This window comes from Panthera tigris, chromosome D1 (assembly GCF_018350195.1).
Source record: "Panthera tigris isolate Pti1 chromosome D1, P.tigris_Pti1_mat1.1, whole genome shotgun sequence".
NCBI classification, from domain to species: Eukaryota; Metazoa; Chordata; class Mammalia; order Carnivora; family Felidae; genus Panthera; species Panthera tigris.
Window position 1 is genome coordinate 104,529,846 of NC_056669.1, and position 121,120 is coordinate 104,650,965.

General features: G+C 48.8%; 7 protein-coding genes and 1 long non-coding RNA gene across 33 annotated transcripts; 5 read left to right on the forward strand and 3 right to left on the reverse strand.

Annotated features, from left to right (window-relative positions):
* Positions 1 to 371: 371 nt before the first annotated feature.
* On the reverse strand, positions 372 to 29,816 carry DDB1 (damage specific DNA binding protein 1). 5 transcript variants are annotated; one of them, XM_042958795.1, is made up of 27 exons: positions 29,588 to 29,816; positions 28,220 to 28,368; positions 26,797 to 26,913; positions 26,009 to 26,230; positions 23,863 to 23,977; positions 22,835 to 22,932; positions 21,888 to 22,046; positions 21,221 to 21,304; positions 20,520 to 20,636; positions 19,834 to 19,936; positions 16,252 to 16,327; positions 16,047 to 16,155; positions 13,968 to 14,146; positions 13,707 to 13,870; positions 13,516 to 13,623; positions 13,157 to 13,364; positions 12,083 to 12,178; positions 11,870 to 11,981; positions 10,794 to 10,917; positions 10,275 to 10,439; positions 9,460 to 9,554; positions 4,779 to 4,949; positions 4,314 to 4,423; positions 3,868 to 4,037; positions 3,566 to 3,668; positions 1,773 to 1,896; positions 372 to 1,183 (listed from the first exon to the last, which is right to left on the reverse strand). In XM_042958795.1, the coding sequence occupies exons 1-27, from the start codon at positions 29,805 to 29,807 to the stop codon at positions 1,100 to 1,102; spliced, it is 3,582 nt and encodes a 1,193-aa protein (XP_042814729.1). In that variant the 5' UTR covers positions 29,808 to 29,816; the 3' UTR covers positions 372 to 1,099. The 5 variants fall into 5 exon arrangements, with proteins under 5 accessions (XP_042814729.1, XP_042814732.1, XP_042814731.1 ...); XM_042958798.1 differs by lacking the exon at positions 29,588 to 29,816 and adding an exon at positions 29,427 to 29,531; XM_042958797.1 differs by lacking the exon at positions 29,588 to 29,816 and adding an exon at positions 29,304 to 29,405.
* LOC122231265 lies at positions 20,645 to 22,816 on the forward strand. The gene is made up of 3 exons (XR_006208453.1): positions 20,645 to 21,277; positions 21,710 to 21,794; positions 22,259 to 22,816. It is a non-coding gene; the product is annotated as an uncharacterized LOC122231265 (long non-coding RNA).
* A 55-nt stretch (positions 29,817 to 29,871) lies between the features above and the next one.
* On the forward strand, positions 29,872 to 43,098 carry TKFC (triokinase and FMN cyclase). 7 transcript variants are annotated; one of them, XM_042958806.1, is made up of 19 exons: positions 29,872 to 29,976; positions 31,359 to 31,474; positions 34,037 to 34,226; positions 35,342 to 35,452; positions 35,527 to 35,708; positions 36,464 to 36,542; positions 36,873 to 36,962; positions 37,714 to 37,748; positions 37,829 to 37,913; positions 38,005 to 38,094; positions 38,626 to 38,742; positions 39,059 to 39,178; positions 39,319 to 39,456; positions 41,323 to 41,429; positions 41,534 to 41,637; positions 41,775 to 41,808; positions 41,913 to 42,002; positions 42,123 to 42,215; positions 42,374 to 42,464. In XM_042958806.1, the coding sequence occupies exons 2-18, from the start codon at positions 31,472 to 31,474 to the stop codon at positions 42,189 to 42,191; spliced, it is 1,644 nt and encodes a 547-aa protein (XP_042814740.1). In that variant the 5' UTR covers positions 29,872 to 29,976; positions 31,359 to 31,471; the 3' UTR covers positions 42,192 to 42,215; positions 42,374 to 42,464. The 7 variants fall into 7 exon arrangements, with proteins under 7 accessions (XP_042814740.1, XP_042814734.1, XP_042814737.1 ...); XM_042958800.1 differs by lacking the exon at positions 42,123 to 42,215 and having other exon boundaries at positions 41,913 to 42,007; positions 42,374 to 43,098; XM_042958803.1 differs by lacking the exon at positions 42,123 to 42,215 and having other exon boundaries at positions 42,374 to 43,098.
* A 1,692-nt stretch (positions 43,099 to 44,790) lies between these two features.
* On the reverse strand, positions 44,791 to 54,163 carry LOC102956125 (lysosomal membrane ascorbate-dependent ferrireductase CYB561A3). Of its 8 annotated transcripts, none has more exons than XM_042958811.1 (9): positions 54,077 to 54,163; positions 53,432 to 53,626; positions 52,017 to 52,108; positions 50,775 to 50,882; positions 49,486 to 49,684; positions 48,124 to 48,332; positions 47,376 to 47,530; positions 46,484 to 46,640; positions 44,791 to 45,839 (listed from the first exon to the last, which is right to left on the reverse strand). In XM_042958811.1, exons 5-9 carry the CDS (start codon positions 49,667 to 49,669, stop codon positions 45,816 to 45,818), a joined length of 729 nt encoding a protein of 242 aa, XP_042814745.1. In that variant the 5' UTR covers positions 49,670 to 49,684; positions 50,775 to 50,882; positions 52,017 to 52,108; positions 53,432 to 53,626; positions 54,077 to 54,163; the 3' UTR covers positions 44,791 to 45,815. The 8 variants fall into 8 exon arrangements, with proteins under 8 accessions (XP_042814745.1, XP_042814746.1, XP_042814747.1 ...); XM_042958812.1 differs by lacking the exon at positions 54,077 to 54,163 and adding an exon at positions 53,777 to 53,935 and having other exon boundaries at positions 49,486 to 49,749; XM_042958813.1 differs by lacking the exon at positions 54,077 to 54,163 and adding an exon at positions 53,777 to 53,934 and having other exon boundaries at positions 53,549 to 53,626.
* A 122-nt stretch (positions 54,164 to 54,285) lies between these two features.
* TMEM138 (transmembrane protein 138) lies at positions 54,286 to 73,778 on the forward strand. 4 transcript variants are annotated; one of them, XM_042958818.1, is made up of 6 exons: positions 54,286 to 54,393; positions 56,643 to 56,909; positions 58,007 to 58,178; positions 59,341 to 59,416; positions 59,689 to 59,797; positions 73,745 to 73,778. In XM_042958818.1, the coding sequence occupies exons 2-6, from the start codon at positions 56,782 to 56,784 to the stop codon at positions 73,761 to 73,763; spliced, it is 504 nt and encodes a 167-aa protein (XP_042814752.1). In that variant the 5' UTR covers positions 54,286 to 54,393; positions 56,643 to 56,781; the 3' UTR covers positions 73,764 to 73,778. The 4 variants fall into 4 exon arrangements, with proteins under 4 accessions (XP_042814752.1, XP_042814750.1, XP_007092066.1 ...); XM_042958816.1 differs by lacking the exon at positions 73,745 to 73,778 and adding an exon at positions 60,291 to 62,631; XM_042958817.1 differs by lacking the exons at positions 54,286 to 54,393; positions 73,745 to 73,778 and adding exons at positions 54,404 to 54,491; positions 60,291 to 62,631.
* Positions 73,779 to 75,912: 2,134 nt separating this feature from the next.
* On the forward strand, positions 75,913 to 80,040 carry TMEM216 (transmembrane protein 216). Of its 3 annotated transcripts, XM_007091993.3 has the most exons (6): positions 75,927 to 75,994; positions 76,562 to 76,663; positions 76,769 to 77,087; positions 77,228 to 77,320; positions 78,982 to 79,183; positions 79,475 to 80,040. In XM_007091993.3, the coding sequence occupies exons 4-6, from the start codon at positions 77,275 to 77,277 to the stop codon at positions 79,488 to 79,490; spliced, it is 264 nt and encodes an 87-aa protein (XP_007092055.1). In that variant the 5' UTR covers positions 75,927 to 75,994; positions 76,562 to 76,663; positions 76,769 to 77,087; positions 77,228 to 77,274; the 3' UTR covers positions 79,491 to 80,040. The 3 variants fall into 3 exon arrangements, with proteins under 3 accessions (XP_007092053.1, XP_007092055.1, XP_007092054.1); XM_007091991.3 differs by lacking the exon at positions 76,769 to 77,087 and having other exon boundaries at positions 75,913 to 75,980; XM_007091992.3 differs by lacking the exon at positions 76,769 to 77,087.
* A 2,874-nt stretch (positions 80,041 to 82,914) lies between these two features.
* Positions 82,915 to 106,441, reverse strand: CPSF7 (cleavage and polyadenylation specific factor 7). Of its 4 annotated transcripts, XM_042958810.1 has the most exons (11): positions 106,364 to 106,441; positions 105,634 to 105,752; positions 98,619 to 98,837; positions 97,691 to 97,794; positions 97,134 to 97,306; positions 94,167 to 94,322; positions 93,908 to 93,965; positions 93,287 to 93,405; positions 90,867 to 91,035; positions 90,048 to 90,215; positions 82,915 to 85,009 (listed from the first exon to the last, which is right to left on the reverse strand). In XM_042958810.1, exons 2-10 carry the CDS (start codon positions 105,685 to 105,687, stop codon positions 90,053 to 90,055), a joined length of 1,215 nt encoding a protein of 404 aa, XP_042814744.1. In that variant the 5' UTR covers positions 105,688 to 105,752; positions 106,364 to 106,441; the 3' UTR covers positions 82,915 to 85,009; positions 90,048 to 90,052. The 4 variants fall into 4 exon arrangements, with proteins under 4 accessions (XP_042814744.1, XP_042814743.1, XP_042814741.1 ...); XM_042958809.1 differs by having other exon boundaries at positions 93,908 to 94,322; positions 97,161 to 97,306; XM_042958807.1 differs by having other exon boundaries at positions 93,908 to 94,322.
* A 56-nt stretch (positions 106,442 to 106,497) lies between these two features.
* On the forward strand, positions 106,498 to 120,654 carry SDHAF2 (succinate dehydrogenase complex assembly factor 2). Its single transcript, XM_007091989.3, has 4 exons — positions 106,498 to 106,620; positions 110,617 to 110,840; positions 110,925 to 111,034; positions 120,365 to 120,654. The coding sequence occupies exons 1-4, from the start codon at positions 106,585 to 106,587 to the stop codon at positions 120,493 to 120,495; spliced, it is 501 nt and encodes a 166-aa protein (XP_007092051.2). The 5' UTR covers positions 106,498 to 106,584; the 3' UTR covers positions 120,496 to 120,654.
* Positions 120,655 to 121,120: the final 466 nt, after the last annotated feature.

Consider the following 121,120-nt stretch of genomic DNA (forward strand, 5'->3'; position numbering starts at 1 on the left):
TGGCTGGACGCTGTACACGTGTCTAAAATGACACCAGGAAAGGGAGCCCCCAGGAGCAACCCCCAGGCCCAGCAGGTTACTAACAGAGGCGACTGGGAATCAAATGGTGACTACAGGGTCAAGAGCAATCAAAGGCCACTGAATTTTGAAGACCTGACTCCCGTTATCCTTGGGATCCCACCAAAAACGATCACATGGCAAAGGCGCAGCTGTCGTTTCCCTCCTTGGGAACCGCTGTTGCAGCAGCAAAGGCAAGTGACTACAGCAGCTGCCGTAAAGGAAGGAAAGGACTTTACACTGAACCGGTGCAGTGTGACCGGGTTGATGCTGGGGAGCTGGGCAACCAGAAGGAAAGCGGAAGCAAATGGATCTTTCTTCTTAGATTCTACTTTATTTGGTAAAACTCGGAAACTAACAACCAATTCACGGCCCCCGACCTTCTTCCCTCTGAAGAAGGCAGTTCCCCAGAGACAAAAAAGGCTGTGGCTTGGGTAACACCCACCATCTCCAGGTTTCAGACTCAGAGCAGCTCATGGCCTGGTGGTCAGGCCTCCAGACCCAAAGCTCTCAGGCAATAGAGAAAGCAAAAGGAAGCTCTCACTTCAGAGACAACGACCCGTCCCACCCCCTTCCCCCCTACCCACAGCCTCCCCACACCCCAACCTAAATAAAAAGATAGCAGAGGACAATGCATGAGTGTGATACACACACACACACATACACACACACATACACACACACACACACACGCACACACACACAGAGCTTCTTTTCAGCCCAAGAGCTGCAAAATCCCTCCCTGGAAGGACAACCGGCAACACCAATCAAGCGTTGGTGGTCCAAAGCGATGGCTGGAATCATCTGAGACTGGTAAACATCCAGGGAGAAAATACTTCACCTTCACCCCGTTCCCAGGTCTCCAGTGAACTGGTTTTAGTTCAAAGAAATCCCCATTTCCACACAGGTAGACTGTGGCCTCTGGGACAGCTGGCTTAGGGGAAGGTTTCCCCTGGCCGAGAAGACAGTGGTGGGGGAGGGGAGCAGGGCAGGAGAGCAAAGCCTTCAGGGAGGGTCTGGGAAAGGGGACCCCAGCCCTTGGCTAATGGATCCGCGTCAGCTCCTCCACAACCTTGATCAGGTCATCGGCGGTGGCCTCTCGCTTCATTCCGCTGCCATCATCGTACTGCAATGAGGAAAGGGGAGGACTGTGAGGGCCACTGGGGTGCTCTCTCACCCCAGGGAGGGGGAAAGGACAGTCACAGCGAGAAGCACCTGTCGGCAGTATTGCCGTGGCAGGGAAGGAGGTCTCATCGGAAACCCACACCTTTCCTTAAAGGTACAAGTCAGCAAGGTCTCCTGACAGCAAAGCTGGTTCGAAGGCCACCACCTGGCATACATTTCTCTCCCTTCCAGAATGTCCCCCAGAGGCACCATCTCCAGTGAACAATACCCCAAAACTCTGCACTGTGGCAAGGTCTCTTCCCTATAGGATCCTGACCCTGCCTCCCATCTGTGGGTTGCCAGAGATCTGCACATGCCCGAATATGCCCTCACTCCTGGAGGTCACACAGGTGAAGTTCCTCGTACAGTGCCGTGACCCTCAGCCACATCCCCTTGCCTTCAGACTCCACCTTCCCACAAGGGTAGGAAACTACTTAGAAAGAGCCGCTGGTACTTGGGGGTGGAGGCAGGAGACACCGGCACTCTGGTGTCTCCAGCACGCCTGGCCCCGCCATGGACTTGGGTCACAGTCCAAACACCGCACAGCTCACCTGTAGGTTTGCCACGACCTCCTGCATCTTGGGCCGGCTGATGTCTAGGAAACTCTCAATCAAGTCTCCATCAATGAAGCCTGTGGCCGGTTCTGTCTTTCGCTCAGTATGAAAGGATCTCCAGGTGGACAGGTGAGTTAAGGAACATGCAATTATCTGCAAACAGCCTTACTCTCAGTCATCCCCGCCTCTGCCCAACACCACAATCTAAAGCGATCACCAGGATGAGAACAAGAAATGTTTGCTCTTTAGACAGTTTTGGAACTGAAAGGCCTTAGATAAAATTATCACCTGATCCAAATATTCTCTAGTAGAGTGATCTTCAAAATGTTTTTAAAACATATCAGGGGCACCTGGGTGGCTCAGTCAGTTAAGCATCCAACTCTTGATTTCAGCTTAGGTCATGTTCTCACAGTTCATGAGATCGAGCCCCATGTCGGGCTCTGTGCTGACAGTGCGGACCCTGCTTGGGATTCTGTCTCTCATTCTGTCTGTCTGTCTCTCTCAAAATAAATGAACATTAAAAAAATACTTTAAGAAAACTACAGATCAGACCCTCTCCTTAGCACAGAGCCTGGCCACATATGGACGTTTTCCACAAGCACTCCAGGTAGTCCGAAGTGCACACCCGGGAAGAACCAGGCTTCTAAGTGTAACCTTGATCTACACAGATGAATAAACTGAGGCTTAGTGGGAGAAGAAGCATGCCAAAAGCCCTGCTGGGTAGCAAAAGCTGACACACCAGCCCATCGCCTCTATCGCAGGTAAGAGCTGGACCGTCCTGCCTTGGAATGGGCCCAGAGCGCTCCCGCCCTCCTGCCTGGGGAGGGCTCTTTCTATCTCCAGGAATAAGCAAATGTCCAGCAGTACTTGGATCCTGGGTGTCACAGGGGCCTGATCCCTGGGCTTCTGGAGCTTTCGGCTTCTTCACTTTTCCCCTCTTCTCCCACCAGCCTCTCCCACAAGAGTTCTCAGACCCTGCTGTCCCCAACAAGATTTCTGAAAGCACATTCCTACGTGGTCATCTAAATTTCCTGTTTGACATGCAAGGTCAGAAAGACCAAAGGCATATTTCAAGGACACAAATAATACATTTCTAAAATGAACCAGGTAAGCTGGGTGATAAGTACATGGGGAGTCACTATACTATTCTCTCTGCTACCGTGTGTTTGAATTTTTCCAGAAGTATATTAAGCACACACACACACACACACTGGGGTGCCTGGGTGGCTCAGTCTGCTAAGCATCTGACTTGATTTTGGCTCAGGTCATACTCTCACGAATATCTGAGATCAAGCCCTGCATCAGGCTCTGTGCTGACAGTGGGGAGCCTGCTCAGCTCCCTCTCTGCCCCCTCCCCATGCTTGCTCGCTCAAAACAAACAGACATTACAAACAAAACAAAACAAAACAAAACAAAACAAAACAAAACAAAACAGGGGCGCCTGGGTGGCGCAATCGGTTAAGCGTCCGACTTCAGCCAGGTCATGATCTCGCGGTCCATGAGTTCGAGCCCCGCGTCAGGCTCTGGGCTGATGGCTCGGAGCCTGGAGCCTGTTTCTGATTCTGTGTCTCCCTCTCTCTCTGCCCCTCCCCCGTTCATGCTCTGTCTCTCTCTGTCCCAAAAATAAATAAAAAACGTTGAAAAACAAAACAAAACAAAACAAAACCCACAAAAGTCCATTCCCCATGGGAAGCTAGTCAAGACAGTTCCTAAACAGCAGCAGTTTCCAGAAGCAGCCTAGGGTAATGCAGCTGTCTACCTGTGCTGGGACACGCCCCTGGAAAGGATATAAAGAGTGCTCGATCTTGCCCACACTTTTGATGACTTTATTGAGTCGATTCTGCATGTCCAACAGCAGGTTGTACCAGCTCTCGGACAGCGAGGTCACCAGCCCTGGAGAAGCAAAGGGAGCCGTGAGCCGCAGAGCCCGCGGCACGCTTCCTCCTCCGAGGGCAGCCCGGGGAAGCCGCACGAGGAGAGCCGAGCTTGCGGCGGCCTCTGCTAGCGGACGCCTTGGCAGCGGCCCACCGCCGTCCGCGTCCCTCCGAACGGGGGTCCGTGCTGCAGCGCGCCCTGCAGGCGCCCGCCTTACCAATCATGCCGTTGACTGTGCCGAAGAGCACCGAGCCCTGCGTGGGCGTGGAAGTCTCGCCCAGGTTCTGCATGACCAGAGAGCCGTGGCAGAAGACGTTGACGAACTCGCCCAGGTGGAAGAGACCGACCTCCTGGAGGTGCTGGCGCTCCTCGTCGGTAGTGGCAGCGCTGAAAGACAGCGTGAGAAACTCGCTCCCTGCACCTCCCGTCCCCGCCACGGACCACACGCACGGGACACCATATGCTCCGCGTCCCTGGTGAGCCCACGCACGCCCCAGCGGAGGAGGCGGCCTGGAGACACCGACTGCTGTGGCTCTGACTCCCTCGTGGAAGAACTCTACCTCAATGAGGAGGCGCACTGACACCGAAAAAGGACCCGACGTCTTCATCCACCACTCGGGGGCCCTGCCCCCCGCCCCGCCGTCCCCAAAGCTGGTCACTCACCTATCCTTTTGACACACAAACAAGTTAAAAGCATTTTCAGCCCCCAGGAAATTGTCGTCATCCAAGATTTCGACAGCACTCATCCAGTTAGGATTGAAGTCTCGAGCAATCTTCAAATAGTAAGGTACAACAAGAAAATATAATCAGCAGTGTGTAACAGAAGCGAGTTCTCCGACTGGTCTTTTGGCCAGAGGCCAAGAGCCCGCCCCGCGGAAGAGATGGCCCTGTGTTTAACGACTGCCGCTCTACAGAGATGCTACCCCCATCTCCGGCCAGTGCATCCCAGCTGGTTGCACCTGAATGGGGAGATTCAAGTGCCAGGGGAGGGTCCTCCGAAAACACCTAACCAAAGCAGAAAGTATGCTCCGGGAAAAACCTACCCCCGCTGGGCTTGATTACCCCTCCCCACCGCAGAAACACTCGCGGAGGCCACATCGTGAGACGTCTGCCCCCGACCCCAACTACCTCTTCAAAGTTCCCCTCCATGGGCTTGTAGGCAAGCAGCAGCACTGAGCGCATCAGGTCGCCCACCAGGATGAAGTCGCCCTTGGTCTTCAGGTAGAGGGCCATGATGTTGTTGTAGTGATTGCACTCGGTGCGAAGCTCCTTCTCTGTTGTCCACTCATAAAGCCGCACCTGGGAAGGACATCCCGTTTCTCTCAACCCGAGGGGCCCCAAACCTCTCAGAACGGCCCCTGTCCCCCTCTTCAAGCCTCCACGTGCAGCACCATTTACCGGAGTGCAGCATGGGAGGTGAGCCGGCTTGCTGCGGAACTTGCGTGAATATTTTATTTTGGTATTACACACTTACGAGATACGAAAATAGAGTGAGCACGTCAAACTGGTAATAAAAAGTTTTCCTTTACGTAAAAAAAATGAGTCCAGTGTCAAGAAAGATACCAAGTAAACAGTAACGCAAGCAATACTAAAGACACAACAAAAGACGGTCTTCTCGTGACTGACAGTTGAGAACTGACCTACAGAAATATTTCTGGAGAAAGAAGATCCATCTTGATCAGAAAGGAACAAGATCACCTCCCGACGAACCGTCTTTTCTGAACCCTTCTCAGAACATATGTTCTTAGAACATTCTGACGTGAACCCAATGAGCAGAGAAAATGGAATAGAAAGTCCAACAGAAACATGGTCAAATAACTCAAGGACTCTTTCAAATAACTGAAGGCTCAGGTCTTTATCCCAGGGTCGTGGGATCAAGCCCTGCATTGGCCTCTACACTGAGCGTGGAGCCTGCTTAAGATTCTCTCTCCCTCTCTCCGCCCTCTTCCACTTGCACGAGTGTGTGCGCTCAAGAAAGAAAGAGAGAAAGAAGAGAGAGGAAGGAAGGAAGGGCCCAAAGAACTAGATCTGTGGCCACCCCTCCACCCAAAGAGTTTTCCCCCCTTTTTTCTTCTCCACTGCTATGTTTCTTCAGTTACAACCACACCTCCAAACTAATGAAGATGCTTTACAATCCAGCAGACAAACAGATACATATTCGGCACAACCCAGTCAGAGGACTCCACTCCCTGGAGAAGCCTGCCCTGGCAGACCCCCAGGATCCAGGTGGCCCCGCCCAAGGCTTCGGCACATACAGGAACTGCTGGACAGAATATATTAAGCCATGATTTCTCAGGGTATGTGTAATGAAACCGGACTCCAAAGAGGCGCCTGCCCTCCAAGAGTCATGCGTGACAATTACAATGGCTACCACACCTCCATCGGCAGGGTCATGGGTACCCAGAGCCCCCCATCCTTGGGTAAGCCCACTCCAAGAGTGGAGTAAAAATGGGGCCAAACACTCAACATGCTCCCGGCAACACCCCCCACCCCCTTCATTCACAGTCTGTCTACTCTGGAGACAGTCAAAACCAAGGTCAGACACCACCAAAAATCCAGGATGTCCACTCTTTAACCCAGCAGGTTCTGTCTGCTATCTAATATGGCAGCCACTAGCCACAGGTAGCTACAAAACACCTCAAATGTGGCCAGCCCAAACTGAGATGTGCTTTAAGAGTAAAAACACAAAGCAGGTTTTGAAGTCTCTGTATGAATAACTCACAAAATACCTCCCTAATAATTTTTGCATTGACTACATGTTGAAACGATAGTTTGTACCTATTGGGTTAAATAAAATACATTCCTCAAGTCAATTTCATCTACCCTTCACTTTTACTCACGTGACAACAAGATAGTCTAAAATTACACCTGCAACTCCTATGGGAGCTCCGTTAGACAGCAATGGTCTAGCCACCTCTTCCCTAACCTCGCATTCCACCCCCCCCCACCCCCCCACGTCCCGTGCACAGGCTCTGCACCCGCTTGCTGGAGCACAGTCCCTGGGCAGCCTCCTCTCTGGCCAATCTCCTTTCTCTCAGACGTGGCTCTTTTCACAAGGACTCCAAGCCCTCTCAACTTCTCCCTGCCCCTGTCCCCTGTACTGCCGAGGCTGGAGGAAAGACAGGCTTCCAAGCACTCCCAGCCGGTCCTTTCTCACCTCCATCCTGCCTCCTCCCTGACATGCCACCCAGAAGCCCACCCCCTCAGACTCTGCCAGCCCCAGAGCAGCCATGCACACCCCCACCCCACCACTCTCCCCCACACAGCCTTCCTGGGATCCTTGGTGACTTTCACACTCATAGAAAAGGCCCAATACCGACTCCTCTCCTCTCCTCACCCCCCTCTCCTCACGTATCTTGTCCATCCAACAGTCACCCTCAGAACCTGCCACTACACGATTCCAGAATCTTGTGTCCTTGGTTTCACTGCCTCTCAGACCACTCACAGACAGCGAGCTCCTTCTACTTCCCAGTAACCAATACTCTCCTGGTCCGCAGCCCTCCAGGTCCTGAGGCTACGAGCCATACCTCCTGAACCCTCTACTCCCTCCGTTTCCACCCTTTCTCTCAGCTCCTTCGGAGGGTAGACACAACCAAGTGGGCCGGTGCTTCCGACATCCGGGGCCCACAGGGGTACTGCGTCCCACCTCCCATCGGTCTACTCAAAAACACAGCTCTGGCACCTCGTGTCTAATGGACCGTTCTCGTCCACACAGAAGCGTGCAGCCGTGTTTCCAAGCTTGAAAAGCTAACAACTCTCTTGTCCTGCCACCCCTGCAGTCACCCCATTACTCTTTTCTCCCTTCAACACCAACTCCCTGAAAGCGGTTCTAACGCCAGCAGCCCTCTCCTCCCAGTCCTGGTCGAACGCTCCTCTCCCAGCTTTCCACCCCACTGCCCACCCAGAGTTGCTCTGGCCGAGGGCAGCAATACCTTCCACGGTGGCAAAACCAGAGGCCAACTCGTAACCCTTACGTTACCTGACTTCTGACAGCACCTGTAATTTATCAATTCGCCCCCACCCGAAATTCTTTCTGTGGCTTCCAGAACACTTTTCTCTCTTGGTTCCTCTCCTACTTCATTCCTCACCCCTTCTGCGTTTGGCTCGTTCTTCCCCATCACCCCAACTTATGGGCCGGAGGATCCCAGGGCTCGGCCTTCTGGTCCCTCCTCTACCCACTCTCAGCATGTGGATGATCTTGGGTGACCTCATCCACACTGCTGGCTTATTTATTTATTTTAGTGTTCATTTATTTTTAAGACCTAGAAAGACAGAGCATGAGCGGGGGAGGGGCAGAGAGAGTGAGACACAGAATCCAAAGCAGGCTCCAGGCTCTGAGCTGTCAGCACAGAGCCCGACACGGGGCTTGAACCCACAAACCGCAAGATCATGACCTGAGCGAAGTTGGACCTTAACCGACTGAGCCACCCGTGCACCCAACACACTGCCGGCTTTAAGTGCTGTTTCATAACCGCTGCCCTGCCATCTCTAGCCCATCCGGCAACCATCGTGACATCTTCACTAACGTGACTACTGAAACCCAGGAGGTCCAAAACCAGGAAACCTCTGGTTTCCTCACTGGGACACAGAAAAATACCTTTGGTCTCTGCCCCCAGTTCCTGACCTAGAGTGCTCCCAAAACCCTTGTAACTTCCTAAATGAGAGCAGCATTTTACACTGAGCTCCTAAATCCCCCGGAATTTCCCGGGTGACAAGAGTCCTTGGTTCTAATGAGGTGCCTCTTGGTGGTTCCTGGATAGTTCAGGACGTGGGCCGGTGCCCATGATTAGAAGCCTGGACCTGTTGGCCCCCTCCCCCATCCTCTGGGGAAGGGAGAGACCGGAGATTCGATCATGCCTGTGTGCCGGAGCCCTCCCTACCTTCTCCAGCGCCCCTGCTCCCAGAAACCAGCCGCTGCTGTCCGCATCAGCACTACCGCCTGACAGATCTCACCGCTGCTGCCCTTGGGCTCCTCCGGCCTTTCCCAAAATGTGAAGTGATCTTTCCAAGACAGAAGTCCAACCACATCCAAGCATTTGCTCAAACACTCTAGAAGTCTCCATCATCCTCACAGTAAAACCCCAAAGTCCTTAAACAGCCTATCAGGCCCCTGGCTGCCCCTCTGACCCCCCTGCCTGCCCCAGCTCGCTCCCACGCAGACAGCAGAACCGCTCCTTCCTCCCACTCCTCGCACTTGGCTTCTCCGAGACACAGGCATGGCTTCTCCGTCCCTCAGGAACCTGCCCGGATGTCACTTTCTCAGCAAGAACCGCCCCCCACCCCCAACCATGTGATGAAATAGCAGTCCCCACCCCATGCTGCTTCTGGCACTTCCTCAGTCCCTGCCCCACTTTTATCTCTCATCGTCTCAAGAACAGATATGTGTACTAGCTGCTCGTAGGTCCCAGAACCAGCTCTTTGTCCACTGCTACATCTCACACCTACAGTGGACTGTTTCACGGGACCAGTACTTCCGGGACGTACCGAGGATAATAACACGGCTTGGCTCACCTTGTTCCGTACAGATGGAATAGTCCCCCGCCACGGCCCACTCGCAAGCACAGGGACTGCAGCCCGCACCCTGTTCTCAATACCCACAGCACTCAGGATCTGATAGGCACGGGGGGCTCCCGTAACCAAGGCCAAGAGCTGGGCCAACCCGAGCTCCCCAGATGCCCAGCTGCGCCCTCCATCCCCCCGACCCTGTCATCCTTAGCATCTGACACATAGGCAGCCTCGGGGAACGTGAAAGAGACATCCTCTGTAGACGATAGGGTGCAACCCAGGGCGTGACACCAAGCGGCCTCACCGTGCTATTGATGCTGGCTAACAGCTTCCCGTTGAATTCCACCATGGAGTACACGGCCCCTTTCACTTCCTTCTCAGCCACAGTCTGTAGTTTTCCTGAGGGGAGAGACAAAAGACTCTGAGTCTCCTTTAGGAGCCCACACTTTAACTCATCAAAAGAATCCTGACTCCCCCTCTGGCTCTAATTCCTGCTCCCAAACCACGCATCTGAATGCAGGAAGTAGAGTCAGTGTCTCCTGGGGTTAACCACCACCACAGCTATGAGCCCCAACAGAATGTGCAGCGACTCCACGCTGTGTCCAAGATCTGCCGCCCCCAAAATTGCAGCTCCGACTCCCAAGATGGAGACCACATTCCATCTCCGCCATCTGAGCTGAGATTTTGGGGTTGATAGTGAGTCCTGAGAACCCTCTTGGGTAGGGGAGATGAGAAGAGACAGATGTGCACACGAAGCACTAAAGCTGCAACAGGACCCACGCGGCTGAGCAACCAAGTGCAAAGCAAACCTAGGATTCCTCTCCTTCTGGCCGCTCGATTCTCTTACCCGTACTTCACCTCCCCCGCCCCCGCCCCCACCCGTCTTCCCTTCAAAGAGTAGAAAAGGAAGAAACGCAAGCTAGATTTTACTTGTGGGTCTGCCGCCCCCCTCTGTGAAAACTGATTCAGATCAGCAGCAGCTTGAGTGGCAGAACACAAAGTCTCGTGGCACAGCAATCAATCCAGGCTCTTCCGCTGCTTCACCAAGGCCCTGAACCCAAACGGTCTCACTTTCCCAGATGTCAGATCTCTCAAAGGCTGGGGACGGTGCCCACTTACCGTCGGAATACTGAAAGACCACGATCCGACCCTGCTTGGGCTCCGCCTCTTCGGGATACACCATGGCCGTGCCCACGATGAAGTACGTGTTGGGGTCTTTGCCCAGCTTGCAGGAGACCAGGCTGAGGGCGTACTCGTTCTGCAGAAACTGGTGGGCATGAAGCACTGGAAGGAGACCGGGAGGCGTGACTGGCTGCTGAGCCCCACACACAGGTACCCCGGGGTCCAGGGAGGCCCCCAGCTGGGCTCCGAGCACGGCGCGGGCGGTGCCGGGACGCCGCCTCCAACTGCTCCTGTCCCCTCAGCCTGTCTCCGTCCCTCACCAGCCTGTGCTGACGGGAGGCAGCCCGGCACCCTGCACTCCCGGCCAACCCAGAGGTCCCACCCCTCCTTTCTTCTCCTCCTCCTGGGAGGGTCTGCCACGAGGTTTACCCAACTTCGGAACCTATGAGAGCCTAGAACCGGCTAGCTGAGGGAGGAGGACGTGGGCAGCAAAGGACAGAAAGAGCTCATCTGCACCTTCGAAGGTGTGCTGGTCAATGATGAGGAGGTTGTGCACCTCCACCTCTTCTCCAAAGGAGGTCTCGTGAGGCGCTGTGCTGCTGGAGAACAGCTTGCTGGAGCTGACGCTGCTGGACAGGGCCTGAGAACACAGAACGCACGCGCCCTCTCAAAAGGAGAACGGGAGGGGGTCGGCCAGGACCAGGGGACAGAAGCGGATCTGAAGGAGGAAATCTCAAGGCTGGCAGCTCGAGGGGAGCCAGAAGAACAGAGAGCTTCGGAGAGGACACGGGGACCGAGGATAAGGAGCCAAATCCCGTATAAAATTGCCACAGCAGTCCAACACAGAAGAGCCTGAGGGTCGCTAACGGCCATTAAGACAGTGATGGCAAGTCGCTCGAACAAAGCGAATGAAGAACTAAGGCAACCTAGCGAGGGGAGAGACTCCAGCTCTGCCGATGGGAAGCGCGGGAAGCAGGTGAAATAAAGACAGGTGTAAAGACCTTATGCTCTGGGTTAAGGAGAGATGGTTCCAGCACAGACGTCTGGGAGCAAGAAAAGCAGAGAACACGCGGAACTAAAGCGTCAGCTAACACCGCCACTGAGTCTATCACGCGGGGCCGCAGACTGGCACCCGTATTTCACAGATGAGAAATCTGAACTTTAGGCTTGCCCAAGGTCACACAGCTAGCAGTAAACCCTGAAGACAGTTCTGCCAGACTCCAGACCCCGCCTCTTACCTGTTATGCTAACGCTGCCCCCCGTTACTCATACCTACGAAGCCCTCAAATTGATGAACCAAGAGAATTACTCATCCTGCAAGGCTACGGACTAGCAAAATCACAGACTTCCACACTTATCCCAAATTCTTCTCAACCCTCTGATGAGGGTGCCAAATCCAGCTCGCTCCCTGTCTTTATAACACGGTGTTACTGGAACCCAGCTATCCTACCTGTGTCGACGGCTGCTTCCGTAACGGCCGACTGGAGGAGTCGTTCCCACAGGGCCGACAAAGCCGCACCCATTATGTGACCCTTTACTGAAGAGTTTGCCAGCCCTGCTGTGATGCCATCTTTCTGTGTCCATGCCCTCACCTGGGTGCTGGCACTGGGCCTCAGGGCCGTTGTGCCCCCACTCGTGTCCTGGACTTCAATCCGGCTAGAAAGGACCCCGAAGCACTGGGACACTTCCTGATAGCAGATCTTCCTGGAGAACAGGTGCGGACAGTGCCTCTCAGAACAGGTCTGAAGCGCCCACACCGACGCCCAGATGGCTGAGCTCCGCGGCCCTCCTCCCCTGGCCCTCACCTGGGGGACTCGTAGAGGGGGACCGTGCGAATGTGCAGCTTCTGGATCTCGTCGATGGTGCCAATGGTGAGGGTGCTATTGTTGGCCAGTGCCAGGCTGGAAAGAAGGGTCTGGGTTTAGATTGAGTAGACCCAAGGAAGGAAAGGATTCTACGAGGCAACTCCGTAAGGGGAAGAAAAACAAGGCAGAATTACACTAGCTTACTCGTTAGTGGTTCTCAACTTTGACTCTATGCTAAAAATCATGAGGGGGTGGAGAAGGGGGCGATCTTGAAACATTCAGATCCCTGGTCTCACTGCCACCCCCCATCTCACTAATAAGTCTGGTTGGGCCTAGGCTGAGATTTTTTTTTTTTTAACGTTTATTTACTTTTGAGAGACAGAGTGCAAGCAAGGGAGGGGCAGAGAGAGAGGAAGACAGAGGATCTAAAGTGGGATCAGTGCTGACAGCAGAGAGCCTGATGAAACTCACAAAACTGTGAGATCAGGACCTGAGCCACTCAACTGACTGACCCACCCAGGGTTGAGATTTTTAACTGCTTTCCATTTAATGCTAAAAATGTAGCTACAGAATCTACAACTAGGATCCTCCAAATCTCATTTGCATCAGAATGAGCGAGAGTGCTGGGCCCCACCCCCAGGGTCTCTGATTAAGGGGAGTTTACTGGAGCTGGAGCTGCAGGAGTGGGGGGGGGGGGGGGGGGGCACGTGGGGATGATCATACTATGAGAAACCCAGCTCTAGAAGAATACACAATCATTTCTAAATCAGGGGTTCAGAAACCAACTAACCATCTGAATCACTAGGGAGGTTTCCTGAAAATATAGATTCTAGGACTGAACCCCAGATCTACTGAATCAGAATCTAAAAAGGAGTCAAAAGAAATCTGTACTTTTTATAAAGCATCCCAGGGATTTCTAATAGGCAGCCAGAGCTGAGAACCTCTGTTCTACATTTCTCATCTTAGCTATTTACAGATTCAACTTTGGGAAAAGGCTAGAGGACAAGGGTTTGAGGAAAACATCATGACGCCCTCCATCAACGGCATCTGTTGAAGAAAGAAAAAGAGGCTCACCTGTCAGGATAGCCATCAGAGTTGAGGGGACACATGTAGTTGACTTCCTTGAGGTTGACATTGGAGAAGACCAATTTGTGGTTGCTGCTGTAGATGACAGTGGGGCGGTCAGAGCAAGCAAAGACGTTGGTGGTAGAGAGAGAACGGAAAGTCCTCAATACCGTGGGCTGGGTGCCCAGAGTCACCTTCTTCCGATCGCTCAACAGGCCTACAGAAAGAACGGCATCAGGAGAGAGAAGGACAGGACGCGGGACAAACAGCTGGGCCGTGGAGGTTCAAGAGCAGTGGGCCGAGGCTAAGGCCACTAACTGCTCACTCCTGATTTCTCAAAGACTCCCCGTCCAAAGTGTTCTGCTCACCCGTCTCAATGTTGAGCCCGAAGTAGAAAAGTGCCCCGTCTCCCAAGGCACAAAGGAGGTAGTGGCTGCTCTCAAAAGTGGTCATCAGGATGGAACGAGGAATGATCTCTGTGGGAGAGGGGCACGTCAAGATCTTGCTCCACATTCTGACTTGGATCCCAACCCCTAAAGGGTCCTCAGGAGACACCTACCTCCACCCAGCATCTCTTTGTGCAGTAGCTCAAAAGAGGGCAGCTTCAAGATACGTGCAGAGATGTCTGTCCACAGGCCAATGGCACAAAGAGGGGACAGCCCGTTGCTGTCCCCCAGTGGGGTGATGTCCAAGCAGGCCACTTCGTGTTCCATCTCTGTGTGGCTGAACAAAGAGGAAGATGGCAGAGGAAGGACTCCGAGGATGAATGAAGACCCGGAGAACAGGAGAGGAAAGGCAGAGCAGACCGACCGGCACACACCTGATCTGCCGGAGCTCCTGAGGGTGGATCTGCAGGTAGTAGAGGGCCCTTCCCACGGCCACCACCACCTGGCTGCTGTTGCAGGAGGCCACGCTGATGTTCTTGCCCTGAGGCTCCTTCCACTCACTGACCAGAGCTTTGGGTTCTTGAGAGACCAACCTCACAGATGCTGACGTGATCTAGAAAAAAGAAGAGCAGTGTCTCCAAGCACCTGCTGGGATCCATCCACAAGGGGGAAGGTGGTAAGGGCTGCCCTAGTGGAGCCCTAAAAGTAAACTAGGGAAGTCCTCTCTGCCATGTATTTTTCTTCCCCAAACACCTAGAACGATTAGTTCCGATAGATGCCATCTGTCGCTGAAGCCCTGAAGAAGGCTGGCTTAAAACAACTTCCAGCTGACATACCGGAAAAAAAAGGTAACCTGACTCATTCTGATGAAGTCTTGGGAAAACTATCAACAGAGGAAGACCCCGTGACTACCGGCCTAGCAGTCTTTCTCAAACCAAAAATCAGTCTTCTAAAATAGTCAAGCTCTTTACTATACATGAACCATTAAAATGCTTTAAAATTTGGAGGCTCCGGGATGGCTCGGTCGGTGGAAGAGTGCGACTCTTGATCTCAGGGTCATGAGTTCAAGCCCCATCTTGGGTGTGGAGATCACTTAAAACTAAGATCTTAAGGGGAGGGGTGCCTGGGTGGCTCAGTCGGTTGAGCGTTTGACTTCGACTCAGGTCATTAACTACTGGTTCGTGAGTTCATGCCCCGCATCAGGCTCTGTGTGGACAAGCTCAGAGCCCGAGTTTGCTTCCGATTCTGTGTCTCCCCTTCTCTGTTCCTCCCCCACTTGCACTCTCTCTCTCTCTCAAAAATAAACATTAAAAAAAAAAAAATTTTTTTTAAAAGTCTTAAGGGGAGCCTGGATGGCTCAGTTGGTTAAGCATCTGACTCTTGGTTTCGGCTCTGGTCACGCTCTCACGGTTCGTGAGGTTGGGATCTGTGCTGACAGAACAGAGCCTGCTTAGGATTCTCTCCTTCCACCCCTCCTCCATCCTCTCAAAATAAATAAACGTTAAAAAAATAAAACCCTTTACAAAAGGCTATGAAATTATGTTGAAATAAGTTTAATGAATCTATTTCATCACTGAAATAAAATAAAAAGCAAGTTGATGACAGTGTAATGTCATTGATTCATCTCACGTATCAAAACTGAGTTCCTATTTAAAGAGTAAAGCCCTTTAATAACAGACACACGAACTGGTGCCAGTCTTCAGGCCACTAGTTAGAAAACACTGACAAAGCAATGAATCAGTATCTGGGCATCTCCCACACTTGGTCCAGAAACCAACAGAACCTTCTCTCTGGCTTTTACCAAATCCACCACTGCCTGCTGACTAACAGGAAGACCCAAGTGGATAAAAAGATGGAGACAAGTTCATTAATCCTCAGGCACACAAACGCCATGCCCGACACCGGCAAACACTGACAGTTAAGGAAAGTGCAAAAGGTTGAGGGGATGTGCAAAAAGTGAAGAGAGCCAGGGGTCACTCCAAACTGAAAACAACGAAGGCGTGGGAAGGCGCTCAGAAATCAGGCTCCCGGGGCTAACAAGCGCCAAAAGGACACCTGACCCCCGTGTCACGTATATATTTAAAACAAAATCAGAATACAGTAAGTTCTCGTTCTAACAACGTGGAGAGTGTTGCTGACAATCATATATGGACGGGAGCATTAGGACTAAATATTAGAACAAGGGAAAAAATACGTCTCATAAAATAAGCATAATCAGCGGTTTGCCCAAATGTGGCACCCCAAACCATAAAAATGTTACGATCCCAGTCTATAAAAGAGAATGTGAATAAATACAATATACATACATTTCAGAAAAAAACAAAGTTAAAAGGAACAACTCCAAAATTAACCCACCACTGGGTGGTAGGTCATCGAGTAATTTTAATTTTCTTTCCCTAGGATTCCTGTTACTTTCAGAGTCATAACCATGGACTGTCTTAAAATCCTATGGTGCTCTAGACTGCACTGTAGGTCAAATTCAAGTAAACAGCGCTTGCCCCTTTCTCAGTTACCTGGATAAGTTGCTGATGAGCCACGTTGCCACAGAAGAAAGTCTGCTGATCATCCACGAAACCCATCAGTTCGGTTTCCTCCACCTCCTCTCCGTTCAACATGAGAACTCTGCGGCAGAAGGGAAGGCCCAGGTCAGCCGGCCTGGCTTCCCCACCTTGCACCCTTCACAGGAGCACCTGGAGCTGGCATCAGACTCACCCTTACCTTGTCTGGCCCACAAAAGAGAGCACCAGAGTGTCATCAGTCTCCCGGTTAGGATCAGACCGCAGCGGCCACAGACCTGGAAGAAAGATCAAGGAGTAAGACTCAGAGCACAGCCCAACACTCGGCTGCCCACATCTAAGGAAGGGCAGCCTGGCCCCAAGGAGCGGGAACTTTGTGGAGTCCGTCCTAAAGCTGAAATACCCACTCTGTTCTTTCCTGGCTTTAAGACCCTGAAGAAGTTATTTTTAAAACTGTTTTGAGCCTAATATTTTTAAGTTTTTCCTTTAATTTGGAAGAGGAGAATACATTTCTAGGACTTAAAATCAAAATCTGTTCTTAAAATGTGTACACAGAGGTTCCATTCCTATACCTCTCCCTGAAACCTATCCGCCAAATAAGTCATCAATAGTCTCTTGTTTATTCTTCAAAAAGAAAAAAAATTTATAAGGAAATTGGCAGTATGTTACAAGCAAATACAAATACAAGAGATGTCTGGCTGTCTCAGTCCGTGGAGCATGCAGCTTCTTGACCTCAGGGTTGTGGGTTCGAGCCCCATATTGGGTGTCGACATTACTTAAAAATAAAACCTTAAGAAGTATGTACGTACATACATATGTACATATACACACATACACATATATACACACACTTAAGTATACGTACATGTACACACATATATACACATACACACACACACACACACACACACACACAACAGCCTATCGTACACTGTTTGGCACCATACTTTTCCACTTTGTATTAAGCCCTTATCAAAACTGAACAGTACTTTGTTTTTAACAGATGCACAGCATTTAAATATACAGACACACCAGTTTATTATTAAGTCTTATCTGATGGACACTTTTTCAGTATTTTGCACACAATCCCACAACAAATGATCTTGTATTTATGTCATTCCGTACATACGAAGGTCTATGGGGTAGATTCCTAGAAACAGGATTATCTATAAATCATTAAATGCATGTGCAGTTTTGGCAATATTACCAATAAGCATGCTTATTTCCTCACAGCCTCACCAACAGTGTTGTCAAACTTTTGGATTCTGGTCACCTGGTGAAGAATGGTATTGCTATTCAGTTCGGATTTGCACTTCCCTTATTACAGGTAAGGCCCGTTACCCGTCTATGCATGTTCTCCTACAATTTGGGGACAGGAATTTTTGGTGATCCCCTTTATAGAAATGTTTGGATAAATTAGGGAGGTTAGGCCTCTGTCTATAAGGTGAAGTACAAACGTTTTTATCTGGTGTGCCATCTCTCATGACTTAACCTTACAGAGTTTGGTTTCTGCCATGCAGAAGTGTTTTACTTTTATGTTGCTGAATTAACCAATCATTCCCTTTGCTTCTGTACTGGAGTCATATTTTAAAAGACCTTCCCCACTAAATTATAAAGGGGGGGTACCTAGGTGGCTCAGTCGGTTAAGGGTCTGACCCTTGACCGGCTCAGGTCACGATTTCGCGGTTCCTGAATTCAAGCCCCACGTCAGCTCTGCACTGACAGAGTGGAGCCTGTTTGGGATTTTGTCTCCTGCTTGCTACCTCTCTTTCAAAACAAATAAAAATTTAAAAAAAATAATAAAACAAATAAAATTATAAAGGAATTCAACTTTTTCTTTTAACTTTTCTATAGCTGTTTTTCAAAAAAGAAATTTTTATGTTTATTTATTTTTGTACAGTCTCCTTTTTTACATGGAGTCTGATCCATGTGGATTCTAGTAAGGTATACAAAGTACAGCACAGATCCAAACTCATCTTTCCCCGGTTGATGACTGGGAACACCATTTATTAAAAACCATTCATAAAAGAATCATCTTGGGGCATCTGGGTGGCTCAGTTGGTTGAGTGTCTGACTTGGACTCCGATCATGATCTCACAGCTCATGGGGCTCACTGCTGTCAGCACACGGCCCACTTAGGATCCCCCGTCCTCCTCTCTCTCTGCCCCTCCCCTGCCGGTGCTATCTCCAACATAAATAAACATAAGAAATCATCTTTGGGGCCCGTGGGTGCCTCAGCTGGCTGAGTGTCCAACTCTTGATTTCGGCTCAGGTCATGGTCTTACAGGTTGTGAGATTGAGCCCCTGGTCAGGCTCTGTGCCGACAGCACAGCACCTGTTTGGGATTGTCTCCCTCTCTCTTTGCCCCTCCCCAACGCATGTGTGATCTCTCTCTCTCTCAAAATAAATAAACTTAAAAAAAAATCATCTCTAGCTCACTGAACTGAGACACCACCATTGTATACTTAATTCCCACATGTAACTATGTCTATTTCTGGACTTTTTTTTAATTTTTGGATGTTTGAATTTTTTTAATTTCGGGAGTTTTGCTCAAGGAACCCTGCCTGTTAGTGCACCGAAACCACACTTTTATTCACTGAGGTTTAATGGCACATTTTAGTATCTGGTAGGGCTAGTCCCATCTCCTGGCTTTTCTTGCTTCTCCCTTTTTCCATTTGGACCTTGGATTATCTAGGTCAAGAAAAAAAAAAAGAAAAAAAAAAAAAACCCTGATATTTTATTGAGATACATGAAATATAAAAATAGGTCAAGGACTACTTTACAATTTCATTTATAGCACGTTGGCATGTCTTTTTTTCATCTGACCAAGCTATCCTTTGAACCTTTAAGGAGTATTTTAATGTTTTCCCTGTAGAAGTTTTGCACACTTTTTATAAAGTTTATTCCTTGGTATTTTGCCTTTTTACTGCTATTGTAAATTGGCTCCTTCCCTCCACTATACCTTCTAATGGACTGTGTTTTCACGTGAAAGCTATTAACTTTAGTACGTTAATTTTATATCCTACCACCTTAATGAATTGTTGTGTAGTTTTCCAGTCAATTCTCCTGGGTTTTGTAGTTTTATGATCTCTTCCTTTCTAACTCATAAACCTCTATTTTATTTATCCGTTTCCATCCTCTTATTTAACAGTCTTTTTTTCTGATGTGTCTCTCTCTCTATGTATATATCTTTGGTTTTGCTTTATGATTCAATCTGATCGTCTTTCTCCTTTAATAGGTGAGTTTTAGCCAATTCACATTTACTTAACATGACATATCAGATTTTTCAGACACCCATGCAGATGTATAGCTGTTCTGTCATATTACCCTGGGTCACATCTACTGCCTACATATCATAAAAGCCTTTCACTATATGGTCTTTCTTCGATCTTGATTATTATAGTTCTCCCGGAATTTAGGTTTTTACTTTTGTTCTACAAGTTCCCTTTACACTATATGCACTTGTATGTGATGTTCTCAGTCTCCTCTTTTTTCAGGGATTCTAATAGTTCCCTTATAGAAACGTTCAATTTAACTTAGAAACTTTCCCATTTCTCTACTCCATTATCCAATTTTGGTCAATAATATATATTTTCGAGTTTACTTTGGCACTTATAAATACGTTTAAGCTTCTACCACTGATTTGTCTTTTCCATTTTTTTTTAATTCTTCATCTGACCTGCTTTCCTCTAGCTCCCACCCAAGTGCCTTCACAACTCATAATGAGACCAAAGATCAAGGTCACTCAAATAAGATTTGCACCCTACATCCACCAAAAGGTTACCTTTGATGCCTGGTAAGTCAATGCTGGCATGCTCGTGGATTCCAATTCCATTTCGGATGATCCGCAAGGAACCTTCCTTGAAAGCCCCAGAGCAAGTAACCAGCTGCAAATAGAGAAAGCGTTTCTAAATACCCCCTCGCAAGCCTGGGGCCATCATACTGATGCCCAGCAAGTAAACCCAATGACCCTTCCAGTGGAGCTAAGTTTGAGGATGCAGACTTGGCAGAGGCTGATGTCCAAGTCCCTCAAATTTTCCAAGCAGACAGGACATTCTAGTCCAAGAAGCAAAAAGCAACTACCACTGCTCCTAACAAGGTGGCTTCCATCATTGGAACCTAGAGTGTACTAGAAAGAACACAGGATCTAGACTCAGACACACCTGCCATTTGGGGGTTATGGGACCTTGGACAAGTTCCTTGATCTTTCTCAGTCCCAAGTCTCCTCACGTCTGAAACAGCCAAGAATTCCTATCTAATAGGGTGCTCGTGTGATCACAGATAATGTAGATCTGTATCACCGACCTAGCGACGCACTCAACAAATGGTAGTTATCCTTGCGTCCTCGTTAGTGAGCAAGGCTCTTAAAACTTATCTTCAGTGGGCACACCCCACTCCAGACAGGCAAGTCTAGAAGAACACAGTTTGAGTGAACGTATCAACCATCCATTTCTAGGATGACCCTCTTACCTGTCCCTGCCCCTGCCTCTCCAGGTCCACCACGCACATGTCCACAATGGGTCCCAAATTAGTAAAGGTTTCCATGGCCACTACATAGGAGCCTTGTTCATTGCTGTCAACATTGAGCTAACAAGAAAAAATAAGGTTAGTCCTGGAATGCCGCTAAGAGATCCACCCTAAAGAGACGGTTATCATCCAAGAGAAACTCTGAATCCTACAAGATCTGCCCTTCTTGTACTCCACTGGATGCTTCTAACAAGGGGATTATTGACTAAGGAACATGGTTAGCTTCTAGAAGACCCACGAAACAGTCAGGGATGTCTAATCTGTGAGTCCCATGGATGGATTTCAAAGAAGCAGTTTGGAAATTAATGTAAAATGTTTGCATGTATTTCTCTGCAGAGAAATCCAAAGTTTTCATACTCCAGAGGTGATCTGGCACAATACACTATGACCTCTTTGAAGGGAGGAGCTGGGTCTTGTTTCATCATTGTATCCACTGTGCCCAGCACCTTGCCTGGCACATCTGTTGAATGAACCTTTAAGACAAAGAGCTAGTCAGGGTAGGAAGGGAAATCGACCGAGGAGACAGCTGCATAGTATGGAAACAGATGAAATGAAGAAATTCAGAGGTTCCAAACACAGGAGAAACGTGACAAAGAAGCAGTGAAGATGGCGAAAAAGCCAGAAAGAAGAAAGTATCTTCTCACCTTCACAAGCTGGGAGTCACCGAGGCGAGACCCAACGAACACAACACCATTATCGAGGTATGTCAAGCATTCGGCGATAGAGGTCTAGAAGAAAGTCAGTGGCATGAAAGGCATCAGAATGGACACTCCCTGGGAGCCCGACACTGTCCTACCACTGTCCTCTCACCTCTCAGAGGTCTGCTAAGAAAACAAACAGCTGCAGCCACGAGTCCGGAAACAATTCTCCATTTCAAATCCCCAGGCCCCACTAAACAAATGTTCCTAAGTCTCTGAAGTTTGTGACTCCACTTATCATATCCTTACAGTCAGAAAAATCTATTCTTTCTCTTGCAGGTGCCTCCTCCGAATGATCATCTTAATCCCAATGGCTCCAGTCTGCTCCTTAACTTTTTTGGGACCCTCCCCCTGGAACGGAGTATTAGCGTTAGGTTAATCTTCCATTCTGAATGGTATCCTTTCCATTTCTCTCCCTTTGTGTGCTTCACGTAGAGCACGGCTGCCTGCGAGATTCTCCAACATCTAACTCATTTGAAAACCAACTTCCGCAGCAGGACTGACCACGTGTCGCTAGGTGGTACGTAACACAGTTCCCAGTCACAGTGTGAGACCACACGTCTGGGGTCACTAGGGCGCTAGCAGAAGACAGCAGAGCAGGGACCAGCCCGACCTCTCCAAGGAGCTCCACGCGGAGATCTTTGAGGGTGACGGTGCCGTCCATCTGCTCCTCCTTCTCCAAGAGCAGCATAAAGAGCCGTCCTTCCATGTCTCCCAGCAGATAGCGGGAACCATTGGGGTCCACACGATTGTGACACACGATCGTGCTTTGCTGCCAAGAGGGAAGACATGGTCGTTAGAGATTAAGTGTCTCCCATAACCAGAGAGCAAACCCTCGTGAACCACTCCCTTTACCAAGCCCAGCCATTTCACAGGCAAGGAATCCACGTAGCAAACACTACGTGTGTGATTAAAAATGGGGACATTTTTATTCTGAAGACGATTTTCTGAGGAACTCAATACACCTGAAATGTTTTTTCACAGATTATCCTATTGGGAAATAGAAATACATAGAAAATAGGAAGCAGCGGTAAGTATTCACTGGACTATGAACACTACCACAGATTTTGTTACTTACCGTCACGACTTCGAATCCCTCCCACTGCTAACGCTACCAAAGACTATGTCATTTACCCTTTAACTTAATATTCTAATTCTTATGACTTAAAACACTGAGATTTGAAACTTTTGTGACCAATTTTTTTAAGTCTATACAACCGATCGCTCTATTACCCTCACATGACTTGAGCTCTGAGAACATTTAATCAAATCTGCAAAATCCTTCCCTTCGTAAAGTCGCCCCGGTAGACGGGAAGAGTAGGCCTCCTTCGATTACTACTGCCTTCTCTCGGCTAGCGGGCAAGCTCTCCGTAAGCAAAACCAGGCCAGTCTCTCTTCGTATTCCCAATGCCCCACGCAGAATCTTACACACATAGTAAACGCTAGGACAGACATCTAAAAGTGTCCCTTTACAAACGGGGAGAAAGAAAGGAGCAGGGTAAGAACGAGGGCAAAAAAAAAAAACAGAGAAGGAAGGAAAAGTAAAAGAGTGCCGCTCACCTTGATGATAGGAGGGGCAATCGCCAGGTATTTGTCACCGTTGTGATAGGTGATCGACTCCTGTCCAATGATGATGGCCCCTCCAAAGGGCTCTGGGACTGCAGGGGAAAGGACAGCATTAGAACGCTCAGTACTCCAGACCTGCCAAGCCCTGTAGCGTCAAGGGCACTGATCCAGCCACCTCTGGGGCGAACCTTCAGGAAATCATTATTTTTAAAAAGACAACCAAGTCCAAGGAACGTGGCGGCCTTTAACTGACGCTGCGGTCTGGGCAATGTCAGGCTGGCATCACCTAACCCTGTATTGTTATCGTCACTCTTCCGGTGTTTCCGAGCCCCCACGGGTGGGGCGTCTCCCCTGTGCTCTTCCACCTGCACCCTCCCCCTTTCTCTCCTCAACTTTGATCTCTCGAACTCAAAACGGTTATTCTTTTTCCCGTTCCTTAGCTTACTTTCCCCCGTTACCAGGGCCACCATTTAGAAAAGCCAATTCTCACTTGAGAGTTCTAAAATTTCTCTCCCAAGCGAGACACATAACATGATGTCGAGGGCAGGATGTGGGACAAGGAGCACAGAGGCCTGGAGTCAGGCCGAGGCTTTGTCAGCCAGGCACAGGCACGGGCAAGCCCCGTGGCCCAGGCATCCCCATCTGCGAAAGACTCAGATTAGATAAGCTCCCCAGGCCACCCCGCCTCGGTTTTTCAACGTTATGCCCAGCAATGAAATAATGAGAGTAATTTCTACACGCCACTCTGCAAATCAATCTCAGTACTTAACCCCGCCACCCCAAATAAAGGAAAGCTCTACTTTCTGGGAGGAGTGAAAAACAGACAATCCCGAAGACAAAAATGGGAAAAGCAAAGGAAAGCACATTTAGAAAACAGGAGACGTCAGGGCTGCTGAGTAATGCACGGGCATAATAGCATCTGAGCCCGGAAATGAAGGCGCAGAGAAGGTCAGGAAGGAGCAAGAGTAGGGAACAGACCCAGACCTGGGGGGCGGGGGCACATTTCCAAAACCCCAACCAACCTGCAATCACCATGGAAGCCTCAGCTTCTACGTTTTCCTGTTTCCAAGGGCCCTTATTGAACTCCTTCTCTCGGAGAGACACCTCATAGGTTTTCACATGCCGCCCCTGAGGGTCCTAGGTGGGGGAAAGGTGGAGTGGTTAGCCCCAACGAAGGGTGAACCCTGGACTGGACAGGAGTCCTGAAAGGGACAGGCCATCCCCACCCAGCATCTGACCGTCCTATCACATTGGCCTTACTACCCTGACCCATCCATATGCCGACAGCCACCAACTAAACCTATGACTGGGTAGGCTGAGACCCAGACCTGTTTCTAACAACTCAACCAACCAAGACAGGCGTCAGAATTAGAAAAATCAATGTGGCACGCTATACCGATCACCGTAAGAAATACAACATACACGTGTATATTCACGGGTGTGTCTAAGACATACGTTACGTCCTAGAGTCCTTGGTCTCAAGGAACTTACTACATTGAGAAGCTATATACGTCTAAGAGATTAAAAAATTTATCTGAGGGGCGCCTGGCTGGCTCGGTCCGTGGAGCATGCAATTCTTGACATCGGGGTCGTGAGTTCGAGCCCCAAACTGGGTGTAGAGATTACTTAAAAAAAAAAAAAAAAAGATACAATTCTTAAGCACATTCCGCAGGGGTGATGGGAGTGAGAACAGAACACAACACTACTCTACAAGGAGGTTTTAGCTAAGACCTCCAGTCCTGCCTTTGTCAACACCTTCCCCCGCTTCTCCTGAATCCTGACTCACATCAGTCCTAGGGCCATCAAAGTCACCTTTGAGGCTAGAAGAGCAGGGACGGGGAGGCTACAATCGGCCAGTGGGAGATGGCATCAACAAAGGCCAGATGGAAGTCTAAGAAGTTATGGAAAGAATTCCACAATGTGTTTCGGGGCAGGGGCCACATCTTAATCGCTGCTAATAGCTCCTGACACACTTAGAATGACTATCTTTCAACGGGCAAGTCCCTAAATGTTTCCCAAGTTGAATTTTTGGCACAAAACAGGAGATAGTGGTTTTTAGTTGAGGAAAGGTCTTCCCACCAATGACAGGGGTAAGACTGAACTTCATGAAAAGTTCAAGCTGGGGTTTGCATTTGGACCCCTGAGACATATACAGAAACGAAGATCTTTCACAACTGGCAGCCCTGAGGCTAGGAACAGACAGGATCAGCCTTGAATAACCAACATCAATGTTTTAATGACCTGGTAATTTACAAAACTGTACACGAGAGAGAAATTCTTAAGTTTTTATTTCAGCTTCAGTAGTGAACTGTGAGCAAGATCAAACAAAATCTCCTAAAGTCGTTTCAACCTCATTCAACTGAACTTCATTCCGACCAGCCTCTGAACTCTAGCACTTAAGGGGACACTAAATAATATGCAAAAACAATCAGTGTTTCCGAAGCTTAACACAGCTATCGAACGTGCCCACGTGTCTCACTCGGGACTCAGACTAGGTTTCCCTCCACCACTGATTCAACCACATGCAAGCAAAATGACCTCATGCTATCTGGCTCTTTGTTAAAAGGCGGAGATTTTTCTAAGATACAGGCAAGTGAGCCTGGTGTTCTGCCACCCCGCCCCCACTTAACAAATCTGGCTCAGAGAACAGCTGCCCAGGATCAGCGCGGCTAAAGTTTGAGGCACAGACCAAAATAGAAGTCAACAGCCAACAAGTCACCAGAAAGTGAGGGCTGGACAAAATGCAAACCTCTTCTTAGAAGATGCAAATAAGACATCGCCAAGATGATTTTTCTTTTGCTTATAGGGGCAATTTCTAAATCACTGCTCTACAGCTAAGTTTTAATAATCCCCTAGCATGCCGGTAAGAGACTCAGACAAAGTATAAACTGGGTCACCCTATAAAATCTCCAAGGTCCACAAGAATGTAATCTCAGGATTAAAACCTGCTACCAGCCCCAGAGAGCTTCCTGCCTCATTAAGTACTACTGCGCTCAAGAGGCAATCAAATTCTGACCCATATTAATCATACCATTCAAAACATTTAAGGACAAATACGTTCAACTCTCTGCCTGCCCTACTGCCAAATCCAGACATTCCAATTAGCGGAAAGCAACTCCCACTGTGCAAAACCACACCGCTTCCCCCTCTCTCCTCCAGCTCCAGTACCTGGTAGACAAAGCAGATGGTAGGTGCTTGGCAACCATATAAGAACTTGACGTCGATGACATGCAACTCCTCGAGGCGGATGTTAAAGGCCTTGAGCTCTTTATTGTCCCGGTCTAGCGGAATAACCTTGAAAAGCCCATCATAGAGTCGCAGGCCAATCATGCGGCACTCGGGGTCAATAATGCCAATGATGCCAGTCTCTGAGGGGCGGCCAATACGGTCCTAAGAAGTAAAACTGGGGTTAGGAGGGGCGCCTGGGTGGCTCAGTCGGTTAAGCCTCTGACTTCAGCTCAGGTCACGATCTCACAGTTCGTGGGTTCGAGCCCCGTGTCGGGCTCTGTGCTGACAGCTCAGAGCCTGGAGCCTGCTTCAGATCCTGCGTCTCCCTCTCTCTCTGCCCCTCCCCTGCTCACGCTCTGTCTCTCTCTCTCAAAAAAATAAAATTAAAAAAACTGAGGTTAGGGAAGAACCTCAACACTCAGGGTAACAGAGGATACCAGGCACCTCCTCCCCAAGGTGACTTTAGGGGTAGCAGTAAAACCAGCGGCGTCTACTGGCCATGCCAGCGAGCCCACATCAGTGCGTGCCTTTTCGCAGAACACTGAATCTCAATGAATTAGTACCCTGTCCCTTGGACTCTTCCTTTCTTCATAAAAGCTCAAACCCTTAGGATGTTCTCTTTGTTTCTCTGATCACAGAGAGAGCTGCCCCCAGCAGCTCAATTTTCTCCATCAAATCATGACAGCTCTACCCAAAAAACTCTCATCAGCCTAAAGCAGCCACCTCACCTGGACGTTGCCATGGGCTCGTGTTATGATATCAATGCTCTCGCCGCTCTGCTTGTACTCCAGGATGCAGGCATTGTACTTAGCTGTCAGGATAAACAGGAGGTCCTTGCTCTCCCCCTGGAAACCAACATGATATCATTAAAAGAGGTTCTTTAAAAAAAATTTTATTTTTAATTTTTTTTAGTTTATTTTTGACAGAGAGGGAGAGAGAGAGAGAGCGCGCGAGAGAGAGTAAGCATGAGCAGGGGAGTGGCAGAGAGAGATGGAAACGCAGATTCTGAAGCAGACTCCAGGCTCTCAGCTGTCAGCAAAAAGCCCAAACGTGGGGCTCAAACTCATGAACCACAAGATCATAACCTGAGCCAAAGTCGGCCACTTAACCGACTGAGCCACCCAGGCGCCCCTAAAAGAGGTTCCTGTTAAAACAAAAATAGCTGTCCAGCCTTTAAGCCTCTTTCTTCAAGCACGCTAAGTTCTTGAAGAACTTTCTTTTCTCCCTGAAGAGAAAAATCCCAGTGAATAGGTAACACACATCAGGTACACACACCCTAAGGGTGTGTGCAACAGGCCAGAACTAAAGCAGGTAAACATCTGGGCTTCACTTTGATGACTGTACTTGTCTCTGCCCTACCCACAGTAATGTCTTGTCTATTTCCATCTCAAGCTAATCTCTCATTCCATTCAAATTCTCCAAGATGAATGCAATGCCTCCTCTAATCCTCTCCAACTATTCGAAGAGGGAAAAACATGTGAATAACGATGAGAGCTAAAATGGATCTACAAAGTCTTACTTACTTATTAACAGAGACCCCAAAAGACTGAATATTTTGTTCCAAGGCTTACAGTTGAAATTTTGAACCCACTGCTTTCTTGTCAGAGTCAGTTAGGATACAATGAAGCAACACAGATGAAAGCATTTGAGTTACAATGATGACGATAATACTATGATAATTGTTAGTGTAACAGTAAATGCTTGCCATGTAATAGCTCCTATTATTATAACATTTCCTCTTCACAGTAACCCAGGAGATTTCATGTCGTTATCCCCACTCTGCACACAAGCCAAAAAGGCTCTGAGGCTCTGAAAGGTTAGGTGACATCCAAAGTTAGAATCAATAAGGAATAAAACCAGGATGGCCCTCATCAAGAGCCTACTCTCTGAATCAGTATGGTGACCCACATTTCAAACCACTGTAGTCTCCCCTTCTAGAGAAGTCAACCTGACTTTTTTTCTAGTGACCCTGTTCTATATCTAGGAAGCTTGTTCAATAACAGAAATTGAAACGTGCCATGCAAAAAAAAAAAAAAGAGAGAGAGAGAGAGAGAGACTTTTCTCTCCTAAACCCCATTCCACCCATCCCAAGCCAAAGTGAAACCATCCACATGACAGTTCTTGTTGCTGGGCCCAACCCAGAGCACTTACCTTGGGCCTGAAAAGCTCCATGACAGCAATCTTCCCATACATGCCCACCTCTTTGACGGGCCGAAGCCCCTCAGCAGTGACCACATAGATCTCTAATCTCGTGTTTTTGGCAATCAACAGGTTCAGGTCTTCGGCTGATGTAAAGTGTCCTGAAAGGAACAGATCCTCTAACTTTTGAAGCCAGAGCAGTATCTAAATAATCCTATCCCTTGTCCTTAAATACCCCCAGAATTCACATTTATTTCAGAGTTCTCTGGCTCCCTCCATTCACTTCCTTCTTGCCAAATCCAGCACCTCAGAGAGTCTCACTTCATACGTTCAAGAAAGCTACTTCCCTAATCAGACTAAGAAAACTGGCCTGGGCCTAAGAGCAGCATGTCCTTCAACTGACAATGACTGTGAAAACCTTTCAGATGGCTCTATGCCCTCAAATTTTACTCTTCCTACCGCAGTGGCAGACTTATCTTCCCGGTAAGGGATGCTGGAGAAAGCGTTCACCTGCATTCAGTCCTTACCCACATTCTCACAAAATCTTGACCAAACAGACCGGATGGAATGCAAATTCTCAGAGCTTTATATCAAGACACTGTTTTTGTCCACACCTCTTGCCTTGCCAGCAGTCGACCAAATAACCCCCCGTCCACACTCCCTCACAGCTTCCAACTCTCCAAACAACAAGAGTTTTGTTTTGGAATCGTGATTAGGATGTACACAAACATACAACTTTGAGGCCTTCGTATTCTGCTGTGAACGTGGTTCAAGACTATTACTCCCGGGGTTCTGGACATCTGTGTCCTTTGTGATCCTTGTCTAGTCAACAAGGCAAACCCAACACAGGGCCGGGCCATCCGAACCCTCGGCTCTAGCAGCTCCCTCGAGTAAACAACAGCCCCAGGCAGAGAAGACTCCTCTCCTTCGGGTGAGAGCGTACATTCCTCACATCCCTCCACCTCCTGCACCTTCCAGGCTCTCCCACTGGAAAATTCTGACCCTAAGAAAGTCGCCATCGCCACCGCCCCTTCCCCTGACCACACGAGGCCAATCTCGCCCCCCCCCCCCCCGCAACACCGCACAATCCACTCACACTTCGCTCTGTCCCAGTGGGGCCCGTCCCTGTCCCCGAGGCCAAGTGACCTCCCAGGACGAAAAGGGGACCCCCAAGCGCAGCTTTTACTCCCCAAAAGGCGCGTGCTTCTTTTAAGGACACCTTCTTTAAAGCCGTGGGCTGGCGGAGCTCCGTCGGCCGCCAGCACCTTCCGTTCCCGGGACTCGGTCCCGCCCGGCCGCCCCAGGGGCCGCGGGCCTCCCTAGGCCTCGGTGCCCCCCCAGCTCCCTCCCTCGCGGGGTCCCCTGCCCCGGCAGCCTCACCGGTCACGCAGCCGTTCACGGCGGTGGGCTTCTGTGCCGTTACCACGTAGTTGTACGACATGTCGAGGTCTGGGGCGGCCCGTCGGCACTCGAGCGCAACGATAGAGAAATGGACACAGGAGAAGAGACAGGGGCCCCCACCCGCGCGCGGCGAACTCCAATGCCGCTGCCTCCGCCCCAGAGACACGTTGCAGGCCAGAGCGGCCGGGGCGCAGGGCATCACGGGACGGCCTCACCTGGCCTCTTGGAGGACTCACGGCGCCCTAGGCGGCCAACCAAAAGAGGCCCCGCCCCTAGAGGCCCCGCCCCGTCTCTTACCGCCCGAGCCCGGAGTACCCGGATGAGGGCGAGCCGTCGGGGGTCCTTAGGAAGCGGCTGCGGTTTTGGAGGTGGCTGTTGCGGGCGTGAGGGGGTGGGGGCCCCTTCCTCCTCCCTCGGAACCGACCCGCTGCCCTCAGCCCCCGTCCGCGTCTTTCGCCCAACCGAAGACCCCCGTCCTCTCCCTCTTCCATTGCTCGGAGAGTTCTCGGGGCTGATCTCCCTTTTGGAACCGGAAGTACTGCAGAGGTCTAAGAGGGTCAGGGAGGGGACAGCGATTTGTGCACCTCCCAGACTGGAACCAAGGTCCGGACCTCTCTCTCCTTAGCACCCCCAGTTCCTCCAAACTCAGCCGGTACCCTCACCTGGCCCTAGGATGATCGATCACTCTGCCTTACCCCGAGGACACCAGGAGCCTCACCTTTCCTCTTTTGAACTGTGTTTTATTATTCAGATATGGGAGGGCCCGCTAGGCCACTCGCCCTCATTATTAGTGCCCCCGTTGCTGTAGAAATTCTGACCTCAAACACAAAACCGGAATTTCCCTGGGGTGAGACCCTTAATGGCCCAGGAAAGCAGTCAGTCCTGCAATTTCCAGGCCACTCCACCTCAGAGAGGCTTTGCAAGGAAGGAGTAGGAGGAGGACCATGTCGCTTGGAGCACCTACAGCATGCCACAGAGAAGGCAACCCCCATTTTACAGATGAGGAAGCTGAGGCTCAGGGGAATTGGTTTACCTGAGATCTCCCCAGTAAGTCAGGCAGAGCTAGGTGGGGACCCTGGGTGCAGATTCTTTCTAAGGTAGATGCAGAGTGAGCATGAGACCTTGGATGACCCCAAGATACCTCTGAACAAGGCTGCACTGAGAGAAGCTAAAATGTCATTGCCATTTACCTACGTAAACAAGGACTCTGCCTGACTTAGGAAGCACTGAATAGCCAGTAAAAAGAACACAGGCTTTGTAGAAAAACTGGGCCTGAGTTTGAGTCCTGACTCTTACCAGTATGACCTTGGACAAGTCATTCGAGCTCTCTGCCTGTTTCCCAGAAGTAAAATGGGGTCACAGACTCAGCTGCTCCCTTCCTGGTGTGGTGCCAAGACCAAGTGCATGAAGATCTTTGTAAATGAATTCACTGCATGCGATGCCCATATAGGAGTTGAAGTTACTCCGTGGGTAAACGCCCCTTGGTGATGAGGTGGGTGCTGTTCTTGGGCATAAAAGCAGCCCTGTGCCCAGCATGGATCAGTCTGTCTTCTGGCAGCCAAGTGCAGGTGTGAACCTTGGTCAGCCCCATGCTCTTCTCCATTCGCAGCCCACGTACTAGAGTTTGGACTTGGATCAAAGTCTGGGGCAGCTCCCTCATTACTAGGGCCCTGGGTGCGTGATTGTGCCAGCAGGGTGCCAGTAGGCTGCCAGTGCCTCCAGCGGCTCATACTGTTATCCTCTCCTACAGGTGCTCCTACGACCTTTGCTGTGCTTAGACCCAGGTAGTACCCACGGGATTGCCCAGCCTCTGGCAGCTCAACGTGAAGGCGTGAACTCAGCTTGCTTCAGAGCCTCCCCACCATGGTGAGTCCCATGAGGGCCAGGGCAGAGGAAGGATACCGTGGCCTTAGAGCAGTGGGGATACCAGCCCTAGGCATGCTGGAGTTCCTTACACCCTGACAAAAAGACGCTGCTGCCTCCTGAGGTTCACAGAGGTTATGAGAGGAGAGGGGGTCATCCTCCCTCTCAGGGCCGGATCTCTGCTTCCCTCCATTTCCCAGCTGGTCCCAGCCGGGCCCGGGGCTGCAGCCTCTCAGTCCCTCCAAGGCCCATCTGCCCCTGGTCTCGGTCATACATTTAGATTAAAACATTCCTAGGTGCCTATTCTGTAATAGACACTATAGCAGTCACAGGAGGAGTCACGAAGGATCTGGTGCCTGTTCCTGAACCTGAGGCAAGTGTGGGCTGGTCCCAGAGGTGTTCCTTACACCCTGTGGGTGGTACACCTCTGGTACACTGTGGGTGGCCCAGCATGCCCCTGGGCCTTACTCCAGGTCCACTCTAGAACTAGATCTGAACCAAAGCAGGCCTTGGAGAGACGTGGGTTCACATTTCAGCCTGTCACCAACCAGCTGTGTGACCTTCTTATAAAAGACTTGATTTGTTTTCCTCACCTGCTGTGCGAGGCATATTAGGGCCCACCTCCAAGTGGCCGTGAGGTGTTAATCAGACCTGAATCCGGGAGTCCTCACTCGGTACCTAATCAACTTCCTTTACTTTTACTTTTCTATCCTCTCAGGCCACTGGGAACCAGGGTTGGCACGGTTGCCCGAGCCCCCCCTTCTGCCTCTGGTTGCAAATCCCAGGCAAGACTGACTGTCAGGAATGGCAGGGGGACACATTCTTGGAGGCTGGTGGCTCTGAAGGCTGGGCTTGAAGTTGAGACCGACTCAGAATTTCTTTGCGTATTCCAGTCCCCAGAGGGCTCTGAGAGCCACAAGCCCATGCCCTTACTAGGGCAAGACTTCTGTCACTCCCCGCCTCCCTTCAGCCCCTCGGGAAAGCAGCATGATAAGGCTAAAATGGGACTATCTTTGGAGCCAAGCAGACCTGGACACTCACTGGCTGTGTGACCCTGGGCAAAGTCACTAAACTATGCCTCGGTTTCCTCTTCCAGGCTAATCTTTCCTGCATAGTGTGGTTGGGAATATTAAATGAAGCATGCCCAGAAGCACTTAGACCCAGACCTCGCTCTCAGTCCCTACTTGGGAACAGAGCCAGTCTTATTATTCTGCTCGCTTCCTGCTGACCTGGGCTGCTCTCCTAATCCCAGAGCAGGTGGCTCGGCTTTGGTCCCTGCCAGAGTTTGCACAAAGGAACCGGATGCCCGTAGGTTTAGGGAAGGAGCCTCAGGGAGATGCACCTTGACAGGACCTGGCTCAAAGCCGCCCTGGGCCACCAGGCGGCGCTGGGATCCTGCCCTCTGGGTCCGTATTAGGCTCTAGTCTCTCTTTGGGACAAAGGCAGAACCCACACCCTAGTCTGCAAACCTTGTTCAGCTAGCAAGGGAGAAAAAGGGAGTAGCTGCCTTTTATTCAGTTCTGACCCTACAGCAGGTATATACTCTAGTTCATTAAGTCCCCAATTTGCCAAGGAAGACAGAGGTCAGAACGGTGAGGTGTCTTCCCTGAGCCTTCACAGCCGATGAGAGGCAGACGTGGGCTTTGAGCCCAAGCGCTCGTGACTGCAGAACCCAAATTCTCTTCCACTCCAGTCCCCGCGCTGGCCGCCTCTGCCTGCACCCTGTGTCAGCTCGGCTCTCCCCTCAGGCAAGCTGCCCCAGACCCTCCCAAGCGAGGTGTCCCATGGCCAGGTCCCACCTTCTACTTGTAAGGACCTGCCCACCTCTTCCTGACGGTCACTGGTTGCTCAGGTCATTCTAACTTGCTTCCTGGCCCGGCCACCATATGCTTTCACACCTCCAGACCCTGGTGTGGACTCTCCCCCGGCGACCTGGAATATCCTTATCCTTTTTCCCTACCCCGGGCCTCTCGTGTCCTTTCCCTTCCTAACTCCTACCTGTCCTCACAAAGATTCTCGGGATCCACCGAGGACACGGGGCATTCCTCTCGTGCTGCACTTCCCACAGCACGTGGAAATGATCTCTCTGCGCTTCCATCAAGGGCAGGACCAGCGTCTGTTAACTCTTTGCACACAGTGCCTAGCACCGGGCACACCAAGAGGCTCAGGAAATGTTTGTCCTGCACCAGAGGCCCGGCGGGAACAGGGTGCCTCCTCCAGGCACAGGAGCCTCGGCCTAGGGCTTCTCCTCCTTAGAAGAAGACTGTTGGGCCCTAATGTTATTACATTCGTTAATACTCAGGATTCTAGGTCCCCTCTTTTATTTCTACTGAAGCCATTCTCCCAGCTAAATTTGACCCATAGTCCAAAGCGCTTCATAAATTTTGCCCTGAATAAATGATCCCAAATTAAGAGAACTCCCAGAAGCAGCCACCTAAGAAAGGCATGCCCAGTTCGAGGAACTGCTGGGCCTTTGGGGTCTCCCTACGGTTAAAGGGGTCCTAGCCGCAGCAGCGTGTCCCTGCCAGCCGCACCTGGAGCCTCCTCCCTGCTCTTCTCTCGCAGACATCCAAGAAGCTGGTGAACACGGTGGCAGGCTGTGCCGACGATGCCCTTGCTGGCCTGGTGGCCTGCAACCCCAACCTGCATCTCTTGCGGGGCCACCGCGTGGCCCTCCGTTCTGACCTGGACAGCCTCAAGGGCCGCGTGGCACTCCTGTCAGGTGGGGGCTCCGGCCATGAGCCTGCCCATGCCGGTGAGTAGTCTGGGCAGAGTGCACGGGCTCCTGGGAGATCCTCGGGGCTCCTGGGTGTTGAGGACAAAGCCCCGGTCGGGTCCCGGGTCCTCCTCTCCCAGTCCCTCAGGCTGAGATCCGGGGCCAGTCGTGGCCTTTCTCTGGGCCTCGGTCTCTGTGTCTCTGAAGCACAAGGTTGGACCAGATGACCTTGGAGGCCCTTCCAGCTCTGCGAGTCAGTGATTCTGTGAATCCTGGCCTTCCAGGCCCACGTGACCCTTCCCCTCCTCCATGAAGCCTTCCTGACTTTTCCAGCCTAGAACCGTATACTTTTTCTGAATTCCCACCCTGCATTTTCGCATATAACGTGGACAGTCCTAGGTTGTTTCCTGTTCAGTGCCAGACATGGGAGTTTTCATTGAGCAATCCTGGGGGGCAGGGACCAGGCTTTGTATCGTCTGTACCTTTCCTGTCTCCCTTGGCAAAGCCATCCCGAGCACCATTCACGAGAACCTGTTGTTGCCTGGCACTGCTTTGGGCGCTAGGCATGCACCAGTGAGTCAGAAAGATAAGGTACCTGCCCTCACAGAGCTTCTGTTCTCCTTTGGAGATGCAGTAACCAGGTAAACACACAGTGAAAGAGCATTCCAGGGGCATCTGGGTGGCTCGGTCAGTTAAGCATCCGACTTCGGCTCAGGTCGTGATCTCACCGTTCGTGGGTTCGGACCCTACATTGGGCTCTGTGCTGTCAGTACAAACCTGCTTCGGATCCTCTGTCCCCCCCTCTACTGCCTCTCTGCTGCTGGTTCTCTCTCCCTCTCTCCAAATAAGTAAACTTTTTTTTTTTTTTTTTAAAGAAGAGTGTTTCAGAGCGTGTAAATCAAGTAGCAGAGACAGGAGAGCGGGGTAAAGGAACAGGGAGTCACTGGGGATGGGGCAGGGACTTGCCTCCGTTGGGAGGTCAGGGAAGGCCCTCCGAGGAGACAGCCCCTGAGGAAAGGTCTGTGGAGGGTGACCCAGGTGTTCTTTCAGCACTGAGCACACAGTAGGCCTTGCCAAACCGTGAAGCCCAGGAGCACGGGAAACCCTGGGGACTGCAGGCCCAGGTCCCCAGCGAGCACCCGCTCTGTCTCCAGGTTTCGTAGGGAAGGGGATGCTGACAGGGGTCATCGCAGGAGCCGTGTTCACCTCCCCGGCAGTGGGCAGCATCCTGGCAGCCATCAGGGCAGTGGCCCAGGCAGGCACAGGTAAGCCTGGCGTGCAGGAGGGGCTGCTGCGGGGAGGCCAGGCACTGAGGGGGCCCTGCCGGCTGCCTCTGCAGTGGGGACCCTCCTCATCGTGAAGAACTACACTGGGGATCGGCTCAACTTCGGCCTGGCTCGGGAGCAGGCCCGGGCTGAGGGCATCCCCGTGGAGATGGTGGTCATCGGGGATGACAGCGCCTTCACCGTCCTGAAGAAGGCAGGCAGGCGGGGACTCTGCGGCACAGTGCTCATACACAAGGTGAGATTTCCCACCTGGGACACTGGCTGGCCGGCACCCCCCACCCCCAGCCTGCTCTTTCCAGCCAGCCCACCTCCCAAGAAGCCACTCCTTCCCCAGTGCGCCCTGATCCAGGAAGCCCCTTCAACTACCTAAGCAGAGAATGGAAGCATTCTCCCGGACCTTTCCCTCTCCTTTCCCCACACCCACCCAGTTGCCCTGTCCTAGTGATCGGACTCCCGAATGCCCCTGTGACGCACGTGCCCCAGAGCCCTGCCCTTCCTGTCCCAGCCTTGGTTCAGGCGCCCATGTGCTCATGCCCGGGTGGTGGTCGCTGCTCCTCCCTGGGTTCCCTGCCAGCTTCCTGCCTACCCCTCCAGTATGTTCCCCACCCTGCCCCAGAGGTTTTGAAAATGTGTATCTGGCCAGCTTGTTCACCTGCTGAAAGCCCCCCCAGGCTTCTGAGAGTCAACCAGGGTTCCTTGGCCAGGTGTCCACCGACTAGCTGTGTGACACTGGACCAGTCACCTCCCTTCTTTGGGTCCATTTCTCTGTTTGCAAAGTCTCTTCTGGCTCCCAACACATTGGGGTTCTTGAAGATTCCTGGCAAGTGCACCGTGAACGCAAGAGGGTGCACTCTTCTGCCCTAAATGTGGTGGGCCGGGTTGAGGTGACGGTACTGAGATGCCCTCTTCCCAGCTAGAAACTCAGCCCCAGCCGGTTGTCTACCCCCAAGTGGTACGGTGACCCCTTCCCCTCATTCTGTGCGGGTGCAGGTGGCAGGTGCCCTGGCTGAGGCAGGTGTAGGGCTGGAGGAAATCACAAATCGGGTGAGCGTGGTTGCCAAGGCCATGGGTGAGTGCCGGCCCAGGGATTTGGGAGGGGCCGGTGGGAGGATGAGGCTGACCTTGGGACTGACTAGGAGCAGGTTCCCTGCAGCTGCATAGGAGGGCTTTCCAGGCTACTCCCCAGGGGCTGAGGGAACGTCTCCTGGGGGAGCTCCAGGGGACAGGTAGCTTGGGTCCCCAAGCTGGGTTTCCCTTCCACCACCAAGGTGAAGAGTCTGGTGGCCTCTGTCAGCCAAGAGGCTGCCGTGGGCAGGGCTCCCGAGGTGTCCCTGCTGCCTGGCCCGACGCCCGGTGCCGAGAGCAGAATCTTTCTCACGCCTTGTCCTCGTTCCCGCAGGAACCCTGGGAGTGAGCTTGTCCTCCTGCAGCGTCCCTGGCTCCAGACCCACCTTTGAGCTCTCACCGGACGAGGTGGAGCTAGGCCTGGGTGAGTTTGGGGCCACCCCTGTCCTGGCCGTGCCTGCGCCTGGGTCTTGCCCACGTCTTATGCCCTGGGAGCTTTCCTCCCTGCTCACCTGGAGCAGGCGCCAAAGTAGTCTTCGTTGTTGGGGTTTTTTTAAGTTTATTTAAGTAATCTCTACACCCAACATGGGGCTTGAACTCACAACCCCAAGATCAAGACTTGCATGCTCTTCCGACAGAGCCAGCCGGGCGCCCGGGTCTTACTATTTTTATGTGGGCACTTGAGGCCCTTCTGGCCCGGCCTGCCTGGTCTCTTTACCTGCTTTACCGTCCACGCCTAGGGCTCTGGCCATGGGGGCTCTGTGCACCACCCACCTCCTTGTCTTTGTTCACACCACTTCTGGGCCCCTCTACCTCTGGCAGAAATCAGCCCTTCTTTCAAAGGGGGTCAGAGGCCACCCAGCTCCCTTCTTCCTCCCCCCACGCTTCCGAAGTGATAGGCAGAGGCCTCAGGTGGCCGCGCCGTGATTGCCTCTAGTTAAAGCTGCTTAACTAGTTAAAAGTTAAGTAGTTAGGTTCTAGCTGTCTCCACTACCCAGCCATAAGCTCCCAGAGAGCGGACTGTGTAGCTTTCATTATTCTGTCCATTGCCCCCGACACTCCTCACATACACGGTGCCTAGCCTCGTGCTGAGTACTTAGTAAATCCTTGAGCAAAACATGAGGAGCAAATCCGCAGGCCCCGAGTGGGTCCACGGTGACCAAGTCTATCCACAGGGATCCACGGGGAAGCTGGCGTGCGCCGGATAAAGGTGAGAGGACTCCGTGGCCCAGGCTGGTGTAAGACCAAGGCCTCCCAACGCAGCTCACCCCTGACCCTTCCTTCTGACAGATGGCATCCGCCGACGAGATCGTGACACTCATGCTCGACCACATGACGAACTCCTCCAACGTGTCCCATGTGCCCGTGCAGTCTGGTGAGGGGCTGTCACGCTGCCTCCCAGCCTTTCCTCCCACTCTGGGCAGGGGGCCTGGAGAGTCTCACCTAGGCGTCATGTCTGCCCACAGGCTCCTCAGTGGTGCTGATGGTCAACAACCTGGGTGGCTTGTCATTCCTGGAACTGGGCATCATGGCCGACGCGGCTGTCCGCTCTCTGGGTGAGCCCTGCATCGGAAGGGGACCTCCCCGACCCCTGGAGCTGCTTTCCCTGCAGCCCTTTGAAGCCAGACATGAGAAAAGCAGCCAAGATGGGGTCTCGAGATGGCCCAGAGCAGGGGCGTACAGGCAGACGGGCCCGAGTCAGGCCATCACTCTGCCAGCTGATGACTGGATGCCTTGAGCCTGTCTCCTTGTCAGCTAGGAAGTGGCAACAATAGAACCTGCTTTATAGGGTCGTTACGAGAATCACACGAGATTGAACAAACATAACACACTTAGCATACAGCTTGGCACCTGCTGAGAACTCAGTAAAGGAGACTTGTAATTATCTCTCTTCCTTATAGAGGGGGCACCTCCAGGGAATGTGGTAATTTGGGGCATCCCTGAGGGAATCTGGCCCTCTCCCTACTAACCTCAGGACCCTAGCTTCCAAAGTCCTTGTTTCTCTCCGTTTCTTTCTCTGACGCTCTGAAGACAAATGCCCACCTTCCTCTCCTTCCCTCATGGACCTCCACACTCTGGTATTGCAGAGGGCCGCGGGGTGAAGATCGCCCGTGCCCTAGTGGGCACCTTCATGTCTGCCCTGGAGATGCCTGGCATTTCTCTCACCCTTCTGCTGGTGGATGAGCCTCTCCTGAAACTGATCGGTGAGACCTGGAAGCTGGGGTCATCCAAGCCTGGCCTCCTTGTGGCCAGGAGGAGCCATGGGGACTTGGAGACACCCCCTCAGGGACCATGACCTCTGTGGAGTGGCCCTTTGTGGCTTCTCCAGCCTTCAGCTCTCACTTGAGGCGTTGGTAGTAGGATCCTCCCCAGGGACCCTTCACACTTCCCTTGTACACAGCAGGCACTCGGTACTTGCTTGTTGAGATGGAGGGAACCAGGCACAGGTGGGGAGTCCATGTCCCACTTAATCCCTGACCGGCTGACCTGTGTCTACAAGAGTCCTCCTGCTGTTCCTAGATGCTGAAACCACCGCATCAGCCTGGCCCAACGTGGCCAAGGTCTCCGTGACTGGGCGGAAGCGAAGCCGGGCAGCCCCTGCCGAGCCTCTGGAGGTCCCCGATTCCACTGCCACAGGAGGTACTGAGCTGTGCTGTTAGGGAAGTGGCCCAGGGATTTGGCCTGAGCCCCGAGGGGTGTGGGGTAGACAAGGGATCTCCTACCCATGCCTCCCCACACGGGTCAAGTTCAGCCTCTTCCCCGCTGGCCTCCCTCTCCAGGCTTAGCCTCCGGGCAGACGGTGCTTGTGCTGGAACGGGTGTGCGCCACCCTCCTGGGCCTGGAGGAACATCTGAATGCCCTGGATCGAGCTGCCGGCGACGGGGATTGTGGCACCACCCATAGCCGTGCTGCCAGAGGTTGGTGCCAGGGTCCCTCTAGGGTTGAGAGAGGAGCTGGTGTAGAACATTGGTTCTGAGATTTTGGCATTTCACGAACCAGAACAATTTTTTTTTTTTTTTAATTTTTTTTTTGGCGTTTATTTATTTTTGAGACAGAGAGAGACAGAGCACGAATGGGGGAGGGTCAGAGAGAGAGGGAGACACAGAATCTGAAACAGGCTCCAGGCTCTGAGCTGTCAGCACAGAGCCCAACGTGGGGCTCAAACTCACAGATCATGAGATCGTGACCTGAGCTGAAGTTGGACGCTTAACCGACTGAGCCACCCAGGCGCCCCGAACCAGAACAATTTCAAAAGCACTGGGAGTGTTCACATGGGACGGACAACTTTTATTTTTCCCTGAGGTCATTCATAGGACCTGGCATCCCTTTCACCCGTATTTATAAGAAAAGGTTCTTCTAGGGGCACCCGGATGGTTCAGTCAGTTGAACATCTGACTTCAGCTCAGGTCATGATCTCGCAGTTTGTGAGTTCAAGCCCCGTGTTGGGCTCTGTGCTGACAGCTCAGAGCCTGGAGCCTGCTTTAGATTCTGTGTCTCCTTCTCTCTCTGCCCTTCCCTGCCATGCTCTCTCTTTGTCTCTCTTAAAAATAAACATTAAAAACAATTTTTAAGGAGCACCTGGGTGGCTCAGTAGGTTGAGCGTCCAACTTTGGCTCAGGTCATGATCTCACAGCTCGTGAGTTCGAGCCCCGCGTTGGGCTCTGGTGCTGACAGCTCGGAGCCTAGAGCCTGCTTCGGATTCTGTGTCTCCCTCTCTCTGCCCCTAACCCACTCTCGTTCCGTCTCTGTCTCTCTCAAAAATAAACATTAAAAAATACTTTTTTTACAAGTTTCTTCTAATACTACAAATGTAGAAATGTTGTTATTGCAAAATAAAATATTTTTTTGATAAAATTACGTATGTACATGTGTATGTATATACGTAAGCTCTAGGCCCAACATGGGGCTTGAACTCACAGCCCCAAGGTCAAGAGTCGCATGTTCTACTGAGCCAGCCCGGTGCCCCAACGTGTAATCTTTTATAGTGAATAATAAATTTCAGATTCAAGGAAAACTCATATAATTGTCCTTATGTTTCTCAGCTTACCCAGACTAATGAAAGGCTCTTAATTATCCAGCCACCATGGGCTGGATTCCATCAAGAATTAGGCCCACCCCGGGCCTGGCACTGCTCTGCGGCTCTGAATACAATAGTAAGCCAAGCAGATAAAACTCCCTGCCCTCATGGCTTATGTACGGGTGGGGAAGGCAAACAGCCGACGAGGAGTATCCAGGAAGGAGGACGCAGGGCAAAGGGCCGAGAAGTGAAGCAGGGGCTTGAGGCAGGGAACGCCAGGCCGAGGGTATCCGGGGCATGCCTCAGCTTCTGGGTGACAGGTGCCAAGGTCCCTGTCAGTCCCGGTTTCCCACCGCTCTGCAGACTGCCCAGAGGGTGTAGAAAAGGAGCTTTGGGGGGGCGCCTGGGTGGCTCAGTCGGTTAAGCGGCTGACTTCGGCTCAGGTCATGATCTCACGGTCCGTGAGTTTGAGCCCCGCGTCGGGCTCTGTGCAGACAGCTCAGAGCCTGGAGCCTGTTTCAGATTCTGTGTCTCCTTCTCTCTGACCCTCCCCCGTTCATGCTCTGTCTCTGTCTCAAAAATAAATAAACGTTAAAAAAAAAAAAAAAGAAAAAAGAAAGAAAAGGAGCTTTGGGAATCTCCCGAGGTTGGAGTCCTCAGCCTCTTCCTGTGGCCATTACTTCAGCCTGGCAGCGAGGCCTGGGTGCTTGGTTGGGGTCCAGGCAGATGGGAGAGTCTGAATTCTTCGATGATTTTCTGTCTGCAGCAATCCAAGGGTGGCTGAAGGAGGGTCCACCCCCTGCCAGCCCTGCCCAGCTACTCTCCAAACTGTCTCTCCTGCTGCTGGAGAAGATGGGAGGCTCCTCTGGGGCGGTGAGTGCCGGCAGCCCCTGGGACCAGAGGGCTGACAGAGGGATCCCCCCGGTTGGCTAAGGCCCAGGCCAGCCCCGTGTGCTCAGCATTTTGGTCCTTCCCAGCTCTATGGCCTGTTCCTGACTGCGGCGGCCCAGCCACTCAAGGCCAAGACAGACCTGCCAGCCTGGTCTGCTGCCATGGATGCCGGCCTGGAGGCCATGCAGAAGTGAGCCAGAGCCCCGGGCCTGAGACCAAGGGTGGGCTGGGGGCAGTGGATGATGTCACCCACTCCCAGCCAGGCCCGGTCCCCACTCCTAAAGTGACTCCCTGCAAGGAGTCCCACACATTCTCTTTCCCTGCCAGGTACGGGAAGGCTGCTCCAGGGGACAGGACTATGGTGTGTATTCAGCCCAGCCCTTCCCTCTTTTGAGTATAGAGGCCCTGAAGGCCCCCCTCTGTGGCAGGGCCTCTCCTCAGTCCCCTTTCCCTCACCTTATCCAGCTGGATTCCCTGTGGGCAGCAGGACAGGAGCTCCAAGCCTGGAAGAGCCCACGGGCCAATCTGTTCCATGTTTTGACGAAAGCAGTCCAGGTGAGGTGAGGCTGGGACCCAGCCACCCAGGAAGACAGGCTTGGAGCCACTGGGCTCCCATCTCTATGTGACCCTGAACAAGTTAATATCCTTCGTGTACCTGTTTCCTCCTCTGAACAGGGAGAGGAGTACCTATCTCAGGGGTACTGTGAGGCTAAGAGAGATGTGCAGCCCCAGCACAGTGTCTAGGACATAGCAAGCCCTCGGGAGATGGTAATTCTTGCCCTGCCAGACGTATGTGAGAGGTGACCTGTCCACCCTGGTGACAGTACTCAGGGCGTTGATAGGGCTGGGGCAGAGGGGTGCAGGGTCCATGGGAGGAAGGAGGCCTGGTGGCTTGTCTTTGAGCCTGCTCCCATGTTCCCACTCAGAGTGCGGAGGCTGCGGCCGAGGCCACCAAGACTATGGAAGCGGGAGCCGGGAGAGCCAGTTACATCAGCTCTGCGCGGCTGGATCAGCCGGACCCTGGGGCAGTGGCCACGGCCGCCATTCTCCGGGCCATCCTGGAGGCCCTGCAGCACAAGGGTGTGTGAGCGCCTCCTGGGCCTCTGTGCCCCTCTTACCGCGGCTCAGCGGTGGCCACTGGCAGTTCCTCCTGTCTTCCAGCTGTGACCCTCCCTGTCCCCTTGCCCCCAGGGCCTGTCCTGAGTTTGGCAGGGAACCCTCTACCAACCTCCAGAATTCCTACAGAAACTGCAGGCCCAGAGTGGGTCATGTACCACCTTACGCTACCCTTTCCCTCTTCAGGGAGGTGGAATTCTGGGGTCATGCTGCTCTGCCCCAGCCACCTTGAGGCCTCAGTGATAGGCATTTTCCTTGGGTGGCAACATGGCCTTTAACTGGCCATGCTAATTTGGTTTTAAGGCTTCCTGTGAAAGGCCTTCCGACCTTGACCCTGAGCCAATGTGAAAAACAAGCAAATAAACCACATGGAAGCAAGAGCTCCGGCTTCTGCTGAGGGAGATTTTTCCCACCAATACGCCAGGCACTAAGGCCTCAGCCTCTGGTTGAAATGATCATGACCCGGGGTGCCTGGGTGGCTCAGTGGGTTAAGCATCCCAACTTTGGCTCAGGTCATGATCTCAGAGTTCGTGAGTTCGAGCCCTGCGTTGGGCTCTGTGCTCACAGCTCTGAGCCTGGAGCCTACTTCAGAGTGTCTCCTCTCTGCCCCTCCCGTGCTCACATTCTGTCTCTTTATCTTCAAAAATAAATAAACATTAAAAAAATTAAAAAAAAAAAAAAAAAGATGATCACGACCCATACCCTTCTACGTGACACCCAAAGGTAGGGTCTACGCAGCTGGGCTGGCTCCACTGGGATCCCATTCCCGTTCTCCCTCCAGTACACACACCACACCTCCTAGGCGTGCTTTTCTCAGCACTACGATAACCTTCAGGAATCCAGTGGGCAAACAGGACACCAGAAGAAATCACCGTATTTTATATATAATTTTTTTTGAAATCACCATATTCTAAAGCTCAGTGGTAGGACAGAAGCTGCACCCAAGCCAAACCCCAGGTCCCTAGGGCAATCGCGGATAGCACCTGGGCAAGCAGGAGGGGCTGCTGCGTCCGGTGCACGGTAGAGACGATACGCACACCTGGCCCGTGCTCGGTGCAGGGGAGAAGTTAAAGGCACTGGTGTGGACTCAGACACAACTAAATCCCGATTTGGCTTCAAACCGGCTACATAAGCTCAGGCCCACTATTTAGCCTCTTGGGATCTGTAAAATCAGAACAGTACCCGTCTCACAGGGACAAGGACAGGGACTGACATGAACTGAAGGCAAAGCCCCCAGCACAGCCCAGGTGCTCACTCGCTGAGTTCCTGTTATCACTAGTGTCTGCACCCGACTCCTGCCGGGTCATCTGATCCACCAGCAGGAGGTATCTACACCTCATCACAGAGGGAAGGGGGCCCTCCGTCACTTTACCCAAAGTTGGCCGCAGGCTCCCTCAGTCCCTGGGCTTCTCTATTCAGGGTCCCCTGTCCATCATGAGCCTGCACCTCGGGTCCCTCGTCACTAGGTATGGTTTTCAGTGCATAGGTGCGCACACCCAGCAGCTGGGAAGGAGACTGGCATAAACACCTGGCCTGTGGATCCCAACTCTACCACTTCCTGGCTGAGTGATCTCAGCTACCAGTGACCAAGTCACTACCCAGTTTCTGAGTTCCAGTTGTGAAAAGGAAACATTTCCTTCCTTGTGAGATAACCAAGTACTCAGAAGCTTTTCGTTATTAAGGACATCCAGACATACCATGAGTCACATACCATTCCAGGAGGGCAGCCTGGAGATCTCTGGCGCCTTTTGGTGTGTTTCTCCCCAGTCTGAAGGTCACAACTGTCCCGAGGCTTTCACAAGTTTCCCAGAGCTCAATTAACCATAATGTGATCACAGTAGAGAAGGCTTTGATTCTTTAAAACACGATTAAAGGAAACCAAGCTGCGTGAACAAGTTACAGCTCCACCCATACGGAAAGAGGGGGCGCGGGGCACGTGACTGAGGTGCCTGGAAGTCATCCCAGTGGCTTCAAAGGCTCCATCCCCTCAGGAAGTCCAGTCACAGTCCTGCCGACATCGGGCCACACGGGGTTGGGGTGGACGGTCCGCCTCCTCACCACCTGCCAGGGGTAAGTGCACTGGTGCTGCTGGTCACTGAGCACGGCAATATGGAGCTGGGTCCCAGCAGGGCTCATTTGGAGAGGGCGGGAAAAGCCACGGCCCCATCACTTCAGAGAGGAGCAGATTCCCCCGTCCCATCCCCCACTACTCCCCCCTGCCCCCCCCCGCAGCTCGCCCTCAGGCATAACAGGAGACTGGGTTTGGCCAAGCAAGTAGCCACTGGGGACAAATGAGGCACTCCGGTACTCAGCAGGGAGCACCTTGGAAAGCCGCCCACGGGGCACAATGCACCACAACTTTGGCTTGTTGCATGGGGAGCTAGAGAGTGAAAATCAGCTGGGCAGGGGCTCTGCCAAGAGAGCGAGGCTGAGCCTGCCCAGGGCCAGGTGGGGAGGCCCTGATCCAGGCAGGGGCATCCCTTGTGGGGCAGCCGGGGACACGCAGTTCTTGGGAGAGCAGGTCATCAGGGTTCCTCGGGCTGCCCGACATTGACAGGCACGTAAGTCATGGGGAAAGGCCAGGATCTAGGCCAGGGCTGTGGCAGCAGCGAGAGGTGGAGGCACGTGGTCACAGTGCAGGCGGACGAGGAATGCAGCGACACGAAACAGAACAGCAAAGAGCAGTCAGCTCCTCAGCTTCTCTGCGGAAGCCCCTCTGCTGCCCTTCTCCTCCTTCCATCACCTTCCACCTTCTCCATTCCAGCCTCACATCTGGGCGGGCTGGATGGAGGGCACGGCCGATGCTGGCCGCCTGACGGTCAGGGCGGCCCAAATATAACGCACGCCTTCCAGGGAAAGCTGCCGGACACCGTTACCTCCCTCACTTTCCACGTACAGGTTGCACCTGCGTCCTGGCTTATCTGAGCTGGAGAGAGTCTCTACCAGATCCTTAGGGGCCGAGAGGGGAAATCAGCTTGACTTCACACAGGGAGCAGGGAGCACACAGCGTGAGCAGCTGGGGCGGCGTGTGCGGAGAACCCGAGAAGTCGATGCCAGGAAGGGGTAGAGAAGCCACCAAGCAGAGCGGGTGGGCAGGAGATCGGTGGGGAGAGCAGGCCCCGCGTGGAGGCCAGAAGAGGTTCGGGCCCAGAGCGCAAAGCTGGTCTGTTGCCGAAACCAGAGAGGAGGCCCTGGCAGAGAAGAGCTTCTGGGGGGAAACACCTCCACCTGCTCGTGGGTGCCCTTCCCGCTTCACTCCCCGTCACACAACAGGGGCTGGAAAGACAGAGAGAGGCACAGGCGTTAATGGCAGGACACCACAACTGCCCCTGACTGGCAGGAGTCGCACCTGGCCCGAGCTGTTCAGACAGACCCCCGACCCGCAGGGCGGTCCCCGCCCAAGCCACCACATCTCTCAGGGAAGCCCCAAAGTCCCTCAGTCCGATGCACCCCCCCGTCTCACCACATCCCTCAGGGGGAAACCTACCCACACACGGAACCCACCCCGAACCCGTCAGCCAGCACCTGCTGGATAAGCTCCGCCCCCAAGACCAGCCCCAAAGCTGGGAGAATGGGAATTCCGACACCCTCTCGTCATGCTCAAGCCCTTCCTTGGAGGACAGAAGGCCACACTTTCCCCTCATGAAGCCACAGGAATTTGGAGAAGGGCGTAACCGTCTGTCCTCTCCCAAGGGACAGGCCCCGGGAGCCTCTGAGCAGCTCCATTTGCCACCATGGCTGGGATGAGCCGCTTTGCCACAGTGCCCCCCCGTCAGCCAACCTAACCCCACCATCAGTCGACCCGGTTTCCCACCCTGTTACTGAGCGGGCTTCCCGGCAAGGCCCGAACCCTTCCTGGGTGGCCCTTCCCTAGGCCTGGCCCTACCCCGACCTGGAATGAAAGACCCAAGACCCCGTACCTGTCCTTCGCTCAGGATCCCTGGCTCTGGGCGTTTCCAAGACGAAACCAGGAGGATATAGAGCACCAGTACCCCAAAGACCACGACCAGCATCCCGGTGCTGTTGGCAAAGACAGCTTCACTGGGCAGACTGGAGTATGGCTGGGTGTTGTTGTTCCTGAAGATGACAAAACACCGTGGGCCCTCGAGAGACTTTCGCCACCTGTTTTGGCCCAGTGATAGACCCAACACCCTTAACGGATGGTGAGAGAGAAAAGCTTCCGAGGACCATCTGTGACCTGGAATGTTAACATAGTTTCTGGTCCCTGCCACCACCACAAGTATCTGCAGGATGCTTCTCACCTATGAGGAGACTAAAGCTCAAAAATATGAGCTTGCCCACAGTCGTACAACTAGTAAATGGCATAGCCCAGACTTAAACCCAAGTCTGACCTCATAACTTCCTTGCTTTTCACTACCCACCCCCCATGCCTTAAAATAATGGGGGATGGTAGTGGTTAGGCATGAGGTGGTCATCTTAACCCCCAGCTCTGCCACTTTCGGGCCGTGTGCCCTTAGGGAAGTTACTTAACTTCTCTGTGCCTCAGCTCCCTTATTTGTAAGCGGCAATGACAACAGTATCCATGTTGTAAAACGATCAGAGGATTAAATTTAAGGCGCTTCGAATAGCTTCTGACACACAGTAGGTACTAAGTCAATCTGATGGTAGATAAATTTTTTGCTGACCAATTTACCAATCCCAACCTAAAGACTCCATGACCTTCCAGATCAAGAACAAGCCCATCTCCAAAGGCTCCCCACCCCTGGATAGGCCCTGTGATCACAGGGTGCATCTTTGGAAGACGCTATGCCTTCCCCTCGACATTAGAGCTGGGGGCCCCATCCCACTCACAAACTGAAGAAGAGCTTCTCATTAATGCCGGAAATGACAGACGCAATGGACAGAAAGAGGATGATAGCTCCAAAGAAGACGTGGATGGGTTTAAGGAGGCTGCGCAGCCACACGGACACCCACGGCAGCAGGAAGACGACAAAGCCCAGGAACCACTGTGAACACAGGGAGGTGCCTGACTGCACCGTGCTGTTCCCGAAGGTGTAGCAGGCCATCCCGCCCACTGGGCCCCCGACCCCGCGGTGGCCTCTCGCCCTTGTTTCCCAGCTCAAACCTCCCACCAGCTCCCGCACTATGGTCGATTTCTTAGCCGAACCAGAATGTTCCACGAAATGCTTAGCTACAAGCCCAGTCTCCCGAAAGCCCAGCCACCCTTGTGATGTCTCTGCTGCCTTCCAGTCCTGCCCCATAAAACTCGCCTCTGCAGGGCTGACGTCAGTGTGCAGAAACCACTTCCAGAATTGCTTCTGGTTCACAGAAAGGTGGGGACGGGGAAGGTGGAAAGGACCACAGACCGCATCAGCGTGGTATGTGCTATGATAAAGCTAGGACAACGGAGGGGCAGGGGGACGGGCGTGGGAACTACCAGTCTCCTGCGGCCACTTAAGCTGCCGATTCTATGGGATGCGCCCTGCAGGGCCATCTCTGGGCAATAACCGGAGGGAGTATTTGGTGCGGACGCCAGTGAAGTCCCAACCGGAGCCCATGGCCGCCGTCTGGGAGCGGGAACCCGAAGGAGAGGACCCACCTGGCAGGCAAAAAGGAAGACGGTGACGATGCCCAGCCAGCTGTGCAGGGAGTAGAGGCTGACGGTGTTTTCGTGGTTGTGAAACTGAAAGACGACGACCAGCCCCAGCACGGTCAGGATGAAGGCCAGCAGGTGCAGGACTGCGTGGCCAATCTTCCATGGCAGCTTGGGCCCCGCCCACGACTGCGGCAGGCGGTACACCAGCGATGCTGCGGGAGAGAACGTCCCAGGGCCCGGCCTCTTCCCCTCGGCTCCCCAGCACCTTAGGGGGAATTAACCTGACGCGGTCCCACACCGCCTCCCAACCAGAGAGGAAGGAAATGCTAGCACGTGGCCACCCATTCCCCGGCATCTCCTCTCCTCACATCGTTTCAGCCATGAAGGGGGCAGAGGGAGACAAAACAGTGACAAAAAGGGAGAAGCGGGTTTCTTGGACCCACCGGTCTGTCATTACATAATGATGTGTACGTATGTCATTACATAACAAATGCACTCAAGCACAGTTCTGCGGGTGAGAAAGCAATGTCGCTTTCGTTATTTCTTCCGCCTTCTTACAAGCGCAGTTAGCTGTCACAAACCCGGGCTCTTAATCGGGTTACACAGACCGAGCTCCACAGCCCGGCTCTGCCTCTCAGCTCTGTGGCCTCTTGTTTCTAAATCTCAGTTTCCCCATCTGTAAAATGGGGAGAGCGGCAGAGCCCATCTCGCAGGCTTCTCGTAGGAACAAAATGGGCTGAGGTATCTGAAGTGCACAGGATAAGCAGCTACGACCAATGTCATCACCGTTCCCATTTTACAGGTGGGGAAAGTGAGGCTCACTTGGGCCCAAGGCCCGGCTCTGGATGCACGGGGCAAACACGGGCCTGGCACGGGTAAGCAGCTTCCTCATGGAAGGACCCGTGTCATGAGACGCTTCAATCTCCTGCTCCCTAAAGCAGAAGTTGGCAAACTACAGCCCACGGGCCAAGTCCAGCCTGCCATGCATTTCTGTGAGTAGTTTTACTGGAACACAGTCACGGGTGTGTTTTCATGTCATCTATGGCTGCTCACGATACAAGAATAAGGATGGGTAGCTGCAACACAGATCGTAGAGCCTGCAAAGCCTGGAACGTTTACTATCTGGCCCTTTACAGAAAAAGCGTGCCAACCCCCGCCCCAGAGTGTCCGTGAAGCTCTGCTTCTCAGGTGGCCCCCCTCCTCACTACTACCTTCCTGTAAATGACACCGGGGGCCACAGACAGCCCGGCCTCCCCCACTCTCGTAGCCGCAAACCCAGCAGTGACAAAGGCCAGCTGTGGAGAGGGAGAGCTCTGCCCCGGCCGGGTCTGGGTCACAGCACGTCTCCCAGGGCCTCGTACTCACCAGCACTGTAGACCACCACTGAGCCAGCGACCATGAACACGGGGTGATAGTTGAACATGAGGCTGGTGCCATCCCAGGCAAAGCCACCATGCCACAGCTGCATCCAGTAGACGGTGAGGATGACGCACATCAGGCCCAGCAGCGACAGTGCATAGAAGGACAAGTAGAACCACCCGACAGCCATTCTGACCAGGCGCCCCTGGAAGCAGCAGAGGTCACACGTCCCCGCCGGCTCTGCTGGCTGGAGCGCACCCCACACGCCAGCTAAAGGAGGGAACACTGAGCTCGCTCTTGCCCAAGGGGTGGGTGCTTTTCACTTCAGATCTCCTGCCACCAGCCCGGGCACTGCCCCGTGAGGCCCGATCTCTGGTTATGGACAGTGAGGCTGGCCCCACCCCAGCACCCAACGGTACACAGTACGGCCGGCTTGGGCCTGCGGCCGGCTCTGGAGAGGGCCCTCCTCTGCCGGGGCCGGACGTCAAGGCTCTGGGCCCAAAGCCCTGCGATTAGTCTCCCTTCACAGGGCCAAAAGGTAAAGAATCCACCCCACCCTTTTCCCACGGAAAATTAGAGATAGGAATCAAAATCCAGGCTAGAGTCATAGAAACGCCTCAGCCCTCAGTTCTAACAGAAGGAGGCAAAACCATAATCTGCAAGGAGCAAACACACCATCATTAGGAAGAAGGAAGAGAGGAAGTCCTATGATCTCCCACTTCTACAAAAAAGTTCTTCCCCAGACGGTGAACTCCGTGGGGCTAAACCTCCCACTGAGGAAGTAAGATCGGGCTGTTGCTCTAGAACCCCCCACACTCCAGACTTGCAATTGGACAACAGCCCTCAGGTGTCCCCAGGCCTGACACTTCTGCTTTCTCTTCCTCCGTGGAAAGTTCAGAGGAGAAAGGAGGAAGCAAGAACTCATGGTCTAGAAAGCAAGAGTTTATTTTTAGCTTTCCCTGTGTACCTGATAAACTCAGAAACCAACTCTGGTTTCAGACAAATGCCTCGGGCCCTAAGCAGTTGCACTTTAACACCAGGCAGGTGGGCGTGAGGTTTGGCGGGCAAACACACAAAGCCACAGGGCCGTCTCGGCTTTTCCGCTAACTACACGTGTAGGCAGCACGGGCCCAGCTCTCAAGGCAGTCACCCTGTCCCGCGGACTCACACCGAGAAGGGGACACTGCGGCAGGCTGCAGTTCAGATCCCTTAATCTGAGGCCGCTAACAGAGAGGAAAGGAAGTCCCTGAAACCGGCCAGAACTCCCAAGGAGGTAACACACTGGATTCCCTCACCTTTGGAATTAGTGGTAGGCTGACAGAGTGCGGGCCTAGGCTCCGATCCTTATGAAATGAGGCATCTGGAGGAAATCACTTAGCATGTGTAGGACTCAGTCTTCTCATCTGAAAAAAAGGCATGGTAACAAGAATAGAACTTACTGAGTAGAACGCGTGAACACAGGATCCCATTTGCTCCTCTTGACAACCCTGTGAGAGGTCCTCAACCCCACTTTACAGAGGAGGAAACCAAGGGTCAGAAAGATTTGGGGCACCTGAGCGGTTCGGTCGGTTAGGCATCTGATTCGATTTCGGCTCAGGTCATGATCTCACGGTTTTGTGAGTTCAGGCCCCACGTGGGGCCCTGTGCCGACAGTGTGGAGCCTGCTTGGGATTCACCCAGTCTCTCTGCCCCTCCCCTGCTCGTGCTGTCTTAGTCTCTCTCAATATAAATAAATAAAACTTAAAAAAAAAAACAACTTAAAAAAAAAAAAAGAAAGATTAAATACCAGCATTAGGACCCAGTAAAGGGGTAGGAAGTTTCAAATCCTTGTCCGTTTGGCTTCAAGTCCCCTGTTTTTTCACCTTGACCATAGGTTGTCAGAAGGTCAAGTGAGGGGCGCCTGGGTGGCTCAGTTGGTTAAGCGTCCAACTTCGGCTCAGGTCATGATCTCACAGTTTGTGAGTTCGAGCCCCGCGTCAGGCTCTGTGCTGACAGCACGGAGCCTGGAGCCTGTTTCGGATTCTGGGTCTCCCTCTCTCTCTCTGCCCCTCCCCTGCTTGTGCCTTCTCTCTCAAAAATAAATAAACATTAAAAAAAAAAAAAGTTTTTTTTAAAAAAAAGGTCAAGTGAGAAAATGTCCGTTAAGGACGCTGTGAGAGCTAAATATTCTGCTTTTCTCGATGTTGTCACAGCAGTTCATCCTAGCTACCAACTAAAGCCTGAAGCTCGTGGTCCCCGTGGCTGCCCAGGCCTCTCAGTGGCCCCCAACGGCATGTCACGCCAGTTCTCTCCATGACAGGTGTCCACCTAATCAGCAAAAGACACTGAGCTCTCACAATGTGATCCAAGTTAGCAGTCACCACACTGAGAAAGTTAGATCCGAGGGCTGGGGGAAAACCAAGCTTCCATAAGGCTAGAAGGAGAAAATAATGTCTTCCTAGAAGCTTCCTGACTCAACTCCTGAGCTCAGAGATTTGCTGCCCAGCCTCTGAGGCGTCCCCTTAGTCCCCGTAAGAGCAGAGGAAGTTTCGGGTCACCAGATGTTCAGTCACCCCCCAGTGAAGTCAGCATGAAGCACTTGGTCAGCAGGCTCCATCCGTCAGACAGTATCTCTCATGACTTTCTTTTCCTTTGGAGGAGAAAAAAAACAAAAGTAAATATAATCCAAAAGAGACTGTCTCCACCCTCCCGGATTACTGCTCCGGGACAGACTTAGAATATTCAACGGGGACACTTTGCTGAACGAGGGCCGCAATATTACACTGCTCACAGGACACAGAAGAGCCCTTCCTCTGCCCGAGTGTGCAAAAACAGAGAAAAAAAGAATACAGTGAAAACTGCAACCCAAACGCTGAGAACAGTCTTTCATTTATTCCAAGAAAGTAGGTTTGTGCTATGATTTCAGGGTGTGCTCACCATTGTTTGGTCTCTGATTCTGCCCATTCCAAAGCAGAAATCCCCATACGCTTCTACAAAGCCCAGAATGGTAAATACCTTAGGCTTTGTAGGCCGGACAGTCTCTGTCACAACTACGCCATCGACTCTTCTGATGTAGTGCAAAAGCAGGCACAGACACCTTCACAAATCAACGCGGCTACGTTCCCCCAAAAACTTTATTTGCGGGCAAATTTCAGGTTCATGTCGTCTTTACGTACCACAAATATCCTTTTCGTTTCTGTTACTTATCTAAAAATGGAAAAACCTTGGAGAGCCGGAGTGGCTCAGTTGGTTAAGCGTCCTGACTCTTGATTTCAGCTCAGGTCATGATCTCACAGTTGCGTGAGCTCGGGCTCCACGTCCAGCTCTGCGCTGACAGCACAGAGTCTGCTTGGGACTCTCTCTCTCTCTCTCTCTCTCTCAAAATAAATAAACATTTTTTTTTAATAAAAAAAAAAATGCAGGTGTGCCAGATTTGGCCTGGAAGTTACAAGTGTTGTCAACTGTGATCTAAGAAATATACTCCCCAACCTAATACTTTCCTCGGTCCCTTGACAAAAAGGATTCTCCCTGGCTGCATCAGGCCCTGGCATAGGAAATGGGTAAGTTTCCATTCAGCTCTTAATTTTAGGAAAAGGCTCTATTCCAAGCTCTTATAATATTACTTTTATAATTTAGAACTACAAGCAGATGAAGGGATAGAAAATCAATTTGTTGTTCCTGCTTCCAGATGAATGGTGGGGGATTTAGGAATCCTGAGAATCAGACTTCGGGTTCAAGTCCTAAACGCTTCTCTGACAGATCAAAATCACCGGGACCCAAAGAAAGAAAGCGACTTGGCCACGGTGAGTGGCAGAGCTGGTACAGGAACCCAGGTTCACTTCCCCTCAGCTCCAAGAACGCCTCACTTCCAAACGTAGCTTCTGTAAAATCAGGGCTCAGGAGTGAGGACCCCTGAACTCCAGCCAGGAGGTAGGTAAGCAAGGTGCTCCTTAGCACCACAGTGATTACAGACCCGCCCTTCCGGACTGCTCCCGTTTGGCTCCGGTGTCGGGAGAACCGCTCCAGGAATCCGGAGCCCGATCCCTGACTCTTCTGCGGGGACGGAGGGCGGCTGTCGGTCCTAGCTAACCTTCGGTGAAAACTACGGCGAGGAGCTCCGCCTGCTGACTGCGACTTCCGAAGAGCTTTCGTGCCTGTGCAACCACACCTGTAGAAGGAAGGGCACGGACAGCGGTGTCCATTTCCTACAAAAGAAAGCTGAGCCCGAGCGAGGGGTAGCGACAGCACGAAGGGAAATAGCAGCGGAGCCAGCACTCGAACCCAGGTCCGTGAACTCCCCACCCGAGCTCTTTCTCACCCCCGAACCCCAGAGGGTCGCAGGGGTCTCTCGGACCCGCCTCTCGCCACCCGGCGCCGCGGCTACTAGGACTCCGGGAAGTTGGAATCGGGGACTTTCGGAGACGGACCCACCCGCCGGGCACCGCCACCCAGTGCCAAAAGAGCCGGGCCGCCGCCCTCTCTTATAGGCTCATAGCACTTCCGGCCGCGCGCGCGGCCGCCTGGGAAATGAAGTCTGGAGTTGTGGACTCCAACATCAGTCCTTCCGCCGGTGTTTCTTCCCTAGGGAGTACCGCCCCGGCTCCGCCCTGCCTCTCACCCCGTCCCCCATCTCGCGTTCGGGCGGACGCGAAGCCTCTCGCCTGGGGCTGGGTCTCAGCAAGGCCGCGGGACAGCGACCGGGAGGGTCAGGAGCTGGACGCGGCGACGCCGGGAAGGCACCAGAGGACCGAGCCCAGGGAAGCGGGGGCCCAAACATGGCGGCCGGGCTGGCCACAGAGCGCGGAGGGAAAGCCGAGGACCCGCGGACAGCCCGGCACGGACGGCGCCCGCGTCCGCCATCTACTTCCGGGATTTAAACCCTCTTCCCGGAAGCCAGGCCGGCGTCCCCATGACAACCGACGTTGGGTCTTCGAGGTGAGCGTGCTTGAGGAGTGGGGAAAAGGGACCAGGGTCGGAGTTTTCGCTGTCGCTGTTTGGGTTTGAGTGTTTCGCCAAGACAGCCCCGTGTTGAGGTGAATTGGGAAGGGTGAGGAAAACTGCCCTGGGGACAGAGGGAACGCGGCGCCGAGCGGTGGGACGGGCCGAAGACGGCTTCGTTCTGTCTCGCATCACTGCTGCCCTAAAGCGGAGGTCATCCTTCCCGTAGATTTGGCGGTGGGCGCTTCTGGGTCCCGGTTCCTCACGACAGCTCTCCGTGGTGGCCCGTCCTAGCTTAGAGCGCGGGCTTTGGTGTCACCCCCCGTTGTGAACCCTGGCTCTGCTCACCAGCTACCTGGAGGAATGACTTGAACCCTGACCCTGTATTCTTGTCTTTAGAACGGGGGATCATTCTTAACTACCTTGCAGAGCAGTTGCGAGGACTAAAGGAAGTTATACGTGGTTGAGGTTAACGTGGTGCTGGTAGGGGGTGATAGCTATCAATATTATTTGACGAATGAGTGAAATTGCCATCATGCAGCCACTCAAGGGGGGGGGGGGGACTTCTTCACCAGGTGAGGTGGATGCGGTTCGCTAACCTCTCAGAGCCACTGTATAATATGGGGATTATATTCGTAATAACTGTCTCCTTCTCAAGATGGGTGTAGGAGTAAATAATGTAATGAATATAAAGAGTTTGTAAATTGTAAAACACTTTATAGATGTTAATTAAAACTTTTAAAATATATGTTTATTTTTGAGAGCGAGAAAGAGAGAGAGGGAGACAGAGAATCCGAAGCAGTCTCCAGGCTCCCAAGATGTCAGCACAGAGCCCCCACGGGGGCGGGGCTCGAACCCAGAACTGTGAGATCATGACCCGAGCTGAAGTCGGACACTCGATCGACTGAGCCATCCATGTGCCCCGATTTACAGATGTTAACTTAATTTCACTCTCTTACACTTCACAGCATTTTGAAATTTATTTGTAGATTTCACCCGGCTGGAGGGGTCACAGGACACCTTGGGCCTTGGAATGTACCTTCCCCGGGGCCACTATGTGGCTGCCACCTTAAACATAAAAGTTTTGCAGGAAACCACGATTTCCTCTCGGCCTTTTCTGCCCGCACCTCTTCCCACTTCTCCTGTGCCAACGTCTTTCCCACCTAGTGACATATCAGCCTGTTACATAACAGGCAGCTTTGGGCAGTAGTTAAGAGCACAGACTCTGGACCCAGGCTGCCTGATTCTGAATCCCAGCTCTGCCACTGCTACTGGCAATGTGATCTTGGACAAATAATTTTTCCTCTCTGAGCCTCAAGTGTCCTGTCTGTAAAATGGGTAGCGTAATGATAGTGTGTCTTCTACTTCATGGGGTTATTATGAAATTTAAATAATGTTAGTGCTGAGGATAGTCCCTGGCAGGGATGCCTGGCTGACCCAGTTGGTGGAGCAGGTGACTCTTGATATTGGGGTCATGAGTTTGAGGCCCTCCCCCCCCCAAAAAAAAAAGTCCCTGGCAGGGGCGCCTGGGTGGCTCAGTCGGTTAGGCGTCCGACTTCGGCTCAGGTCATGATCTCGCGGTCTGTGAGTTCAAGCCCCACATCGGGCTCTGTGCTGACCGCTCAGAGCCTGGAGCCTGTTTCGGATTCTGTGTCTCCCTCTCTCTGACCCTCCCCTGTTCATGCTCTGTCTCTCTCTGTCTCAAAAATAAATAAATGTTAAAAAAAAAATTTTTTTTTTAAAAAGTCCCTGGCATATTGTGATATATAAAGGTTTGCCGCTTCTATTAGTATTAGAATTAATATTACTACATGGCAAGACAGTCACTCTTTGTAGTACTCCTGGATTCCTTTGAACTCAAAAGTAGTTAGAAAGAGTTCTGCGTTGGGGCGCCTGGCTGGCTCAGTCGGAGGAGCATGTGACTCTTGGTTTCAGAGCTGTGAATTCAAGCCCCATGTTGGGTGTAGAGATTACTTACAGCAATCCAGTAAATTAAAATGAAGAAAGGAAAGGAAGGAAGGAAAAAATGAGCTCTGCACTTAGAAGCTTCCAGGAATGGAGAAAGTTGGAGGGTGAGAGTCCCTAGAAGGAGGGACTAGTGGATTTTTTGGTGGCGGTAGTGGTTTTGGTCATTGGTGTGTCCCAAGCACATAGAATGCTGCCTGGGACGTAGTAGGTCCTCAGTGAATATTGTATTAATGACTTTCTAACGACCTTTTTGTTTTGTTTTGTTTTGTCCTCAACAGGCCCTTGTCTTAGAGCAAGGGGAACAGCTCTGATTCTGAGGAACTAGTGCTTCTCCCTCAGTGCTGGGGAGAAAGCCAGGAGCAGTTTTCTGGGTAACTGTGGAATGAGCCCCGCTGGGCCCACCAAAGCAGCAGCAGGATGCTCCAGACCAGTAACTACAGCCTGGTGCTCTCCCTGCAGTTCCTGCTGCTGTCCTATGACCTCTTCGTCAATTCCTTCTCAGAGCTACTCCGAATGGCTCCTGTCGTCCAGTTGGTGCTCTTCATGTGAGTTCAGGGGGTGGGACTGGACAGCTGAACCCAAGCAGTTAGAAGGCCCCGACGATTATGATTTAGCGTTTTAAAGTAGCTGATGGAAAAACCTCAGGGAAAATCAAATTTCACCCATGTTGGGTACTCCGTGGTACGGAGACATGTCAGAGGTCCTTCATTTCTATACTTCTAGCAGGGGCCCGGGATACAGGGAGCAGTCAGAGGGTCAGACTGCTCACCGTGTCATTTTCTTCCTCTGTGAGTAGAAATCTTGGCTTACACTGCCATGAAAGTGGGTTGCAAAATGGCAGGTTAAAAGGGTACTCATATCAGTTCTCTATATGGTATGGAAGCGGTTGGCATTTTTCCTGCACAAAGAGACTCCATGAGGCAAGTTCTTGACAGAAGACTAGTTTTCGGCACCGTCTTCCTTCGGCACTGTCGCATGAATACATGTGACGGGTATTCATTGGCCTGCCGGACCGTGTTCTAGTTGCAGTGGCAAACCTGATAATTTCCTGCTCTCACATGGCTTCCATTCTAGAAGCCCCCATTGACCCCTCCCATTGAGAGGGACAATGAACCCATTTTTTTCAAGATAATTTTATAGGGTAATAAATGTTTACAATGGATGTGAAGTAGGTGGGGGTGGGGAGGGGAGGGCGACCCTAGGCGTAGGGTTAAAGAAGAGTCTTTCTGAAGAGGGGACACTTGAACTGAGACCTGAATGCCACTAAGGCACCGTCTGTGCAAAGATCGGGGGAAAGGTGTTGCCGTCTTGCTAGATGAAAATGTTTGACAGGACCAGGTTATGCGACAGGCGGGGCCAGCTTTGGACAGAGAGAAGAAACCGTCTTCTCACCAGCGTCTAGAAGTTAAGAGTGTCAGAGCAGGAAAGCCTTGGTCTATGGACTGCAGCCCAAGTGATGGGGCCAGCCCGTAGTTTTAGTCTCGTGTCACTTGGGACCCAAAGTCCATGCTATCTCTGGGGAGTTTCCGGAGGTCTAGATCACAGGGAAGGCCAGACTTCATAGTGTCCGTTAGGACCCAGGGCCAGCTCTTGGGTCGTCCCACAGACCTCCATTTGGCTATGCTTTGTTTTATGTTTGCAGCATCCAGGATATCGCAATCCTTTTCAACATCATCATCATTTTCCTCATGTTCTTCAACACCTTCGTCTTCCAGGCTGGCTTGGTCAACCTCCTATTCCATAAGTTCAAAGGGACCATCATCCTCACAGCTGTGTACTTCGCCCTCAGCATTTCCCTTCACGTCTGGGTCATGGTAAGAGCGGAGCTCTGAATTCCTGAACCCTTAAGGGACTAGGAGTAGCTTTTTCTCGAGGAAGCCACGAGGAAGCCAGCATCATTCTTTTACATCTCGAAGAATCCTTGATGGGAAACCGGTGAAATGAGTGTGGTCCCGCCTGGGGTTGGGCATGTGAGAGCTCCATGAGGCACCTCTGCCCAACCTTTTGTGTTAAAGAACTGCCTTATCCAAGAGTCAGGGGCCATTTCTGGAATATTCAGTTCATCTTTGCCCCAAACAGTCCAGCCAGAGCTAAAACAGGAAGTGGAATCCGTTTTATCATTAGCTATTTGGGCAGGTGGGTGTTGAGACAGGGAATTCTTAGGCATTCGTGTCCTATGGGAAATGGCCAGGCCAAGAGTGCCCCTTGCCCTTTAGTGCTTCGTGCCCTCTGCTCTGTCCCCGTCACTTATACTGGAAGAACCCTTCTCCAATGTACCTCAGAGCAAACGCCAGGTTTCGTGGTTCCAGATTTCTCCTGCTTCATGAATGGTTCTGTCTGTTTGGGTCTGGCCTGTGTTTCTCACGTACTCATTTTGATGGAACACAGTAAAACCTCAGGGTTCTCGTCGTTCCTATACTAACGCCACCTTCTTAGACTGAGCCGTCTGTTAAGCTGCCCTTGTTATTCCAGGGAGACAAGTAGAGCTCACAGGAAAGAAAGAGCAGTGCCAAAGTCCCTAGGTGCTTCCTGAAGAAGATTGTCTCTGCTCTCGCTCCTGGGGCCAAAATAGGTCCTGGCTTTGTACTGTAAAGCTGTTAATCTGATTAAACCTTGAGAGCACTAAGCGTTTATCTGACAGGAACCGAGCCTGAGATCTTCAAGGCAAGACAGTGACCACACCGAACTCCTTCCTGAGATAATGTATAGCACTTCTCCTTGGAAAAGGCTATGGAATGGAAGGAAATAAATAGCTTAGTTCAAACTTCCTCCTTCAGGGTTAAAAGGATATTTCCTTTGCAGCAGAAAAGGGAGTTTGAAGCTCCTTTGAGAAACACTACTTGGGGTTGTGCGAAGAAAGGAGGGGGAGATTAGCCTGATTTAAAACCACGTGGCATGTCTGCAGCTAACCAAGGTGGAGATGCTAGGGCCTCATCTGGTGGCTAAGCTTTCCCTGTCTCCTCATGTCTCCTGCAGAACTTACGCTGGAAAAATTCCAACCGCTTTGTCTGGACAGACGGACTTCAAACGCTGTTTGTATTCCAGAGATTAGGTAAGGACCAGAGCAACCTCAGGCCTCACTTCGGTGCCACCATTGGCTCAGGCTACTAAGGGCCTTGATCCTGCCTTCCCCGTCCATCACGGCCAGCATGGGATGAGTGGATCAGCCGTGGCAAGAACAGGAGAGATTATGGCCCACTGCCCTTGCTGGGAGTCACTGGGAGATCCTGAGGCAGGGCGCCCCTCCGCCTTGGTAGGTTTTGTTCTTAGCCTGAAACGAATACTCAGGAGCGTCCCTGAAGCTTCTTCTCTACTTATCCACAGCGGCAGTGTTATACTGTTACTTCTACAAACGGACAGCCGTGAGACTGGGCGATCCTCGCTTCTACCAGGACTCGTTATGGCTGCGCAGGGAGTTCACACAAGTCCGGAGGTGACCGCTTCTCGTCACACTGATGGAGGCCTTTCCTTCCTGACAGATGCTACACTTGTGGTCCTGTGGGGTGGGGGTTGGCCCTGTGCACAGGAAGCAGCTTGACTTTCCTAGGACAGGCTCAGGCCACTTGTGTTCTGCAGTCAAGAAGGAAGACCTTCCCTCTTGCAAGTTAAAGTGTTTCCCAATACAGATTTCAGTACACACCCCTCCCCGGCCTCCTACCTCAGGTCCCTTTTCCTTTTCTGCCCTCTACTCCTCTTCCTCACGGAAGGCGGTGAGGCTTTATCCTTGGCGAGCTATCACTTAGCCTGGTCCAGGAGGGGCTCCTGGCACCTACCTTCTTTGCACCAAACACTAATTAATGACTGAAGGATGCAAAGAGTGTCATTTCTGAGCTCCTGACTGATAACACCATAGACATGTAGATTTTATACCCAAGGCGCTTTTTTTACATTTTATAAATAGGAAATAAATTGAATTCTTTTTCCAGAAATGGTGGAGTCTGTCTGTCTAGCTACATCTCTTCGCAGATAAGAGGCGTGTCAAGTCCTAACCTAGCGTCTTCTTGAGCCACAGAACAAATACAGATATTGATTGAGTGCCATTATGAGTATAAGCTATTTTTATAGGAATTCGGGATGTAATCTGACGCCCCACCCCGACCCTTGGAGTTCCAAACTTCTGTGCTTTATCCAGAGTCTCCCTGCCATTAGGACCCTAAACTGCCCTCAGAAGACTAAAAATGTTCCTTAGCCTGCTTTGGCAAAAGAAAATTTTAAAGTGCATGTGCCCGTAGTATCCGTTTTCTGTTGTCAGAATAGTGTGTAACACTACCACGAAACTTCACTGGCGCATAACAACGAACAGTTACGTGGCTCTGGAGTCTCGGGGTTCAGCTGGTCGGGCTGGTTCAGGTGATATCTGCCGGGCTTGCTCATGTGTCTGTGGTCAGCTGTGGGTCAGCCAGGCGGCTGTGATGATCTTGGGATTTGGGGCTCTTGGCTAACCTGGGCCGGCCTCAGCTGGAATGACTGGGCTGTTCTGGTTCTCATGACTCATCCTTCAGAAGACTAGCCTGGGTCTCTTCACATGACAGCGGCCGAGGAGCAGAAGAATGAGCCCCATTGTGTAATCTTCCTTCAGCCCTCTGCTTTCATCGTGTCCCTTAGACCCCCATTGGTCAAAGCAAGTCATATGACTGAGCCCGGGGTCCAAGTGGGAAAGCACTACAAAGCTTCCTGGGAAGAGGCACGGATACAGGGAGGCCGCTAATTCAGTCTACCCCACCGGCAAGTTGCTCTATGGAACTCATTGTTCAGAGGTACTTTAGCACAGAGGTTGGCAACCTTTTTCTGTGAGGCACCAGATAGTAGTTATTTTAGATTTCAAGGGCCACAAATCTGGTCTCTGTTGCAACCATAAGCACACCTTCCTTTACGGTACTTCACAGGTGCTGTGGTGTTTCGTATAAATACAAGGTTTGTGGCAACCCCGTGTCGAGCCAGTCTGTTGGCGCCATTTTTTCCAACAGCATTTGCTCACTTCATGTCTCTGGGTCAATTTTGGTCATTCTCAAAATATTCCAAGCTTTTGCGTTGTTAATGTATTTGCTGTGGTGCTGTGTGCTCAGTGATCTTGTTGTACTATTGTAATCGTTGGGGCACCGCGGGCCGCGCCCATGGTAGACAGCAAATTTAGGCCATAAGTGTGCGGCATGTCGTGACCACTCCACCGACTGGCTGTCCCCATCTCCCTCCCTCTCCTCGGGCCTCCCTTTTCCCTGAGACACAACATTATTATTGGAGTTAGGCCACCGAATAAGCCTAAATGGCTTCTGAGTGTTCGAGTGAAAGGTAGAGGTGCACATCTGTCACTGAAAATCCAAAGCCAGCGTGACTGAGCTCAGTGAGGAAGGTGGGCTTCAAAAGCCAAGATGGGCCGAAAGCTAGGCCTCTTCGGCCGAGCGGTGAGCCAAGTTGTGAATGCGAAGGGAAGTTCCTAAAGGAAATGAAAAGTGCCACTCTGGCGTTCATACACACGAAGCAAAGCCACCTAGTTGCTGGCTCCCAGAGAGTCTGAGCGGTCTGGAGAGAAGACCAAACCAGCCTCGACAGTCCTGTAAGCCGGCGCCTAACCTACAGCAAGGCCTGAACGCTCCTTAATTCTGTGAGGGCTGAGAGAGGTGAGGAGGCTTCAGAAGGAAAGTCCGAAACTAGTGGAGGTGGGTTCAGGAGGTTTAAGCAAAACGATTACAACTCACTGGAAGCTCGAGTGACGGTTCGCAATTTTTAGCAATTATTTTTTAATTAAGGTATATGCGTAGTTTTTTTAGACATGATGCTAGTTAACACTGGCTTGACCGCAGTGTAGTGTGAGCACAACTTAGATATACACCAGGAAACCAAAGCATTCACTGGACTCGCTCTATTGTGATGTTTTTCTTGTGGCGGTCTGGAACATCCTGAGGGCCGCCTGTGCGCAACCTCAGCGTCGTAGCGTGAGAGCAGCATGGTGATAGGTCAGCGAGTGCCTGTGGCTGTGTCCCCATAAAACTATGGACACTGAAATTTGAACTTCATTTCATGTTCATGTATCACAAAGTATTTTTCTTTAGACTTTTTTTTAGCCACTTAAAAAATGTAAAGCTACTCTTAGCTCAAGGGCTGTGCAAAAACAGGCTAGATTTGCCCCGGGCCGTAGTATGTTGAGCCCTGGTTTAGAAGCCTAGAATCAAGTTCTGGGGAAAGAGAGACTATAGGTAATCTGCTGTGCTGTCGAGACTTTAACAGATATCAGGGGCGTCTGGGGGGCTCAATCGGTTAAGTGTCCGACTCTTGATTTCAGCTCAGGTCATGATCTCACGGGTTCGTGGGTTTGAGCCCTGCATTGGGCTCTGTGCTGACACCACAGTCTGCTTGGGATTCTCTTTGTCTCTCTCAAAAAAAAAAAATATTTTAACAGTTATTGAAAAAGTACAATGTTCAAATAAACCGTGTAAGGTGTGTGTGTGTGTGTGTGCGCGCGCACACACACACTTAATATGTTCATGTGGTACAAAATTCAAGTTCTAAAAAGGTCTATGCAATTAATCTTTCCATTGCTGTATCTCAGCCACTGAGTTCCTTCCTCCCCCCACCCCTGGCAATCTACATTTACTTATATACTTCTTATAAACACTGTTAACATGTCAGAAACATTTTTACAAAAAAAATATACAAAAGACAAGAACAAAACAGTTGTCATCATCCTATCCCAGCCATTTATTTCAAATCTTGGATGATATGTGTATATATTTTCAATGCAGGTGTGATTATGGGGAATATGCCATAAACCAGTTTACTCCCCACCCCTCCACCCCCAACTCAGCAGTAGGAATGTGTTTTTTAAATGTGATGTTAAATTAACTCCCTGGGGACAGTCAGCTTTCAAAGTTCAGAGGAAAGAAAAGAATTTTACAAGTGCTTAAAGACTTAATAGCATGCAGTTTCTGCTGGCTGACCAGTGCTCCAGCCAGTAACTAGAAAAAACCCCAAAAAGATAAACTATAAAAAATCGTCTCTTAAAAGGGCTTCAGAGAATTACCGAAGGAAAGAGGATTGGGGGACCTAAAATTCTACAGCAGGGAGATTCACAGAGAAGCGAGCTGACAGTTTGCGGCAGATTTTTCCCAGGGGGCGTTTGCCGATTCTGGGTTTGAGCAAGAAGCTAGGAATCCAAGCATTTCCCAGATGCGGGTTACATAGCCAGGAAACCAAGAGGCCAGCCGAGCTTAGTGGTCTTATCACACTGGAGGAGCAAAATCGAGGGCTAGAGGAGCCTTAAAACATTATCTCCTCAAGATATTTACCTAATCTTCGGGCCAGAGGCTATCAAAAGCTAAGCCTCAAAGCTCTGAGAAGCAGAACAGAATTTTTGGCAGATTTATGGAGCTGATAATTAGAATCCAGGAGGGAACGGGTAAGCAGATAAAAAGCTCTGGAGGACCCCTTACCAGGAACATGATGAAACAGGTAGACTGGTACCTATCAAAACTGGAGTGCAGCCTCAAACCATGTAGTTCCTGAGTGAGTTATCTGCCTTGCAGAGAAAAGAGTAGAGGAAAAAACATCTAGAGACACTATTATTTATTTATTTATTTGAGAGAGCAAGCACCCATGTGCAAGTCGGGGAGGAGCAAAAAGGGGGGGAGAGAAAGAATGCCACGCAGGCCCCTCACTGACAGTGCAGAGCCCGACGCAGGGCTTGAACTCACGAACCATGAGATCAGGGCGTGAGCTGAAATCAAGCGTTGGATGCTTAACCGACTGAGCCCAAACAGCTCCTTGAAGATACTGGAGATTGAAGGGAAAGGTTGATGGGCAGTCCACACTCAGAAGAGGAGAACTATGCGAGAAAATTCCCTATTTGTGCTCCTTGTAGCTTGGTAGTAGACAAAGTGACACGTACAATACGCTGGCGGAAAATCCCAGTACCATAGCCCCGAGCCCGGGCAACCGGAGCCGCTGGCAAGAAAGATGAGAATCTCAGAAGGGGAGGAGCCAGACAGCCGGGAATCCCCAGATTCTATCTGTCCACATTTCTGCCCAGGCTCTGGACCACGCATGTGCAAGCCAGACTCAAGGCCGCTCGGCCAAAGACAGATGGAGACTGAGATTGGAGTCGTCACCCAGTAAGTGTGGCCTGCGGTGTGTATCCAGCCAGGCTGATTACCTGATGCAACCAAAGGAACGTGGCTCTTTGCAGACACAAGTAACAGAAACCGGAGTGTCCACACTTCAGCATTCAGAACTGACACGGACACTGAGACGAACCAGATCCTGGAATTAACAGACAAGGGTATTAAAGCAGCAATGGAAATCCGTTGTCAGCAAAACGGTAGGTGACCTCAGCACAGAAACCAATTATTTTTGAAAAACAGAAATCCCGGATTTCTGAAATAAAGACATTTGCAAATAAAAGACATTTGCAGATAAAGAGAATTAGTTGCCAAGAAATGCTGAAGGAGTTCTTTGGCTCAAGGGAAACGACAACAGATGGAAACTCAGATCCTCAGAAAGGAATAGAGCACATCAGAAACCGTGTCTAGTTAAATTTTTCCTTTTTTCCTGTTAATTTCTTTCCAAGACATATGAGTGTAGTATGCACATTGTTTTCAAGTACGCAGAATATTGGCCAGTATACGCTGGGCCATAAAACAATTCTCAATGCATTTAAGAAAGAATAAATTTAAAAGGATAGAGAGTAAGTTCTTTGATAATAATGGGATTGAGCTAGAAATCAGTAACAATAAGACAGCCAGGTGGTCAGTCGAGGTCCAATCAGGAGATAGAAACCACATGGTCATTTAAACGCGACAAGTTGACTGTAAAGAATCATTAAGTTAACGACAAAAGATGTAGAGAGAATTCTAAAAGGGTACCTGAGGGCTGAAGGAGAGTACCCAAGGGAGGACAAGCTTGGCAGAGTCCCCAGCCCCCAAGGCCGGGGGTTAGACCTCACCACAGCCCACTGGGTGTAGACAAGTTCACTGGTTTGCCCAGGCCAGAGCTGCTTCGCAGTTGTTAGGCAAGAAACAAGCCCTCCAGGACACAGGGAAGCTGAGGCTGGTGAGCAGGTGCACGGGGCGGTAAGGACACCACCTGTAGGCACCAGGCCCAGAGCACACAGTGTCCGCAGGTGGGTCAAAGCTGTTGGGAAGGTGACCAAAGGAGTTAAGAGTGTCCTATGTGTGCGAGGCCCAAAGCGCATGACCTCCACATGGCGGGGGCGGGGGGGGGGGGATGGGAATCAGTGGGGAGAAGAGCCAAGGTTGGTGAGCAAATGTACAGAGAGAGTTGGGGCACTGCTGTGGGTACACAGTGTCCATGCCTGGAAGGCTTTGGGGAAAATCGTCCCAGGCTTAGGTAAGAGGCTGAGGGGCGCAGATGCATAGAATTAGGGAGGTGCCCCAGGGCAAGCCCTTGCCCCAGGGCAAGCAGTATCCTTGACAGGAGGGCCGCAGCAAAGTAGTCACTGGGCCCGGACCAGGTCTGCAAGGTTGCTGAGGGAGTGCCTGCTTCACCTGTTGCCCCCCTGTGCACCTGCAGTGCTGACGGGCCAGGGCAGGAGCAAGGAAAAGCAAACCAGAGCTCACTGGAGCCTAGAAAGACCAGTCCTTTCCTTCCTTCAGTGTCCCTCCGGCGCCCTCTACTGACAAAGCTAACATCATGCTCATGCTCGCTGTAAAGGAAGAACCACTGCCAGTCCACTAACATACTGAAGGGTGAATGTGGAGCTCAGAGGCAAGAAGTAGATAATAGAATCCGTCTTTCTGGCTGCTCAGATTGCATATGCACCCTTCTGCACCTGTTTGAACTCCCCCATCAGTTCTGTTCCTACCAACAAGATCGATCTATCCTTCCAAGTGATGTTCTCCCCCTTCCCCCCAAAGGAGAAGACACAGTCCCAACAGTCCCTGTATCCAGAGCTGGCTATAGTAATCACCCTACGGTTTTGGTCATGGTTGCACTAAATATTCTCTTACCTAAAGATTAGATCACAAAGCTGACCTACAGTTTGTACATAAAATGGGAAGTGAAAGGGGGAAAATGGTCAGTAGATGCAAATGAACACACACAAGAACCAAAGAAACCCACGCGAAACCACTACGGTCCTCGTTTTTGTAATTGGTCTCTTTTTTTTTTTTTTTTAACGTTTATTTATTTTTGAGACAGAGAGTGACAGAGCATGAACGGGGGAGGGGCAGAGAGAGAGGGAGACACAGAATCGGAAGCAGGCTCCAGGCTCCGAGCCATCAGCCCAGAGCCCGACGTGGGGCTCGAACTCACGGACCGCGAGATCGTGACCTGAGCCGAAGTCGGACGACGCTCAACCGACTGAGCCACCCAGGCGACCCGTAATTGGTCTCTTTGTAACTGGTCACGAGGTCGGAGCTGATATCCACGGCAGCCTTCTTCAGCTACCCCCTCCATGTTTCCCTTTTCCTTGGCTGAGAGTCTGCCGCTCGGGGCTCTTTAACCCAGTAGAGTGAGGCAAACGCTCATTCTGAGCGATGCTTGTCTTTAACTGCCCTGCTTTGCGTGCAGCATGGATGTATTGGGAGGCGCCCCAGAGGCTCCTCTAGGCTCCAGACATAGTCTTCGTCACCTCCATTGTGTAGCAGCGGTGGAATTTTCCCTTGAGAACCAGGATCAGTTACTCCGGCCAGTAGATTGGACCCCTTCCCTTTTCCTTGCCCATTGGTTTAGTGGCAAAAGGAGCCCAGAATGGCCACGTGGCAGTCCCATCTTCCAATTCAGTGGTACCATCCTCGTGCCCCCTTCTGGACCATTCCTCACTTGGGAACTAACGTCTCCAAATCAGCAGGCTCTAACTTTTCAGGATAAGAGGCAAAAACTCTACGGGTGGGGAAGGTATAATAGGAGAGTCATTCCTACTCCCGGCCCGTTGTTCCTGGCCCCGTGTTTGCTGGCCAGGGGGCTGACGGCACCATCAAATGGCCTCTGATTCAAAGACCTACTTCATTCTGTAAATCAACCCTCATCCTTTCATGGTGTTGTCTCCCAACTGGTGCCATAACCGGGTCTTCTGTAAGCTGTTCCGCTTTGCAGTTAAGCCCCCTGGTTCCAGGTAGTGATGCACGTGCGGGAAGACTTGTTAATTCCAAGGGCAGAAGCCCCTGGCCACACTTGCTCTGCTGCGAAATGGGTATCTTGATCAGATGCAGTGCTGTACGGAGTACATGGTGTATGTACATGACGTCTCTGTCGGGAGGGTCCTGGGAAACAAGGCTCCAGGGTGTGGGTGAGCCAAGGCTGGTGGGCGGGTGTGCAGAGCAGTCGAGGCACTCCTGCACGGGGCTGGTCTAGAGCCTGCGGTGTCCGTATCGGGAAAGTTCTGGGAAACTCCCTCTGGGGTGCAGCAAGCTGAGGCTCGTGGGCAGGAGTACAGAGGGATCCGGCTGGTGTGAGGCTGCGGCAAGGGGATCCCAAGCCTGGGGCAGAGGCTAAAAGACGGCTGCGGGCCCCTCCCCTCTTAGCACACAGCTGTCCCCCCCCCACACACGTCTGGCGTGACAGACTGTGCAGCGAGAGCAAGAACAATAAAAACGCAGCACACTGGAACCAGGACGAAAGCCCCCTTCTTCCTGCAATGTCCCTCTAGCGTCCTCTTATCATCATGCTCACTGTAAGGGCGAAATGCTTAGAGTCCAGTCCACTGTCACAGAACAGGTACTGACAGGTGAATCTGGGGCTGAGGGACAATATAGTGATAACTGCCACACTGAGAAACCACTACATATTTAGAAAGTAAATAATAGCACTTGTAAACAATCCACAGATCAAAGAAGACCTCAGAAGGGAAGTTAGAAAGTCCTTTGAAGGGAATACTAATGAAACGTAAACATTTTTAAATGCCTGTGACGCAGCTTTTATAGAAAAAAAAGATCTGGGGGCCCCTGGGTGGCTCATTCAGTTGGGCATCCGGCTCTTGATTTCAGCTCAGGTCATGATCTCACGGTTCGTGGGGTCGAGCCCCCCCATCGAGCCCTTCGATGACCATCGCTTGGAGCCTGCTTGGAGACAGATTCTCTGTCTCCCTCTCCGTCTGCCCCTCCCCACCCCTTCTCAAAAATAAATAAATATTGTTAAAAAAAAAATAAAGATTTTTCTCTCTCTCTCTCCCTCTCCCCCACTCATGCTGTCTCTCTAAAAATAGAAAAAAAGATCTACAATCCATGGTCTAAGTTTTTTTTTTTTTTTTTTTTAATTTTTTTTTTTTTAACGTTTATTTATTTTTGAGACAGAGAGAGACAGAGCATGAACGGGGGAGGGTCACAGAGAGAGGGAGACACAGAATCTGAAACAGGCTCCAGGCTCTGAGCTGTCAGCACAGAGCCCGACGCGGGGCTCGAACTCACGGACCGCGAGATCGTGACCTGAGCCGAAGTCGGACGCTTAACCGGCCAAGCCACCCAGGTGCCCCCATGGTCTAAGTTTTTACCTTAAACCAGAAAAAAGAGCAAAGTACAAAGAAGAATAAAACACCAGAACTAAAGAGAACATGGACAAAGAATAAAAATATATATAAAAATCAAAGTTAATTCTTTGAAAAGTTAATTGATAAATCTTTACCCAGACGGATCGAGAAAAAGAGAAGACACCTATTGAAAATGAAAGACGGAATGTTCCTATAGATACTATGCATATTAAAAGGATCATAAGGTTGTTGTGTATAGACAATTTTATGCCAATACATTTGACAAGTGTTATGAAGTGAACGAATTCATTAAAAGACACAAATCACCAAAACTGGTCGAAGAAAAAAGAGAAATTAAATTCATAATGAAAAGTTTTCCCACAAAGAAAACTTCAGGTATGGACGACTTCACTGATGAATTCTATCAAACATTTAAAGAAGAAACAATATTAATCCTACACAAGCTCTTTCAGAAAACAGAAAAGGAGAGGGGCACGTGGGTGGCTCAGTCAGTTAAGTGTCTGACTCCTGATATGGGCTCAGGTCATGATCTCAGTTTCATGAGTTTGAGCCCCAGGTCGTGCTCTGTGCTGACAGCATGGAGCCTGCTTGGGACTCTCTCTCTCCTTCTCTCTGCACCACCCCCTCCCCCCTTGCTCATGTTCTCTCTTTCTCAAAAATAAATAAACTTAAAAAAGAAAATAGAAGAGGAGAAACATTTCCCAATTCAAATGATTCTATGATACCTTGACACCAAGACTGATGAATACTTCACATGGAAATAAAACTAAAGATCAATATCCTTCAAGAACATAGATGCATGGGGCACCTGGGTGGCTTAGTCAGTTGAGAGTCCAACTTTGGCTCAGGTCATCTCACAGTTCATGAGTTCCAGCCCCACATCAGGCTCACTGCTGTCAGCCTGTCAGTGCAGAGCCCGCTTCAGATCCTCTGTCTCCCTCTCTCCGCCCCTCCCCTGCTTGTGCTCTCTCAAAACTAAATATTAAAAAAATAAAAAAGAACATAGATGCAGACATTTTTTTTAATTTTAGCAAATTGAACCTGGCAATATAAAAAGAATAACAACACATCATAAACAAGTGGAGTTTATCCCAGGAATATAAAATTGGTCTAACATCTAAAAATCAATGAGTGCAATTCACCAAATCGATAGAATAACGGAAAAAAGGCATTTGATCATTAAACAGATGTAGCTGTGACAACATTCAATACCCATTCATGATGAAAATACTCTGTAAACTAAGAAGAGGAGAGAAATCCATTTACTGGTAACTGGCATTTCTGAAATGCCTGTAATTAACCTACTGTGGTAGAAGACTGAATGTTTTCTAAAATCAGGAAAAAAGCACATTTCATCCACTTAATAATACAACTATTCAACATTGTACTAGATGGCCCAGCCTGAGCAGTAGGAGAAAGGAAAATAAATAAAAGGCATGTATATATTTTTAAAGTATGCTCTAGACGCAACACGGGGCTTGACCTCATGACCCTGAGATCACGAGTCACACACTCCACTGACTGAACCACCCAGGCACCCCAAAAAGCCCTACATATTGAAAAGAAAGAAGGAAAACTGTCCTTAGTTGAAAATGATCACAGTGAACATAAAAATTCCTAAAGAAAAAGCAAAAAGGCATGACAACTAGTAAGTTAGTTTGATTTAGCAGGGCATAGGATTCAAAGATGCAGCCAAATTAGCATGTAGAGGGAAATTTATAGCCTTAAAACAAACAGAGAAGAAAGACTGAAAAGGTAAGCTTTCAGTTTCCATCTCAAAAAGAACACCGAGTCCTATAAGGAAGGAAATGAGGAAGAGCAGAAATCTATAAAATAGAAAACAAATATAAAGGGAAGAAAACCAAACCCAGAAGTTGGTTCTTTGGAAAGATTAATAACATTGATAAACACCTATCAAAAATAAGAAATAAAATTATCAGGAAGAAAAAAGACATCATTACAGAATTACAGATCCCATAGGCATTACAAAATACGAGGCTGATGGAGTTCCTGACTGGCTTGGTTGGTAGAGATGTGACTCTTAATCTCAGGGTCGTGAGTTCAAGCCCCATGTTGGGTGTAAAACTTACTTTAAAAAAATGTATGTATAGGGGCGCCTGGGTGGCTCAGTCGGTTGAGCGTCCGACTTCAGCTCAGGTCACGATCTCGCGGTCCGTGAGTTCGAGCCCCGTGTCGGGCTCTGGGCTGATGGCTGAGAGCCTGGAGCCTGCTTCCGATTCTGTGTCTCCCTCTCTCTCTGCCCCTCCCCCGTTCATGCTCTGTCTCTGTCTCAAAAATAAATAAAACGTTAAAAAAAAATTAAAAAAAATGTATGTATATATACACACACACACACACATATATATGGATGTTATGAAAAACTTCACACCAACACATTTGAAAATTTATAAAAAATGGGAACATCTTTGAAAAACACAAATTTACCCAAACATTACTCAAAAAGTAGAAAATGTAAATGATCCTATACATATTAGAGAAATTTCGTTATTATAAAATTTCTGACAAAAACAGTTCCAGGTTTAGATGGCTTCATCAGTGAATTATTCTTCTAAAGAAATAAACCTCTGTTACACAATCTCTTTCATGTAACAGAAAAAGAAGGAACACTTCTCATTTCATTTTATGTGGCCAACTCAACCTTAATACCTAGGTCCTTACAAGAGAGTAAAATCACAGATCAATCTCTCATAACATATGTAAAAACTTGAGCAAAATATTAGCAAATGAAGTCCAATGATGTATAAAAAGGGTAACATATCTACCAAGCGTCCCCAAGACCACCCCCCAGGTTCAATGATTTGCTGGGAGGACTGACAGGACTCAGCATACAGTCCTGTCCGTGGCTTTGATTTATTACAATGAAATGATACAAAGCACAGTCACAAAAAGAAAAGGTGAAGTCTAGAGGAAACCAGGAGCAAGCTTCCAAGAATCCTCTCCCAGTGGAATCACATAAGATGTGCTTAATTCCGCCAGCAAGTTCTGACGACACGTAGGAAGTGTTGTCTACCAGGGAGGCTCATTAAAGACTTGGGTGTCCAAGGGGGCACCTGGGTGGCTCGGTCAGTTAAGCAACTGACTTCGGTTCAGGTCGTGATCTCACGGTTCGTGGTTCAAGCCCCGCATTGGGATCCATGCTGACAGCTCAGAGCCTGGAGCCTGCTTCAGATTTTGTGTCTCCCTCTCTCTTTCTGCCCCTCCCCTGCTCGTTCACCATCTCTCTCTGTCTCTCAAAAATAAATAAACGTTAAAAATAAATAAATAAAGACTTGGGCGTCCAAGGATTTTACCGGGGGCTGGCTACATAAACAACTTCTGCTTAATATGCACCTACTAAAACTCCAGACTCCCGGAAGGAGACAGGTGTTCAGCAGAAACCACATAGTTTGTAGGAACAGTTTAGGCACAGTGAGCCACTTTGGATTGGTGGAAATGTTTTTGAAATCCGAGTTTCCAGACAGTGGTCAAAGGCGAAGTTTTGCAAGTAGGACTTCCTAAGGATAGCAGTCCCAGGCCTGCTCTGTCAACTGTTTTCTGCATGGAATCATCACCAAATGGGTTTCTTTCCAGGAAGGCAAGGCTAATTAAACCTTTGGAAATCAATGTAATTCATTCCGTTAGCAGAATAAAAGGGTAAAATATGATCATCTCAATAGATGCAGAGAAAGCATTCAATAAAATATATCATCAGCCTGCCAGCAAACGAGGAAGAGAAGGGACTTAAAAAAATTTTTTTTAATGTTTATTTTTTTTTGAGAGAGAGAGAGATAGAATGTGAGTGGGGAAAGGACAGAGAGGGAGGGAGACACAGAATCCGAAGCAGGCTCCAGGCTCTGAGCTGTCAGCACAGAGCCCCACGCAGGGTTTGAACTCACCAACCATGAGATCATGACCTCAGTCGAAGTCGGATGCTTAACCAACTGAGCCACTCAGCCACGAGAAGGGACTTTCTTAATCTGACGGAGTATCTACCAAAAAAAGGGAAAAAAAAGTCTATATTTAACATATTGATGGTGAAATTTTTTTCTTGTGATGAGAACTTTTAAGATTTTCTTCACAACTTTCAAATTCGCAACACAATATTATTGACTATACGTTAGCATGATGTACATTACATCCCCATGACTACTTTGTTTTATAACTGGAAGTTTGTATCTCTCGATCCCCTTAACCCATTTTGCCCACCACTCACCCTCACATCCTCCTGTCTGGCAACCATCAAATTATTCTTTGTATCTATGAGTTTTGTTTGTTCATTTTTTTTTTTTTAAGTTTATTTTGAGAAAGAGAGAGAGCAGGGGAGGGGTAGAGAGAGATGGAGAAAGAATCCAAAGCAGGCTGTGTGCTGTCAGCGCAGAGCCTGATGCAGGGCTCGAACTCACGAACTGTGAGGTCATGACCTGAGCTGAAGTCAAGAGTCTTCAAGAGTTGCTCACCTGAGCCACGTAGGTACCCCTGTTTTGTTTCCTTTTAGATTCCACCTGTAAGTGGACTCAGCCAGGAATTGTCTTTCTCTGACTTATTTCATTTGGCATAATACCCTTAAGCTCTATCCATGTTGTTGCAAATGGCAAGATTTCTTTTATGGCCGAGTAGTATTCCATTGAATATATAGAAAGAGCACATCTGCCTTCTCCACTCATCCGTTGACGGACGCTTAGTCTTTCTATGTTTAGCTATTGCGAACAACGTTGCAGTGAACACAGCGATGTATCTGTCTTTTCAAATTAGTGCTTTTGTTTTCTTGGGACGAATACCCAGTAGTGGAGTTACTGGGCCATGTGGTATTTCCATGTTTTATTTTTTGAGGAACCTCCACGTTTTCTAGAAGGCCCGCGTTAATATAACATGCCCACCACCAAGTGCACGAGGGTTCCCTTTTCCTCCGCATCTTGTCAACATTTGTTATTTCTTGTCCTTTAGATACCAGCCATTCGGATAGGTGTGAGGTGACGTCTCATTGTGGTTTTGACTTACATCTCCCCGATGACTAGTGACGTTGAGCATCTTTCCGTGTGCCTGCGGGCCATCGGTAGGTCGTGTTTGGAAAAATCCTGTTCGGGTCCTCTGCCCGTTTTTTTCATTAGATTTTTGTCTGTTTTGTTACTGAGCTGTATAAATTCTCTATAGATTTTGGATCTTAATCCCTTACTGGATACATAACTACATTGTAATTGCTCCCTCCTCCAGGCGCCCTGGCTTATTAGCCGCTTGCTCAGAAACGTGCTAAGTCCTTGCCCTGGGCTTCTCAGCTGTGGCACCTATTGTGTGCACCTCTATCTGGGCTCACAGGACTTGAGTGCCGGGAAACCAGGTATGTTCCCGCTGCTTGCTGTGCTGTGAGCAATTCAGTCTTATCCCCTACTCCGGGCGCCTACAGAGTCGTGGCAATTTTACTCCTCGCCATCCTCTATGACAGGGGTGACAACGTTTTTCTTAAAGGGCCAGCTGCAGTATTCCAGGCTGCAGGCCACGTTTTCTCTGTTGGCAACTACTCAGCTTAACCACGGTAGCCTGCCGGAAGCTGTTTACAGTATGCAAATGAGTGGATGTCGTTGTGTTTCCCCCCTCAGAATTTTAAGTACAAGAACCAGCAGCTGGCCCACCTTCCTTCTCAGATGGGACAGGTGAGGCTCGGAGGAACCTGCCTAATGGCTCTTATCTGGCAGGCAGTGGAGGTAAGGAAGGGGAGGTGAAGGTGGCCCTTTGCTGGTACATCCCTTTCCACCTTTCCCCACTTTAGTCTCTGCTTTTTTTCACCGGTGCTAAAGAACACCTCCAGCTCGCGGTTAAGTTCCTAACAATGGGAGGCCCGAGCCGAGACCGGAAGACAGAGGACAGGGGAGGGAAACGTAATCGGTAATTCAGCCACCAGCTTCTCAGACCGCCGCCCCCTGGCGGGAGGACTTCTCGCTACGTCTCTCCAGGTGCATGGAGTTGCTTCTGCTCTTTCCCCTTTAGGACTAAGAAGAGATTACCGTCCCACCTCCATTCCAACTAGGTAGGAGCACAGCACTGTCCTTAAAGGTTGATCACTCGACTCAAATGACCTGTTTCTTGCTCTGCGGGGACTGACTGCGGGTCAACAGTCAAGCCAGCTGGAGTCCTCTAAAAACCCTTTTTCTTTCCACTCCCCTGCGGGAAGTAACACACTTTACTCCACGTTGTCGTCAGGCTTCAAATCCCAGTTCACAGGCCATCTCTTGGAAACTTCTTTTTCTTTCTTTCTTTCTCTCTTTCCTTTCTTCTTTCTCTCTCTCTTTCTTTCTTTCTTTTTCTTTCTGGAGACAGTGTTTCTATTATTGCTTTTAATGTGTGTTTGTTTTAAGAGCACACCAGCCTGAGAGCGGGGGAGGGGCAGAGAGAATCCCAAGCGGATTCCCAGTCCTCAGGGCAGAGCCTGACAAGGGGTCCATCTCACGAAGTGTGAGATGTGAGATCATGACCTGAGCCAAAATCAAGAGCCCCAGCTTAACAGACTGAGCCATCCAGGGACCCTTTGGAAACTTCTTTCAGGTCCTACCCAGGAGTACTTTGTCCTCTCAACTCCCCCTGCACGTTCTGGGGTCACGTGGTGATCACGTTTCATCTGTGTGTCTCATCCGTGCTCCTTGGAAGGAGCCTCTAGTTCTGATTCGCTTTGGTGCCCGCTAACTACCTGGTTCGTAAATCCGCCACACAAAAGACCGATGCTAAACCCAACCAGGCGTTTGCCGAGCACCGTCGCGCAAACCGTTTCTCATTAAGACCGCTATTAGAAAACAGAATCGTGGGGCTAAGGCCTATTTTCCAATCCCGCGGTCACACCGCCACAACTGACCACTTCTGCCAACGCACTGTCACCTGGGGCTGGGGGGGCCGAGAACTGTCCCTGCCCCGGAGCCCTGCGGCCGACGGCTTCGGGCGCAGCCGCTGACCCCCTAAGCCTCAGCGAGCCGAAATCCCAGCGCAAGCCTTTTGCGCCGGCAGTCCTCCCCGCGCACGCGCAGCCTGCCCCCGGTCGGGCCCCGGCCCTGGAAACCATAGAGTGCCGGGGCTAAGCAGAGGGGCCAGAAAGCCGGGGTCGCTCCATCTCCTGCTTCCGGCTGCGCCTCGCTGCTCTGGGAGCGGCTGTAGCGGCGTACGCAGTTTCCATGGGGACTGAAGATGGCGCCGCGAGGTGAGATTCCGGAGGTGTGTGAGTCGCTGGTCCTGATGCCTTCAGTGCCCCTCTCTCCCCTGCCAGAGCTCGACCTCAGCTCTTCTTCTCGGGTGTTAGGGACATCGCTCCTCACCTGTCCAGAGTGGGGTTTCGAGCCCCACCCACGCTGAGTGCGTGAAGGTCTTGAGGTGCAGATCTCAGAAACCCCCCAATCCTGGGCTCGGCCTGTTCTAGGCAGGATCGGTTACAGATTTGCTGTGTGACCTGGACCAGGCCGTTGCTGGCCTCTGCGCACCAGTTTCTTCTCCCAAATAGTGACGGGGTTAGATCTTAGAGCGGCCTTGCCTTTCACCCCGAAGCCGAGTCGAGTTGGACGGCGATTCCCGGGGAAAGGGGGGATTGAAGGAAGCCCCCTACACACACACGCACGCACGCACACACCTTCATCATCATCAATCGCAAGTGCCCCGAATGGCCTTTCCCACTACTGCGACCTCGTGTGTTCTTCAAGTTAGATACCGAACCATTCAAAGAACAGAGATTGAACAGAGATTGAGCTGCCCCCCGCCCATACCTCTTTTTTGTGCTTATCTTTTCAGGTAAACGACTGTCCTCCACCCCGCTGGAAATCCTGTTCTTTCTGAACGGGTGGTATTATGCCACCTACTTCCTGCTGGAACTCTTCATATTTCTGTATAAAGGTAAGGCCTGGGGCTTGACTACCATTGGCCCCAATATCCCTTCCCCACTTCAGCCCAGAGCCAACTCCCATCAAGTGCCTTCTTATTTTTCATTCTTTCCTGTAGCTCCTCTTCGCTGCAAGGTAGAAGGCTCTTCATCATATGGCTTCTTTGAGAATGATTCAGTAGGAAGCCCCGCAGCAAGAATCTCCTGAGTTTGAGAAATGTGGGCTTCTCCATCCTTACTCTCCCTCATCGCCTCTTTGCAGAACTGCACGTTAAGCTCATTGGTGACCCTCAGGATCTATTCAGCGGCCAGTGTACCCTTGTAGATCCGATCATTTTGGAGAATGGGGTCCTCACAGACTTTGGCTTAGGAGTAAAATCTCCTAATAATGCGCGTGCCTCCAACAGTCGCACTAGGAGTTAACATATCCTGCAGCAGGTGAACAGATCCTGCCCATACCTCGTGAACTAGTTCACGGAAAGCTGATAAGACTCATGCCCTCATTATCCCCAGGTGTGTGGGTGTTCTTGTGGGTGCCGGTGTATGTTGTTTGCAAACTCTGGCTTTTGTGTTGGCAGCTCTCCTCCTACCATACCCAACAGCCAATCTAGTCCTGGATGTGGTGATGCTCCTCCTTTACCTTGGAATTGAAGTGATCCGACTGTTTTTTGGTGAGTGTTGGCCAGAGAATCCTTCCATTCCCTCTGAGAAGAACTGCTACCTGTAACTTGATTAACGAGAACAAGTACATAACCTAGTCTCACAATAAGAGATTGGATCTAGTGGGATGTCCCATTATGCCCTCTCTGAAGTTTCAAGCGGCTTCCTATTTTGGGTCAGGATCTGTTTGTGTGTTGCTCTGTAGGGGCAGGAGTGGGCAGTAGCAGGAGATTTTAGATTGTTCCTCCCGAACTGCATAACTGCCAGGAGAGCCTGGTTCCTCTCCCTGGTTTGCTTGGGAGAATAGATTTACCTGGAAGGAACTCCATGTTCAAGGCAGTGCATGTCACCCGAGTCAGCACTCAGGTCCCTTCCACTTCTCTGAACAGGGGTTTCTGTAGGACAAGTTTATCCTCAGGTCTAGAGCAAACCTCCTATTAGTTAGAATAGCTCATCCCATGAAACACAAAGAAGAAACAATACTTCCAACACATGTAATGAAGGATGAAGAAGGTCCACATAAATCAATAAGGAAAAGACAACCTAATTTTAAAAACTGTGAAGGGACACGAATAGGCAGTTCCCATAAGAATAATAAGAGGATCAATAATCATGATAAAGTGCCCAAACTCACTAATAAAAAGCAAATTGAAACAACAAGGTAACAGTTTCATCCAGCAGATTAAAAGGATTTCCAAATACCTAGCATTAGATTGGGTGTGAGGACCAGGTCTCTATATTCCCACACTCTTTGGGAACGTAAATTACAGCAGTCATTTTGCTAATCGTTTTGCCATGTAAAATTGTATTCTTGGACCTAACAATTACACTTCTAAAACTGGGTGAAAAAAACAAACACTTCCACGGATATGTAAAGATATCGATGTGTTTTGTAACCTGAAAACATTAGAGGGGTGCCTGGCTGGGTCGGTCATGGAGTGAGCGACTCTTGACTTTGGGCTTGTGAGTTCAAGCCCCAAGTTGGGTGTAGAGACTACTTAAAATAATACATTCTTAAGAAAAAAAGAAATTAGAAACAACCTAAACATCTGTCAGTACAGGATTAGTTAAATTATGGAATTGCTTCAATGAAATCGTTCATAGCGATTAAGAAAAGAATAAGGTAGTTACATGTGGCAAGCTGTCTAACTCCTGTTAAATGGGGAAAAAATATAAGTTGAAAACAGTATGTAGAGTATGATTCCATTTTTATAATAGTAATATGTAAGTATACACACATAACAAAATCTGAAACAATATACATCGTTCCATAAGAATGGCTATCTCCAGTGAGGAATCATGGGGTCTTTTTAGTTTCTAGATTTTCTAAAATTATTTTCCGTATTTGTATTAGTTGGAAAGTTTTCAATGATTATATAATTAAAAAATATATTTCCCCCCAAGTAAAGAACCCATTGTCCCAGAGTGGGAGCCAGACCTGAAGCAGGACCTTTGGAGTGAATGACTCCAACCCTAATGGCTCCTCCAAAACCTCTCATTTTGAGCACAGAGGGACCCCACTTATAATCCTGCCCATCTCCATTCAGGACCAGTTTTCTCTGCCTTGCCGGTCCGGTCCATCCCATCCCATCCCATCCCATCCCCCCAACGTTTTCTCTGAGCCCAGGGAAAGCAGGCCACTGGAGGTGACCCCATGGGCTGTGTCTGACAGGTACCAAGGGAAACCTCTGCCAACGAAAGATGCCACTTGGTATTAGTGTGGCTTTGACCTTCCCATCTGCCATGATGGCCTCCTATTACCTGCTGCTACAGACCTACGTGCTCCGCCTGGAAGCCATTATGAACAGCATCTTGCTTTTCTTCTGTGGTTCCGAGCTGCTGCTTGAGGTGCTCACCCTGACTGCTTTCTCCAGGTATTGCTGCTGAGGGACCATTTCCTGTCACCTGAGGGTTGGGTTCCCATCCCATCCTAGGGAGGGATTCGTTGTTCTTCTGAAGCCTGATGGGTCTCTAAAGGATTGCTAAGGGGAAAGAGGTGTCTGTGAGATTGCTTTTCCTATTTAGGGTAGACCGTTACCCAGGGAAGACATTCTCCTTGTTCTTTGGGGCCAAGAGGCTTGGAATATAGAACAGTTCAGGCCAGTCGCTTTTGTTCACTGGTCTTTTAACATTTTCTTTCTTTCTTTCTTTCTTTCTGCCATCAGTATGGACAGGATTTGAAGTGCAAAAATTTCAGCCAGCAGTCCTCAGGGGCTGAGACCACAGATACTTCTGGTCTTTAGGCACACCAGTGAGAAGTGGTGGGTCACGTTGTCCCGGGAAAGTTGCAGCTTTTCCTCAACACAGATATTTGGGCAACAAACTGAGCATCAGGCCACTGGGCATCATCTTCTAAACCAGGACCATCAGCCTGAGAGACTGTTCTACACTCCAGTGTAGGGAGGGGCAAGGCTGTCCCAAGCTGGCCCTTCTCAGAACCAGTTCCCTGCTGCCCTCAAGTCCTCTGTGATCCTCGTGGCTTGTGTGGACCACGGAGGCTCGTTGGGCTTCCAGCAGGACTGGAGCCCCACACTCCCCGTACGTGCCGTGCCACCCCTGTCACCCGAGCACAGAGAGCCTCAGGATGCCTGCCCCTAGAGTGACGCAAAAGCCTCTCACCTCATTCCTCAGAGACTGAGCTCCGGAACTTTTTTTAGTAGCTCATAGTGTTATTTTTCTACTCTCATCATGAAACAAACATTATTTTGTAATAAACGTGTATTTTCCGTCATGGGGGTTGCAGCCTTTTTCTTATGGCACCTGTCCCTAGAATTTCATCCACGACAAGGGAAGGGAGCAACTGTCCCGGCAGGTTTTTCTCAGGCTGTGCTCGGCGACCCAGCGTGAACGCAAAGGCAGCGATGACTTTCTTCCCCCAGTGGTAGCCTAGATTAATCCCTAAAGGCAGCAGTTTCCGTATCTTCTTCAGGCTTGTCATCCTGTAAAAGACTCTGCTTTATATTCTTCGCCTCTGCCCCCAATCCCGCATCCCCGCATCCCTGCGTCTTTTCCCTCCTCCCTCTTACAGACAGCTGTCAGCTGCTTTCCAGAGTGAGGCATAAATAATTGGAAGAAGTATATTCAAAACTTGGCAGCATTTTTGTCATCTGGTTTAAAATTTCAATTTCATGTGAAAGGAAACCTTTTTTTTTTTTTTTTTTTAATAAGCTGGGGAAATATTGTCCTATCTTAGTACATCATTCCCTTCTCCAAGCAAGAGAAATATTGTCCTGAGTACATCATTCCCTTCTCCAAGCGACCAGCTTTAAACCTGTTTCTCATCTTACTTGGTAGTGGCTTTTTTTTTTTGGTTTGTTTTTCTAAGTCCCAGGACACATGACAGAATTCACTTTAGAAACCCTTGAGCCATATGGCTGTTTGCTATCAGATGAATCCTCTGATATCTACTCTTGCTCCCAGTAGAAAGTGAATTGGTCTTTAAGCGTTTTCATGCTGGTTTTTAATTCTGCTTATTTCCTGGGGTTGAGCTCATTTTCATCCTGTGAAGGTCACCGCTGTCCAAAGCACTGAGACTTTTCTCGTTTCCTACCTCTTCTGTGTCCTTGCCTCCTAGCTGCCTTTGGGGTCTACCCAAAAGCTATAGTAGACAGGTGTAATCAACCACGAAACAGTAACAAAAAATCCAGTGGGAACCTCCCTGATATTTGTCACAAACCCCGCTAATCCCCTGACTTTTCTGCTGCTCACACTGCTTTCTCTATCTGTGCTTTGAAGAAGTTGCTGGCATCAAACTGGACAGGAACTTTTTCCATGGCCTCCCCGTTTCTTCGAGAGGTTCAGTGGTTAAGGTCACTCTCCTGGCAACACAGATGAAGGAATAAAAGACTCCGCTGAAGTTTAGAGTTGGCTTAAAATTTAAAAGGGACCTTAGAAATGAATCTAATCCCCCACCTTGCAGGCTTAGCAACGAGGAACAGCCAAGCCTCGCACACCTGGTTAAACAGCTGGAAATAGAAACCTTGTCTGAGGAGCCTCCGTTTAGATCAAGCAAACTCTATTTCAACAGGTACCGCTTGAGGATGAGAAGGAGTGGTTGAAAATGGGGATAGGCTACAACAGGAAGTCCCCTCATTTTTTCATGCTTATCTGGGAGCTTCGTGCCTCTTGCTTCCTGTGTATGGCTCCACCCATGTTCAATCTTCCTGGTGCTTGTTGGAGCCACCTGTGCGGGTGCAGTCACACCAGAGTAGAAAGAACATCATTCAACAGACACCGAGGCAGCAGAGGACAGGAATGAGGACAGCTAGCCTTTCAGGGTCAGTGTGGTACAGTGGAGAGGACCTGAGTGAAGGAGCAGGCCGTGGTCACAGGTGCTGGTAGAGACCTGCTCAGATATTCACACTCATGGCTAGAACTTGTCAAGTGACTGCAGTGGCCATCTCTAGAGGCTGAGGTGTGGCCCAGTTCAGGAAGCACTTTGGACCCACAGATTCAGGTTTCTGGCTCTATACCCTGACAGCAATGTGTAGGAGACTATGTCCCATCCAGGGCCTGGCAGAGTATATTTTAATCCATGCTGTGATCCTATAAGGCAGAAAATCAACTTGAATGTGAAGTCAACTTGTGTCTGAGCGCATTTAGCTTAAAAAGTAAGAGTTGGGATTTGAACCTAGAGTAACCCAAAGGTCACCCCTTTCTGTACCACCATGGTAGCTCTTCAATGAAGGATGTGTTTCCTTCTCTAAGCCACCAGTCCTCACGCTTTACTTTACATAAAAGTCATCTGGGCATAAAAAGTAGGTTTCTAGATTTCACGTAGAAGTGGATGCAGGCAGAGAAGAGGCACTTTTAGCAAGCACAGCACGTACCTGAGACGCAGGGGACCACGTTACTGGCCTGGACTAAGCACACTTACTTCCCTCACGCTGCTTCTGGTCATAGAGCTTCTGGGGTTCTCCCTCCCCCTGGAAGTGTTTTTTTATGCCAGTCTTGCCTGTGCTCGTCCCAATACTCATTCACTATCACCTGATCTCTGGTTCATCTTTTTATACATGTGACTCTCCTCTTGCTCACCTGGCTTTCTGGAATTCCAAGGAACTGACTCACAACACTTGGCTGAACTTTCCAAATGTGTACTTCCCGACGTTTAGACAGCAATCCAGTTTCCAAAACACGTTCACGTTATCTCTGATTCTTAAGACACCCCTGTGTGGAAGGCAGAATAGCTGTTCTCAGCTCAGAGGAGACAGGCTATGCTGCTGTCAACAGCCAGGTAAACAGACGGTGGAAGCAGGCACCGCGAGCACACTTCCTAAGTCCGGGCAGAGGAATCTTCCCTTCCTGAGCGTGAGAACATCAGAACGTTCTCCTTACTCTGAGCATGAATCTTAGGGATCTTAAAGGATAAAGGACTTGGAATGTTTCTTTCCCTAGGTTAGATGGCTAAGGAAGAAGGCTAAGCCTCAAGGGGGGCACTTCCAAAGGTTTGCACTAGAGGCCTCCTCGGTGCACCACAGGCGCCCGGGTGCCCGCCAGGCGATTCCGGCCGAGGGCTCAGGGTTCCGCTACCATCCCACAGACTCTCCATCAGCCCATGCCCACGTCCCAGACACCTCAACAAATCTATTCAATGCAGAATCCATAAAACAGCTCACACCCCATTTATTATTTAAAAATATTTTGTTACAAAAGGAAAAAAATACAATGCAGTATAAAAGATTGACAGCGTCATCAAGTTTATTACACAATTTTCAACCTATCAGAAAGACAAACAAATCACCGACAACAGGGGGACGGGGCCTTGGCTTTTTTGAGGGCTGGGTTGTTTTTTTTTTTTTTTTTTTTTTCCTTTTGCTATCAGGAAATAAAACTAAAATTTGTGTCATTGAGTAAAAACAAAACAAAAGTGGGGAGAAAAAAATTCTCCGGGTAAACGGCTTTTCTGGTATTCTATATATCTTCTTCCTTAAACTGTCACCTTACTTGGTTTTCTCTACATTTTAAAAAGACACCCGGAGCTGCTCTTGAGGATAAGCACATCACTTAACACTTGGCCAGTTGGGCGGGGGGCCGTGTTCTGAAGTGGAGGTGGGGATGGGGTTGGGGGACAGGGGGAAAAAAGCTACAAACCTGTAGCCTCTGTCCCAAGGGAATGTGCCTCTCCAACCCTGGGGGGACCCCTCACTGACTGATTGAGGGCTATGTCAGAAACGTGCAGGGAACAGAGGAAGGGTTCAGTCCCACTCAGTCTCTCCCCTCTGAGCCAGAAGGGTCTCCAGTGACCCTACGTCTCACATGCCAAGTCTCATCTCACACGCCACGTCTCTTCTCGTGTCGGATGATGTCACATGCCCTGTAAATGCAGGCAGAAACAGCCCCCATCGCCCCATGGGTACCGCAGGACCCCGCCGCCGCTTCTTCCTTCAGCAGCAACCACATCACAACTTAGATGTTATGGGAAAAGCAATTCCATTTGCCTGTGTAGAAAACGGCCCCCAGAGTGGTGGTCCTTAGAACGCTGAGCTGAACTCATTCAAGTCAGGCTCCACTTCTTCCTTGCTCCCCATGAGAGGCAGGAAGTGCCTCCACGTAGAGCGAGGGGAGCTATTAAGTCAACAGTCAAAAGGTGGAAAGACACCACATTTGTGACTTTACCTGCCTACCAGTGCCAGGTTATCCCACGGTAAGTAAAGGTATGTACCTGGAGGATGTAAGCCCCTGCTCACATCGAACCTGAAAACAGAAAAGCCTATGGAAGTAGGCTCTCTCTCGCCCAGCTTGCCTCCTCTCCCACTCCTCCTGGTACTTCACAAGGGTTCTTCGTTGCTGAGGTCCGATGTCCCCATCTCCCAGTGGCAGTATCTTCCTCTAAAACAAGGAAGCAGCCTTCTTGGGGGAGGGGCTCCACGTGTGAAATGGAAAAGCCCCAGGAAAGGGAACACCTAGTACAGCTGGTTATTGCAAGAGGCGACCAAGCACGAAGCAGCAGAGGGTGGTAAGTGGCGCTGCCGGCTCCCCGGCAGAAAGCGACCTCAGGGGCCTTCTCTGCTTAGGAGGGGCAGGTCCACTGAGGCGGCTGGGCGGCAGGGGGCCGGAAAGGTTCGGCCCTCTGGGAGGTCAGGGAAACCAACTGTCAATACGTAAGAGGGGAACGCAAGAACAGGAGAGGCTTCTCATAAGGGAATTTCTGTTCTCAGGGTCCCTCTCAAAGGGCTGGGAGGGTAAAGGAGTTAAACAAAGAAGTGGTATGTTATAGCAAGGGGTTTGGACCCTCTTGGCCCCATCAAACCTAGTGCCGAGGGCAGGACCCCGGGCGTATTTTGGCGCACCCAGTCCCTCTCCTAGATCCTGCAGGGAGGATCCATCTTCTTTGGGAAGAGAGCCTTCCCGCCAACCTCACCACTGAACCGCTCCTGGAGAATCAGAAACTCCTACGTTTCCTTGGACCGAGCACCATTCTCTATGGAGACCAGGGGCCTGGACATGTTTTCTTCCTGTCTGCCACCCCTCCCAACCACACGAAGTCTTTAGGTTCGTTCCCCTGACAAACAGGAGGTGTGGGATTGGGAGGGCCGCCAGGCAACCTTCAATCCTGTAGGGCAGAGGGTATTCCCTGGGTGTCTGAAGGGGGTTAGGGGCTTGGAGGAAGGGGGAGGGGTGGAGTGGCCTCCGTCCTTTAGTCCTGATCAAGGTGAGGAGATGCAAGTCCATTAAAAAAACATTTGCTTCCAACCAGACTCCTGCAATGAGAACATCAGAAGAAAAGAAAGAAAACGCAAGTTAGAGGTTACTTTCCGAATGATGGGCTTCTATGAACGACACTGGCATTTTTCTCAAGTTACCACATACGAAGTAGCGCATATACACGGACTGCAAGCCTGGGAGGGTGCAAGCAAGCAGGCAAGACTGTCCGGGGGCGTCCGGCACTGTGAGCAGCGAGGGAGAGGCTGCAGGAGCTACGGTGAGCAGAAAGAGAAAGCAGGGGCATCTCACTTGGAGGTTAGGGGGAAACAGACAACGAAAAGAGCTCTCAAAGCAGTTTGATTGGAAAGGAGGCTTTGGCTGGAAAAGTACGGAAACTCCAGCATTTCAAGAAAAGCTGCTCTAAGGGAATATGGGGAGTTTAAAGCCTGTTTCAGAAAATCTATTTTGAGCAAGTCCTAGCTTACCTTAAGGGGAGGGGTAAACATCTGGAAACGGGAGGCACAAGGGTTAAGAAAACAAGCAGGTACACGACCAAATCTACTGACTCCAAACACCCAGGAGGCCCTGTCAGGGAGCATGTACTTACACAGGAGACTCCTATATTTTTCTTTTAAAGAAGCCCCGTTTAAAACAGACTCCAGTGTCTACGAGAACACTTGTGGAGGCACACGTGCAAAGAGCCAGGGATGTTCTAAGCTGTACTAAAGGGATTTTAAGTCTTTACCCAGGTGACAGCTCTGAGTGAGGGACCAAGAAGCATCCTGATACCAAGCAAGAGTGATCTGGCCAGGCCCCAACAGAAAGCAAGGAATGGAAGTAAAAGAATCGGCAGTTACCATCCAAGAAACCCAAAAGCACAAGTAAGAACTTCTGCCCAACAGTAAGGTACTGCTAAGCTACTTGCCACATCGCTACCAAACTTATAAGGTCCCTAGTACGTTCAACTCTGTTCCAATGCTGCAGTACCAGTAAGTGGGGGGTGGGGTGGGGGGGCGGGTGAGAGGTAGCTGGATCAATCTGACCATATAAGACAAAATTAATCACTAACAGGAAAAAGGGAGATTAAATTTGGGCTTAGGGTGTCTACTAATGGCCAAACCAGCAACACAGCCTCCACACAAATGCTCCCTCTTTATGTATGCACTTCTGTGACCTAGAGGGGCTATCCGAGAAAAACACATCCACAAGCTACCTGATCCTTCTACGTTCTGAAATGGCACTATCTCGGCTTGGGATCTTCAGAATCTGTTACAGAAGCCTCTGTTTTCCGGTTTCTCTAAATACCTGTGCTGGCAGATGTCTGTCTCATTTTCTATATGGGAAAACTGAAGCCCTCAGTGCCTTCTCCATTTCTCACCATTGGGGTTTCTGAATCTCTGCATCGGATCAAAACTGAACACAATGTTTAGTTTTCACTGGACCAGGAGGATGGGAACGAGGTGAGAATGACCATCTTAAATAGGATAATAGCCCCAAATAATGAGCCAATAGCCAAGAACTACAGGAAGTTGAAGCCAAAGCCACAGATTACCTAAGAATATCCTCAAATTCCAAAGCATATACCTGTATACCCCAAAAGAGATGTAATTTGGGAATTGTCCCTACAAAGCAAAACATGAAGGATAACTAGTACATCAGGAGACGTAAACTGTAGCACCCAATTCTTAGAGGGTATGGTTACATCTGCTGGTAATGTTTGGATGCAGGCAGAAGCCAAAGTGGGCCAATCAGACTTCGTGCCCCAGTGCTGGTGTCCATCCTGAGGAAGGATGGAGAAAAAAGGTTGCTGTTGAATTGCTGCCTCTAGACAGAAGACACCTTTTGCTCTCAGGAAACACCTGTCTATACAATATAAACACTATTCTTTTCTAACTAAAAGGTGTTGTACATAGAACCTGCAAGGTTCTCCAGATATATGGGCCCATGTACATCTCCCCAACATGAGACCTCCTACGTCACAACTTGGCGACTGCAGATAGAACGAAGAGTCCTTAGGATGAGGATGTGAGAAACTGACATTTTTGGGGTGTCTCAATCAGTTCTTTGGACTAGTTATTCGGAGGGAATAACCAACGTATCTAAGGGGTAAAAAATGGGGAACTGGAAAACCCATCGCAGAGTTCCTTTTCCTTGTCTTGTCATAGGCCTGCACAGGCCAAATGACTTTTCTGGGTACTGGGTTAAGGGATTCTTCAGTTATCCAAATGGAATCACCCTCCTCATGGAAGAAACAGTCCCATTTTACAGGTGGGAGAAATGAAGCAAAAGGACAGCTAAAGTCTCAGGTTCAGATGTTCAGTCCCCAAAGTACTAATTATCAGTGGACCTCACAAGTTCTCTATCAAAAGGCTGTGAAAAGCAAAGCCACCAGGAATGGTGACATGCAGGGACATGTTCTAACTGCTGAACCGAAGGTAGCCCCAGAGACTACAATCCATGCTCTGCATGGACAAGTGCCTCCCTCGTCACTGTTCTCCTAGTCTCCACTCTGAAGGACCTACACTGGGAGCAGCAGGATTGGGGAAGGGGGGACACTGGACCCACAGCAACACTAGCAACTGTGCTAGCTCAAACAAGAGAAGGGGGATGCTGCCGCTGCCACCGAAGGGTGAGACAGGGACAAAGGTCTACCCCAATGCCTAGCTCTCCTGCCCACTCTGAGGCCAAATTAGCCAAGAGCTATTAGCAGCTCCACCTCCCCTCAAGTCTGTTTTTCTGGAAGATATATGGGCACCTTCTCAAACTCAACCTGTTGCAAAATCTAGAAAGAAGTATCTGGAACCCACAGCCTAACTGTTGATTTTATGTGGACTACCTTAGATTTCAGTGATCTCAAGCACTCTAAAATTTTGTGGAATAAATAAGTGGTTTAAGAACAGAGAAGGAGGGGCGCCTGGGTGGCTCAGTAGGTTAACTGCCTGACTTTGGCTCAGGTCCTGATCTCATCGTTCATGAGTTCAAGCCCCGCATCGGGCTCTCTGCTGTCAGTGCAGAGCCTGCTTCAGATCCTCTCTCTGCCCCTCTCCCACCTCTCAAAAATAAAACTAAAAAAGAAGGGAAGCAGTTAAAAAGTTTAACTCTTCATTTCCCACTTATTCGCCTCCTACAAAAGACGACAGAAAAGAATTTCCAGCTCTAACTGCTTAAATTAATGGCAGATAATGCCAAACAACAAAGTAGAAGGCGGCACCACGTAACAGAACTTTCTTGTTAGCAGGTTGTCAGCAGGCCTAACACCACAGTTTCTGTCTACAGTCCCACCATTGCGTGTGAAGCACAGGCACTCTCAGGTAGCGGGAGGCTTTCTTTCCCCTTGTTCATCCAGTCATCCAGCCAGCCACCCCTCAGACACGACAGAACCACTCCTAAGCCTCACCTCACCCCTCCTCACCCTGTTACTTCAGACCAACCAAACTGGCAAAAAAAACCCAGGACACCTTCGTAACACACTTGACGTGAAACCACAATGTTGAAAAGAGCCCCCCCGTGCCCGGTCACCTGGGTCACTCAGTAGCCTCCGGGAACCACGAACAGACCACCATCCCAGCCAGAGTCTAGACTACCGTTAAAGGTCTCCACGGAAAGAGAATCAACAATCACTCCTGCCTGCTTATAGACTAGAAACAATCTTCATTGGAAGTATTCTTTCAGTTGGGATTACTAAGCTGGTAGGACATAACTGGGAACTATGGGGCCCCTGCCCCCTTCCCTCAAGGTCTGTCTGAGAACGAAGACCGAGAAAAAGCAGGGTTGAGACATGCGGAGGAATTAAGTCCTGAGGGCACAGCTGGAGCCCCTGGATCCAGCCTACCCTTACTCAACTTCTCCATTACCTGAGTTAAAAAGCTCCCCCCACAACTCTTCTGCTTTTGCTTTGGAAAAAAAAAAAAAACCAAAAAAAAAAACCAAAAAAAAAAACATAGGACTGTCAATGAGATTTTCCCCCCCCAAAACAAATGTATCCTTCCAGTGAAGTATCCTCCACACTATTACATTAAATATGATTTTTTTTAGATCAGCCTTCTCCGCTGACTAAAGTATCCTGAGTTTCAAAATCTTTTTAATAGATATTAATTCTTAAAATCATTAATGCTGTGCCTTTTGAAAACTAACAAGAAGGCAATAGTCTTACTTTTTGTCTTGGTCAGTTCTTCTGATTTCTTACTTGCAAGTTTGGTGAGGTGAAAACAGAAGTGGCTATCGTCTATTGAGAACTTGGTATGTGACAAGTCCTGTGAGCGCTAAATGCTCTACATGGACTGTCTCACTGAATTCAACAATTCAGGAGACAGTTGTTTTTATTATCTTCATTCCCAAATGAGGAAACTGAAGAACAAAGTAATAAGGCCCACAGGGGTGCCTGGGTGGCTCAATTGGTTAAGCGTCCTGTAAAACGTCCGACTCTTGGTTTCGGCTCGGGTCATGATCTCACGGTTCGGGAGATCTCAAGCCCCATGCATGGCTCTCCACCAAGTGTGTAGCCTGTTTGGGATTCTCTCTCTCCCTCTCTCTCTCAAAATAAATAAATAAACTTAAAAACAACAACAACAGGGGCGCCTGGGTGGCTCAGTCGGTTAAGTGGCCGACTTCAGCTCAGGTCATGATCTCACGGTCTGTGAGTTCGAGCCCCGCGTCAGGCTCTGTGCTGACAGCTCAGAGCCTGGAGCCTGTTTCAGATTCTGTGTCTCCCTCTCTCTCTGCCCCTCCCCTGTTCACGCTCTGTCTCTGTCTCAAAAATAAATAAACGTTAAAACAACAACAACAACAACAACAACAACAACAAAGTAATACGGCCTGCAGACACTGTGCTCTCAGCCCAGACGCCATGCTGTCTCCCAGGTACGAGCCTAAGGCAGACAAGACACAGACAAAACCAGCACAATCTCAGGTCCATTTCAGGGTGAGTCTTCTCCAAACGAGCCCCAAATCTGCCCTCCTCAACTTCCGGTTACCTAAGTCAAAAGTCCTCCCTTCCCCTTTATTTGCTTTAAAGAGAGAGAGCAAAATCTTTGCCGTAAGTATTTTTCCTTTCACACAAGGTGTCCCGCAGCCAGGAACAGGGCCTCGTCCCACCTTTCTCAGTGGTGCCGGTCCCGCTCTCTATCCCGGTGTCGCTCATGCTCCCGGTTCCTTTCTTGGAAATAATCATCATGTCGATCTTCGTTATGAAGCAGGTCCCGATGCCTCCTGCTGCTCTCCCGGGACCGGCTAGGTGACCTCTCTCGGGATCGATGTCTTTTCCTATTAGAAAGATCCTTCAGCCTCACTCGGAGGACCTACCACACGCCTTCCAAGAGTGTTGTGTTTCGGTGTCTTCTGGTATTTGTCTGAACCACTTTTCTAGCATGGGCCCAATGTCTGAGGATTTAGCTCTTTGAGGACTCGGCTTTTTTGGGGGAAACAGTAACAGTCAAGTTTGTTGAGATCTTACTGATGTATCAGGCACAGTGCTAAGAGCTTTACATGCTTCTCTCACCTCATCTTTACGACAGGTCGGTACGATAAGTACTACTGTTGTCCCCTTTTTAAAAATGAGAAAAATGAGGTTTGGAAAGCCGAGTGACTTCCATACTCAAAGTCACACAGGTACTTAGAAGCAGAACTGAGATTCAAATCCAAGCACGTATGGCTTCAAAGCCCACGTTCTTAACTATGCCAGTCTATCTTTATTCCTAAATAGCCCACTGCCTCACCCAACACAGGTTCCAGACATCATGTCATTTGTCAACACAGGTGTTTGACTAACTCCTTCCCCTTAAAGACGTTACAGGGCTAGATCTGCTCTTTCAGCCAGGGCCCTGCCAGACCCCCTGGGCTCTTTTCCTCCCCCTGCCAATCCCTGGAAGAGTGCTACTCAGGGCTGGGAGGCCGCGGAAGCAACCAACAACTCACCTGGATGAGCTCCCGCTGGCACCCACACTGTAGGACTTGGCTTCAATGCCATGAAGACAGTCCTTAAGAGAGGAGATGAGGACACGGCAACGCTCATCATTGGCGACCCGGGACTGTTTGATAACAGCAATGGCTGTGAGCAGCGTCTCAATCGCGTCACTGTAATCCCCTGACAGGGGACGGATGGGAAAGGCCAACGATGAGCAGAGGCAGTAGACTATCGGGACCAAAGGGAGAACTCAGGAGGACACAAATCAAGAGTAACTAGCTGTCCCACAGAACCATGGTAAAATGGGCGAAGCAGAAGTGGCAGGTATAAAGCTGGACGGCACCTATATTCCAATGGTCTGGAATCAGACTGACGTTCTCAGATGTTGCTAGTGGATGTACAAACTGGTGCGTGGTTGTCTGAGGGCGACTGGACGATATCCGTTAAAATAAACAACGTGCATACTTTTCGACCCAGCAATTCTAAAAATGTTCTACTTCTCTTCACAAGTATGTATGCTTAACAACGTATGTTTAGGCATTATTTTGTCAAAGAACTAGACACGACTTCAGTAGGGTCTGGCTATATGAATTATGGGACATTGGTTTTATAGAACACTACATAACCGTTAAAAAGCATAAGATAAATCTGTAGGTAAACAGAGTAATCCACATAAAGCGCTTAGCACAGTGCCAGGCACACAGTAAGGGCTCAATAAATGTTAGGTATTAGTACATATTGATAGATGTCCAGGATGTATTAATTTTTAAAAAGTTGCAAAACAGTATTCCATTTTTGTAAAAATAAAAATTACATGTATGCTGTCCTATACGCACAGAAAAAAAATCTGACACTAAATTGTAGATGGTCTTGGTGGTAGTCCTTGTATAGAGGACTTTCATTTATTAACAATGCACATTTCTAAGTCTGAATTATTTTAAATCCATAATCAGATGTGTGTACACATGTGTGTAACGTGTACCTAACACTTCTACATGTAGTGTGTGTGCGTATACATTTTTAAGTTACGCTGCCATCAAGAACCAGCCCCTTCATTCCCCAAATATGAGCAATGCCTGGCTCAGGGATAGTGGTCATGGGCTGGGTACTTGCACGATGCTTTCCCAAGCTAGGTCAAGTGCATTACAGACAGAAGACAACGCGAGGGAAGCATGAAACCAGACAGGGGTCCAATGAGGAGGACTGGTAGCTTCCTCTGTGCAAGGCAGTAAGAACAGAACAGAAGCTGAGGAGGAACTGTGATTCTGTAGAGGTCCAGGCACACCAGGCTGTCCGCTCTACCGGGGTGGGGAATTTTTGCTTATTTTGTAGGCATTCAATAAGTATTTGTGGTTTGAATGACTGGAATGAGAACAACAAAAAGGGAGGGAGATAGAGATTCAGTTATTGATCATCTCAAAGTGAAGGAGTTGGTAAGGAAGAACAATGATTATTTCCCTTATACTCCTCTGTATATATCTGACTTTAGTTACAATGAGCACTGATTACTTTCTAATTTAAAAATCATTCAGATGTCAATGAATGTTTTGGGGAGGAAAAAAAAAAAGAAATAAGAAATATATATATATATATGTATACATATATACATATATATATATATATGTATATATGTATATAAAATATTTCCTGTCTTTAATCTACTCTGTGGATTCAAATTTGGCAGCCAGAGATGAGAAATTACAGAAAACAGACAATATTTACTGTTAACCTATTTCTTAGACCTGACGGTCTACATTTACGTCAAATGGGAAACTCACAAGAAGGAAGTGAATATGACTAATATCATAATGTGAAACTCAGACCAGAACTCTATAAAGAACCAAAGATTCCATGCCCGGGGCTCTCAGAGTCACAGCTTCTGGTTCTGCCCACTGATTGCTGACAGCAGGGCCAAAGTCAGCCATTAGGGCATATCCTGTCTTACGATGACACCCAACAGACCTCCTTATTTCTAGGATAGGCTACGTGGAGGCCACCAGTTCTGCCAAGACCCCCGGATATAATGAGATTCCATAACAAACCACATCTAGCTGGGGCATGAGTCCTAAAAACCCAGGGTCTACACTTGGCACTGCAGACACTAGATCCCCTGATCAACCGCTGAGATCTCCACGAGGCCAGGAATTTCATTCTACAACAAATACTATGATGAGGTATTATTAGTCCTTTATGACCTAGGCACGAAGTTTGTTTTCATGGGGCAGGTTTAGGTATAGGTTCAATAAATAACACCAGTGGAGCTTCTGCAAAGCCACAAAATCAGGTTATATATACTGCTTCTCAAAATGTGCCACTCTTGAGACTCTAACAGTGCTCCAACTTTATCTTACTGAACTTCCTGCCAATGGAAATGACAAAACCTGGGAAAACCAAAGGTAAGGAGAAGACAGCAAAGGTAAGGGTGAGTTACCTGCACTGGCTCCAGATACCGCTTTGGAAATGGCACTGCTGGAAATCGCTCTATTTCGCTTCATGATCTCTTCAAATTCTGCTTCGCTCACTGTGGAGGGCGGAGGGCCCGAGTCTCGGCTGCACAGAAAGAACATTTCTGATTGCCCACACCCCTATGATCTTTACCACACCCTACAGTACGATGTCACTTAATCGTGCTCTCCTATAGAACGTCTTAAGTGGTTCTCACCCTGTTCATATTTTATGTGTTCACATTCTCCTCAAGGACAGGACTGACATCGTGTTCTTTTGTAACTTTGGCATGACCCAATAGCACTAGGCATTCCCAGCATCCCTAATAGCCACTTATGGCGCTCAATTTAATCAAGCTCCTTAAAAAGGGATGTGAAAGGCATGGTTTGGGTCAAGAGACTAAGATGCAACCAAAACACCAAATAAAAAACGTTACCTAACAGACGGTTAACTACTTCCCAGGACTCAACACTGTGGCAACAGTTTCCACAAGGGAAAACACAAGAATTCACGCTCACTTACTTCCTCAGGGGAGAACAAAATGCTTAACACATGGTCTACCCTACTATACCTGGCTCAGATCAGAAAGGAACAAGATAGTCCTTACCTGCCATGGTGGTTATAGGGTGCTGAGGCCTTCATGTAAGTATCTGGTGGAGGCCCCACTGTAGCATTTGGTGGGGGGAAGAAGGCTGGATTGAGGTGAAGGGCAGGTGGGATGGCCCCAGGGGGAGGTACAGCCAGATGAGGAGGTAATCGAGGAGGAGGGGGCATGAGATGCTGGTAGTGGATGCCAGGAGGAGGAGGAGGGACCCCAAAGCTTGAGGAGAGAGGGGGTGGGGGTGGAATTGGGGGTGGGGGCAGACCCATCAGGGGGAGGGCTGAAGGAGGGCGATTGAAGTAGGGCAGCACACTGGGGGGCTTATCCACACGGGCAGATGAGGGTACAAGGTTCTCAGAGGGTGTGGCCCGTCCATCAGCAGAATCACTAGAATCCCGGGAATGGGCCCGTGGAGGTATTCCTATGAAGCAAAACAGAACTAACATTACTGCCCAGGCTTTACACATACCCACGGGACCAGCTCATCCTTCAGCAAGAGTCCTCCGACACCACACTGAAGAAGGCGACAGGTAGCTGAGAAAGAAGATGAAATCATCGGCTCCCTTTTCTTTGGCCTCAGAAAAAAAGGCAAGCGAGTTAAGTCATAAACCCAGACAGCACGATCACTCTAGTTCTGTTTGTCAGAGAATGCTCTTTATCCAGAACTCTCAGTGCTTTACACTGAATTTAGCCTCAGATTTCCTTTCAATTTCTAAATGCAGGGTCCTAATTAACCCCCAAGAAAATGACCTGTTCAAGTATGTTCATGACTGTTCCGCTGGATTCAAGCAGACGTGAAATCCCAGGGCCCTTCTCCTTTGGCCAGGACTAGCTGATCTTAGACTAATGTGCTAACATACACTTGAAATTCTCTTTGCCGTGGCACCATGGCCAGGGAATTTGGGAAAAGGGAAGGGAGGGCAGGGGACATAGTTCTTCCAACCATATACTGAAACTAGTCACTGGGACGGGGAACAGACATATACCACAGAAGCCTTGGAGGTCAAGTTGAGAGGTAGGGAGAAAATGGGAGGTAAGCCAAGATAAGATGTGCCCACAGAACGAGCAGAAGGCACACAGCCGAGAGCAGGGACTCCTAGTAAAAGCTTAGTGAAAAACAAGCCTCATACCTGGGGAACTCCCACTATATTTCAGTGGCCCAAACACTGTACCCCACAGGGCAGCCTACCAGGGAACATCACCATAGCACCTTGGTATGGTGTTGTGCACAACAGGGACTCAAACATGCTTGTACGCAGCTGGGAATGGGGTCGTAAACTGTCAAGTCACCCAGTTAAACTTGTTCACTCTCCCAATTTAACAGTCGCCTCCAAGCCTGGTTAGTGTGGAATTGAACAGAAGAACACGATCACACGGCCTTAAAGGTCTTGCTGGGAGGCAGAGATGCCATTAGCAGTCAAATGTGGACAGAAAGGAGAGTGCTCCGTAAACTAACACTTGCTGGCAGACACGACTCCAGGTTCAAAGACAGGGGGAGGGGGTCCATCACCCAGCAACCACCGAGCTTTCTTCACCGTAGTGTACCACCAGTGCCCGTCACGGCACACTTGTGCTCTTCGTGCCTCAAACACACGGCAGCTTGTCTCTTCCCTGAGTTCTCTCAAATCGAAGAAAGAGGTATTAGCACGTGTGATCCTCTGCAAGTTCGCCATCTTCTCGGTTACTGCTCCCACTTCTGCACGGGTTCTGTTTTGTATCTATGGCTACAATCCCAAGAGCAGCAACCATTTTTAGGCGGAGGAAGTCCACCAGCTGTACTCAGTGACTTAACGGAGCCCAAGTCTGTCAGCATGACAGAGCAGACCACCACCACTCGGTCACTACCATTATTTCAGCAAAGAACGGGAACGCTGAGTAAGCAGCCAGGTGGAGGTAGGAATGTTATCCCTAATGCGACTGTCAATTTATGCATCTTAGGAAAGTCAGAAGAGGGTTGAATTACATAAAGGCTCTGAAACAGAAACTTGAAAATTCAAGTTGTCAAGGAAGAAAAGTGTGTGCCTTTTAACCCAGAGCAATGGGAGCTCACACTACACCCATCTAGGCTCTCAAACTAGTTAAAAGAACAGTTTTTCCTATGCAAGAGACAAGTGGCCAGATTTTCACGTTCAATCAATCAATACAAGGCGCTATCTTGAGAGCAGGACCTAAGAAATGACAGAACGTAGGCGGTGAGTCTGTCCCCCTCCCCTGCCACCCCCGCTGTCAGAAAAGAAAAGTAAAGCCAGTTGGCGGCTTCAGGCAGGGCCTTGCAGGGTGGCTGCACCTTGTGAGGTCAGGACAATCCGAGGTCTGGTCCTCAGGTTTCGCAGGTTCAGAAACTCGATTTTAACAGTACATCCAGGGGTGATTGTACCCTAGGAAACTGATTCACGCTAACCAAACTCACAAGAGACTGATTCATAAACCAGAATGCCAATTTATTAATTTACAATGAGAAATATAACTGCCAAGCAGACCGGAATACTTGTGTCGGCTGGTCAGCGCATTCTCTTCCCAGTAGGAGAGCCTAGTTGGGAAACCAAATTAGTATCAGAAGGTGGCTTGGTGAGTACAGAATCAGAACAAAGGGAGCAAGGTGAACTTAAGTGATACCATCATCAAGCTAAGGTAGTAAATATGATGCAGCTTTATTAGTGGGAAGGATCTGCCAAGCAGACTAAAATACCTGGTCACTGAAAGGGCACCCTCTCCCCCAGACAATGCGAGAAAAACACTGTGAGATTCTTATTTTCCAGCCCTCCTTTTGGTTGATTCCTTACAGAGCACCCTTCTAACATAGGTTTATGACAAGATTAGAGCCATCTTTATGCCTATTACCAACACATTAGGGTGGCTGCTGCTTGTTAATTAACAGAGGGCACAGGTTACAGTTAAGTGCATACACGGATTTTTTAGATAGAAACGCGTAGAGTTGACAGGAACTGTGAACATCACGTATCTACTTCAGAGAAGGGAAGAGGTCCTAAGCAGTAAAGTGACTTGCCCAAGGTCACACGATGAGTTAGTGGCAGAACCAAACTATAACTTGAACCTACCTCTCAGCACAGTGTTCTTTCTTGTACACAGCCTCATGTTTGGGTCTAACTGACCGCACCACCACCCATAACCCCCGCCACCCACCCCCGCGCCCCACACCGTAGGCAGAGCCCACAACACAGCAAACAACCCCACAAACTTGCCCCCCTTCAGACAGATGGTCTCCACGTACCCCCTCTTGGGACTCGGACGCACTCACGTTTCCGAGCCTGTGCCTCAAACTGTGACAGGTTCTGCCGGGTGGCCGGCCTCACGTCCACTTTTTCTCCATTAAGAACTTTTCCTGGCAGGAGTTCCAACAATTTGTGGACAGAGTTTTCAGAGGCTACCACCACCTCAGCATACCTTGGGGAAGAAAAATTGAAAACGAGTGAGATCTACTAGCCGAACAAGAGAGGGACAAAGAACACTCTTCCGCTTTTAGTGAAAATTGGTAAAGCAAAAGAAAGATTTCTTGCTAATACAACATATACAAAACCACCCTTGAAAAAAAGGTGTCACCCTTTAATCTTCCTATTTATTCGGAATTAGAAATCAGCTTTCTTGGCCCCTCAATGGATGGACATTGTTAGGCTGCAGCTAGGTCCCCATTCTACAGCAGTGTGCCAAAACCAAGGAAATAATCCTGGCCAGGGGTAGGAGGGATTAAAATCCAGGGTCAAAATACAGTGCAGATCTGTTATCCTAACGGTGACAAACTAAAAGGGGCTTCTCAAATCCAGACCTCACCCTTTGGACTGGCCATTTGCTCGATTCTCTGCAAATTTCAACTCCACCACATCATAGACTCCTATAGAGCGAATAACCTGGATCAGCTGCTGGTCTGTAGTCCACTGGGGCCGGCAAGATGGAAAAGGAAGAAATGTCAACAGCTACACCCCTGCCCCACCTAGAATGTCCCAAACCCCTTCACCAAACCTACGATTCTAGTCACAACCACGACCTCCCAGAGAAACCCTAAAGCCCATCAACATTTCAATTAGTGCAGGCTTTTCTTCTTATCCTCATCCATACAGAATCCCAAAACTTCCCACCCCCTCCCCAATCCCCGTCTTTTGAGATTAAGAAGATTAAAACCTATTTTAACTTTGACTGCCATTTGGGCTGGCTGGTCATCGGTTCAAACACTGATTATTAGCAGCTTTAATTACAGAGCTGACAGGCTACAGTTTGACCACTGTCAGGAGTATGTTCATTTTCTAATTTGGGCTCTCCCTCTACCAGTCCCAAAACATGTTATACAAGAACTTTTGCAGAACCACAATCACCACCTACCCCAAGTATACTAGAACTATCAAGGTCTTTGATCCCTGTCACCCATCGTTATCAAAGGACCATCTAATGACCACCAAGAGTTCAAGGTGCTCATTCTGAAATCTCATCCCACAGATGACCCTACTGGACATAAAGCCCCAGGGTCAGGGGCATTAACAAGATGGCAGAAAAAGCAACTACCCACTTAATCATTGCTTTCTTCGGCACCAGTACGTCCTCAGGATAGTTCTCTTTCAGAGATCAATCCAACCTGATCCCAGGAAAAAGAAATCCAACCCCATCAGAGCACAAAACAGTGCAACAGTGGTTTTTGAAAATGCCATCACCTCCCAGTGCTCTCCCTCCAGCCTACCCAGGGGCCTTTTTGGTTCCCCATGCTCACCCAGGAGAAGCTGCCCACATAGACAGCAGCTCGCCTATTACGCAGGCCACTGTACGTGTACAGGATTGCAGGGCTCTTGTTATTGGGCTTGGGAGACGGCTCCTGGCGAACAGGGGGAGGTGGCTCAGTGCTGCTGCTTCTGTCATCTGAGGGCTGTGAGGTGGCTGTCAACACGTCATCATACAGGTCAATCTGATCTGTATTGTTGAACTCCGGGTCCTAAGAGATGAGGGGTTGACAAAGGTGGGTTTGCAGACCTTCCACTGGGTTCATTCTATTTCATTCTAGTTCACTTAGAATCCACGGTCAAATGCTTCATAAAACAACATGTAAAACTTCTTTGTCCTACTCCAGGAAACTAGGAAGAATAATTTCCTTTTAAGAATAATATTTCACTTAAAACCATTTCATTGAATTATGCTTCTGTAGGCTTTTCTTCTAAGACCCTGTTAGTAGTCTGCGACGTGTCCAGCTTCAGCCAGCTGTGAGAATCAAAAAGTCACGGTGATTAAACAAGCAAACTAAGAATGCATAAAGATGCACCTGCTACGGCTACCAAAGAGGGCAGCTTCTAAAGGCCACATCGAAGACACAGCAATGAAAACTTACTTCCACCATCTCATGCTGCTTCCACAATCAAGAGTTACACAAAACTTACTACTCTATTTAATCAGAAAGACAGTACATTCATTTAGAAGGAAAAAGCATATGAAGGCGGAAACTAGAACGCAAGAAAGAATTGGGAGTTACTGGTTTAAACTTTTACATTTACACAAATGATTTAGAGAGGCTCTGAAACTCAGTCAGCCCACAATCCCGTCTTTCTACTAACCACCAAAGAAACATTAAAAAAAGGGGGGGTGGGGAGAGGAATAACTCTGGGAGATTTTCCCTTACTATTTCTCAAATGACAATGCAGATCCAATACATTACTATGACACTTATATGAGAGACTTTTGGGAGGAACACCAAAGACATTCAATGATACACAAAAACAGTGAAGTTCTCTAAAACAGAAGGGCAGAAAACAGGCCAAGCACCCATGTCACAAACTGTGTCACGGTTAGCATTTACAATGTGGACACGTACTCTGAAAGACACGTGAAATGTACTTTGTGTGTATGTGATATGTTGCTGTTACGGACTGAATGCCTGTGGCCCCTCCAAAGTGCATACGCTGAAACCCTCTTCCCCGGTGTGATGGTATTAGGAGGAGGGGCCTTTGGGAGATAACCGAAATTAAATGAGGTTTTGAGGGGGAACCCTCGTGAAAAGGATTAGTACCCATATAAAAGCCAAGAGAAAGCATGCCTGCTTTGTATCCCTGCTCAGCCTGCTGGCATTCTGCACCCAGAAGAGGGCCCTCACCAGACCCAAACCTGATTTTAGTCTTCCAGTTTCCAGAACAGGGAGATACATTTCTGTTGTTTATAAGCACTAAGTGTTCGGTATTTTGTTACAGCAGCCTAAGTTAACACTATATACCCCCAATCCTAAAACCACAAGAACTACTGCCAAGTGACCTCAACGTTTCAGATTTTGCAATGTTATCTCAGAGAGCTCTTTTTAAGAATCAGTGTTTTCTCAGAGAACGTTCGAAAACATCCCGACCATGCTAAAGATGCTGCTGCCAACATGACAGACAGAAGTTCAAAGTGTTTGAGGGGAACTACAGCTCATCATGTCATTGCTGTGTTTTTAAAAAGGAAACAAAGAAGAACCTACGTTAGGTAACTTGTCTAGTTCTCTGAAGGAGAGCACTTCCTATGATGTAACTCAGGATAGGAAGTTCCAGTAACTTTCTCTGTTCAATTCCATCACAACAACTGCAGATTCTAAAATGAGACTAGAGACGAGACTCACTACCAGATTCATTCCTAGACCTATATACCATCACAAACTTCTGGAAACAATTTTCTAGTTTCTCAGTTCATCTGAAGAACAATGTAAGAACGTGCACACAAAAATAGCATTACTGGCCTGTTCTGGTAGTGAAGGGAGAAAGGGTTCCACTCCCTGAGGCATGTAAATAATTCCAAATAGTACAAATACCCTAAAAACCCCTATAAGAGGAGTGTATACACTTGCTAAAACACCAGAAATAGGATGGCAAAAGAGAATAACCTTTTTATTTTTTTTTAAGTTTATTTATTCAGGGGCGCCTGGATGGCTCAGTCGGTTGAGCATCCGGCTTTGGCTCAGGTCATGATCTCACAGTTCGTGAGTTCGGGCCCCGCATTGGGCTCTGTGCTGACAGCTCAGAGCCTGGAGCCTGCTTCCGATTCTGTCTCTCCCTCTCTCTCTGCCCCTCCCCAACATGCGCTCTCTCTCTGCCTCTCAAAAATAAAGAATACTGAAAAAAAAATTAAAGTTTATTCATTTTGAGAGAGAGAGAGAGCACACGCGAGCGGGAGAGGGGTAGAGAGAGAGAGAGAGAGAGAGAATTAGGCAGGCTCTGCGCTGACAGAGCTGGGCTCTGGGCTCGATCTCATGAACTGTGAGATCATGACCTGAGCTGAAACCAAGAGTTGGATGCTTAACTGAGGCACCCCAAGACAGACCTTTTTGGAGGCGACTTGTAAGTAAGAAAAGGAATTAATGAGATAAATAAGCACAAAAAGACTGTTCTAGATAGTCAATTTATAAATAAGGATCTTCCATAAAGAGTATGTAAAGAACAGGAAGAGAAGCTAACACTGGAGAGCACAGGGGGGATAATAAGGGGAGTACAGCGAAGGGCTAAAAACTTGACAAACACAATGTGCGTAAAATACTTCACAGCTATTATGTCTCAGGAATTGCAACTCTAGACAAAATCATTTATTTCCTTATTCCTGTACTAAGTATGGTGATACGCCCTTGTGGTTCAAAGGAAGAAGATGGAAACCGCTTGAGCCTCTTCAACGTTCTAATCCTTAGAGAGCAATAGTCCACACCAGGGCGCTTTTAAAATTCACTTCATTATTTACTGAGTGTTTCTTTATTTTTGAGAAGGAGAGAGAGAGAGTGTGTGCAGGGGAGGGGCAGAGAGAGGGGGGCAGAGGATTCGAAGTGGGCTCCACTCTCACAGCAGACAGCCTGACGTGGGACCCCAACTCATGAACCGTGAGATCATGACCTGAGTCAAAGTTGGGAGCTTAACGGACTGAGCCACCCAAGCACCCCACTTCTTAAATTTAAATCGACGATTTTGAAATGGAACTTAAAGGGAATAAAGAAACACACCATCTTGGATACTCAGTGGAACCAAATTAGGATTCCTTCCGGCACTGTGATTCAGAGATGCGAATCTAAAAGTTGTAATACAAAAATCACCACTGATACTTGGGTAGTGAACTAGCGTGCAGATTTGGGCCAGCTCAGAGATCACACACGTGACCAGGAAACCTCCCGTACCACAAGCCTAGGCAAACAATCTACTCTTTTAGGGACCCTTAGAGAACACGGTAAGACTCAAATCCTGAAAAACCTTGTACATGATTACCTTACCACTTTAAGAAGCACAAAAGGATTCAATGAATCCAAAACTGTCACAAGATTCAAATGGTTTCTCTGGGCCATAGAACCTGGGAACTGTTCTGATGCACAGAGCAGGCCTGTGGAGGAGTCTGCTGAAGAAACAACGTATCAGGTTGTGTTTGAATTTAAGTCTACTAGCAACACCAATTCATTTTAAGTTCTTGAGCTGGTAAGAGAAAAACAGATAAGGCCTTGGAGTTTTTCTGATTACCAAAGGAGCTGGCGATTTACTCAGTGTTGAATTAGGTTAAAGCAAAATCTAATTCTACAAATTAAGGGAAAAATACAATGTTTTATGTGCACTGATGCCAAAGGTTTAGTTCCAGGGAGATTAAAAAGTATGTATTCGTATTCGAAACTGATTATATCAGGAAGAATTTTGTGTTTAATCGTATAGGAAGAACTGTGACGGTCTCAAGAAGCTCTTTAGATAAAAAACAACTTGCATGATTCTGAATTTAAGGAAGAACCTCTCCACCTGTATGTTCCATGTTTCTACCCTCCAACCCCCTTTACCTGATATCTGAGAGAAGAAAGGTTAGCATTTATTTTTCTCAAAGCAACCTACTCAATGTTCCTTTTAATTGTAACTAAAGCTCAAAGTTTTTGGCTTTATGACGACTGTCTCCAGTCCTCACCTCATGCCTGCCTTCCTTGCCACTATCCACTGCCCTCAACCGCCAGGAATGGAACGTCTTTTGAACACAGGGATCCATTTGTTCCCCATTCCCTCACTGGTCTTGACACAGTGCCTAGCAAACAGAAATTGCTCAATAAATACTTGATGGAAATAGCAAAGAGAACTGGGTAGTGTGCAAAGCACCTTGCTTAGCACAAGGAACAGAGAGAAACACTCAGCAAAGCGGCAGCTCTCACTCACTTTTCCAGAGTACCTCCCAGCCCAAGAGAGCAGCTGTGAATTTCAAGACTCCCGATGTGACAGGAGTAAAGCAGTTCGGCAAAAAGAGGCTTTTATAGCACGCTACAGGGGATCAGGGAGTCAGCACCACAGGGTTCCATCTAGAAACTGTTCATTTTGCCTGGGGACCAGAGTACCATGTGACAAGGTTCTTGAGCATGGGTTCTTGAGCTTGGGATGAATCCGTAATATTCTTAAAACATTCTAAAACACAATCTGTACTGTCTGTCTTCAGTCTAACCTTGCTTTTTACAATGCTTGCCAAACAAAACCTTTATCATTTCTTTAGCAGCCTCCCAATTACACTAAAACCGGCTTTACCAAAAATTTACTCATGAGAGGAGCACTCCTCCCTGGACCTTCCATAAATGGACATGATATTCAAAATCTGTACTTCTTCCAACTAGCCAAGCATTAATTATTGTCTATTTGATACAAACGTCTACTAGATTCCACACACCATCTTTGGCCTTACACCCATAAACAAGTCTTTTTTTTTTTTAAACGTTTATTTATTTTTGAGACAGAGAGAGACAGAGCATGAACGGGGGAGGGTCAGAGAGAGGGAGACACAGAATCGGAAACAGGCTCCAGGCTCTGAGCGGTCAGCACAGAGCCCGACACGGGGCTCGAACCCCTGAACCGTGAGATCATGACCTGAGCTGAAGTCGGACGCTCAACCGACCGAGCCACCCAGGCGCCCCAGGTCTTTTTTAACTAAAGACACAGGAGAACAAATTGTTGAGGCCAAAGACACGGCAGCGACCACTGGATAAGGTCTGTGCCTTGACTATACCCTGTAAGTTATACTGCTTAAGAAATTCTGAAATTCCATTTTCTAAGACCAGATGTGACTAGACCTATCCTGTTCTGCTCATTTCTCAAAGTGATTCAGCAGCATGGTTATCTACCTATAGAGAAGAAAATTAAGGGGGGAAAAAAGGGTTTTTATTAATAACTATCCTTCCTATCATGTACTAAAAACAAAACAAAAAAATGAAAACCACCCATAACTTGTAAAGAATAGTAAAGGTCTGATTCAAAGTAATATGGAAAACTCAGGAAAACAATGGTTGTAACTAAACTGATATACTGAACCTTTCTATTCATCCATAATTATTTGACTTGTTTGAGCTTAAAAATTTTTTTCATGTATTTAGATCAACATGTAGATGACTCCAGTACACCTGAGGAGACGTGGGAAAATGACTATTAAAAAGTATAACTGATGAAGCTGTACGATGGGTACAAGATCATTATACTATTCTCTCTAGTTTTGTATTTTTAACGTCTCCATGTTAAAATGGCATAACATGTTAATTTTTTTTTTTTTTTAACGCAAACTTTTGCCAAGCGTACAGAACCTCTTCTGTTGCCTTGTATAAAAGTCAGGGTCCAACCAGGGCAGTCTCCTTCCCTAGTCTCTTCTTTTTACCCTCTTTCCAGGTTCTTGTGTGTATGCATTGAAAGACACCAATGAAAGAACAAGTTTACTCAAGTAAAATGGTCCTGAAAACAATCCAGGCAAGATACTACTAAGTTTTAAAAAGAGACTTTGAGAGGTGCCTGGGTGGCTCAGTTGGTTAAGTGACTGACTCCTGATTTTGGCTCAGGTCATGATCCCACGGTCATGGGATCAAGTCCCACTTCAGGCTCTGCGCTGAATGTGGAGCCTGCTTAAGATTCTCTCTCTCTCTCTCTCTCTCTCTCTCTCACTCTCTCACTCTCTCACTCTCTCACTCTCTCCCTCCCTCTGCCCCTCTCCTCCACTAGCACGCCCTCTAAATAAATAAATGAATGAATGTTTGGTAGAATTTATCAAAAAAAATAGAATAAAAAGAGACTTCAGAACATTCTTGAGCTTGACCTCAATATATCACTGTTTCAAGGGAAATCACCATGTAATGTTCCTCGACGTAACATAAAGAGATCAACAAATCCACAGGTCTATGCATGCTTTTTAACTGGTTTTCCCTCAAAACAATGAGACTCATCAATAAAATAAAATTTATTACACCAAAATGCCTACGCACCGCTGAAGACTGGAGTCAAACTACTTACAGGAAGAAGTAAAACCCAGAACAGTCAGAATGGAGCTGCGACTAATTGTTCAAGTATCTTTTATAGTGTGCTTTTGCACTGCCTCATGGAGGAGGAGACTACATTTCTCCAGCTGCCGTTTGAAAGAGTCACAAAGGAACGGGTATGAACACTGTCTTCACGAATACTACAGCAAACATAATTCTGATTTTTAAGTGCGCTCAGTCTCTGGGCAGACTGGCACCCAACTCTGGCCTCCTGGGGGAGCAAGTTCCACAGGTTGATCCCCATTCTATTAAACCTGATTTTTATTTGCTCTTAAATCAAAGCTTGTAAAATTAAGCCTGGAGGCTTAAAATTAACATAAAGCGGAACGGTCAGAAGTCTCGAAAGTCTCTGATAGAGGAAACATTTCAGACCCTACAGAGGGATGTTCAGGCCTAGCAAAGACTGCCATAGCCTGGAACCACCGCAAGTTTGGGGAAAGTGATTCCTCGGCTGATCCAGGACAAGCCAATGCTCCCGATGACCCCTCACCTGATTGAACTCCTCGTCAGCATATATATCAATCAAGTCCACTCCTTCTGACATGGCTCCGGAAGGAAGATCGCGAGCCCGGAGAACCGACCAAGTAAGAGAGATGCCACTGCGGTATCCTGGAAGAGGCAAGAGTTAGAAGGCGTGAGGGTCCCGGGCTGGGAGGAGAGCAATGGTTGCCAACCTCCCGTCTCCAGAGACGCAGCATCCCGGCAGCCCAAGCTCGGTCCCACCCGCTCCGCCCCGCCCCCGGCCTCGCGCCGCCCCTCGCTCTCCCAGGCCGCCGGGGCTCGCGGGGCTCGCTGCCCATCACCCTCGGGCCCGACCCGAGTTGCGCCGCAGCTGCCCGCGGCGCGACGGGAAAGTCCAGGCCTCTGCTCCTAGGGGCCCTGGGACGGCGCTGCGAAGAACGACCGCGGCGAAGCCCGCTGCCCCAGCCCGCCGCACCTGCCTAGGCCCCAGAGCGGCCCCGGCTTGCGTCCCTGCGGGTCGCGGAGCTCCAGCCGCCTTCGCTCCCCACCCAGGCCCAGTCCTCGCCCCCGGCTAGGCCCGCCCCGCTCCCTCCCCACAGACTCGGCCCGGCGCCCTCGGCCTCCTCCCTCAAAGGCCCGCGCCTCCCTCCGCCCGCCGACTCCGGCTGCCCCAAACTCAACCGACCCCCTCCCAGTTTCAGCGCTGGCCCCGAGCCCTCTTCCGGCCCAGCCGGCCCCCGGCCGCGCGCCCCCGTTACCGGGAATATGGCGGCGGCGGCGGCGAGTCCGGACTAGGCCCGAAGCGCGCGAACCGCTCTCGGTCCCAGGTCCCGCCCCCCCCCGCCGCTGGCGTCACACGCACAGCCACTTCCGCCATACGCAGGGACTCATCTTCCGGCTCAGGTCCTCAGAGCCGAAGTCCACAGTTCAGGCGTCCGGAAGTGCCTGGGCCACAGGCTTCCGGTGAGGGTCGGGAAGGATGGCGGTGGCCACCATGTTCCCGGGTCTGGCACGGGTGAGGAGAGTGGAGGTTTTAGGGTCCTGGGCAGGCCGTAGTGGGGACTGAGTCTCGTCTTCCAACGCAGTCATGGAGACTGCGAGGAGCGTCCAGCTGCCTGATAGCCCAGGGCAAGGGCAGACCCAAGGAGAGATCCGTCTTGAAACATAGGAGATTCAGGTCACATCCACTCTTTTCTGAGCCCACTGTGTGCCTGACTCGTGCGAGACCCGATTCAGATTTCACCTGTTCCCCAGGTGGAGCTGGCTGCACCGCCTCTGTGCGCCGCTTCTCTCTGTTCTTGAGTCTCTGTTCTTATGTGTCTAATACATGTTAGGATTTCACATCGTAGATTTTTTTTTTCTTTTTTAATGCAGGCATTTCAGACTGTAAACTTCTCTCTACTTTTTTATTGCACCTCATAAGTTTTTGTATGTTGTGTTTTCTCTGGTCTCAGGATGTTTTGGAATTCCCCTTTTGATTCCTTCTTTGACCCGTTAGAACTATTGGTTTATTCATGAGCTAGAGTGTGTTCATTTTCACATATTTGTGAATTTTCCAGTTTTCCTTCTGCTGTGGATCTCTAGTTTTAGTTCATTGTGGTCAGAAAAGATACTTTGTGTAATGTTAACCTTTTTTAATTTGGTAAGACTTGTTTTGCAACCTAAGGTGATCTGTCTTGGAGAATATTCCCAGTGTGCTTGCAAAGATTGTGTTCTGCTGGAATGTTCTGTATGTGTCCGTTTTGGTCCACTTGATCTATAGTGTTGTTAAGGTCTTCTGTTTACTTATTGATCGTCTGTCCAGATGTTCTATCCATTGATAGATATTCATTGATATCTATCCAATGATAGATATCCATTGAATGTGGAGTACTGAAATCTATTTTTATTGTTTTGCTGTTTCTTTCTTTCTTCAGTTCTGTCAATGTTTGCTTCGCGTGTTTGGGTGCTCTGATGTTGGCTGCATGTATGTTTATGATTGTTACATATTCCTGGTGCATTGATCCTTTTATCATTCTATAATAATGTTCCTTATCTCTTGTGACAGTTTTTGACCCAAAGCCTATTTTGGTTGACATGAGTAGTGCCATCTTTGCTCTTTGGTTACCATTTGCACGGGTTATCTTTTTTTTCATCCTTTCGCTTTTCAGCCTGTGTAGTCTTACATCTAAAAGGAGTCTTTTGTAACAGCTTATAGTTGGATCCTGTTTTGTTTTGTGTTTTTAATTTTTTTTAATGTTTATTTTTTTTAAATTTTTTTTTAGTGTTTATTTATTTTTGAGACAGAGAGAGACAGAGCATGAACAGGGGAGGGTCAGAGAGAGGGAGACACAGAATCTGAAACAGGCTCCAGGCTCTGAGCGGTCAGTCAGCACAGAGCCCGACGCGGGGCTCGAACCCACGGACTGAGAGATCATGACCTGAGCTGAAGTCAGCTGCTTAACTGACTGAGCCACCCAGGCGCCCCAATGTTTATTTATTTTTGACAGAGACAGAGCATGAGTGGGGGAGGGGCAGAGAGCGAGGGAGACATAGAATCCAAAGCAGGCTCCAGGCCCGGAGCTGTCAGCACAGAGCCCAACGAGGGGCTCAGATGAGCCCGGAGATCATGACCTGAGCCGAAGTCGGACACTTGACCGACTGAGCCACCCAGGCGCCTCTGAACCCTGTTTTTTAATCCATCTAGCCACTCTAGTGTGTTGTTTGGAGAGTTTAGTTCATTTATGTGTAATTACTGATTGAGAAGAACTTACTATTGCCATTTTATTTTCTATCCTAATTACTGATCGAGAAGAACTTACTATTGCCATTTTGTTTTCTATCCATCTTGTAGCTTTTGTGTCCCTTCTTTCCTCTCTTGTTATTATCCTTTGTGTTTCATTGTTTTGTTTTGTTTGTAGAGACCGGCGTTAATCCTTTTCTCATTTTCTGTATGTATCTTCTATGGGTATTTTCTTTTTGGTTACCATTGGGCTTACATAAAGCATAATCTATTTTAAGATGATAGCAATTTAACTCTACTGTCATTGCAAAAAAACTACTCTTTTACTCCTCCCGCTTTATGTTTTTGATGTCGCGACTGCATATTTTTATATTGAGTACCTATTAGTATATTTTGTTATTTTTTGATGTTTTTCTCTTTTAACTTCTGTACTAGCATTAAAAGTGATTTACCTATCACTTACAATATTACAGTATTCTGTATTTGTCATATATTCATCTTTACCAGTGATCTTAATACCTATCACTTACAATATTACAGTATTCTGTATTTGTCATATATTTATCTTTACCAGTGATCTTTATGCTTTCATATGCTTTTGTATTGTTTTCTATTGTCCTTTGGGTCCTTTGGGCTTCTTAAATTTGGATGTCCAAACTTCCCCAAATTTGGCAAGTTTCTGGCCATTTCTTTTTTTTTTTAATTTTTTTTTTAATGTTTTATTTATTTTTAAGACAGAGAGAGACAGAGCATGAGTGGGGATGGGGCAGAGAGAGACGGAGACACAGAATCTGAAGCAGGCTCCAGGCTCTGAGCTGTCAGCACAGAGCCTGACGTGGGGCTCGAACTCACGAACCGTGAGATCGTGACCTGAGCCGAAGTCGGACGCTCAACCGACTGAGCCACCCAGACGCCCCTCTGGTCATCTCTTTGTATTAATTTCTTTTTTTTGGTAAGCTGTACACCCGATGTGGGGCTCAAACTCACAATCCCAAGATCAATAGTCACATGCTCCCACCGACCGAGCCAGCCAGCCACCCCTGGCCATTTCTTTATATAAGCTTTCTGTCTCTTTTCTCCTTCTGGGACCCCATAATATTTGTGTTGGTTTGCTTGATGATGTCCCATAAGTCCCTTAGGCATATTTCACTCTTTTGCATTCTTTTTTTTTTTCTTTCTCTGATTGGGAAATTTCAAATCACCTGCCTTTAAGTTTACTGATTCTTTCTTCTGCTTGATCAAGTCTGCTAGTTAACCCCCATAGCGAATTTGTTTTCATTTGTTTATTGTATTCTTTAGCTCCAAAATTTCTGTTTGGTTCTTTTTAATATTTGTCTCTGTTTATATCGTAATTCCATTCATTCACTGTCTTCCAGAGCAAATTGAACATCTTGATGACAGTTGTTTTGAATTCTGTGTCAGGTAATTCATACGCCTCTGTTTCTTAAGGGTTGGCTTCTACAGATTTATTTTGTTTCTTTGATTGGGCCATGTTTTTTCCTGTTTCTTCGTGTCCCTTGCAAATTTATGTTGAATCCAGGCTTTCAAAAAAACAGTCTGCTCTCCCAGTCTTTTTAGATTGGCTTTGTACAAGGAAAGACCTTCAGCGGTCAGCCTGGCTAAAGATTCTGGGAGCCTCTCAAACATTTTTGTGTGGATATATCTTCTCTAGGCTGGTGCATATAAATTCTCTATTGGAAGGATTTTCTGACTTCTTATTTCAGGAGCTTCTTACCTGGTTTCTGGATTTCTCATAAAGGGAATACATTGTAGAATCGGTCTACAATGTATTGTAGAGTTGCTGTCTCCGTGGGAGGAGGGGAGTGGGGGCTTCCTGTTCCACCATCTTGCTGGCATCACTGCCTTCTCGTTGCATCTTGATAGGTTTTACCCTTCTCTAGATTGGGAGTCTTCTGGGGATTAGGAACCATGCCATCACTGTATACTCAGACTCTAACACAGGCAAGTAACTAAAATATATACAACACCATAAGAACTTTAAGGGAATGCAAAGGAAGGAGAAGATACTTCTGCTGGAGAATTTCTGGAAAGGTACCAGTTAAGAACACATGTGCAGTTAGGGCCGTGTTCTAGTCCTAACTGCAGTCACTCTGTGGGTGACTTGGTAATTATTTAACCTCTTCTAGCCTCAGCTTCCTAAGTGGGAACAGTATCAACATAACTTCTTAAGGACTAAAGGAGATTGAATGAGCTTAGTACTTAGGAAGTGTTGAGGGAATGACAGTGACGGTAGTTATTATAAAGATGTTTGTGCTTTGCTTATTTCAGATGCTTGCTCTGCCAAGGCGCCACCTAGTGTCACCCTCGCTCAGCATGACATCATTCAGCCGTTTCTACAGAGGTGACAGCCCAACAGATTCCCAAAAAGACATGATCGAAATCCCTTTACCTCCGTGGCAGGAGCGAACTGATGAATCCATAGAAACCAAAAGAGCCCGGCTGCTCTATGAGAGCAGAAAGAGGGGAATGTTGGAAAACTGTATTCTGCTTAGGTAGGGAAATACGAGTCTTGGCATCGCTTGTCTCGTACTGGAGACCGCCTTTTCAGCTTCCTTCTCTCTCTTTCTCGTTTTTAGCCTCTTTGCTAAAGAATATCTGCACCACATGACAGAGAAACAGCTGAACCTGTATGATCGTCTGATTAATGAGCCCAGTAACGACTGGGATATTTACTACTGGGCCACAGGTACTGGGCATGATAAACAAGCAGCATGATATGGGAAATAGGATGGCTTGTGGTGATTTGCGTCTGGAATTGTAGCCTAGGCAAATTTTTTTGCCGTTCATTCACGTAATGGACACTCAACCCAAACACTCTTCACATTCTTCAGAGTGAAGAAACGGTTTTGCAAAACAAGTGCAAAATGCTTTTGTTACTTAAAGTTCGCTGAGGCTCCATCTGTCCCTTCCATGTTCCAGCCAGGAGTCGACGTATAGAAGCACACACCCGATTCTTTCTGGATCCTTCTTGGGAAATTCCGCACCGCGCTTCTGCTTACTTTCCATTAGCCACAGTTTAGTCACATGGCTACACCTCATCATAATGAGAAAATACTATAGTCTATGTGTCTAGGTGACTTGGGAGTTCCTTTATTATCAAGGAAAAATGAGAGAACGGGTATTAGGGGACATCGTGTCGTTTCTGTCACACTCTGGGTCTTTGGTTATTATGTTTCCACTCAATATCTGAGTCATAAAATAGACACCATTCTGTAGGTTCCACGTGTAGAGTGTGATGGTACAGTCTAGAGGTTTATGTAGCCATTGGAAAACCCACAAGGTGTAAACTCTTTACGCTCTGGTCTTTTAGTGTCGTTGAGTAAAGTTGTATCGTGTGGGCGTACCACAGTTTGTCCATTGACCAGTAGAGGGATATCATGGTATTTCCAGTTTTAGGTGATTATGAATAAAGCCACTGTAAATGCATATAGCTTTTTGTGGAAGTAGGTTTTAGTTTTTCTTGGGTAGATACCCAGGAGAAGGGTTAATGAGTCCTGTTGTAAGTGTATGTTTATGACAAACTTTTTCTATAATGGGACAGGTAGTAAATATTTTAGGCTTTGCCGACCATATAGTCTCTGGCGTGATACTCACCTCCTGCCCTTAGAGCACGCAAACTGTCACGGACGATAGGTAAACAATTGAGTGTGACCGTGATATAATAAAATTATTGACAGGCACTGAACCTTGGATTTCATATAATTTTCACGTGTCATGAAATAAGTTTTTTCCTCAACCATTTAAAAGTCATCCTTAGCTCACAGGCCATAGTTTGCCGACTCCTGTGCAAGTGAAAGGGGCCAGGATCGAAGACTGGCCATACAAACTGTATGATTCCATTTGTATGATATTCTGGGAAAGGCAAAAGTGTAGGGGCATAAAACAGACCAGTGATTGCCAGGGACTGGGTGTGAAGTTCCACATCCTTACCAGCACTTGCTATTATCAGGGTTTTGTTCTTGTTTTTAGCCACTCTAAGTAAGGAGTATGCAGTGGTATTTCACTGTAGTGAATCGGCATGGCTCTGATCAGTAAGGATATTGAGGCTCTTTTTTCAGTGTTTATTTGCCATTCCTATATCTTTGCTGATATGTCTCTTCAAATCTTACCCCACCTTTGTTTTTTTTCTTAATTGGGCTTGTTTTCTAATTGAGTTTTGAGTGTTCTGTATGTTGGATTCAAGTCCTTTATCAGATGATGTGTCTTACAGATTTCTTTTTACTTGTCCATGGCTTGTCTTTTCATTTTCTTAACATTATTTTTCAAAGAGCAGGTTTTTTTTTTTTTAATGTTTATTTATGTTTGATAAAGAGAGAGAGAGACAGTGTGAGTGGGGGAAGGACAGAGAGAGAGAGAGAGAGAGAGAGAGTCACAGAATCTGAAGCAGGCTCCAGGCTCTGAGCTGTCAGCACAGAGACCAACTTGGGGCTCAAACTCGTGACCCGTGAGATCATGACCCAAGCTGAAGTTGGAGGCTTAACCCACTGAGCCAACCAGGAGCCCCGCAAAGAGCAGTTTTTAATTTTGGTGATGTACCATGTTTTATTGGGTGATTTAGTGGATTGTGCGTTTGATACTGTATCTAAGAACTCTGCCTGATTCAAAGTCACAAAGATTTTTGCTGTTTTCTTCTAGGAATTGTATAGGTTTAGAATCACCTGTTCAGTTTCTCTAAAAAAACAAAAAAATCCTACTTGGATTTTGATTGGAGTTGTGTTAAATCAACAGATCAATTTGGAAAATTTTTTCTTAGCAATTTAGAATCGTCTGATCTATGAACATGCTGTATTTCCATTTATTTAGGCCTTTGACTTCTTTAATCAGCATGTTCTCTATTGTTGCATAACAGATTGCCCCAAAACTTACTGATTTAAAACAAACCCACCTTTATTATCTCATCGTTGCTGTGGGTCTGGAATCCAGGCATGGCTTAGCTGGGTCCTGGGCCTTATTCTGTCACGAGGTTACAGTCAAGGTGTCAGCCTGGGTTCGGGAGTCTCATATGGAGGCTCAGCTAGGGAAGGAGCTGCTTCAAGTTCTCTCTGCTGTTGGCAGAATGAAGTGCCTCACAGGTTCCCCACCTGCAGGCCTGAGTTCCTTGCTGGCTGTTGCCTGGAGGCTGCCTTCTGTTCGTTGTCACCAGCGCCTCTCCCACTTGGCAGCTTGCTTCTTTGGAGCCTGCCAGCTGAGAAGGCGACAAGAGGAGTCCGCTAGTATGACGGAAGTCTCAGTGTTTTGTAACATAATCCCAGAAATGACATTCTGTTATCCTCACCACGTTCTGTTGGTTAGAATTAAAGAGTTCGGTCCAGCGCGGGGTGGGGGTGGGGATCACACAAGGGCTTGATACCAAGAGGGGGACCTCAGTGGGGGACATCCTAAAGTCTGACTGCTACAATCCGTGTGGTGGAGTTTTCAGCGTTATTTTGGACATCTTTTGCTGGATTTATACCTAGGTAGTTCATGTATTTTGGCGCTGTTATAAATGGTACTTTAAGAAAAGCTTCCAATCTCCCATTGTTGGTGGAATGTCAGAGTATAATTGATTTTTGTATCCTGTGACCTTGCTAAGCTCACTCAGTTCTAGAAGCTATTTTGTAGATTCTTCGGGATTTTCCATGTAGACAGTTGTGTCATTTGTGAAGAGAGATGTTTTTTTTTCTTCTTTTCCAGTGTGTATTATACCCCCTTTATATCTTTAATTTGCTTTATTGAACTATCTGGGATGTCTCGTATGCTGAATAGCAGCAGTGAGAGCAGGCATCCTTGCTTTGTTCCCACTGTTCCCACTGTTGGGGGGAAGTATTCAGTCTTTCACCATTAAATATAACGTTAGCTGGGCGCCTGGGTGGCTCAGTCAGTGAAGTGTCCGACTTCGGCTCAGGTCGTGATCTCACTGCTCATGAGTTTGAGCCCCGCATCAGGCTCTCTGCTGTTAGCACAGAGCCCGCTTCACATCCTCTGTCCTCCTCTTTCTCTGCCCTCCCCCGCTTGTGTGTGCATGCGTGTGTGTGTGCTCTCAAAAATGAACATTAAAAAAAAAAAAAAATTAAAAATAAATAAATAAGTTAGCTGTAGGTTAGTTGTAAATTCCTTTTATCAGATTGAGAAAATTTCCTTCTGGTTCTAGTATATTGAGTGTTTTTCCATAGATACTGAATTTTGTCAGGTGCTTTCTAGGCATTTCTGTAGAAATCATTTTTTGGTCATATGATTTTTTTCCCTTTAGTTTATTGATCTGATGAATTTTTGACTGCTTGGTTTTTAGATATTGAACCAACCTTGCATTACCGTGCTAAACCCCACCTGGGCTTGATAGGTATTTGATTTGCTAATATTTTGAAGATCTTTGTATCTGTCTTCATGAGGGTTTTGGCGGGTAGTTATCTTGTAACGTCATCTGGTTTTGATGGGGGTCGTGCTGTCTTCATAAAATGAGTTGTGAAGTGTTCTCCTTTGTCATTTCCTGGAAGCGTATATAGAATTGGTATTATTTCTCCTTAAATGTTTGGTAGAATGTGCTAGGGAAGCCATCTGGATCTGAGCTTTTCCCCGTTGGAAGTTTTTAACTGTGAAGTCTGATGTTTTATTTTTTACTAGCTGTGGAACAATTCCTGTTACCTGTTTCTTCTTGGACGAGATTTGTTAGTTTGTGTGTGTTTAATAAGTGCCCATTATCATAAGCTGTTAAATCTAAGTTGTGGTAGTATTCCCTTTCTCTTTGAATGTCTGAAGAGCCGTAGTGAGGTCCCTCCTTTATTTTTTTTTTTTTTTTTTTTTTTTTTAAATTTTTTTTTTTTTTTTTAAATTTTTTTTTTTTTTTTCAACATTTATTTATTTTTGGGACAGAGAGAGACAGAGCATGAACGGGGGAGGGGCAGAGAGAGAGAGGGAGACACAGAATCGGAAACAGGCTCCAGGCTCTGAGCCATCAGCCCAGAGCCTGACGCGGGGCTCGAACTCACGGACTGCGAGATCGTGACCTGGCTGAAGTCGGACGCCCAACCGACTGCGCCACCCAGGCGCCCCCCTCCTTTATTTTTGATGATTTATGGGTTTTTCTTTTTTTCTTGATCAGTCTGGCTAAAAGTTTGTCAATTTTATTTATTTTTTCAGAGAACCAGCGTTTGATTTCATTGATTTTCTCTATTTTTCTTTTTCTAATTCCATTGATTGCTGCTCATTATTTCCTTTTTTCTGCTTGTGTTCGGCTTAATTTGCTCTTATTTTTTTAGTTTTTTAAGGGGGAGGTTGAGCTCAATGATTTGAGACACCTTTTCTACTATACACATTTAATGCTGTGAATTGCCCTCTAAGCACTGCTTTAGCTGCATGTTGCCACTTTGGATATGTTAATGTTTTCATTTGCATTCAGTTCAGATTATTTTCTAATTTCCTTTCTGACTTCCTCTTTGATCCGTGAGTTATTTAGAAGTTTCCAGATATTTCTCTGTTATTGATTCCATTGTGACCACAGAACGTATGTTGTATAGTTTTGGTTAAGTTTCTTGAAATTTGTTTTATGGCCTGAACTGTGATCATGATACTTGATAAATGTTTCACGTGCACTTATTTGAACATAACAGGTCTTTTGCACCTGCGGGTGAAGTGTGCTGTAAATGTCAACTAGGTCAGCTTGGTTGATACTATTCTTCATGTCCTCGTATTCTGACTGGTTTTCTCTGTACATATCCTGTCAACTAATCAGAGAAGAGTGTCAGAATCTCCAGTTGTAATTGTGGATTTGTCTGTTACTCCTTTCAATTCTCTCAGTTTTTCCTTTATGTATTTTGTAGCTCTGTGGTGTGTGAAAACATATTTAGGATTATTGTATTGATGAATTGATTCTTTTACCATTATATAATGGCTCTTTCTGTTTTTTTTTTTAAGTTTATTCATTTTCAAGAGAGCACGAAAAAAACCACATGTGATTATGTTAGAACCACCTAGATAATTTTCCTGTCCTGAGGTTAGCCGTGCTGCGTATACAGCCTGATCACGATAGTGAAGACCATTGTGCCCACAATCCTGAAGATTATGCAGGCCCTGTACACCAGGGGAGTGGGAAATACTGAGGGCCAACTTAGAAGTCTGACTCCCACACCATTCTTTTCCTTTGAACCTGTATTTGTCTTTATATGTATTTTTTAAATTAATTTATTTAAGTAGTCTCTACACCCAGAGTGGGGCTCAGACTCACAAACCTGAGATCCAAGAGTCGCATGCTCTACCAACTGAGTCAGCCAGGTGCCCCATATCTTTGCCTTTATGTTTAGTTTGAGCTTCTTATGGATAGCATATGTCATCTCTTTTTCATTCGATCTTATGGTCTCTGTCTTTCCACTGGTGTGTTATGTATCATTAAGGAGCAATGTGGTTGAATTAAAATCTGCCGTCTTTGTTTCCTGTTTTTCCATCTGTTCTTTTTCCTTTCCCCCTCTATTTCCATGTTTGTTTGTTTTTTAGCATTTTAAATTTCATACGACCTCTAGTGTTGGTTTATTATTTATACCTCTCGTTATAATTTTTCTAGTGATTGCCGTGGGGTTTACAACCTACATCCTTAATCACAGGGTCTCTTCAAGTAATCTTATACTGAATTGTGTATGATGTAAGAACTTCACAGTAATATGCTCCCAAATCCTCCCTCCCATCTTTTGTGATGCTCTTGACATACTTTTTACTTCTACTTACCCTGTAAGTCTACACTACATTTCTCCTGCTTCACTTTAGACAGTTATCTTTAGAGCAGTTTAAAACAAGGAAAAGAGTACATTATATTTTACATTTGTGTATAGATAATTATAACTCTTATATGTGTTGTGTATATGACAACAATATGTAACACAGCGTGTCACATATATTTTATATTTACCTTTGTGTTATCTCTGGAGATCTTCATTTCTTTGCGTAGATCCATGTTTCTATATGATATCATATTCCTTCTGCCGAAAGAACTTCCTTTAATATTTCTTGCAGTGCAGGTCTACTATTATGAATTTTCTCTGCTTTTGTCATTTTTAAGGGATACTTTCTTTCACTGGGTATAGAATTATAGGTTCACGGTATTTTCTTTCAGCACTTTGCAGGGGCGCATTTCATTTGCCAGGCTGTTAGTGTGCAGGGTTGAGTCGGTCTGGTCAGGAGTTGAGCTGGGTTTGGGTTTGTTTTGATTACCTTCATCATAGCATTGACTTCAAATTCTGGGTACTGTTTTCTGGTTTGCATGGTTTCTGACAAGACGTCTGCTGTGTCTTTCTTTATTCCTTTGTATGCAGTGTGTCATTTGTTTCTGAATGTTTTCAGCGTTTCATCTTTGGTTGTTAGCTGCTTGGACACGATGTGTCTTGATGTTTGTTTTTGGGATTTTTCTGCTTGGGTTCTCTGGGAATGTTGGATCCCATTACTCCATTTAATATTACCCCACAGCTTTTGGATTCTGTTTTGTGTCTTTAACTCTTTTTTTCCTTGTTTTCTTTTTTTTTCTTTTTAAAATATTTATTTAAGTAATCCCTACACCGACATGGGGCTTGAACTCACACCAGAGATCAAGAGTCGTTTGTTCTTCCCACTGAGCCAGCCAGGCACCCCAACTCTTTTTCTTTTTATGTATCAGTTTGAGGAATTTTTATTGGGTAATATTGATTGATCTGTCTTCCAGTTCCCCAAATGTTGAATCTCTTGATGAGCCTGTTGAGGTCAATCTGCTTTTTTGCTACTGTATTTTTATTTTTAACATTAACGTTTAACTTTTACGGTTTCTAACTCTCTGCTGAAGTTGCTTATCTGTTCCTACATTTTGTCTACTTTTTCTACTAGAGCCTTTAACATATTAGTTACTTGAAATTTCCTAATAGTTCTAAAATCTGGGTCATCCATGAGTGTTTTTCTGTTGATTGCTTTGTCCCTTCACAGTGTGTTGTGTTTTTCCTCTTTTGTGTGCATGTGTGTCATAATTTTCGATAGAATGTTGGACGTTATGCGGAAAACACTAAAGACTAAAGTAGATAGTATTTATATATACCTAGAAATGGGCACACTTCCACTAGGCTATTAGATGGGGATCAAATCAGTCTAGTTAGGAGTAAAGCTCCCTTAGATTCTGTTTTGGTTTTGGTTTTTTAAATAGGCTCCACGTCAAGCGTGGAGCCCAGTGCAGGGCTTGAACTCACAACCCTGAGATCAAGACCTGAGCTGAGATCAAGAGTCCGACGCTTAACCGACTGAACCATCCAGGTACCCCTAAGTTCTGTTACTGCTTTGGTTCCCTTCACTGCACCACAAGCCTCTGTTGCTACCATGTCCTTAGAGTAGGGGCTGAGTTTCCAGAGGCATATCTCAGTGTTCCCCTTTTATGCTCAGCGTTGTGTCTTCCTTGTATTTCTGTGCCTCAAAAGGGATCTCTTCATGCTGTGTCCTTCCCCAACCGTAGATTCCTGTCGCGCCCACTTGGTGCTTCCCTCCCTTGGGGCAAGGAAAGTTGGGAGGGCATTATCCTGGTTCACATTCAGTCCCTGTGGCCCTGGGCTCCCAGGGGTGGACTTTCTCTGGCTCTGCCTGTCCCACAGGAATAGAATTTTTTTCCTTTTCCCTTTTTACCCCTGTAGGAGACTGGATTTGGAGACTTAGTCTCAGTCTCTTATGGCTTTTATTCTTGAGAGGAGAAGGGTTGGTCTGGGCTTTATGCTTTTTTTGCACTGTTGGCCGCTCCCCTCCTCCTGGCCTGCCTCACTGAAGGAGGCATTCTCCAGCTTCCTGCTCTGAACCTAGTCTTTGTCAGGAGCACATTCTGGAGGTCTGTTGACAGCAGCCTGAAGGGTGTGAACTCCCCTGGTGTCTGTGGCCCACACCTGGCTCGGAGCAGTTTGTTCAAAATTGTAGCCAAACTCTTCTTACCTGTTCATGGGGTATCCAGTGTCTCTTCTTCCCACACCTGTCTCGGGCGAGCAGGTGCCCATGTGGAGTTTCTCCTTTGAGGGGCTTCTCTTCCCTTACATTTTATTCTACTTGGTTGCCCCGCGACCTCCGTTCTCTGACGACTTCACAGAAAGTCGTGCTCTTTGTATTTTATCTGGCTTTTGTTGTCAGGATGAGCGCAGTGTTCTCTTGAACTTTCACTGTCTTTGGGGGAAGCCTGAATCTCCTGGACTTTATTTTCATCGCCACAGAAAACAGATGCCAGGTCCATTGGATGCCGGGCTCTGTGCTGAGTGAGGGGGAATCGGGCGTTGTTTTGAGGAATTCTCTCTCCCAGCATTGTGGTCTTGATAGGAGGGTCATTCTCCAGCACGTTATTACCCAAGCTTTCCCAGCGGGAGGCTTTGCTTGTAATTTGAACCTTAGGTGAGTGTCTCAAGTTGGAGAGAGAGGTTGGAGGTGAAGGTGTTTACTGGGATTCCCTCGTGTGCTCCCAAGACGACGCTCTTGTGTTTCTGCCCTCGATGCTGTTCCGTTGTCTGTCCATTCAAGTCTGGTTCTCCGGGTTTGTGTCCATTTTGCGTGCATAGCCTTGCAATGCATTCCTTTTTGCTTAAGTCAGTAGAGCTACTAGTTTGTCATGTACAACTGAGGATTTTTGCCTCGGGAAGTCCATAGGCTGGAAGGGGAAACACAACACCCAGAAAACCAGAGAATACCAAGTGCAGAGCAAAACGGTGCGGCTGAGCTGGGACGGTCCAGGGGTCGGCAAACTTGTCCCTAAAAGACCAGACGGTGAATACTTTTTGTCTTGTGGCCATGCGGTCTCTGTTGCGGCTACTCAACCCTGCCGTGGTAGTGCCACAACAGCCACGGACAGTGTGTCAACAGATGGGAGCGGCTGTTCCGATAGGACTGGTTACGAATATGGGCTGCCGTAGTTTGCCGACTCCCGGTGGAGGCTGCCGTGTATACTTAGAGGGAGGATGGAGACAGTCTGTGTATCTACTGGTTCTTTGCCAAGGCTAGAGTTTCAGGTTTCAAGGTCCTTGTGCCTGAGTATTGACTGACATTCTTTCTGTCTATCCTTCTCTTGCAGAAGCAAAACCAGCCCCAGAAATCTTTGAAAATGAAGTCATGACGATGCTCAGAGACTTCGCTAAAAACAAAAACAAAGAGCAGAGACTGCGTGCCCCGGATCTTGAATACCTCTTTGAAAAGCCTTGTTGAGCTGTGCACCGCTGCCTGCCACGGGGGCTCAGTCCACAGGCCCTAACATGATAGGCAATGGCCTTGACTTCCTGCCTCTCCTTAGCCCACCCAGACCATTCGGCTTGCCTCCAATGATGGACCCATCTCTCAGGCCATGTAAATCTTCAGTTTGACTCATTCTGACATTTTTGTGCAGTTTTTACGCCTCAGAAGTGGTTGTCAGGGTTGCTGGCACTCAGGTCCGATTCTGTGGCTGCTGTCTCCCGAGGCAGGCCTCTGCCACAGGAGGGCACTGTAGGTTAGCGATGGGCCTGGCTCACTGCTTCAGCCACGAGAGGTGTGTGCTCAGTGGAAAGAGGCAGCCAGCGGCTGGTCCCTGAGCAGCCCAGGGCCTTATTCAAGTGAAATTCCCCCTTCCCGCCCCCAGTGTGGTCCTTTCTACCAAGGGAAGTGGATCCAAGCCCCCTGAGCTGAATCGTTCAAAGGCACCGCAGGCAGAATGAGGGCAGCAAGCTGGAATGTGTGGGCCGAAAGGTAATTAAACCGAAAGGTAATTAAATATTAAAGAATATTTCACAAAGGAAAATCACAATGCCCCAGCCCTCGCACCATGATTTTAATGTTGTCTATTCTCACATCATCC

Coding starts and splice junctions, on each gene's coding strand:
- SDHAF2 (XM_007091989.3), top strand. CDS start 106,585: ATGGCGGTGGCCACCATGTTCCCGGGTCTGGCACGG. Junction 106,621..110,616: donor TGTTCCCGGGTCTGGCACGG/GTGAGGAGAGTG, acceptor TGCTTATTTCAG/ATGCTTGCTCTGCCAAGGCG. Junction 111,035..120,364: donor TATTTACTACTGGGCCACAG/GTACTGGGCATG, acceptor CTTCTCTTGCAG/AAGCAAAACCAGCCCCAGAA.
- TMEM138 (XM_042958816.1), top strand. CDS start 56,782: ATGCTCCAGACCAGTAACTACAGCCTGGTGCTCTCCCTGCAGTTCCTG. Junction 59,417..59,688: donor GTTTGTATTCCAGAGATTAG/GTAAGGACCAGA, acceptor ACTTATCCACAG/CGGCAGTGTTATACTGTTAC. Junction 59,798..60,290: donor GAGTTCACACAAGTCCGGAG/GTGACCGCTTCT, acceptor TTCTTTTTCCAG/AAATGGTGGAGTCTGTCTGT.
- CPSF7 (XM_042958807.1), bottom strand. CDS start 105,687: ATGTCAGAAGGAGTGGACTTGATTGATATATATGCTGACGAGGAGTTC. Junction 94,323..97,133: donor CGTCCGAGTCCCAAGAGGGG/GTACGTGGAGAC, acceptor TTTGCTTCATAG/GAATACCTCCACGGGCCCAT. Junction 93,406..93,907: donor CCCTATAACCACCATGGCAG/GTAAGGACTATC, acceptor CTTTCTGTGCAG/CCGAGACTCGGGCCCTCCGC.
- TMEM216 (XM_007091991.3), top strand. Junction 76,664..77,227: donor CTTCATATTTCTGTATAAAG/GTAAGGCCTGGG, acceptor TTGTGTTGGCAG/CTCTCCTCCTACCATACCCA. Junction 77,321..78,981: donor AGTGATCCGACTGTTTTTTG/GTGAGTGTTGGC, acceptor TGTGTCTGACAG/GTACCAAGGGAAACCTCTGC.
- DDB1 (XM_042958795.1), bottom strand. CDS start 29,807: ATGCCCTGCGCCCCGGCCGCTCTGGCCTGCAACGTGTCTCTGGGGCGG. Junction 3,669..3,867: donor CACAGTCAACGGCATGATTG/GTAAGGCGGGCG, acceptor TTGCTTCTCCAG/GGCTGGTGACCTCGCTGTCC. Junction 1,184..1,772: donor AGGTCGTGGCAAACCTACAG/GTGAGCTGTGCG, acceptor TCCTCATTGCAG/TACGATGATGGCAGCGGAAT.
- LOC102956125 (XM_042958811.1), bottom strand. CDS start 49,669: ATGGCTGTCGGGTGGTTCTACTTGTCCTTCTATGCACTGTCGCTGCTG. Junction 48,333..49,485: donor AGTGGTGGTCTACAGTGCTG/GTGAGTACGAGG, acceptor TCTCTCCCGCAG/CATCGCTGGTGTACCGCCTG. Junction 46,641..47,375: donor GAGAAGCTCTTCTTCAGTTT/GTGAGTGGGATG, acceptor TGTCATCTTCAG/GAACAACAACACCCAGCCAT.
- TKFC (XM_042958800.1), top strand. Junction 35,709..36,463: donor GCACAGTGCTCATACACAAG/GTGAGATTTCCC, acceptor GTGCGGGTGCAG/GTGGCAGGTGCCCTGGCTGA. Junction 41,430..41,533: donor TGGGAGGCTCCTCTGGGGCG/GTGAGTGCCGGC, acceptor GGTCCTTCCCAG/CTCTATGGCCTGTTCCTGAC.